This window comes from Podarcis bocagei, assembly GCF_964188305.1.
Source record: "Podarcis bocagei genome assembly, chromosome: 14".
Lineage (NCBI taxonomy): Eukaryota > Metazoa > Chordata > Lepidosauria > Squamata > Lacertidae > Podarcis > Podarcis bocagei.
The window spans coordinates 12,356,816-12,500,994 of record NC_138139.1 but is presented as its reverse complement, the minus strand read 5'-3'; the positions used below and the strand labels follow the sequence as shown (position 1 = coordinate 12,500,994).

The 144,179-nt window shown below is 45.2% G+C and overlaps 2 long non-coding RNA genes across 2 annotated transcripts; one reads left to right on the top strand and one right to left on the bottom strand.

Annotated features, from left to right (window-relative positions):
• Positions 1-56,313: 56,313 nt before the first annotated feature.
• LOC308573313 lies at positions 56,314-116,897 on the bottom strand. The gene is made up of 3 exons (XR_014002025.1): positions 116,762-116,897; positions 70,923-71,039; positions 56,314-56,719 (listed from the first exon to the last, which is right to left on the bottom strand). It is a non-coding gene; the product is annotated as an uncharacterized lncRNA (long non-coding RNA).
• Positions 115,024-118,422, top strand: LOC308573315. The gene is made up of 2 exons (XR_014002027.1): positions 115,024-115,141; positions 118,065-118,422. It is a non-coding gene; the product is annotated as an uncharacterized lncRNA (long non-coding RNA).
• Positions 118,423-144,179: the final 25,757 nt, after the last annotated feature.

Below are 144,179 nucleotides of genomic sequence, written 5' to 3'. Positions count from 1 at the left end.
ACTCGTGTTCACCTGTCCAAATGCGCTCTCTTGTATGTCAACTTACTCAGTCAAGCTCTTCACCCTCACGATGTAACCAGCAGTACAAATGTTAAATAGAGAAAAGGTTTTACAGCTCTGAGATTCTAGTCTATGTGCTCTACTGAATATCACCAGATTCCATACGAAGAGAGAGTCTATCCATGTGGCAGTTATGGGCCAGAAGATTTACTCCACTACTTACTTGTTTGCCTAATTTATGGAGTCTTGTTCTAAGATTCAAATCTATCTTTATTAGGGGACAGTTCCCCTTACATTTCTGAAAAGGTGACCTGTGTCAACTTCAAGACAGCAATTTTAATGAGAACAGTTAGTGGGGGTGATAAGTTAAATTCTTCATTGTAGCAATTTTCTATTTAACAGAATATGTGTTTTTAATCATTATTTTAACCATGCAATGCATTTTGTTTTGTTTTCATGTATCTTGCTTTGTAATGGCACCAACAAATAAACAAACAATACCTGAACTCGGTATTGTCTAGGTAAGGTAAAGTAAAGGACCCCCTGGACGGTGAAGTCCAGTCAAAGATGACTATGGGGTGCAGTGCTCATCTCGCTTCAGGCTGAGGGAGCTGGTGATTGTCCATAGACAGCTTTCCGGGTCATGTGGCCAGTATGACTAAACCACTTCTGGTGCAATGGGACACCATAACAGAAACCAGAGCACATGGAAACACCGTTTACCTTCCCACCGCAGTGGTACCTATTTATCTACTTGCACTGGCATACTTTCGAACTGAGCAATGGGAGCTCAGCCCATCACAGGGATTCAAACAGCCAACCTTCTGAGCAGCAAGTCCAAGAGGGTCAGTGGTTCAGACCACAGCGCCACCTGCGTTCCTATAGTATTGCCTACAGTGACTAACAGTGACTCTCTAAATTTTCAGGAAGAGACCTCTTTCCGTCCTGCCTGGAGACACCAGAGATGGAACATGGCACTTTCTGCACGCACAGCGGTTGCTCTACCAACATCTCTCTCCTTTTCCTCTTCTGTTTTTTCCCTTGTGTTGTTCTTCCTTGCCATTACAGGCAGCTTCACTCTCCCCTCCATCCCTTGCGCTTCAGGCATTTTGAAGCCTTGCTCTGCTAGGGGTAGGTTTTCACATCAGAATGGAAATAGATGTGGATGTGGAAATAGATGTGTTCACCTGGTTTTTGTTGTTTGTTGCAATATTTATGGCAAACAGTTACGAAGAAGTCAGAAATCACACTCAGTTGTTGTTGTTGTTGTTTTTTACAGATATATTTTCTTAGAAACTGATGTAGTGCTGTGCCAAAATCTGTACTCCAAGTTCTCAGACATTTTTCTTGCCCTGCAAAAACTGATTGCATTTTTTAAAAACACCTCAATCTCAGGGCAATTTAGAATTCCTGTGGGTTTGGGAATTTGAGTTTACCTTACCATTGCAATGCAACTACATTTAAGGTTTGCAGCCCTTATCCTTTCTCTGTCCACTAGCACACTAGTCCTTGCAATAGTGGGTAGCAGAGTGCAGTAGCTGCTTTGTGTGCAAAAGCAAATTAGAAAAACTAATTGCAGTAGCAGAATTTCTTGCATGACAGCTGATTATTGTTGGGCAAGCTGTTGCACAACAATCTTTGGCAGCGTGTCTGCGTTTACCCTTGTGCAACGATGTTCTGCCGGCACACCAAGTATATCAACTTTAACTTAGTGCTACATTTGATGCAACCCTACATTTTTCTTTACGTTAAGCATTTTTCCAGTGCTCTGCAGCCTCCCCTGCTGCCCACAAATTGCTGCAAAAATGTGGAGAACTGAAAGAATAAATGAGAAATGGAAAGCACTGAAAATTACAGATCAAGAATGGAGGATGAAGTTAATGGACTATGCAGAACTAGATAAACTAACAGGAAGGATTCGAAACCGGCGGGACCAGAAATTCACAGAAGACTGGAGTAAATTTACGGACTACTTGAAAAGTATTTGTGAAGATCAGACGACGTTTGTAGGTTTGCAAGAAGTTTTGTGAGGAGTATGATTGGAAGTATTGCAAAAATGGAGAAGGGGAAGGATGATTTGTTAAGAGATGTAAAGGCAATATAAAGTTAAGAAGCGCATAAGAAGTGGTTAAAATGGTGGATCATCAGAGGTGCTGATGGAAGTCTAAAAATATTGTATAAGTGATAAGTTTTGCGGTACATTTTATAATTTATATGTTAAAATAATAATAAAAAATTTAAAAAAAATTACAGATCATCCCTAGCGAGAGGAAACAAACACATTAAGTATCTCATTTCATTGTGGTACATTTCCCCTGTTTCTGCCACCTCTCAGTCTAACCATCATTTCCTTCAGGATATATCTTGGGGTATACCTTGAAGAGAGGGAAAATTTTGCATAAGAGACCAGATGTTGGTGAACATCACCATCACAGCCCCAGCACAAAACCTGGCTTTTCCTCCTTATCTTCTGTCTAGCAGTAGCAAACATTATCTAGCTGAGCTTTTATATGTTTTTCTCCCTTGCTGAACACAACTCGGAAAGGCGCATCAAAGGGACGTTGAAAGATCACCAATAATCCAGCCCAACAAACACAGAGAGGTGATGTTCTGAAGCAAAAACAACAACAACAGCAACATGAAATGTGGGTTCACAGGAGAGAACAAAGGCAAACCACTCCTATCAGCAACAGCTTTGATCTTGGAAAGCCATTTCCTCCACAATGCCATCAAACCCATTGTCTACAGGCCACAGGTGCAGATCATTAAAAAAAGAGCCCAGATGAAAAAGACAGCAGGGAGCAATAATGGCAATCTATTTCAGAGCCTGTGTGATCTTCATCTCAACACTCTTCCATGCACCTGTTTAGTTCAGGTGAGCTTTCCTCCGCAACTCCAACCGCAAGCTTATTTATTTTGTGCCTCCTAAAAAACAAATGTATTCATTGATACAGCACCCAGCAAATACATTTCTTATAGACTGGGAATTAAAATGTTGGTTTTTTTTTAAAGGAGGGGGCATAGAATACACTCTGAGAAGCAGACCATCAGGCCTGGTTGCAGCCATTTTGCCTTATTCTCCATGAATTTGTCCCTTTTAAAGCAGTCTTCCTTGGTCGCCATCACTGCATCGTTTGGTAGCAAATGCCATACTTCAGCTCTGGGCCGTGTGAAGCAGTGCTTCCTTCGTCTGCCCTGAACTTCCTATCAGGGTGAGAATGGATTCTTGGATTGTGAGAGAGTGAAACCACTCTATCTCCAATTCATCTATAGGCCTGGGGGTCAAATGCAGCTTTCTGGACCTCACTGTTTGGCTCTGTCTCCAGACCATACCCCCTCACTAGCCGAGTGTTGCCCCTCCAATGTTTTTGCCTGACTGGAATAAGTCTGGATGGAAGAAAGAGGGGAGTATATGACTGCAGGGGTGACAACTTGAATAAAATATGGGGGGGGGGCAAGTAAGCCCTGCTGACAGGCTTCGGTGAATCAGCTTCCCCCATGGCAGTAAATAAGCAGATCAAATGAAAGGAAAGTCTTACCATTTAGTTCCTTTAATAAGAGAGAAAGAACACTTCTCCTTAGAAATGGCAGTGCTCCCAATTAAGGCTCACTCCCCCCACCATCCCTATTACTCTACGTCTCTCCTACTTCTTGTAATCTGAGTTTATACCCTCTGTGCTTTCTGTTCTGACACTTTCTGAGCTCTTCGTGACTTTGGAGAGGGGGGGTGGATGCTATCCATAGACTGTGAATCTGTTAATCCTCTCTCTCCCAGTGTTTCTTCTCCAAGCTGCTCTCCATCCAGTATTTCCCAGCTTCTGCCTTCCGAACTATGCCCCTCTGCAAACCACTGTTCCAAATCTATGCTGTCCTCCTGCTCCTGGGAAGATTCAGGATCCGGATCAGAGGGAGGGGGAGGGGTGGCTCCCACCATTCTTCTGTCGACATGCGGAGGGCTGGGAGGCCAGCTGGCAAGCCCCAGCTAGGCCGTTTCCATCCATCAGCCCATGGCAAAGACCATCAACGCTGCTCCAATGTAAATCAGAGACCCGGGCTTACTCAGCCAGGGCACACTATCAGCAGATTGAACTGTGCACACTAAATAGGCATGAGGCTTGTGGAAGCATACTACAACTACAGATTTATTAATCATAAATCAGGACAAAGAAACATGTCGTATCTCTCATGTCGTCTCAGAGAAAACAGCTAAAAGCAAAAGCAATACACAATGGAAGTTCCCAGCAAGCTGTGCTGGAATGTAAACAGACATGTGACACGTAACAGTTCCACACGTCTGCTCCTTAAGGTGGAATGGAAATGTCAACATCTTCCTCAGTGCAGCCCTCCTCAGCACGGTCCCTGACATCTGCCCTCCATAACCGATCACAAGACACAGAGCACAGACACCATTTGAATGGCAATGCCCACCAACTTTGGGAGAGCAGCCCCCTCAAATATTTTTATTGGGGGGCAAAGACCCCCTCTGTACCAAGGTAGATTTTACATCTGTCACTCTGCTCACTTTTGCCTCTGATCCCACCACTGGCAAGTGGCCCTCAGAAAGGGATCTTGAAGGTAAAGTGGCCCCAGGCTGAAGAGGGTTCTGCATGCCTGCTCTACATCAAGAGTCATTTTATACCAGGGCTGTGCATGGGCCCCCGGTCCGATTTGGGGCCTGACTGAGTGCTTCAGAGTGACTCCAAAGTGATGTAGGATGACTTGAGGCTGACCAGACCGTGATCCAGGCTCTAAACTTATTTGGGGACCTTGCACTGTCTGGCAGTGGGGAGAAGAAGATGTGCCTCTCCTTCTTCTCCTGGCCGTATGCTTAATCAGAGTTTTAAACCCTAATTAAACATGCAGTTATGGGAGAAAACAGGCTGCGGTGCATGCAATCTGCCTGCCTCCATCCTCTGCTTGTTGCCAAACCACCTGCCACCCATTGTGAGAGCCCCATTCAAGGTGGACCCAGTCTGATTCAGGGCAATCTGGGGCTGTATCAACCCAATCCATCTGAGTGGTAGGTGAACCCAACTTTGGTTGGGGGTCTAGGATCTGTTCAGATCCATTGTATGCCCCTATTTTATACACCTCTGCCATGTTATCCAAAAAGGGACGTGGGTGGCACTGTGGGTTAAACCACAGAGCCTAGGACTTACCGATCAGAAGGTCAGTGGTTCGAATCCCCACGACAGAGTGAGCTCTCGTTGCTAGGTCCCTGCTCCTGTCCACCTAGCAGTTCGAAAGCATGTCAAAGTGCAAGTAGATAAATAGGTACCGCTCCAGCAGGAAGGTAAGCGGCATTTCCGTGCACTGCTCTGGTTCACCAGAAGCGGCTTAGTCATGCTGGCCACATGACCCAGAAGCTGAATGCTGGCTCCCTCGGCCAATAAAGCGAGATGAGCGCCACAACCCCAGAGTCGGTCACGACTGGACCTAATGGTCAGGGGTCCCTTTACCTTTACCATGTTATCCACTAGTTGCTCCCCCCCTTAATACTCCTTTCTTCATAAGGGAGTTGCTCCAGCCCCCAGATCGTTTTTCTATAATATACTTATTATTATTATTATTATTATTATTATTATTATTATTATTATTAATTTATTTATTTGTACCCCGCCCATCTGGCTGGGTTTCCCCAGCCACTCTGGGCGGCTTCCAACAAAGACTAAAATACATTAAAATGTCACACATTAAAAACTTCCCTAAACAGGGAAAATCTAGTACTGTATCTTCATTTCTCTTTACATGCAAGCTTGTTTGATGTAAAACAGTCTTGGCTACGAAGTAATAATATAACATCTTGAGATGTGGCCACCAGGACCATGCACAACGTTCAATTAAGACATATTCTCCAACAATGGGTGGGTGGGAGGATAAGCAATGATTATTAGCTTTTACCCAAAGGCAAGCTGAATCATTGTTTGGAAAGGCAAAAAATGACTGATTCCTAGGATGGGTATCCATGCAGATTGCTCCATCAAGGACTCTGGAAGGACTAGCATAGCCTGATCATCCCTGGCAATGACTGTTTATCATCATGCATCAAAGCCTTATGAATTGCACTCGGATGATGGTTATTTGCTCCACGATAGCTTTCTTCCTACCAATGGGGCTGTATTTATAATTAAAAATGGGCTGACCCTCTTCTTGTTTATTTTCATCACTCTCCAATCAGTGGGAGAAAATTAGCCCCCTGGGATGGTTCGCTTCATGGAGGCTCACGGTGTTATTTCAGCTGTGAAGGATGCTAATGAGCTAATATCAACTTTCCTGGTGGAAAATGCACATATGTTGCTTTAAAAATTTTGGCAAGCCCCCAGCGTTTCATCATTCGAGGCAAGGTCTATCACTGCGCTGTGCTGCAGAGAAGGAAATAATAATCCATCGTGGTCAAGCCTCCCTGAGGGATGGAAAAATCACACGGTCTTCCAATATGTCATGCAGAGTTCTACAGACTTGGAGCTCAGACAATGGAAAATTGCTGTTGGGCTGGTGTTCTGTAGGTTCCCAGTTGGCCAACACAGAGCAACTGAAGGAAACCTACTTAGTAATAAGAAGTAGTGCATAATGAAGGGATCAATTACGAAAACATTCAACCAGAGTGGGAAAACTTTTGCAGTTTTGAGGGAAACCTTTCATGGGCTGCAGGCAAGTGGAGCCTGAGGCAAAAATGGCTTGAGCAATTAATGCAGCATTCCACACACCCCTTTGAATATTAGGCTAGTTTCATCACACACCCCTCTCCAGCCTCCATCCAGGCATGAAAATCAATGCAACCAAGATAACCTAAGCATAAGCAGAGTTCAAGGACCCATTCCAGCCAGGCAAAAACACACAAGGAAGGTATGAGGCAGGGTTGGTGAGGGGTTCGGCTGGAGAGGCCGTACGGCCTGATTAGAGTCTTGAGGGCCAAATGGAGAGTTCTGTGAGCAGTGGTGTGTGGGCAGTGGACTAGGGAGACCAGACTAATCTCCTAAATGTTCCTGGTAAATTAGAGTATTAAAGTATTAAACCCAGTGAGCTTCTGCCTGGCTTAGGGAAGGAGGTGCAATGCTCACAAATGTGACCTCATCCCCCATTCCTGTTGGACGCTGGTTCCTCTGGCCATAATTGTTCTCCTATGGATAATTTCACCACACGCCACGGCCTGTGTGGCCGTATTCAGCCCCCAAGGCTGAGGTTCACCACCCCACCATTTAAAGATACAGGAATACTCCAGTAGTGAGCCATCCTGGTATATATAAGAAATGCAATATACTCAGGGTATAGTCAGGGAATCCAGAAGTTGCTAGTCAGGGAAGAGATGCACATGGTGAACTCATCTTGCTAAACCTAAGCAGGTCTTAATCTGGTTAGCGCTATCTGTAATAGGATTGCACTGTTAAGAGGGCCAGTACAAAAGGTAAAGGGGCCAGCCCACCTCTGCCCCCCATGTATGTTGAACACAGGGTATACATGTACTAAGGTAAAGGGAAGGGACTTGGTTGGTGTTGTGGTCTAAACCACTGGGCCTCTTGGGCTTGCCAATCAGAAGGTCGGCGGTTTGAATCCCTGCGATGGAGTGAGCTCCCATTGCTCTGTTCCAGCTCCTGCCAACCTAGCAGTTCAAAAGCACACCAGTGCAAGTAGATAAATAGTACTGCTGGGGCGGGGAGGTAAACGGCATTTCCATGCGCTCTGGCTTCCATCACAGTGTTCCATTGCGCCAGAAGTGGTTTAGTCCTGCTGGCCACATGACCTGGAAAGCTGTCTGTGGACAAACGCCAGCTCCTTCAGCCTGAAAGCGAGATGAGTGCCACAACCCCATAGTCACCTTTGACTGGGCTTAACTGTCCAGGGATCCTTTACCTTTACCTTACCTATACATGTAATACAATAATAAAGTATGGAGCTTAAATATGCACAGCTAGATCAGTCTAAGGCCACATTCACACCATACTTTTGAAGAAATCTGATACCAAAGTGGTTTAACAACCTGTCCTTCTTCATAGGGATTCCCTCAGCTAGTTGTAGCTCTCTAAGGGGAATATGAGTAGCCATTGATAGCCCTCTCCTGCATGAATTTGTATAATCCCCTTTTAAAGACATTAAGGTGAACCACACTACTGTGGTAGCAAGTGCCATAGTTTAGCTAGTTCAACTGGTCTAGTTTAACAAACTAAAAACAAGCAGGCAGACAGACAGACAGACAGACAGACATGAAATTGCAAACACTGAGCACAGGCCATGTTCCCTTATGAATTTCTAACAGTAATGGAAATTTCTGTCTCACTCTTTTCATAGCCATGGGTGACACCAATAAGCTCAGTTTGAAAAATATATTTTTTTTTCATATGTGCAAGTCCTGAGCAGTTTGATACAACACACAGAGACATGGTCTGATCACGTATTGATCTGCCGTGTGTAGTAGTTATGGGTGAGAATAATAATGCTTGACATTTATAGAAGAGCAAGGGAGACCTGCGAAAATATGTTCCCCTCCTAGTAGGAATGCTAGGGTTTTATGCAACTCAGGGTTTTATGCAACTTTCTATCCTACATGAGGAACAGGTGCCTCCATTTGAGGCAAATTTAAAAAGTAATAGCTGGCATATTAGTAGTTTTCTTGATGCATTCATTCAAAGCATTTGTGCTTTGCTTTCCAGTTGGAGAGGCTCCCAGAATGGCTTAAAAAAAAAATAGTCCCTGGTTATAGGCTTACAAATCTAAAAAGTCATGACACAAAAGGAAAGTGCGATGGCGGGGTAGAGGGAGAGGAAAGCAAACAAATTCAAGCACAACATGCTTGATGTTACAAGCTTAGCCTTGCTTGGATGGAAGCAGGTTACTCACAGTTGAAATAAGAATCTATGGCAGCCCCTGTGAAAAACACTGGGAGGGTCTAGAGGCCAGTGTGGTGTAGTGGTTAAGAGCGGTAGACTCGTAATCTGGGGAACCGGGTTCGCGTCTCCGCTCCTCCACATGCAGCTGCTGGGTGACCTTGGGCCAGTCTCACTTCTCTGAAGTCTCTCAGCCCCACTCACCTCACAGAGTGTTTGTTGTGGGGGAGGAAGGGAAAGGAGAATGTTAGCCACTTTGAGACTCCTTGGGATAGTGATAAAGCGGGATATCAAATCCAAACTCTTCTATAATGTGGCCAGAAGCTGTTGACCTTGTAGGATGCTGCATGCAAATGAGACAAGAGGTGGAGACGCTGGGTCTGGAGCCAGGCTACCTGTCCTGATTCTGCCAGTCTCCAGAAACATGTTCCAGAATCTCTTCTAGATTCTCAAATGCTAGACTGCATGGACTCAGGACCAGTGTCTGAACCTTAGTGGATCTTAGAGGAATGGCCATCGCTCCATGGTACAGCATCTGCCTTGCATGCAGAAGATCCCAGCTTCAATTTCTGACATTTCCCAGTACATCTGGGAATGCTCCTTGCGTGAAACCCCACAGAACCTCTGCCAGTCCGTGTAGGTAATACTGAGTTGGAAGCACCAATGGCCTGACTCCATATAAGGCTTCTGCCTATGTTCCTTTGTAAGTAAGGATCTGTTTCAATGCAATTATGTCACAGTCTTAAGCCATAATGCCACCACCTGATTCCTATTCTTTTCAACACTCTCATCATTGCAACATGCTTCAAGCAACACAGGAAATATGCATAGCCTTTGCTAAAAAATACATGTTCAGGAAAAAAATGTACAAGCAAAGATCTGTAAATGCTAAGCACTCTGTTTTGTTTGGGAATGAAATCCACCTAGAATTACACATATATTCTCATCTCATCTTCTCCACTTGTAACCTTTCTCACTCCTGCCACCACACTTACCAATGATTGCCTTAAGCCAGCAAAAAATAATTTCCAACCACTCTGTTATTTTGTGCATTTCTAAAATAAGCAGAGTACGAGTTGCAAGGTTGTTCAGCTGTCATATCAATCACAATCTGCTCACAAAGACCAAGATAATCATGTTATGTTTTTGGCATGGGAACAGGTGCTCCATATATTGGCCAGTGTGTGTGTGTGTGTGTGTGTGTGTGTGTGTGTGTGTGTGTGTGTGTTTGTGTGTTTCTACAGTCACGGTCTCATTTTCACAGAATGCCGTTCCCTCTCCCTCGAAGGTGGGGGTGAATTTACCCCACCCTCCTCCCCTGGAAAGAAGGTGAGAGTTGGTTTGATTTCCATTCTCATCCTGGGGCAAAGTTCTCAACTTGAGGTAACGCTTCCAGGTTAGTGGAGTTTGTATCCTGAGGCGTTTGTAACTCGAGGTACACTGAAATACCACTGTATTTACAATTAGCATTACCAACTTTGTGAATTAATGTTAAACACATTATCACAACATCACTATAATAAATCTTAAATTATGTTCAAGTAGGAAGATCATCAACCCTGTATGTCAATCAGATTTTCTGTGTATTTATAGCCATTCTAATCCCTTAGTCATTAATTTTCCATGCTACAGTTCTGGGTGTAATTAAGAACAAAGTATTGTTGCACATGTGGCTGAGAAAATAACATGCTGATGTGATTGATTACATTTCTTTAAGCTGGGCATGCTTGACACTCACCAATGATAATTCATTCAAATGCTAAGTAATTAAACTTTTATGCAAGTAGATAAACTTCTAATGTGATCCTCATGTAAGCAGCGTGTCACAAACCTTGAAAGTGTTGTGCAGTCAGCCAGAGGAGGAAATCATATTATTCAATCCCCAGTCCACTTTCCCTGGAGAATTTCTAGAATTCAGAAATTGCCGAATACATTTATGGGAAGCGTGCCATAGCTACTCTTCGAGTTCTGAACTGCGTCAAAGAATTTTCCATTGGAAAGTAATGATGAACTCTTTCCAAAATTATGAGGTGAACCATAGGTTGGATTCCATGCTTTCAGGAAATGATCTCTAAGGAGAAGACAAAGTCGGAGAAGCTTTCAGCACATTCCCAGACAACTCCTCAGACACCTCTAGACCATATAGAACCACAAGCAACCATTCTGACTTATCACCTCTGAGGTGGTATTATTACACCAGGCATAGGCATAGGCCCTCCAGATGTTTTGGGACTACAACTCCCACCATCCTTAGCTAACAGGACCAGTGGTCAGGGATGATGGGAATTTTAGTCTCAAAATATCTGGAGGGCTGAGTTTGCCTATGCCTGTATTACACTCATCCTTGGAGCCAAAGGAATGCAGAATGAAAACTGAAATAGAGTCAGTTTCTCTCTCCCCCTTCTCATCACCAGCACCCAGAACCAATACATACTAAATTGATCAAGGCCTCATTCAATCCAGAAGACCTTCATTTGAGAGGCACAGCTAGCCCCCCAGATTTAAAGCATCAGTGGTGAGCTCCAGGGTGCTGTTTGGCAACATTTGAGCCTTTCCTGATTGTCTGCAAGTCGCCAGCCAGATCTCCACTTGGAGCTGTCCAAGGTCCTGCCTGAGCCTCAGTACCTGCTGAAAACCCCTCTTAAGCTCACACCACCTGTGATCACCACCGCAACAGAACGAAACACAGAGTTTGGCAATGCCTTTCTTTTAGAATCAACTAAAATCCCACAAAGCCATAAACACAGCATTTTGCTTTGTGTAGTGGTCAACTAGATGGCGCCAGGAAACTCACAAGCAATGTATGAAAGAAATAGACCTCTTCCTCAGGTGTTCTCCAGAAACTGGAGAATTGCTCCTCAGAATCTGGTGGTTTCATATAGCCACTGGTAACAGGCACTGATAGATTTCCCCCAGTGAATTTATCTAATCCCCTCCTAAAGCCATCTAAGCTACTGCCCATCACCACAGCATCCAGCAGTGAATTCCACAAAACAACTGAAGAAGGGACCATAGTGTAGTGGCAGAGTATGTGCTCTGAATGCAGGTGGTCTGATGTTCAGTCCCCAGTATCTCCAGGTAGGACTGGATGAGACCCTTGTCTGAAACCCTGGAAAACCACTGCCAGTCAATGTAGACAATCCTGAGCAAGATGGCTCAATGGTCTGACTCGGTATAAGGAATTTCCTGTCCCTAAGAAATGCTTCTCCTTCCCTCTCCCCCTCTCTTGAATCTACTTTCTATTGATTTAATTGGGTTCTCTTTAGAACCACATACACACATACACTGAGCTTTTGAAGACAGAGGAACTACCTTCTACTGATCTTAACACCTGAGCGGACCTGTAGGGAAGGAAGGGGTCTGAAAGATACTTAGCGCCACAATCATTTAGGGCCTTAACAACTCCCCCCCCCCAAAAAAAAATATATTTATTTGTTTTTTCAACTTAAAATGTTACATAAATCATAAAAAAAAGATTCTAAGGAATCTCCTGGGCTTCCATCCTCCCCTTTGTGGGTCCTATTATTAATCATTTCCTCCCGCATCTTTTATGATAGTTCATACTCTTTACCTCTTCCATTATGTCCAGAATCAACCTTAAACTACAAGTGATATTCCAATCCTACTAACGATTTTAACTCTTATAAATTTCCCCCATTGCTTATAAAAAATTCGTCTTCCTGATTTTTTACTCTTCCGGTCATTTTTGCCATTTCAGCATAGTCCATTAACTTCATCTGCCATTCTCCTCTGGTAGGAACGTCATCTTCTTTCCATCTCTGGGCCATGCTTCCATCACTGTTATCACCTTGAATTGGGCCCAGAAATGAATCAGCAATCAAAGCAGATATTTCAAAATAGCGGTTGTGTACTAGAAATAGGGGTTCTAAATGGAACCCAAGCCAGTCATCTGGCAGCTGCATTTGGTATGGGTCTTAGCAGGGAGAGGGAGAATAGGGACGCTTGCTCCTCAATGCAGAGTGAACTGGGGACCAAATCCTCCTTTGTAACTCAGAGCTAATTTGCACCAAGCTTAAGAGAGTCCCATGGACTGCAAGAAGATCAAACCTATCCATTCTTAAGGAAATCAGCCCTGAGTGCTCACTGGAAGGACAGATCGTGAAGCTGAGGCTCCAATACTTTGGCCACCTCATGAGAAGAGAAGACTCTCTGGAAAAGACCCTGATGTTGGGAAAGATGGAGGGCACAAGGAGAAGGGGACGACAGAGGATGAGACGGTTGGATAGTGTTCTCGAAGCTACCAGCATAAGTTTGACCAAGCTGTGGAAGACAGGAGGGCCTGGCGTGCTCTGGTCCATGGGGTCACGAAGAGTCGGACACGACTAAACGACTAAACAACAACAACAATAATAGGGGTGATGTCCATATGTATGGAACTGCAGTCTTCACGTGCTGGTATCCTAACCCTTTAGCAGCACATCTACACACTTTCTGTAGCATCTACTGAAATCTACATCAGAGGCAGTATTAGTGATCTGCCGCACGACTGCACCTGTTTCATTCCATAAGCGCACTGACTTCAGGCACCAGATGTTTATACAGCATTCATTTTCTGAACTGACACCTGAATTATTTGATTGATTCAAGTGGTGTCTGAATTTCAGAAAATAATCAGGATTGTGTTGCACGGGGCGATACTGCAAAGGAAAGATTTAAGCAGAAGATACTTAAGCCCTCTCCATGGAGTTTTAGATAGCGCAGATCCATTAAAATTAGATAAAATGAATATAGGAAGCTCACAGTTTGCCAATGACTGCAGTGACTTGGCTGTCCATGTTAATTACTGTCTGTGAAAGTATATATTTTCCAGAAATGTTGTAATATAATTAAGCAATTAGATGTCTCATGGAAACACCACACTCCCCGCAATATCATTTTTATCCCAAAGGCAGCAGTTTGGGGAGTGATTTCTTTCTTCTTTTAAAAGATTGCTCCCACTGAGTTCTGGGGTGTGGGGGTTAAAGTAACCCCAATTGCATTTGGAGTTTGGCCAAGAACCCACCTGTCCAAGATCCATGACCCAATGCTGACCCAGAAAGCTAAGAACTTGTTTGACAAAGACCTACACTGGTTCCCAGTTCCCAGTTTGACAAAGACCTACACTGGAGCATCTCCACCCCCATTATTCAGCCTAGGCACTGAGGTCCAGCTCCAAGGGCCTTCTGGCGGTTCCCTCCCTGCGAAAAGTGAGGTTACAGTAAGGTTACCAGGCGTCCCCATTTCTGGGGGACAGTCCCCGGATTTACAAATCAGTCCCCTGACAAAATCCATCTATTTAGTAGGAAGTTGAAAAATGTCCCCGGATTCATTGAAAAAAAAATCTGGTAACCTTAGGTTACAGGAAAACCAGGCAGAGGGCCTTCTCAATAGTGGCGCCCACCCCGTGGAACGCCCTCCCATCAGATGTCAAGGAAATAAACCACTATCTGACTTTTAGAAGACATCTGAAGGCAGCCCTGTTTAGGGGAGTTTTTAAGGTTTGATCTTTTACCGTGTTTTTAATATTGGGAGCCGCCCAGAGTGGCTGGGTATGGGCGGGGTATGAATAAATTATTATTAATTAATAATAACAAACAATAATTAATTAATTAATTAATTAATTAATTTACCACAAGCAAGCCAGGCCAGAGTTCCAATTCTTACCAAGAATGGCACCAGAAAGTCAATGAAAAACCCAGCTGTGTTTATTCGCTCGTGGTGAGACAGCCTAGGCTCCCTCTAGAGCAGGGCTGGGGAGCCAGTGGCCTTCCTCCTTCCTGGTCATTGGCCATGCTGCGTGGAATGGGTGGAAGTTGTCAATAGGCAGGGAGTTCCAACGACCAAATTGCTTACAAGAGTGGTATGCATATTATGCGGTACCTATAACAGCACCAGTCCCACATATTGAAGTGGATAAAGCCCCTACATTAACCTCTCTGTTTTTTGCCCCCTAAGTGCAACAACACACAGGAATGGGCATCGTGGAAGAATGATTCACAGGGAATGCAAAAAGAGGAGACAAGCTGTCTTGGTGGGTCTCAACATTATGCTTTTAAATGCATCCATTGCCCTTTAGGTGCACCCTATTAAAAGAGAGTGAACAATAAACAAAAGCTTAATGATTCCGTTTTCGCATTTAAACAATGCCAGGGTTATAAATGTTTCTGTTACACGGCCAAAGGGAAACTTTGAAATTGCTACCTTTTACTGTTATGGACTTAACTGTCTTCCCTGCTGTTATCATCTGCTCTTCCGACTTTATCCCAAGGTAAGTCTCCATCAAAGCTAATAAATGAGGGCTGGGTGGGCATCTTTCCCCGACAGTTGTCTTCTACTCCTGGACACAGCAGTCGTTTCTTATGCCAAAACCCCTACAATTCACAGGTGCATCTTTGTTTAAACCTACACATCAAATAAGCACACTAAACACCATTGAGGTTTAGGGGAAATTAAACTGACCAGGTACAGTGGTACCTCGGGTTACAGATGCTTCAGGTTACAGACTCCGCTATCCCAGAAATAGTACCTCAGGTTAAGAACTTTGCTTCAGGATAAGAACAGAAATCGTGCTCCAGCAGCACGGCAGCAGTGGGAGGCCCCATTAGCTAAAGTGGTACCTCAGGTTGAGAACAGTTTCAGGTTAAGAACAGACCTCCAGAATGAATTAAATTCTTAACCTGTGGTACCACTGTAGTAGGAATGCAAACAAGACCAGCCAATAATGTCAAAACCTGTTGTCAAGACTACACCAGTGAATTTTATTTGACTTTCTAACTGACAGGTCCCCAGAAAGGGTCGTTGTCATTACATATAGAAGAGAAATTTGATTCAGTTTGCATTTAAAGGTGAATCTACCTGATTCTCAGTTTCCAAATCAATACGTGAACTCAGGAATCTTGTAGAATTCGCACTTCTCTGAATTTTGCAGTTGCAGCAAAATTCCCAGGGATGTAGAACTTTCTTTATGTATGCAACCACAACAGCAAGACTACTCATCGCGAAGTCTTGGAAGACACAGGAGCTACCCACACTGGAAGAATGGCAGATGAAAGTGATGGACTACATGGAATTGGCAGAAATGACTGGCAGAATTCGTGACCAGGGAGAAGAGTCGGTGGAGGAAGATTGGAAGAAATTAAAAGACTACCTGCAGAAGCACTGTAAAATTAAGGAATGTTAAAATGATGTCTGATGGAAAATAAGTAGTATTGGTAAAAAGATTTTAAAGAAAATGTAAATAGGGATTGACAATTGGAAATTGATATTTATAATAGGTTAATATCTTGAGTAAGGATTAATGTTATAGGGTAAGGATTTGCTGAATTTAATATTTGAACTGGAATACAAAATGGGAGGTGTGAGGAGGTCAAGAAATTAGTGAATGAAATATAAGATTTGAAAATACTAATCTATTTTATGTTTTGTCTTTTGGTTTTTCTCTTTGTTCTTATTCTTTCTTTTTTCTTTTTTTCTTTTGTCAACTGTTTTTTATTGTGTATTTTTTATGTGTTTTGTCTCTGTATTTTTATATTTTAATAGTTTAAATTCTGGATTTCTTTTTTTATTGTTTGTGAAACTTTAATAAACATTATTATAAAAAAAAACAAAATTCCCAGGGACGGGGAGCCTCAGGCCAAGGGACCAAATGTACCCTTCAGGCATCTCTATCAGAACTTGTCTACACACTGCCATGAGACACAACCTTCACCAGCCCTGCTTTGTACCTTTCTTGACTCTTTTTTATACTGGCCGGAATGTGTCCTTAAGCTCTGCTCAAGTTTCTTGCTTGCCTGGGTGGGCAACAGAGAGGGATCCGTGAGTGCAAAAAAACTCGCCTAGTGTACAAAGGTAAGAACTGCAGGACCGCCATGCCTCAAGGACTGCCTCTTTCCATATGAACCTACCCAGACCCTGTGATCATCTTCTGAGGCCCTTCTTCGTGTGCCTCCTCGAGGCTCAAGAGGTCCGGAGGGTGGCAACATGAGAACGGGGCCTTCTCTGCAGTGGCTCCCTGTCTGTGGAATGCTCTCCCCAAGGAGGTCCAGCTGGCGCCTTCATTATACACCTTTAGGTGCCAGGCAGAAATGTCCCTCTTTAACCAGGCCTGTGGCTGATTGACATCCCATGCCCTTTTAAAATGTGTTGGGGAGGGGAGATCACTGGTTGTTTTTTGTTTTTGTATCTATTAATTAATTGTTTGTGATTTTGTGTAACTGTGTTACTTTTATTGTTGTTAGCCGCTCTGAGCCCGGCTTTGGCTGGGGAGGGCAGGATATAAAAATAAATTATTAGTATTGTTGTTGTTGTTAATTTCATGTTTTTTCAGGGATGCCATTTCAGAAAGCGAAAATCTGGACACAAAAGTTGTTCTTGCTGCTGCTGTTGTTGTTTCAAAATCTCATTTGTGCCATTTTCTCTGGAATTCACCAAAGTCGACATGAATTGCCATATGGCTGGATTTTCCCAAACATTTTGGTGATTTCCACCTGGATGCTGTTCCCGATGGCCAAATCCTGGGTTTGTCCAGGAAATTCCAGATGTATGGCAACCCTATGTTTTTATACTGTGATTTTATGTTGTAACTGCCCTGAAGGTATAGGGCAGTATATGAATTTAATAAGGAAACAAACACGTTCTTTTCTCCACCCACTTTTGCCCCTCTGGCCCTGCCAGACATGGGGCCCCTAGATGGGGCCCCCAAATGGGCATGTGGCCCCCAGCACTTGGGCTGGAAATGTTTCTCCACCCTTGCCCTATCCCTAGTCCATCATTTGGACCACTGTACAACACTGGTTCTTACATCTATTCAAAGCATGTCTACCTTCCTAAACAATATTATCAGAAAGGGCTGGCGGAGGCGCTCCCTGGAACCTTAAAGACACACCATCTCCTACCGGTATCTCCATCATCTAAACAGCAGACCGAAGCACTCACGTTCACACCTCATTTGCTAGCTGCATTTAAACAAGTTCCAGTCATCGTTGTGAATGCAACAGGACCCTAGCTGTCATGTCGCCACAATGCTTCCTGTTTCATCGCTCAGTTGACGAGCCCCGGATTCATAAATCTTTTGCCGTGGGTGTGTGACTAGACTCTGATGCCAGTTGCCGTGTTCCTGGCGAGGTCTGCAGCTTCCTTCATTGTGTCATGAATAGTTTTCATCATTTCCTTCACTGAAAAGGAAAGAAAGGAAGGTGCCAATCTGAATAATGTTTTCAAATAACATTTAATATTCAGCTAATAACATACCCTGCACGTGCATGCAAAAATTACAGCCAAGTCCATTTTGCAATATTTATTTTAATTTGTTTTGTGCGTGACTCTCATGCTCTGGTGCCTATAGCCACAAATTTTGGGGAGCCATCAAAATGCGGCTGGCAAGTTTCAAAAGTAAGTAAAATACTTTGACTTTTGATATCTATATTAATTTGTCACCCATCATCCGATTTCAAAGAGCAGTGCACTGCATTTGAATGGTTTTAAAGCTTATGGTGGTGATCTGTGGATAGAATGGAACATACATTATGAATATTAATTAAGTTTATATTCTGGTACACTGTAGCACCATATGGCCGGTTTGCCAGTAGCTCACTGATTTCAGCGAAAACTTCTTTACACATGCCTTCCAGAAATGATTTGCTGATTTTTTTTTCCTGTGGCACGCTAGACATCTAATCTTCCCCATTGCCTGAACGGTAGCTTAAAAACTTACACTGGCTGTCAAGTTCAAAGTATTTGTATTAATTTACAAAGCCCTTAACAACTTGAGTCCAAGATACCTTAAGGCTACTTGAAGTTGCAGATTGGGGTTTACTTATAGGGCAAGGTTGGCAAGTCCAACAACCCATTACTATCCCACACAACCTGACAAGATGGTGCTCTGGGCACCTCATCAATACCTGTGCCAATAGCAGCGTCAAGCCTAGCACAAATACAATTGACCCACAAAGTGCCTAGCAAACTTGTCACAACAGACATTCCATTAAACCCACTCCCAACATCCTATTTTAAAAGCCCATTCACCATCCTGGACAACTACATTAGATGGTGACTCAAGGTTGTCTTGCGTGTGGGAAAGTGAGTCTTCTGTGCCACTATCACTGCTACAAAGCAGATGTAATAATGTGCTGTTCCTTGTGTTTCTCATGAGACTCGTGCCACTCACGCTTTGGCTATCATCCAGTCTATTTCATGGTCTACAGTCCCCTGGAAAGCAGGCCCCACCCTGCCAGAAAGGGCACTTAGAAGCGATTGTCTTATCAGCCATTTTTATCTACCCATTTCAAAGGGAGATCAGGATCTCAACAGGAGCACTAGCCATGTCAGTCAGAAATCCACCCACCCATTCTCAGCTCAGCTGGTTAGGGCATGGTGCTGATCATGCCAAGGTCGCAGGTTCAAGCCCCATATGGGACAGCTCCATATTCCTGCGTGGAAGGGGTTGGACTAGATGATACTCAGGGCCCCTTCCAACTCTCATTCTCTGATTCTGTGATTCTCTTACTTTAAATGACTCAAGCCTCGAGACCACCGCCAGCTAGTCCATTAAGGAGAATAGAGCATTGCTCTCCCAGTCTTACGACCTATCATTCCCTAGGGACAGCAGCCACTACTGCCCAGTACAAATTTGTAATGATCAGGTCAACACCAAAATCAATTGGGAATCAACCCAAGTGACTTCTTTATAACAGAAGCGACTGCTCTTGGCCCAGGGGTCTCATCTGTCCCTCGAGGCAAACTTTTCTTCCCCTCCCCAGACCCCACCAAGAAAAAAAACCAGACACGGTGCCAGACAGGGCAAAGAGCAGGGTCCAATTTCCACCCTTTTCAGTCATCAGATCAACCGCAAGCTACTCAGTGATTTTCCAATGGACTAAGGAAGAAGGCACTAATAAATTCTGGCTGTGAGTTCCTGGGCCTGTCAATGTTCTCCATTTCGACTTTTACAATGCAACGTGTTTATTAGGAAGAAAACATTTTCATTTGCTATGCTGGAGAATTACAAATATTTGCTACTAATGTGCCCAGGCTCCTTGAGTTATTAAGCAGAGGATAATGAACCCCTTGCATAAAATAACCAGAATGTGATCTATGCCTGCAGAGGCAGCAAAGAAAGAAATACATTAGCAAATACAATAAATTAATGTAATGCAAAACAGTCTTAGTTCCAGTAGACAATAACTTATAATTGCATTGGTTTTATTAAGCAATCCTCCCCAAATATCGGGTGTTTCTTTACGGGAGCGGCATGACAATTATTACATTATACAAGACTCTGCCCCCTCAGCATCTTAGAATTCGGCTTGGTGTGTGTGTGTGTTTGTGTTTTTAATGACCCAAATTACATCAGTAGAGAACAGATTGCAAATTGGGTAGTCAACTTGATGCATGTAAATCATCACAGCAACTGTGGGATTATTTCATGTGCAGATGCAGTGTGTGACATCGTAGTCCTACCCCACCCTTCCAGAGATCTGGAAGGTCTTGTCACAAATCAAGGCTAAAGTGCAACAGGAAACCCTCTTTCTGATTGGACACTCTGGTCATGGCAAACCAGATGGGTGTAGCTACCAGAGCTTCCAGACACAGTAGTTGACTTGGGTACTATGGATCCCTGTGCAAGGCCAAAAGATCTCTATGGTCAACTGGGGTGGGCAGGGTCAGTCTCTAGGGCCTGAAGACAAAGGCTGCAATGTGCAGTTCCATGGTTCACCACATGGGGCAGGCATGTCCAAACCTAAAGGCTCCAAGTTTGAGCCACAGTAGTTCCTCACAGCAGCTCAGGTCAGTGGTCACCAGAACAGCTTGCTCACGACACAGACACACACCTGTGTGTACTACAGTTTAAGGGACATGGGTGGCTCTGTGGTCTAAACCAAGGAGTTTCTTGGGCTTGCAGATCAGAAGGTCAGCAGTTCGAATCCCCATGAAGGAGTGAGCTCCCATTGCTCTGTCCCAGTTCCTGCCGACCTAGCAATTCAAAAGCATGCCAGTTCAAGTAGATAAATAGGTACCACTGCGGCGGGAAGATAAACAACGTTTCCATGCACTCTGGTTTCCATCACGGTGTTCTGTTGCGCCAGAAGCGGTTTAGTCATGCTGGCCACATGACCCGGAAAGCTGTCTGTGGACAAACGCCAGTTCGCTCAGACTGAAAGTGAGATGTGTGCCCCAACCCTGTAGTTGCCTTTGACTGGACTTAACCATCTTGGGCTCCATGATCACTGCAGATGGTGACAGCAGCCACGAAATTAAAAGACGCCTACTTCTTGGGAGAAAAGCAATGACAAACCTAGACAGCATCCTAAAAAGCAGAGACATCCCCTTGCCAACAAAGGTCCATATAGTTAAAGCTATGGTTTTCCCAGTAGTGATGTATGGAAGTGAGAGCTGGACCATAAAGAAGGCTGATAGCCGAAGAATTGATGCTTTTGAATTATGGTGCTGGAGGAGACTCTTGAGAGTCCCATGGACTGCAAGAAGATCAAACCTTTCCATTCTGAAGGAAATCAGCCCTGAGTGCTCACTGGAAGGACAGGTCGTGAAGCTGAGGCTCCAATACTTTGGCCACCTCATGAGAAGAGAAGACTCCCTGGAAAAGACCCTGATGTTGGGAAAGATGGAGTGCACAAGGAGAAGCGGACGACAGAGGACGAGATGGTTGGACAGTGTTGTCAAAGCTACCAGCATGAGTTTGACCAAACTGTGGGAGGCAGTGGAAGACAGGAGTGCCTGGCGTTCTCTGGTCCATGGGGTCACGAAGAGTCAGACACGACTAAACGAGTAAACAACAACAACAAAGTATCCAGCATCAGGCAACCCACATGCTGTTTGATAGAAACCCAGTGGGGCTGACCCCTTGCTGCACAGGCTGCCATTGGGAGAAGTGTATTGGCCCATCGGTCTGCATGTAGACAGAGCCACGCCTCCTAGATGCCTCTAATGGGATACCGCTGTGACTCAGGATCCAACCCAATGCCTTATCTGCTGAAGTTGTGACAGTTGCTATGAGGTAGGCAAAAACCTGCAAGCCAGCCAATTTGCTTGCTAGAGAAAATTCATCCCTGGCCCCAATTACGGTGAGTGAGTAAACCATAGCAAGGTCCATACGGAAACTCACCTGCTCCCCCAGTGGATCTTCCCCCAATGGACTGGGTGGGCAAGTGAAAAAAATCCCACGTCGGTCCGGAAAGAGGGCAGCCTACACATAGGCATCCCCATAAATACACCAGTGTGTGTGGGATTCTCTTCATGTTCCTATTTTGAGCCTCCTTGCTGCCTCCTGAGTTAACCTTGGGCAGTAGGAAATATACAAGGCCAGCTGCCCATGTCTTTACCTACTTAACCTTGCATTACCCGCCAGCCTTCCCTTTAAATAAAAATCAATAGTGGGAACTAAGTGGTTACCTTTTGGCTTTAAACTGAGAAGCATCCCCTTGCCCGAGAACTCCTACTTCTTCAAAATCTCCAGGGGGGTGGAGGCTATGCCTAGTGAATTGGCTCACACGCAGCAAAAAGCAAATAAACAAACCACCGAACTGTCAAATCCTTTCTGTAGTGCTTTGCTGTAAACTGTTCTCACTAGTCATCCTAACTATCCCATGAGGTAAGCTAAGGGTGCTTTGTCCCATGATCCTCCATTCTGGAGCAGCAGGTAGTATCGAAAGCATGAAACTTCTGTCAAAGGCAGAAGAGATGTATATTACCCATCTTACCTTTATGGTTTTATGTTGTTTTAAACTGTCTTTAATATTGTGTAATAGTGTGTGTGTGTGTGTGTGTGTGTGTGTGTGTGTGTGTGTTTTAAAATTGTTGTAACCAGCCCAAGACCTTAAAAGAATGGCCCGTCCTCTTGCCCACTCATGATTGGCCAATTGAGTGAGTGGGCAGGATAATAATAATAATAATAATAATAATAATAATAATAATAATATTTATTATTTATACCCCACCCATCTGTATGAGTTTTCCCAGTCACTGTGGGCAGCTCCCAACAGAATATTAAAAACACAATAAAACATCAAACATTAAAAGCTTCCCTAAACAGGGCTGACTTCAAATGTCTTCTAAAAGTCAGATAGTTGTTCATTTCCTTGACATCTGATGGGAGGGCGTTCCACAGGGCGGGCGCCATCACCGAGAAGGCCCTCTGCCTGGTTCCCTGTAACATCACTTCTCGCAGTGAAGGAACCACCAGAAGGCCCTTGGAGCTGGATCTCAGTGTGAATGATGGGGGTGGAGACACTTCTTCAGGTAAACTGGGCTGAGGCCGTTTAGGGCTTTCAAGGTCAGCACCAACACTTTGAACTGTGCTCGGAAATGTACTGAGAGGCAATGTAGGTCTTTCAGGACCGATGTTATATGGTCTCGGCAGCCACGCCCAGTCACCAGTCTAGCTGCCACTTTCTGGATTAGTTGTAGGATGTGCTTTCCAGGCAGCAAGCTTGGCCCAAGGACCTCCTTTGCTGCCCTGGAAGCAGCCAAAGGGTCTTCCCTCAATGTACTGTGGAGGGCAGAGGGAGAGCTCACGACTTCCGGGATGGCACCATCGGTAATGGCGGACTCCCTCTGATCCGGAGGGACCAGCTCCACGGGAAATGGGTCTTCTCCGCTACGGCGAAGCGGGGACCCTGTCAAAAATCACAGGCGGGTGAAGCCTGTGACCATGGGACTCGGCGGGCAGCTTTAGCGCCCCCCAAACCCGCAAAGGAACCCACTAACGGGCTCCGGAGTGAAGAGGGGGAAGTGGCACGGTGCTGAGAGTCAACTGCTTCTTCCGTGGAGCGAAGCCGCACAGCCGTTGCCGGAGAGCGCTGCCTTTTTCCTGGGACGATTTGGCTTTTAAAACAATCACCGTGAGTACTTAAATTTCAGACAATTGGACTCTAAATAAGGACTTGCGAATAGAAAGGAAAATTGGACTTAAAAGTTTATTTCAATTTGGTACTGAAACGGGAAGGTCTAAACAGGAAGTCAGCCTTCTGTTTCTTTGTAGATAGATTAAAGCAAAGACATGGCAAACTAGAGTTCAGAAAATCGCTTGCAAAGGATTACCTTTCACCATTTAAGATTGTTGAACCCCCTTCGGAAGCAGGAGAAGTGGGGGGATTTTTTCTGGACTGTTTAAACCTGCAGAAGTGAGTGTAAAGCAAAGTAATTTTCCACCGTCTTGATCCTGGAGCAGGGTGTCAGGACTGACGTTTTTTGAAGCTCATTGACCAGAGACAAACGTTTTTGACAGATAGCTAAAAGAAGAGAAACATAGTGATTCCATTGTTCCCTTTCGCATTTTAAAGGAACAAATATTGACAAAATAACTGAAAAAGGAAACTTTGTTGTTAGATCTGCTTTTAAAAGAAAAGAACAAATAGAATTTTTTCCCCTAGAGGGAGCCTGTGAAACTGTAACCAATTCTGAATCGGGGAGCTTGCAGCTGTTACAGATTACGATCGTGGGAATAGACTTCTGACCTTGCAGGACAATGTATTCAGAAGCTCTGTTGTGTGCTCTCTGTAAAACAAGTGCCCTATTGGAACAGCTACATGAGAAGACGGACTTGATGACTGATGCGATCAGAAATTTTGAACAGGCAGTGGGAAATTATATGGAGCCCACCCAGGAATCAAATCAGAACAGATGAGGGAAGAGGATGTTGCTGAATCTTGGGCGCCAGAGATGGAGGGAGTTGCGGCCCAGCAGGAACATGAGTTTTCGGATTTGACAAATGAGCTTGGAAAAAGCCAGATTTGGAAAGATAAAGTTTGGTTTGGCTTGGAAATGGGGGGTTGGATAGACCCCCCTATGCAGGGATGTTTGGACTTTTCAAGTCTGGTAATGGGCCGTGAGATGTTTGGGGTTGTGGGGGCTCTTAATTTTGGAGGGACTTTGAAACAGGTTCTTAAATACCACATGGAGTTCAGTGTGGACTATGGAAAAGGGGCTGATTTATCGAGAAGGGTCAAAAACATTGTTAAGCTGGAGTTCCCACGAGTGAAAGGAGCAGGAGACAAAGGAAAATATAGCTATAAATATGAAGAAGAGCCGCGGAAGGGACATGGAAGGGACTTAAGGGCTTCGGATATAAGATTACCAGGTTAATGCGCTAGATTAATGGGATAGAAAGGACTGACAAAACCCGGTACCAGGAGGAAGAGACGCTGGATGAAGATTGGATTGTTTTTTTGTTTTTTCTCTATTAGGATTGTTTTACAAAATTGATGAATGTTAGAAAAATGTTGGAACGAAATTATTTGGCTTTAGTAAAAATATTTAAAGAATTATGTAAGAATATTATGGTTATGAGAAATTGGTAAAAGACTTAAGTTTTAAGCTTTAAGGTTTTTTATAGTAAGATAAGATTAAAATAGATTAAGGTAATGTATGACAGAATATTATGAAATATGGAAAGGATTTGCTGCGACAATTAACAACTAGGATACAAAAAAAGGGAGGAGGAGGAGGTCCAAGAAAGAAGGTAATGACAGTTAAGGATTTGAGAATATTGGATTTGTTTTTAAATGTTTGTGGTATATTTTTGTTTTTTGACCGTGTTGTGTTATTTTTTGATTTTGATTTTTATCAATTTGTATTGTTTGATGTGGTTTGTTTTTTCTTGGTTTTTTCTTTCTCTTTTTCTACCTTGTTTTCTTTTGTAATTCTAAAAAATTTTCAATAAATATCATTTAAAAAAAAAAACACAGAGGGAGAGCTCACCTGCAACAATGCCCACCAAGGAGGGTGAGTGAACTTTTCAGAGAACAGCCCACTCTTTGAAGTTGTGCTCTACCTGAAGGGCTGCCCACCTGAAGGACAGTTGCTAAAGTTCAAAAATCCTAAGTAGGGAGAGTAGGAACCTTGAAGCTGCCTTGGGTCTGAAAAGGATGAAGACACCTAGTGTAGGCAATATTGAAATAGATGGGTGAATGTTTTGATTTTGGCAAAAGGTAACTTTCTACAGCTCCCTTGCTTAAGGAGCCTTCATTTTCTATGTGTACAGTGGTACCTCGGGTTAAGAACTTAATTAGTTCTGGAGATCTATTCTTAACCTGAAGCACCACTTTAGTTATTGGGGCCTCCCGCTGCCGCCGCCCCGCCGCTGCACGATTTCTGTTCTCATCCTGAAGCAAAGTTCTTAACCTGAGATAATATTTCTGGGTTAGCGGAGTCTGTAACCTGAAGCATATGTAACCCGAGGTACCAATGTACTTCTTAGTAATTCTGCTTGGACCACCATAATGCGCTGTACATGGGGCGACCTTTGAAGGTGATTCGAAAACTACACCTAATCCAGAATGCAGCAGTTATACCGGTTACTGGGAACAGCTGCTGGAACCATATACAGTAGCACTGGTTCTAAAGAATCTACACTGACTCCGAGTACATTTCCAAGCACAATTCAAAGTGTTGGTGTTGACCATTAAAGCTGTAAACAACCTCAGCCCTATATACCTGAAGGAGTGCCCCCATTGTTCAGCCCAGATACTGAGGTCCAGCTCCAAGGGCCTTCTGACAGTTCCCTCACTTCAAGAAGCAAAGTTACAGGGACCCAGGCAAAGGGCCTTCTCAGTAGTGGCACCCAGCTTGTGGAATGCCCTCCTATCAGGTGTCATGGAAATGAACAACTATCTGACTTTTTGAAGACAGCCCTGTATTGGAAAGGTTTTAATGTTTGGTGTTTTATTATGTTTTTAATATTCTGTTGGGAGCTGCCCAGAGTGGCTGGGGAAGCCAATCAGATGGGCAGCATATAAATAATAAAATCATCATCATCATCATCATCATCATCATCATCATCATCATCATCATCATCTGTGATTCCTGCATTGCAGGTTGTGGGCTTCCCTTCTAACTCTACAGTTCTCTGATTCTGATAGTTGCTCCCTACTTGCCTACAGACCTTCCCTTCTCTTACGGCACCACTGCCTTGCTCAAACATAAATGGATGTTACATTGCCATTGTCCTCTGGAGATTTCAATCCCCCCCCCCATCTAATTTCATAAAAGGGATGCCTAGTAATACAGCTAGGAATGATCCCATTGACACACACCCCTCTCCTTGTCACTTTTGTTTAGCTGCAGTGGAAGCAATTCATTTGGTCCCCTCGACGGAGCAGGCCAGCCCAAGAAGTGAAAATCAAGTTGTCATTTTCAGTCCTTCCCTTTGAGCATCAAGACAGAAATTTGACGACAAACTTACTATTGAAATTCCGCAGGGATGATCACCACTGAGAGTGCATAAATCAAAGAGTGGTTTAAAATTTCATAAACTAAACTGACACCTTTTCTTTCTTTTTTTTTGCAATAATTGACTAGAGAATTTACATCAAGGACAGAGGCTGCACGCAACGTCTCGTATACGAAGCCTGAAATCGCAAGGCACAGGGAAGCCAAAGGCCCCATCTGTGCTATGTATTTAAAGCACCATGACACCACTTTAACAGACAAAGCTTCCTCTTCCCCCCGCCCAACAAATTCTGGGAACTGTAGTTTGTTAAGGGTGCTGAGAGTTGTTAGGCAAGCCTGATTCTCCTTACAGAGCTACACTTCTTGGAATAGTTAGAGCTCTGGAAATTGTAGCGGGAATAGGGGCCTCCTGACAGTTCTCAACACCCTTAGCTGCAGTTTCCAGGATTCTTAGTGGGAAGTCTGGACTGCTTAAAATGCTATGATACTGCTTTAAATGTATAGTGCAGATGCAGCCTCTGAAATGCTGAGGAATCACTGCCAGTCACAGTAAGCAGCCCTGAGCTAGATGCATACGTAGGGCTGTATTTAATGTACAGTGGTACCTCAGGTTACATACGCTTCAGGTTACATGCACTTCAGGTTACAGACTCCGCTAACCCAGAAATAGTACCTCAGGTTAAGAACTTTGCTTCAGGATGAGAATAGAAATCGTGCTCTGGCGGCGCGGCGGCAGCAGGAGGCCCCATTAGCTAAAGTGGTGCTTCAGGTTAAGAATAGTTTCAGGTTAAGAATGGACCTCCAGGACAAATTAAGTACTTAACCCGAGGTTCCACTGTACTCTGTCTGTTAATGCTAGGGAATGGGTGGGATTTAAGGTTGCACTGCAGAGGAATTTGATACAACAGTTGCTCTAGCAGAAACCCCTTAGCCAACAAACTGTGGGATGTGATACATAAGTAGCAGTCAAGTATAACAATCCTTGTTTTCCTAGAGTAGACATGCAAGGGGATGCTTGGACCAGCTAGTGGAAAACTTCCTGTTTCTTCCTGGGCTGGGACATACTTCCTCTGGCATGTGACTAGAGGTGGGCGTGACCTTACCTGTGCAGGTAACAAAAGCACAAGGCATGCAGCCATCTCTCTCTTTGACTTCCTCTCTTTGTTGGAGCAGCTTTTCAGCTAGAGATGCTCTGCTGGCTTTCAGCTTTCAGCCAACAAAGGACAAAGGGACTATCTCCATATGGGGTAGGCTCACATGTCTCCATATTTGTAACTAAGTCTGCCTTCAGGGATCCAACTGTGAACTGATGATGTGAGTAAACTACTTTTATATATCTTAAATACGATTGTGGCATGTTTATTCTTTTAAGAGGAAAATAAAGGTATCTTACCAGGAATCTGAAAAGCTTAAACAAGCCTGCAACCAGCTATCTGCTGTGCATTTAAAAAGGGGAACGTTAAAACTCTGCTAAGTTATAGAATTTGCTAGTGCAAGTTAGGAAAGATATTAATAAACAATATGTCCTCTCCTGCCTCCCTGAACATTCCCACACAGACTGTGCAATCTACCACACCACAAAGTCACCAGCAACCTCCTCGTGCATTCTCAAGCACAGTGTGTTGTTCCGCTGGTGCAACACACTTCACCAGTAGAACAAATATACTGCTACATAACTTAGCATTGCATTGGATGCAACCCACACTCTGGCCTGGTTTCAGGCAGCTTCCAATGTTCTGCCCCAGTTCCCGTGCCATTAAAGTAGGGCTGTTGGTAGGACCTGTAAAAGGGTAAAAGAGTATTGGGAAATAAACCATAATGAATTGGAAAATAAATGTTTAAAAGTGCTTTTTTAAAAAAACAAAAAACAAAAAACCAGAGTCCTTTTTTGTTGGGGATAATTCAGATTGAAATTCCCCATGGTATCAAAAAGGGTTATTTATGTATGACAACATGGCAGGCCGTGTTTTGTTAGCCCAAAAATGGAAAATGAGCAAGGTCCCAACCAAAGAAGAATGGCAACTTCAACTGATGGAATATGTGCAGCTTGTGGACCTAACATATAGAATAAGAGAACAAGAAGAACATTTGTTTAAAGATGACAGGAAAATGTTTGTTGAATATATTGGGGGGGGGGAATTGTGTGCACTTGAAAATGTTGGAAGCATTAAGATAAATTCAGCAATGTAAATACATACATACATACATACATACATACATACATACATACATCACCAGTAGTGATGTATGGAAATGAGAGCTCGACCATAAAGAAGGCTGATCGCCGAAGAATTGATGCTTTTGAATTATGGTGCTGGAGGAGACTCTTGAGAGTCCCATGGACTGCAAGAAGATCAAACCGATCCATTCTGAAGGAAATCAGCCCTGAGTGCTCACTGGAAGGACAGAGCCTGAAGCTGAGGCTCCAATACTTCAGCCACCTCATGAGAAGAGAAGACTCCCTGGAAAAGACCCTGATGTTGGGAAAGATGGAGGGCACAAGGAGAAGGGGACGACAGAGAACGAGGTGGTTGGACAGTGTTCTCGAAGCTACCAGCATGAGTTTGACTAAACTGTGGGAGGCAGTGGAAGACAGGAGTGCATGGTGTGCTCTGGTCCATGGGGTCACGAAGAGTCGGACATGACTAAACAACAACAAAGAGAAGAAGGGAAGTCATTGATAATTTAAAGATGTTTAAATGAGTATTCAAAATTGCTATATATATATATATATATATATATATATATATATATATATATATGTAGGTTTTGGTGTCTTCGGGTGTCTTCCCGTGTAAGAGTTGGGGTGTCTAGGCGACGTTTCGACGAGGTCTCACTCGTCATCTTCAGGCTGGTGCTTTCGGCTTCTTGTTACTAGAACAGAGCAGGATCTCAGTGTTTGAGTTCCTATAAATACTGTTGAGGGGGTGTGGTGTATAGCCTCCAACGTTCTGGGCAGAGAGGAAGTTCCTAGGTTAATGTGCCTTTTCTTCTTTTGTTCATTAATTACTTGAGGGATATCTTGAGTGATTACTTGAGTGATATTCTGAGTACCACTTAGGAGGGTCATTAGGTGTGGATTAGTTACTAAAGCTTTCGTGTCTTGACCTCTTGACCTTGTAAAGAGTTTTTCTGAGAAGATGGCTGTACTGCACTTAGTTGTGCTCTGGCTTGGCTTCGTGTATAGGGGCGAGCTGTGGTTTTGTGCCCTGTGCCAGCCAGATCTGTGTAGGGATTGCAGGGGGGTGCAGCATCCGGAGGTGCCACTATGGTTTGGCTACTGGATGGTGTCTGTAATTTATCTGTGGAGAGGGTCTGGGTTTGGGTCTGGTGTGGTTGATTGGAGATGGCGTTCTGTGTGCCTCTGGTTCTGGTGTCGGTTTTTGTGGGGAGGGCTAATTTCCAGATGTCTGGCAGGCGGGACGTGTCGTCACGCTTGTTCATGTTGTGAGGGTGTTTCTCTATCTCGATGGCTTCCATGATTATTCTCTTGTGGTGATGTTCCATGTTAAAGAGCAATTTGGAATCTGCAAAATTAATTTCGTGTCCTGTTTCTTTCATGTGTTGGTAAAGAGTGGAAGTTTTTTCTTCTTTTTTGACGGCATTCTTGTGTTCTGCGATACGTGCATTTATTCGTCTGTTTGTTTGTCCAATGTACGTGGCTGGGCAGACTTTGCAGGGTATTTCATAGACCCCTTGGTTTTCTAACTGGATTTTATCTTTGGGGTTTCTGAGGATATTGGCTATTTTTTGGTTGGTGCAAAAGGCTGTTTTGATATTGTGTTTATGGAGGATTTTGCTAATTTTATCTGTAGTGCCCTTGATATAAGGAAGGAGGGCCATGCCATTGTTTTCTTCTGTGTCTTGGTTTTTGGGGGGTGTTTCTTTTTGGATTAGCTTCGTAACCCTGTTTTGCTGGTATCCGTTGGCGATTAACACATTTGAAAGATTCTGTAACTCAGTTGTCAAGTGGTCTTTGTCAGCCAGGCGTTTGGTTCTGGAGATGAGAGTCTTGGCTACGGAGTTTATTTGTGCAGGGTGGTGGTGTGATTGTGCATGTAAGTAGCGGTTGGTGTGTGTTTTTTTCCGGTAGATAGTGTGTCCTAGGGAGCCATCAGGTTTTTTGTAGATTAGGACGTCAAGGAAGGGAAGTTGGTTGTTGGCTTCTATTTCCATAGTGAATTGTATTTTGGGGTGTAGGCTGTTGAGATGTGTGAGGAAGCTATCTAGTTTTTTCTTCCCGTGTGGCCAAATTACAAAGGTGTCATCAACATACCTGAGCCAAAGTTTGGGTTTGTGTTCTGACTTGTCTAAAGCATTGGTTTCAAAGTGTTCCATGTACAGATTTGCGATGACCAGTGAGAGGGGTGATCCCATAGGTGCTCCTTCTATCTGTTTGTATCTTTGTCCATTGTGGATGAAGTACGTGTTGGTTAGGCAGTGGTTGGTCAGGTCCAGGATGTATTCGGGGGGATTGTATTTGTTTTGAATGGCTGTCAAGGCTTCATTAATGGGCACTTGTGTGAAGAGAGATACAACATCGAAGCTCACAAGTAGGTCGTCGGGATGTAGGTTTTGCTTCTTTATTGTTTCTATGAACTGGAAGGAGTTTGTAACGTGTGAAGCGATAGATTCTGCATAGGGCTGAAGTTGCTTAGCGAGAAATTTAGCGAGATTTTGTAGAGGTGAGCCTATGGAGCTGACTATTGGTCTGAGTGGTGTTCCTTCTTTGTGTATCTTGGGGAGACCGTAGAGTTTGGGGCATCTGGATGATTTTTCTCTGGGGATGATTCTTAGCTGGATTTCTTCACTGATAGGAGAGGCTTTTATTTTGGATTTGGTGGTTTTTTCCAGATAGGTGGTGGGATCTGTTTTTATAGGTTGGTAGGTAGGGTCTTGGAGTAGATTTGATAGTTTTGCTTGGTAGTCCGATGTGTTCATCACAACAGTGGCATTACCTTTGTCTGCTGGGAGAATGATTATGTTGTTGTCTTTCCTCAGGTTGGTGAGTGCTTTCTGTTCTTCTTTGTGTAAATTGCTTCTGGGTGGTTTGCTGGAGCAGAGGATGTTGGTGACTTCAAGTCTGATTTTATTGGCTTCATCTGGGTTGATTTTGGTTAGGCTAGCTTCGACTCCGCATATGATGTTTTCCGTGGGGATGCGTCTCGGGGCGACTGCAAAGTTGAAACCTTTGGAGAGTACTTTGGTTTCAGTTGAGGTGAGGATCCTGTCTGATATGTTATGTACTGTTTGTTTCATGGGTTGTTGTGGAGGGTGGCTGGGCTTCTGGCGTTTCTCTAGTTTGTGGAGTTTGTTGGTGTGTGTGTCTGTCTTATGTGCGGACTCCGTTTCAGCTCTCCAAACGGCTAGTTGTTTGCATTTGTCCCAGAGTGCAGGGTGGATTTTGTTACAAAGTTTGAGGTGAAGAGTGAGCAGATCTTTGTTGGTTTGGTTTAGTAGGTATCTTTTCTTATGTAGTTCGTTTCTGATTAGGGATAGTTCAGTTCGTTTCAGGATCCTTTCGGTAGCTGGGGTTTTAGAGTGGAATTTAAGTTGGAAGCATGTGGGAATTAAGTTGTTGTCTCGGCAGTTGCTCTGTTCCAGTAACAAGAAGCCTGCTCTGTTCCAGTAACAAGAAGCCGAAAGCACCAGCCTGAAGATGACGAGTGAGACCTCGTCGAAACGTCGCCTAGACACCCCAACTCTTACACGGGAAGACACCCGAAGACACCAAAACCTGCATTCCTGTACCCGTGAAAATCTACGAAAGCATATATATATATATATATATATATGCTAGGGCTGTTGGACTCCAACTCCCACCATCGCTTGCCTGATTGTCCTGATGGGCATTCGAGTCCCATAACATCTGGAGGGCCACAGGTTTCCCTGCCAAACCAGCTTTGATGCTGTAAAATAGCAGTGAGAGCCATCCCTAACCTACTGTCTGGTCACACAGTTATGCACTATGGGAATAGAGCCGAGTTGCCCAGTAAATCACCATCTTAGGGAACTGCACAAGGGCATGACAGAGCTTATGTTTGGATTTGGTGGCTGGTGGCTTTGCCTGACCTGTTTGTTCCATCCGCATGCTACTGCTTCCGATTTTATCGTTACAAACAGGTGCCCGATATTTCCGCAGATGGCGAGATGGACGGGGAGTTCAGCCGACGAATGCACAGCAGAGTGAAATCTGTGCATTTGCACTACACCCGCTGCCAGTGTGCATTGCATGGATGTCAAAGTCATGCTATTCCCCATTCAGCGATATGGTTTGATTGCTCATTAAGGCAAACAGCTTGCTGTCTACAGTAATGCACAATTACTTTTTGGTGACCAAATGACTGAAAAACCCATTTCAAATAAGCCATTCAAGAGCCAAAAAAACCATCCCATAAATAAGATGCTGGCATTAAGGTCCGGGTAATTTTATTTAGAGATAAATCTTCATGCCCCCTCTGTCAAGTTCCACAGGCCAGAATATTTTCTAATGGCAACCATTTGCCCAGAAGCAGAAAATCAGTGCAGGTAGCTGAAGGGAGAGATAGGCCAGGATTGTATATAGCGGGAAAGAGAGGGGGGAAATGTCCATCCAAGTTTGCCTCCCACTCATTGTACATTTATCCATAAAATTACAGACTATATCACTTGGCTTTGAGAAAAGATTAATGGGTAGACTAGGTTGTCAGCTTTTAAATATCTCCGAGACTGGCATAAACAACCTGACAAAGCAAATGGACTTAAAATGCACACCACAGATTTGGAAAGATACAAATCATTCCAGGAGGACGCCAACATGGTTAATGAGCAGCGCCAAGGAAGTGCTAAAAGGCAAGAAGGCTTTGTTCAAATGAGCGAAATAAAAAGGAGCACAAACACTGGCTAAACACATTTAAAGTTAACAAGAAGACAAGCAAGTAAGCAAAAAATAATAATCTTTCAGAATATTGCTACCAAAAAAAAAAAGCAATATTTTGGCAGAGGGTTTTTTTTTATTAACAATAAAAAATATGTAAATGTGTTGCCAGAGGGAAATCAACCAGGGATGGTCATTGGACCATGAGATGCTGAAGCGTTACTGAAGGAAGATAAGGATAATAAAGAAGCCTGAAGCATGAAATGTTTGCTTGGATTTTTCGCAGTGGAAGATCTGAAGCAGGATTGGGGAACCAGTGTGGTCCAAATATCGCTGGACTCCCAGCTAGCCTGCCCAATGATTTGGGGAGGACAGGAGTTGTAGCCTTACAACCTCTGGAGCACTACAGGTTCCTGTCCCTAATGTGAAGAGGACCCACACCTGATCTTTAAAATCAGATTTTTGCATGCAAACTCTTTGCCCATGCCAGAGGCTCAATCCAGGTGTAGCTGCTGGGAGGAAAATCTGCCTATAGAACCAAAGGCACCAAGGGGCAATATCAGTGGCAAGAGAGCCAGTCTTGGTCAGGACCCAGGTAGGGCTAACAGGTTCAGTCAATTCTCTGCAAAACCTACAGTCCTGATCCAGTTTGTCCCTCTCTGTGTAGCCAGTCAACAAGGACAACAGCTAAACACCCCCTGTTTGAAGAGGGAGCTGGATGGATATGCAATCTCGCCCCAGTGCGGTAGCTCAATCAGAACTCATTCTGGCAACTTGATTCATGCACTAAAGCTGAGAATTAAGATAATGTGCTTTTTTTGAATGCATCACATCGTATATCTTTTTATATATGTCAGGGAGTCTTCTCTATTTTGTTTTCTGGAATGCAAGTTGAAGATGCAATTAAGGCCACTAATGCGAGTTCATGATGAGTCTGTTGATTTAGTATATCCATGGCAGACAGACGCTTCAGCCTTTCCATTTAGTCAGAGTGTGGGTCATTCTCACCACACCCGATTCCATCTCGTAAATCTATCCTAATATACATTTAAAGAGGAATCAGCCCCTGATTCAGAGCACCTTCCATCAGGCTGCCTGGGAATTAATTATCCTTCTGGAGAAGGAGATGCATCCCCTGTGGACAAACATTTTGGAAATGGCATCTGGGTGACATAAGCATCTGCAAACAACCCTTTCACAGACATGATTCATATTTTATGCACACATACACTTAGACTATAGCTGCCAACTCTGGATCCGAGCTTTCATTCATTTGAAAGCTCCGGTAATCAAAAGGCAGGGGGAATTGGAGCTGTGTGCAAAAGGTCCTCTAGAAATTCTCCACCCTAGTTGCAGGCAGAGAAATTGTGGGAACTGTTTCATCAAAATCCTCCAACATTTTCTCAGGGATGTGGTTCAACATTCGCTGTGATAGTAAGCTAGTTTCTGTTGATGGATCATAACCATAACTCTTGCTTAAAGGGAAAGGTAAAGGGACCCCTGACCATTAGGTCCAGTCGTGACCGACTCTGGGGTTGCGGAGCTCATCTTGCTTTATTGGCCGAGGGAGCCGGCATATAGCTTCTGGGTCATGTGGCCAGCATGACAAAGTCGCTTCTGGTGAAACCAGAGCAGTGCACAGAAACACCGTTTACCTTCCCGCCGGAGCGGTACCTCTTTATCTACTTGCACTTTGACGTGCTTTCAAACTGCTAGGTTGGCAAGAGCAGGGACCAAGCAACGGGAGCTCACCTCGTCGCGGGGATTAGAACTGCCGACCTTCTGATCAGCAAGTCCTAGGCTCTGTGGTTTAACCCACAGCGCCACCCGTGTCCCCATAACTCTTGCTACCAGCTGTCAAATCAGTGAATTCCAGGACGACAAACAGGAACAGAATTTCCTGACTAGTAACTTGATTTTTGTTTAGTTTTATTATATACAGCAGAATAAAGTACAGCTTTGTACAAGTTACTATATACACAGACAAGATTCAAACTGGGGGTGGCTGGGGAAGCCCAGCCAGGTGCGTGGGGTATAAATATATTATTATTATTATTATTATTATTATTATTATTATTATTATTATTATTATTACTACTACTGCTGCTGCTATTACTATTATTATTATTTCCTATTCCAAACGCAACACTCCAACAACCAAACTGGCGGGTCATACTGCTTATAAGGGAGAACTTAGCCAATCACCACCTGTTGCTAGACTTTCCTGTCTCCAAGCAGAATTTCTCACGTACTCTGTTTAACTTGGTTTCTAATGAGTAAACAAACAAAAAAAACAACACCCTGTGTTGCAAAATATGAGTCAGCAATATCAAAAGCAACAACTACTGTACAGTTTTATGGGTGAATCAGAAGACAATTGGTATCAGAAAAGATTATGAGTGACAGTTACGTCAGCAAGAAACCCGTTTTATTTTTATGTTTAAAACTAGTCGTCCAGGGGTCCTTAACTCTGAATTAGACCTCAATTGTTTTATTTGATTATCTGTATCTTTTCTGTTACTTTGTATTGTGTCTTTAAACTCGGTCTCCTTGTTATTAGTATCACCTGGGGTTGGCTATATATATTTTTTTCAAAAAATGTTGTTAGTAACAATGACTACATAATCGCGTGAGCACTGTTCCAGAGTATTTTTCATTCTCGTGTATATTATATCTATCCGAAAAAAGATTGGGTATGTAACTTTTTATGTTACAGTTTATAATTTCTACGCTATTTGAAGTTGTTACGCATGTGCAGGTCATCATTTGAATATTTTATTTTCAGTTAATGAAGAAATTACATATCTTTCTACTTACGAGTGTTGAACTTATTGGCTGCTGAAGAATTCAGTGAAACAGTAGTTGTTATCTGGAAACACTGTTCAACAGAGTCCAGAGTTGGACATCAGAATTGGACATTTGCTGATTATACAATGCTTCACAGCTTGTTCTCCACTGGGTAAAGTCTGGCACTGTGATTTATTTAAGGACTTTCAGAGACTTTCAGAGACTTCAGTTTGTTAGTTTTGATGTTTTGAATTATTCCTATAAAGTTTTTTCAAATTGTATTGTTTCTGGCCATCGTGTTGCTTTTGATGTTGTGAACTTGGCTTGTAGCCAGCAAACTAATTCCAAAAGCTGCACATACTCAATGTCTCAACAGTTTCTGTCCCACCCCTTTATTTATTTTTTGGGGGGTGTCTACTGCTGAAAGTGACAGCAGCTGTGTTAGCAGCCTGGCTGCAGTCTTGCATTTCTGCAGTGCACCCCAAACTGAGGAGCAGTGATGCAAGGGAATAGTGGTCCCCACCCAAAAATGATGGAGGATATTCAGAGAAAAAAACTTTCAGAGGGTGTCCCTTCTCTTTCTGTTCAGGGAAACAGCAAAATTTGCATTGCTAAAATTTAGTGGTTTCAATTTTCTGAATGCTTTAATGCTTTTTACTAATGATGCTGTTGCTTTATTCTTTTTGTAAACCACCTTGAGGCTTTTCTTTTTACAATCAAGCAGTATATAAATTTTATGAATCGAATTATATAGATATAAATAGATATGCATTTACTTGCATTTAAATGAAATGTTTGTTTTGTATTTTAATGTTCTTCCTCACTCTGCAATTGTGTGAAGAATTGGTTATATATTGTTATTGATTTATTTTAAATAATTGATTGATTGATTGATTATACCCCGCCCATTTAGCTACAAGATGGCGGCGCGCATAGACGCTGCGGCTTAGTGCTCTCCCTTAGCGTTTTGTTTTGTTTGTTTTGTTTTTATTATTTTTACTTGGTCTGAGTATGTCTGGCCAGGCAAGAAAGATTTACAGCAGGCAGGAACTTCTGAAGGTCAGGTTACAGTGTGAACAAGCTGTAAGAGCTGATTATTTTCGCCCAGATAACGTTCCTGTGGGAGTAGCCAGGTAAAGTCCAACTGGCAGTTCAGCTGCTGTAGGGCGCTGGCTTTGGGATGCCATTTGTCTACACGGGATTTGCACCTTCCTGATTGTGAAGAGGACCGTAAATTAATTCAGCCTTGAACAAGCGAATAAGGAAAGGAGTGGTTTAATGGGAATCTAATAGCCAGTAACCCGATACAAGATATACAAGATGGCAGCGCGCATAGACGCTGTGGCTTAGTGCTCTCCCTCAGCGTTTTGTTTTGTTTTTATTATTTTTACTTGGTCTGAGTATGTCTGGCCGGGCAAGAAAGATTTACAGCAGGCAGGAACTTCTGAAGGTCGGGTTACAGTGTGAACAAGCTGTAAGAGCTGATTATTTTCGCCCAGATAACGTTCCTGTGGGAGTAGCCAGGCCACCGGGCTCTCCATGGATTACTATGCCTCCAGGGAGGAGGCGAAGGCGGCGTAGAGACAGGAGGCAAAAGCGAGGTTGTCGGGCTGGCGTCCTGGTAAGATTGCAGAGGAGTCCATCTAAACCACCGCTCCCTAGCATATTTCTTGCTAATGTGAGATCTCTTACCAACAAGATGGATGAATTGAGGCTGCAGGCAGCAAAGAACAGCCTTGTAAAAGATTGCTGCGTTTTATTTGTCATTGAGACATGGCTTCAACCGTCCATACCAGACACAGCTATTCAGTTGGAAGGCTGTGCGGTACATCGTCATGACCGAGGCATGGACTTCGGAAAAACCAAAGGAGGGGGGCTGTGTGTATATGTGAACAAATGCTGGTCCAATAATTCGAAGACTGTGGGCAGTCACTGTTCACCGGATTTGGAATATGTGGCTGTTAAATGTAGACCAGCCTATCTCCCTAGGGAGTTCACAGCTGTTATGTTAACTGGTGTGTACGTGCCACCAGATGCCAATGCCAACTTGGCTTTGGGATGCCTGCAGGACCTTATCAGCAGCCAGCAAGACAAGTATCCTGAAGCTGTGCACATCATTGCGGGAGACTTCAACCATGTTGAACTTAAAACAGTGCTCCCAACGCTCTATCAGCATGTGAAATGTCCCACAAGAGGGGACAAGACACTGGATAAAGTTTATTCGAATGTAAATCACGGCTATAGGGCTTTACAGCTGCCACACTTGGGCCAGTCCGACCATATGTCTCTGTTCCTGGTACCAGCATATATCCCAGTCAGGAAACGGGCTCCCACAATATTAAAATCTGTTAAAATCTGGCCTGAAGGTGCTATTCACCAGCTGCAGGACTGTTTTGAGAGAACCAATTGGGATATTTTCGATAGTTCAGACCTGGAGGAGCACACGGCGGCAGTTCTGTGCTATATCAATCACTGCACAGACACTGTCACTGTAAATAAATCCATCCGGTTTTACCCCAATCAGAAACCCTGGATGAATAGAGAGGTCCAGTGCCTGTTGCGGGAAAGGAACAGGGCTTTCAGGTCAGGCGAGGTGCAGCTTTATAGTGTAGCAAGAGCAAACTTGAGGAGGGGTATTCGACGGGCAAAATTGGATTATAGGCTGAGGATTGAGGATAATTTAAGGAGCAACAACACAAGACAGATGTGGCAGGGGATTCAGCATATTACCAACTACAAACCTAACCTTGGTGCTGTCGACGGTGACCCCTTGCTGGCGGAGGAGCTTAACCTCTTCTTTGCTCGCTTCGAGAAGGAGCCACCTGAGACGCCGGTATTACAGCCACCAGCCCATAGGGGCCCCTCATTCACGGTAGAGGAACATGAGGTGAGACAGGTTTTGAGGATGGCGAATCCGAGGAAGGCGGCTGGACCTGATGGCATCACTGGAAAGGTGTTGAAGGGCTGTGCGGATCAGCTGGCGAGGGTCTTTACTAAGATCTTCAATAAGTCCTTACACCAGTCTATTGTCCCACCCTGCCTGAAGTCGTCAACTATTGTCCCTCTGCCTAAAAAATCCACAATCAGTAGTTTGAATGACTATAGACCAGTTGCACTGACTCCAATCATCATGAAGTGTTTTGAGAAACTGGTGCGCCGTCACATTATTTCCTGTCTTCCATCAACTTTTGACAACTACCAGTTTGCATACAGAGCAAATAGATCCACAGAAGACGCCATCAATACCACTCTCCATGCTGCTCTGTCCCATCTGGAGCAGCCGGGGAGTTATGTGAGGCTGCTGTTTGTGGATTTTAGCTCTGCTTTTAACACTATCCTCCCCCATAGACTGGTGTCCAAGCTAGAGGCGATTGGACTCTCCAACTCCACCTGTCTCTGGGTTTTGGATTTTTTGTCAGAACGTTCTCAGAGGGTTAGAGTAGGGTCACACATGTCCACAGCCCTTAGCCTTAACACCGGCTCACCACAGGGTTGTGTGTTGAGTCCCCTGCTCTACACTCTCTATACGTATGACTGTACAGCCATCTATTCCAGCAACAAAATCATCAAGTTTGCTGATGACACTACAGTGGTAGGGCTCATTTCAGGAGGGGATGAGTCCGCCTATCGGGACGAGGTGGAGCGGCTCTGTGTTTGGTGTGGAGAGAACAATCTGGCTCTTAATACGGCTAAGACCAAGGAATTGGTGGTGGATTACAGGGGAAAAAAGGCGGACATTCAGCCCTTGTATATCAACGGGGAACGGGTGGAGAGGGTGGCGGAATTCAGGTTTTTGGGAGTAGCTATCGATCAGGGCATGACTTGGAGCGCACATACCACTGCTCTGGTGAAGAAGGCCCAGCAGAGAATTTATTTCCTCAGACTTTTAAAGAAGAACAATCTGAGTGAGAGACTGCTGGTGTGCTTCTACCGAGGCTCCATAGAGAGCATTCTTACATACTGTATTTGTGCTTGGTTCTCCGGTTGTACAGCTAGGGAGAGGAAGGTGCTCCAGAAGGTCATAAGCACAGCCCAAAGGATTATTGGTCATCCTCTCCCATCTTTGGAAGAACTGTACGGTTCCCGTTGTCTTAGGAAAGCAAATAACATCCTGCAGGATTCATCTCACCCGGGACACGGTCTGTTTGCACTACTGCCTTCTGGCAGGAGATATAGAAACATCAAGTCAAAGACAAATAGACTGAAAAACAGTTTCTATCCAAGAGCTGTGGCCTTTTTGAATGCTGTAACTCGATAGTGTGACCTGGGAGTTTGATGGGTGTGGTGTGGGTGTGGCTGGAATGTGGTTTGTTTGGTTGTTGTTGTTGTTTTGCTTTTGATGTTTTAAGGGATGGCATCCAATTTCGTTGCACTTTGTACAATGTTGCACTTGTGTAATGACAATAAAGAATCTATTCTATTCTATTCTATTCTATTCTATTGATTTATTTTAAATAATTGATTGATTGATTATACCCCGCCCATTTAGCTGGGTCTCCCCAGCCACTCTGGGCGGCTCCCAACAGAATATTGAAAACAGAATCAAACATTAAAAACTTCCCTAAACAGGTCTGCCTTCAGATGTCTTCTAAAAGTCAGATAGTTGTTTATTTCTTTGACATCTGATGGCATTCCACAGGGCAGGCGCTGCTACCAAGAAGGCCCTCTGCCTGGTTCCCTGCAACCTCACATCTCACAGTGTGGGATAAAGCGGGCTATCAAATCCAAACTACTACTACTACTACTACTACTACTACTCTTCTTCTTCTTCTTCTTCTTCTTCTTCTTCTTCTTCTTCTTCTTCACCCAAAAAGACACTCAAAGCAGCTTTAAAAATCATGTTCACTTTGGGTATCAACTGTTCTGCTCACACAACAGAATATATATCCACCCCCTCTCCACCCATGGGCCACCTGCAGCCTGCCCCTGCCTCAAATCCACTGTGTGGGTTCCTCTGACCCTTTGCAGCAGATTTGGAGGGGGCAGGGGGGCGGGGTAGAGGAAGAGGAAGTTCTGTTGCATATGTGGAAGTTATTGTGTGACTTTGTTGGGTACAACCCATAGGATATCTATTGTTTCTAGGGTGATTCAGGTGGCATTTTCTATCCTTAGCTTTGCCGAAAAGAAGCTCCATGACTGTGTTGGTCTTCCCTATCCTGATTGTGGCACTGGCTTCCTAAGGAACTGCTTGGAGAGCGATGCAGCCCAAGTTTCCAAGTGAATTTTGCAAATAGCAAAAATATTTCCATCGCCAGAGGTGCAGGAGCTAATGGGAGACAGACCCTGTCAAACATTTCAAGCATTTCCCCAAAGCATCGGCTCAGACTACATGACAGGGCTGTGTGATGGGAGTCACAGAGTTCGCCGTGTGTCAAAGAAACAAGTCAAGGAGAACATCAGAACTTTTCCATAACATTCTGCACCAGAAGCCCTTCATTCTTTCCTTTCAGTTAAACACATTTGAGTTTCTCTGTTGTTTTGAAAAATTGTAACTCACGCTTCAAGAGGCACTGCCCTCAATGGCAGTTTTCAAGAATTCTCCAAAAATAAGAAGGGGCCAGAAGCCCATCTAGTCCAGCAGTCTGTCCTCAAAGTTGCAAGCCAGTTGCCCAAAGGAAGCTGACAAGCAAGACATGTGTCCTTTCCCACCCTGATCCCTGGCAAATGACATTCAGAGGCATAATACTGGATGTTATGGCCATCATGACTGATCCTGAATGGAGTAACTGTGCCCCTGAAGAACCAGGAGTCATTTTGGACTCACAGCTGTCCATGGAGGCGCAGGTCAATTCTGTGTCCAGGGCAGCTGTTTATCAGTTCCATCTGGTACGCAGGCTGAGACCCTACCTGCCTGCAAACTGTCTCACCAGAGTGGTGCATGCTCTGGTTATCTCCCGCTTGGACTACTGCAATGCGCTCTACGTGGGGCTTCCTTTGAATGTGACTCAGAAACTGCAATTAATCCAGAATGCGGCAGCTAGACTGGTGACTGGGAGTGGCCGCCGAGACTATATAACACTGGTCCTGAAAGATCTTCATTGGCTCCCAGTATGTTTCCAAGCACAATTCAAAGTGTTGGTGCTGACCTTTAAAGCCCTAAACACCTCGGTCCTGTATATCTGAAGGAGTGTCTCCACCCCCATCGTTCAGCCCGGAAACTGAGATCCAGCGCCGAGGGCCTTCTGGCAGTTCCATTGCTGCGAGAAGCCAAGTTACAGGGAACCAGACAGAGGGCCTTCTCAGTGGTGGCAATAAACAACTATTTTACTTTTAAAAGACAACTGAAGGCAGCCCTGTTTAGGGAAGTTTTTAATGTCTGATGCTGTAGTATTTTTAATATTCGGTTGGAAGCCGTCCAGAGTGGCTGGGGAAACCCAGCCAGATGGGTGAGGTATAAATAATAAATTATTATCATTATTATTATATAGCCACTGATATCTTCCATGTGTTTGTCTAATCCCCTTTGAGTGGTGCACAATAATATTAAAATGAAATACAATACAAAAGTTTCAGAGTCCTAGCAACCAAATCCTGTCTACTAGGATTGTATAGTTAATATTCCATAAAATGATTGGAGGCAGGTCCACGCCACACATTAAAGGCACATTCAGTGTGCATTTATAGCATGTGACCTCCCCCTAAGACTCTTGGGGGTACTGGGAATTGAAGCTCTGAGGTGGGGTGAGGTGGGGAACCCCAGTTCCCAGGATTCCTTGAGGGAAGTAAATGACCCTTATTGTCTCTTCCTTCTCTACGATTCTACAATTCTATTTGCTTTAAATGTGCATTGAATGTGCTTTTAATGTATGGTGTGGGTGTCTCCAAAGTTACGCTTTAGGGAAAGACCTAAGAACATAAGAAGAGTTCAGCTGGTTCAGGTCAAAGGTGTGACTATCATGAAAGGACCCCATACTTCTGAATTTGCTACTACACTCTTGCACAACACCACAACATGACACAGCACAACATAACATGAAATCAGCAGCTTATAGCCTTATACAGGCTTCTTAAAGTGTTATTAAAATGAAGCAGAGGTATATTTGCGTGACTGAGCACCAGATACATTCCTAAAATAGTGAAGACTCAGATTAATAAAATGAATGAATAATAAAGAACAGGATCTCTCTCTCTCTCTCTCTCTCTCTCTCTCTCTCTCTCTCTCACACACACACACACACACACACGGTGTTTCCACCCCGTGTACATTCTGTACTTAGTCTGTTCTGTAATCTACCGTATTTTTCGCTCTATAACACGCACCTGACCATAACACGCACATCGTTTTTAGAGGAGGAAAACAAGGAAAAAAATTCTGAATGAAACAGTGGATGTATCATTTTTGTGCTTCATGCTGTGGCCACAGACATGTGATCTGATGGTGAATTTGGGGTAGCTCAATGCAAAGATCCTGAGGATCCATGTGGATCCATGCTTTTTAACCACATTTTTGCACCATTGCAGCCCCAGGCAACAGTGGGTGTGTGATTTTTGGGGGGCAGGCTGCTATGTGATCTGATGGTGAATTTGGGGTGGCCCAATGCAAAGATCCTGAGGATCCATGTGGATCCATGCTTTTTAACCACATTTTTGCACCATTGCAGCCCCAGGCAACAGTGGGTGTGTGATTTTTGGGGGGCAGGCTGCTATGTGATCTGATGGTGAATTTGGGGTGGCCCAATGCAAAGATCCTGAGGATCCATGTGGATCCATGCTTTTTAACCACATTTTTGCACCATTGCAGCCCCAGGCAACAGTGGGTGTGTGATTTTTGGGGGGCAGGCTGCTATGTGATCTGATGGTGAATTTGGGGTGGCCCAATGCAAAGATCCTGAGGATCCATGTGGATCCATGCTTTGTAACTACATTTTAAGTGGGGAGTGAAGGAAAAACACAGAAGGGACAAGAGAGCGTTGTGCAGAGAAGCAGCTGGCTAAGAAAGCAGGAGAGGGATTTTACGGGAGGGAGGAAAGAAAGGCAAAAGTTTCCACAAACCGAAGCCAGCTTTCTCTCTCCTCCTGCATGTTTTCTGGCTGCCTGCGAGGAGCACAGAGAGGAATTACTAGAAGGAAAGACCTCTGCTTTCCCCTCTGCTTGCCTGGAGGGGAGGGGATTTGCCTGCTCTTTGTTCCGTTTGAGCAAACACAGCAACGAAACAGAGGAGGGTGGGCAGTAAGACCCTGAGGCAGAATGCAGGAACGCTGCAACTTCCTCTTTTCAGGTTTCCCTCTCGGACACAACGCACGATTGATTTTTGCTGATTTTTGTTCCTGCGCTCCCCTAATCGGCTCCAGGGACCCCCCCCCCCCACATTCGCTCCATAACACGCACAGACATTTCCCCTTCCTTTTTAGAAGAAAAAATCTGCGTGTAATAGAGAGAAAAATACGGTACTTAGCAGATTTAAGTTTCAAGGCTGTTCCTTGACTTATGTAATAGCAAAGGATTAAAATTTAAATCCTTTTTTTCACTAACAGCATGATTAACGTAAGTCTTCTTTCACAGATACTTACAGATCTGAAGGGTGGGGAGAGATCTGTGAAGCTGCATCGACAGCTCTTTTAAAATTAAATAAGCGGATATTATCTGGAGAATTTTAAGTGGGATAAGGAATCAAAACTCTGGATGTTCCTCCTTCATGCTTTGATAGGGATATATATTAATTGGGCATTTTCTCAGGGAAAGGACGGCGGAGCAATTTGAACCGATACTGCAAAGAGTGATTTGCATTTAGATGAATTAGATCTTCATTTTATTTATCTCCCCAGGAAACCAATCCAGCCAGGAGCCAGATGCAAGGATCCATGCCTGGTGCTAGATCACAAGAGACAGAAAAGGGATCTTATTGATGTACCACTCACCCCGCCGCCCAACTCCTCTGCCTCAGCTGGCAAAGGTTGCCTCAGTGGTTGTGTTGGAAAACTCAAGGATGATTGTCCTGGCAGACTAACATTCCTTGTCTGGTCTAAATGAGGATTTCATGGCCACCATGTTAACCCTGGGGCTGTCACAGTACATCATGAGCTTAGCTCATGTTGCAGGTCAGAAATCTCAATCTGATTTTTTTGTTACTGGTAAATGGTATTTGATGCTCTGGGGGATTTTCTTGTTGGCATAGCTGGAGGTCCTGTCAAGGCTTGCTTTGGAACAGCAAGATGCAGAGGTCCATCAAGCAATTTGCTCCCACGCATCTTCTCCAGTACTGTGGAACCTGGAATGTCCATTGTTTTTCAGTGGCACTTGGGATGAGGAGGCATATTGGACAATGACTGGAGTGCTGGTAGTACAAATCTTAGAGGGAGGTGAGGCAGCAAAATGCATCTTACTTTGTTGCTACCATTGTGTCCTCAGTTCTTTATAGGATAGTGCAGGGTCTGGTTAAGGTCCTGCCACAAAAACATCTGTGCAGTCAGAAGCCTTCAGGGAAACAACAACAACAACAGTTTATTATTCATACCCCGCCCATCTGGCTGAGTTACCCCCGTCACTCTGGGCGGCTCCCAACAGAATATTAAAAACATGATAAAACATCAAACATTAAAAAGTTCCCTAAACAGGGCTGCCTTCAGATGTCTTTTAAAAATAGGATAGCTGCTTATTTCCTTGACATCTGATGGGAGGATGTTCCACAGGGCAGGCGCCACTACAGAGACGCCTGGTTCTCTGTAACCTCACTTCTCACAGTGAGGGAACCACCAGAAAGCCCTCAGAGCTGGACTCAGAGCTGGACCTCAGTGTCCAGGCTGGACGATGGGGTTGGAGATGTTCCTTCAGGTATACTGGGCCGAGGCCATTTAGGGCTTTAAAGGTCAGCACCAACACTGACCTGAGAACACTGAGAAGATGATGCTACATTAGATTCCCATCAGGGATCTTCCTATGTCCACCACCCTCCATTCCAGCAAGGAAGAGGTGTTATCCCAGTTCAAGGAGAAGTTCTGCCAGACAAAAGCACTAGAGGAGGGTGCAGAGCAAGGCCACTGAGGTATGTGGCCTGGTTAGGATCCCAAGGGCCAGTCAGAGAGGCCTGGAGGGCCACATTTAGCCCCCGGACCTGAGGCTCCTCACTCTTGCTTTACGTACACTTCGGGAATAAAACTGAGAAGGAACTGTTAGAATTCCTGTTCCATGATTGCAGTCATGGGATTTTGGTCTATCACATGACGGTGTACGTTTTAACTCCACAGAGTGGGAAGTGATGGAGACAGGATGTTCGCGTTACTGTGTTCCATGAAGTGGGACTATTGCCCTTTGTTCTTTCTCTTTGCTGTCTGATGATTGAGAGAGAGGGAGCCATGTTGCAGTGCTCCATGTGCGTTTATATGTAAATAAAGTAGATTAGCCAAAATGCTGAGTTGCTGAGGTCTGTCACACAAGCTGCAAAGACTCTGTGGATCCCTAAGTTTGCCAATGTCTGTTGGCATCGGCCGCTGTGATGTTCAGGCTGAAGAAAGCTTCTGAGGCTCCCGAACAATCAACCAGGAGGGAGGGAACATCCCAGTCGGACATGTGTCTCTGCCAGGGTCCTACTCGAGAGTAGGATGAGCTCCTGACAGGAACTAACAGGTTGAGTCCGCTGGATAGCACAGTCGATTAGAGCATGATGCTGATAACGCCAAAGTTGCAGGTTCAATCCCGGTAAGGGACAGCTGCATAGAATGGACTAGCTCCTCGGGGTCCCTTACAATGCTATGATTCTTTGATTCAAGTCATTTACGAAGGATAGGAGCATATTTTGCAACTGCTGCACATTCATAATGTGGACCATTGCCATAACCCATGCTGAGTTGCTGCTCTCAGTCTCCACATACTGTAAATATTAGTAAGAATTGACTCTGAATGGTTTTCCAACGTGGTCAGTTTAACGCAAAGCTAATAGATTCTTTTTCAAAATAATATAATTGCTTTGTATCCTTTGTGGGGAAGAATAATTTACTGACTGGCATTCCACTAATTAACAACCAACGTGAAAGCCCCTCAGTGCCTTCCTATTTATGAACTTCAATATCTGTGACTATTCAACAGTACATTATAATAGATTCAATATTGAAATACCTTTTTCTATATATAAAAAAAATCAGAATGACTTAATGCTTGACATGACAAGATGTGCTCTTAAACTTAGGCAAGGACGCTCTCACAAAAGAGGCCACTTGATATCAGTATAATTCTTAATTCTTTCCACCAACTTGGAAGTTCTATCGTGGCAATCTACAATTGCTTACAACAAAAGCTTTGCTGCTCATAAGGGGGCCTTTACACACGAATCTTTGTTTTCTCCCTTATCTTCCCTTTTACTCTCCTGTGGATCTTAATTTGGTTGCTATGGAAGCAACTTTCAACATCCAATTAGCGGATATAAATCCCATTGAAGATTTCTTAGCATTAGCTTAAGCTACCTCTGTGTAATTCTACTTCCATAAACCATGGAGGGGGGGGGGGAGTTAACAGGGAGCCAGATAAGCACTGTCATTCATTTTCGATGCTGACAACCAGGAGACAATCGTAGCTCAAGGTAGCCCCCAAATCCCTTTACAGCGCTAGTAATATTCAAATGAACACATCTTGCTGTCCACAACACAAAGAGAATATATCAACATCAGCTCCTCTGGTTTTGAAGTACAGGTTGCCATTTCAGTCCCTTTTGTGACACGGATCCTCTTCAATAACAATTATTTTGAAACGGTGCTTGGAGATTCTGAAAGGGGAGGTGGAAATTCCAAAGACAGCAGCAGGCAGGTCTTGAATGACGTTGATAGCTCAGTCGGTGGAGCATGAGATGCTTAATCTCAGGGTCGTGAGTTTGAGCCCTACATTGGACAAGAGATTGCTGCATTGCAGGGTGTTGAAGACTTTCATAGTCCCTTCCAGCTCTACAGTGCTATGATCCTTTGCCTTCAGCTCGACTGAAGACAGTGTGTGCTTCCATTCAAGATGTGGTGAGGGTCTGGGCAACCTCTTCACACCAAGACAAAAGTGTGGTGGGTTCTTATCCAAGATACGTTGCTTGCAGATGATGCAGCCTTGGCAGTGCACTCTGAGGAAACTCAACAGAGACTCATCAACCATTTTGCCCAAGCCTGTATGGAGCTCAGCCTCACCATCAACACTCCACACATCAGCACTGGTGACCACTCACTTGAGGTGGTCAATGATTTTGGGCTCCACCATAACCATCAATGCTGAGCTGGACAAATGTGTTGGCAAGGCAGCTAAGGCAATGACTTGTCTCTTCAAAAGTGTATGGGAGAATATGATACTCATGACCAATAGCAAGGTGAAGGTCTACCAGGCTTACATGCTGCTTTATGGAAATGAATCATGGGCAACTTACACCCGCCAGGAAAGGGGCCTCGATGCCTTCCATGTGTGCTGCCCAGCATATTTGCACTTCTTTCTCAGCAATGTCTATGCTGACTTGGTCATGAGAGCCAGTGTGGTGTAGTGGTTAAGAGCGGTGGACTCGTAATCTGGTGAACCGGGTTCGCTTCCCCACTCCTCCACATGCAGCTGCTGGGTGACCTTGGGCCAGTCACACTTCTTTGAAGTGTCTCAGCCCCACTCACCTCACAGAGTGTTTGTTGTGGGGGAGGAAGGGAAAATGAGATTGTTAACCGCTTTGAGACTCCTTAGGGTAGTGATAAAGCGGGATATCAAATCCAAACTCCTCTTCTTCTTCTTCATGTAGAGAGAATGGAGGATAGCAGGATCCCCAAGGACGTGCTCTCCGGGGAGCTTACGTCAGGCACTATGCCTGTTGGCAGACCAACTGTGCATTACAAAAATGTCTGCAAACATGACATGAAGTCTGGCAACATTAACCTCGCCATGTGGGAATCCTTGCAGGTGACCACAGTGCATGCAAATAGTCAGATCTGGTATCCACAGCAGTGACCAGAGGAGGAATGCCTGCTGGGAGGAAGAAATGACTGTGCACCTGTAGCAGTAAAACTGGATGCCTTCATGTGTCCCATCTGCAACAAAACATGTCTCTCCTGTATCAATCTCTACAGCCGCAGCAGGCACTGTAACTTTACCCCTGAAGGCACACTCCTCCATTGTCTCCCTAGACAGACAGATGCCAACAATGATTCAAGGAAGTCACTAAACTGCTTAAAAAAACAGAATGGACACAAAAACTTTATCCTAATAGATGCATTTCTCATACACATTACTTGGCTGGGAAACTGCACAGCAAAATTCAGTGAAGTGCTGGTTGTGGAGGCTCGCTGTGTTTCTATTTCCATATTGTTTCAGAAAGTGTGGATTTGGTAGGTTCACTTTTTAAATGTGAACTGAATTTAATTTCTACCCCAACCCTGCTAAAGGCTCAGTCTGGGTTTGTTGGCTGTTGGGCCAAGTGTCAAGCCTGCCTTGTCTTCCAGCTTAGACTCTTCTCAGAATCTAACTCACCTTTGGCCTGTCCCTCTGCTTTGCTTGGCCTTGCTTGTCTAGACTTACCTTCTGCTTCATCTTGCTTTGACTTCCCTACTCCTCTGAATGGGGGGAGCTCAGTGGGAGAGGAGGGGCAAGCTCACCCCGGAAAAGTGAGCTTGTTCACACCAGAACAGCTCGCCACACTGTCACCACTCTCTGTAGAATATATATTTGTAATTACTAAACATACACGTGCTTTGCTTCTTTACCCCCTCCTCTGTCCACAGATGAATAATTTCATCAGTCTTCCTTTCAATCTGCTGGAACCTTTGGACAAAAGAGATGGCACAAACCCTCTGGCTGCTGTCTGAAGTGTTAATATTGTTCCAGAGAGTGGTGCTTGTTTGTACACCATCTAAGCTTTAACCGCTCCGCATCATCTTTGAGCCTCCCTGCATTTAATTGACACATTGCTTCCCCGCTTCAGGAATTAATAACAGGAATGGACTGTGCTCATGTTTCAATCTCCTGACGGTGTTCGCAGGCGCACAGATCGAGCCTGGGCTGATATTCCTGTACTTCCTTGATCGTGAAAGAGACTTCTTCTTTGTGTGTGGAACCAACATTAACATTTCAAAAGTGAAAACAAAACAAAACAGCACGCTTCCATCTCCATAACCCCTGATCAGATTGTGGTCACATCGGTCTGAATTTTGCTACGCGTCTTAGCGACTCCTTATTTTGAGAGGAAGCAAACAAATAAGAGTCATGTCATCTGGGAAAATCTACCAGCCTCTCCTGTTGGCAAACAGCATAATGCTAGTTTATTCTCTTTTCACCATCAAAGAATTCCATCTTTTCTTTTCTTTCATATGCAGCTATTCTTGATGTCTGGGGGGTGGGAAGAGAGAAGGGCAATGATGCCATCTTTTCTCATTAGCTAGAAAGCAACTGGTAGAACTCTGCCGCATTCAATTTCCTCATACATTCATAACAAGGAGTAGAGGCTAATAAGGAGACAGACAATTAAGTCAGTCCACAGACAGGCACACGTGCCATCATCAAACTAATAGCTCGTGTTACAGTCATTTCCCCTCCATCATGACTATTTCATTTCTAATAAAGCAGCCTTAGCACCGTCTGGTCCCCAGATGAAGAATATCTACAGCCGTGGGAAGGAACCTGTAGCCCTCCAGATGTTGCTGGACTTCAATTCCCATCATCGCTGACCCATCTGGCTGAGGCTGATGGAAGCTGGAGTCCAAGAACATCTGAACATGCTCTCCATCCCTCTGTGGTAGACTATATCCATTTTCAAAAGTTCATGGACCCAGGGTAGGCTTCCTGCCTTCCTCCCTTTGAGTTGGTGTGTTGAAAGCATTTGCTATGGGGAGCCTCTGGTTCCCTTGATATTATGGAAGGGTCATAGCTAAGTGGAAGAGTATCTGTTTTGATACAAATGAAGCCAAACTGAGATATCTATTAAATGATGATGACCCCTTAAGATCACTCACGGTTGCCAGATTCTTGATCAGCGTCCTATCCCTAAAGAAGAGAAACGGACTCCTGTGCGGCTCGGAAAATCCCTTTAAACCATGATCTATGTTTTAGGATGTAACTAGGTGAATCACCATTGATGTATTCTATTAATTTATGAGCAGAGGGTGATGTTTATGTTACAAATTTATTGTAATGTATGATGTTGGTCTTTTGTTTTTGTTCTGCTTTGGTTCTTGTCTGTTTTTTGTAAGTTTTGACGGTTTTAAATTTGGAGGTTCAAGTATATTATGTTGGTATGGGAAACTGTCGTGTGACGGGCCAATGGCCATAATAAAGATCAATCCAATCCATGCAGAAGGTCCAAGTTTTAATCCCCAGGTGAGGAATGTACCCTGCCTGAAATACTGGAAAGCCTCTACCAGTCGGTGTAGACAATGCTGAGCTGGATGGTCTGACTCGGTGTAACACAGTTGTTAGGTTTCCAATGTCCTGTGTGTTCCTTTCATCTTATTCTCCCTAAGAATGCTTGTGGCAAACACTTTATTCTTGCATTCCTCATACATCAATCTACAGTCAAACCTCAGTTCCTGAATGCCTTTGTTTTGGAATGTTTTGGCTCCCAAACGCTGGAAACCCAGAAGTAAATGCTCTGGTTTTCGAACAATTTTTCAGAAGCCAGACAGCTTCCGAGCCGTTTTTTTCTGTCATTTTTTTCATTGACTTTGCAGCCAGCCCGTTGATCCTCAGTTTTCAAATTTTTCAGAAGCTGAACGGTCTTCCGGAACAGATTAAGTTCAAAAACTGAGGTTCCACTGTATAGGACAGAGCACAATAGGTAAAAATGGATTCCTACCTTAGTCCAATTAAGAAGAGAAGAAATCAAAAGAAAACGACAGCAACATTGTATCTGTGACCAGCTAGTCCTGTCATATGCCAGGTGGATGGATGGCCTACCCAAACACCCAACTAGGGCCCAGATGAAGGCCTAAACAGCAGGTATATTTTTTAGCAGGAACTTGAGGGAACTTCTAAAAATCAAATAATAATGATTTTTTTTATGTCTAGGGGGGCTGGAGCAGATATGCACACAATGCCTGAGCTAAAAATCCATCTATATCTGTAATCAAAAAGGTTGTGGCCATTTCTAATCCAGATGATTGTCTGCTTGAGTTTATTAATCACATTTATATTTAGCCACTGCCCGGGGTGTGGGGTGGCCCTGTGACTGGGCCCTCAATAAACAAACTTTGTGCTGAGTTCCCCCACCTTCCCCCCCCCCGAAAAAAGCACTGATGCTAAGTATCTCCTGGTAATGGTGATGGGGGATCAGGTCAGAAATTCAGGGTAAGAGGAATGGAATGGAGCGTCATGAAGAAGGGCATGGATGACTGGCTGGCTGGAACACTGGATAGGAGCTCTGCGTGCCTGCGGTTCCCATTTGTCATGCGCCCTACAGTTCCCTCTCAATAAAGTGTTTCCCCACAAAGCACATTATCATGTCGATAGATGGAAACTTGAAATGGGCCTTTATTCTTAACTATGGGCACTATTACGATGTCAATGGAATCCTTTCATATCCTTCCTAGCATTTACAATACCACCAGCAGCATTAGAATATCAATGAGCTTCCATTGCATTTGCTATTTTATTTCATTGCCCTCCCTCTGCAACCTCCTGAGTAAACAGACAATAAATGCAATGCCATTGCAGCGCTTGCTTAATTTAATCCTCACAATGCCAGGGAAAGTTGGGGCGAACACCAGCTCTCCATCTTCAGTGTTTTATACCGGGAATGAAATTTATACTGCAATATAGTGCACAAGGATCCTTGTAAGATGTACAGGATGCATACAAAGGAAGTTAATGTTCAAGTGCTCACATTACCTTGGCTCAGCCTCCTCAAGAAAGACCCTTAATGTATTACCATATCAGAATGTTCTATGTTTAATAATGATGGTCTCACACACACCCAAAAAAAGATGATTGCGGTGCTGATCATTCTCTAATGTGTAGCTCCAGAAGGAGAATGGAAGTCTGAAGTAGTCCCTTTCAATACAATCAGAAAGCTTTAGAATTCAAAATATGAATTAATTCTAAATTTAAAATACTGCAATTAGGCCGCAACCCAATAGCCAGTTTCTTGGGAATAAGCCTCTGTCATGTCCTACCCTCTCTATGAATCCCAAGGATTGTCAGAACCTCAGTGCCCCTTACTTTCAGAGACCATCTGGTGATCCCCTTTGCTCTCACAAGCCTGGGTACTCTGATCAGCATTGACCCCATCTGTCAGTGTGCTTGATTTCCCCAGTTAAGTATTCCCTGCTACACTCTTGAAGCCCTAATTCAGTTTAGGTTCCCTGCATTATGGAATCCATCCCCAACTTCTTTAAGCCAATCACTGGGGGTTTCCTGTACCCCAGACCTTCCTTACCAATTCCTTCTATCTCTTTTCCTCCAGTTCTGGAGTAAAGGCCTGGAAACAATGCCTTATGAGGAACGGCTAAGGGAGCTGGGCATGTTTAGCCTGGAGAAGAGGAGGCTAAGGGGTGATATGATAGCCATGTTCAAATATATAAAAGGATGTCACATAGAGGAGGGAGAAAGGTTGTTTTCTGCTGCTCCAGAGAAGCGGACACGGAGCAATGGATCCAAACTACAAGAAAGAAGATTCCACCTAAACATTAGGAAGAACTTCCTGACAGTAAGAGCTGTTTGACAGTGGAATTTGCTGCCAAGGAGTGTGGTGGAGTCTCCTACTTTGGAGGTCTTTAAGCAGAGGCTTGACAACCATATATCAGGAGTGCTCTGATGGTGTTTCCTGCTTGGCAGGGGGTTGGACTCGATGGCCCTTGTGGTCTCTTCCAACTCTATGATCCTATGATTCTATGATTCTATAAAGCTTCTCCCAAGCTTCCCTGTACCATCATTCTCTGTCTCACACTATGCACTTTTAAAAAATCTCTCTTCCTCCTAGTCTCCCTCTTTGTCTCTGTTTTTGGTCTTCTGCTTCCTTTCCCTCCAGTCTCCATCTCTATATTCCTGTCTCTGTCCCTATCCCCATTCCCATCCCTGCCCCTGCCCCTGTTTTCATTCTTCATTCTTCACTCTCCACCTCTCTGGCTCCTCTCTCCCCAAAGCTACCTGCTCCACCTGCTTTCTTGGGAAGGGATTCTGCTGGACAGTAAGGTAAAAGGTAAAGGATCCCTGGACGGTTAAGTCCAGTCAAAGGTGACTGTGGGGTTGCGGCACTCATCTCGCTTTCAGGCCAAGGGAGCCGGCGTTTGTCCACAGACAGCTTTCCAGGTCATGTGGCCAGCAGGACTAAACAGCTTCTGACACAATGGGACAGTGTGATGGAAACCAGAGTGCATGGAAACGCCGTTTACCTTCCTGCCACAGTGGTACCTATTTATCTACTTGCACTGGCATGCTTTCGAATTGCTAGGTCGGCAGGAGGTGGGACACAGCAATGGGAGCTCACTCTGTTGCGGGGATTCGAACTGCTGACCTTCTGATTGGCAAGCCCAAGAGGCTCGGTGATTTAGACCACAGCGCCACCTAGGTCCCTTGTTGGACAATGAAGCCAGCTGATGCTTTATTCTCCAACTGTGTTCCTTCCTGAGCTCTGACTGCCAGGTGGATATCTTGCTTCTGATCAATTCATCAATCATTCTGGTAGCCTCAGAGCTGGTTCCTGGCAGCCCCATGGAATTTAGTGGGACTTACTTTTGAGTCAACATGCATAGGATTAACAAGTGTATCCCTGTAACGCAATGTTACAGTGTGAAGTGCTTCAGCTAAGGGTCTGCTCTGGGTTTCAAACACTCCGTTCCATTTCCTCTGCTTTTCCTTCCAGCACCAATAATTAGTTGGTGTTCTATGTCTACTAAGCAGTACATATCAGCCTGTTCATAGTTCTCTGTCCATTTGGACCCCCCCCCAAAAAAAAACAACCCCAGAGTTAAGGGCTGGACAACTTGTAGCCAGCCCCAGCTGCAATAAATTAATTAATTTCTCCTTTGTTGCCAATGGGCAGCTTTTCATTCTGTCTCTGGAATCTGTCTAAAAATAGCTTCTCACTATGAATGACATATTCAGACGATGAAGTGGTTCTTTCTACTCAACATTCTATGCTCTATATCCCCGCAGATTTTTTTGTACTTGAGCATACCTCAAGGTCACCTGGAGTCTGCCAGTATATCATTGGTGCTGTTTTGGCTACATAAGCACAGAAAGACTCAAACTGGTGTTATTATATAGTTAGGAAATGAATTCAGTGTTGCCCATTGTTAGTCTGTGAACCTCTGGGTTCTTGAAAAGGGCCCACAAGTAGCTTCAAGGTTTTATGGAGCCAAGGCCCCATAACAACTGTCCAACAAGGACAGTTCCTTGTGAGAAAGTATCCAGAAGAGCTCTGAACACAGCCGGGCCTCCATATGCTGTTGGACTCCAAATCCCATCAGCTCCAGTCAGCTTAGTCAATGGTCAATGGTCAGGGATGATGCAAGCTGTAGTCCAACAACATCTGGGAGGGCATACGGTTGGGGAAGCCTGATTTTAAAGCTTTTGAGTTCTCCAGAACGTTTCTGCAAATTGGAAGCACCTCTAGATTGGGTGTTTGGTTTAGGTTTTTTAATAATAATTTTTATTAATTTTCAATTACCATCCAATAATAGTCTCATTATAACAATACCAAATTATAATACAATTACTAATATCAATCATTCAAATACCGAATTATATAATTTAGCCCCCCCCCCCCCGCGCCGTGCTAGATTTGCTGGTTTGATTATTTTCTTTATTTCTGCACTCCAAAATCCTATTCATTTCAATTACATTCCGATCAAAATAATAATCCCTTATACAACAACTGCAATATTAATAACTTATGTTCGTGTGTTGACACATGAAGTGATTTATAGAACTACAAGTGAGGCACTCAAACTATATCCTTGCGCTTCCTGTGTGTTGCAATTATTCTGCCCGTGGTGTTTCTTCCTGTCGTTGTAAAATGTTATGTCTAGCTTTTCCCGGTTGTTGCTGTTCTCTATCATGCCTTCTTTTTCTCTTTCCTTTTTTTGGCAGATGTATTCGGCAGCACATCATCAGCACAGTTAGTGTGTTACTGGAACATCCACAAATCTTTCCGCTTTCCCCGTGGTAACACACTGTTGCCATATGGAGGGACACTTTTGCACTACAACACAACAGAAAGGGACAAAAATAAATAAATAAATAACCTGGAACATTTGTGGTGGTGCATAATTAAACTATATAATTCAATCCAACAGGAGGCAGTGATGGCCACCACCAAAGATGGCTTTAAAAGTGTATTGGACAAATTCATGGGAGGATAAGGCTCTCAGTAGCTACTAGCTGCTTCTGAATGCCAGTAGCTGGAAACAGGAGAGGAGAATATTATTGTGCTCAGGCCCCTGCTTGGTTTTCCACAGGCAGTTGCATGGCCACTGTGAGAACCTGATGCTGAATTATCTGGGGGAGGGGGTTGGTCTGATCCAGCAGACTCTTCTGATGTTCCTATGCAGTATAAAAAGTTGCAGGATTTCATCAGTGTCATGAATGAGCCTGCCCCCAGAGAAGGTTTGCAGCCAGTTGAAGGAAGCAGCCAGGAACAGAGCGGTTTAACTGCCAGGCAGGATGAGCACCGGCAAGTGCCAACTCCCCGGCCCTTTGGAATGCAGATTGCTAAGGGAGTGACTGAGAGCGAGCCAGAACCCTGCCAATGCTCTTGAAAGTGCAAAATGCCGCAAACAGAGAAGGAAGCAGTTCATCAGGCAGGAAAGCACTAAGAGACAGCCCCTCAGAGAATGGGGAAGAGGTGGGAGCTGACCCTCTCAGTCCAAGGTCTCGACGAATGGGAAGGCTCCAAGACAGGAAGCAAAACAAGAGACGTCAGAAGCGAAAGTTCAGCTGCTTCTGGTCTTGCAGGAAGCAGTCTTCAGAAGGATCATCATGACTGATGAGGCTGGCGGCTTGTTAGAGCCGTCCGGCGAACTCTGTTTGTTTTTTTGCAATAAATCTTCCTTTTCAATTAACTACGCTTGCTGCGTTATCAAGATGGGAACCGGGATGCCTGACAATCAGGAAGCTATGGGAAATGCACTGATCAGAAACAAAGCAGCACGTCCACCCCAAAATATTTTCAGGCACATAGAGTATTGAAAGCAAGATTGCATCTAACCACACTGCTAGCATAAAGAGCACAAATCACCAGGAATACATAACAAGAAGGACATCTGAATGGACTCTGAATGCTAAATGAGGGAGTTGGGAGAGAGAAATATGAGCATTATGTTAGAGCCCCCAAATCCCCAAATCTTTGGGGAAGGCAAGAGGAAGGGGAGGGAGGCACCAACAAGTGCCAGTACTAAAGTATGGAGGCAAAGTGTTATAATACTACTCTGGCAAGCAAGCAAGGAGGGCGAGGAGAGCCCTTGACTCCAAGTGGCTCAGTCAATGGGAGGCATCTCTTCTGAAGTAGCTCAGATGAATAGATGTCTGTGGCAGCTACACTGTTCAAGAATTCATTTACCAACCTTTACTTCTAGGAATATCACTTATGTCAGAATTTCCATGAAGACAGTTGGCAGAAGCATATAACTAAAAGCCCACACAATGAGAGCATGTGATGCCACAAATCTCAAATAATGCAGTATTATAGTTTGCTGGGAAGGTTGAGGAAGCATATGTGTTATCTGATCAGCTGAGGCATCCATATTTGATCCAAAAACAAAGAATGGGCCATGATTTACTTTACAGAACCTAAAAATATGTCTTTGGGAGTATAACCACACCTCCCATTTTAACTCATGGGAGAGAAATTCCACCACTGTGCCCCTGAAGCTGAAAATCTTAATGGTCTGGGGGCAGGTGATCCAATACAAATTTTCCTAGTCCTTGAGATCAGTCCCAGAAGCTATTCTTGTGGGTCCACCATACAAATTTATAAGATTGACAGCACAGGAGACAAGGCCTTTTCAGAGCTGTCCCCCTGTCTGTGGAACTTCCTCACATGTTTGGTCTCTCCAGAGTGGATTTTAAATAGGCTTTGAAAACTCATATATTCCATGTTGCGTTAAATTCGCATGCAGAGCTTTGTACAGTTTTTATATCACTGCTGGTATTAAATGGCTCCTGTTCGCTGTTTAAATAAATAAAAGTGTGGCGCTGCATTTTAAAAGGTTACACCTGCTGTTTTGTCTTTCTTTGTATCTTGTATAGGAATTCTGTTTTATCCCTTTTCCGCAAGCCACCTTGAGAGCCTCCTTAAAATAAATTAAACAAGCAGACAAACAAACAATTGTCAGAAGGATAACAATAGTCACACTGGATGGAAGAAATGAATTATCTGAAGAGACAAGTGCTTTGGGGAAACAATCATTTGTTATCTGAAATAGGTGACTCTCCACCTGCTCCCCAGTCACTGTCTCACTTAAATGGCATTTCTGCTTTTAAGATAAGGGAGACCATTTGGTATAACTTGAGTCTTGTGAAGAAGGACCACAGTTCAGTGGTAAACTGGCAGAGCATCGGCTTTGCACGCAGACAGTTCCTGGCGCAATCCCTGGCATCTCCAGGTAGAACTGGGAATGTCCTCTTGTCTGAATCTCTGGAGAGCAACCACCATTCAATAATGAGCCAGGTGGACCCTTTGGACTAACTCAATATAAGGCAGATTTCTTTGTTCTTATGATTCATAGTTCAGTCTCTTTAGCCACTAAGCTGTGCTAGCTTAATCAAATTTGATTGTACTTTAGCTTGCCTGGTCAACCTGTGCCAACAGTGGCTGGGGAAACCCAGCCAGCTGGGGGCGGTTGTTGTTGTTGTTAAGTGTGCATTAAAGATCCTGTTGCATGCCCAAAATTTCGCACTCCTAGTGGTGCAACATCAAAAAAACTAAGATCATGGCCACTGGTCCCATCACCTCCTGGCAAATAGAAGGGGAAGAAATGGAGGCAGTGAGAGATTTTACTTTCTTGGGCTCCATGATCACTGCAAATGGTGACAGCAGTCATGAAATTAAAAAACGCCTGCTTCTTGGGAGAAAAGTGATGATAAACCTAGACAGCATCTTAAAAAGCAGAGACATCACCTTGCCAACAAAGGTCCGTAGAGTTAAAGCTCTGGTTTTCCCAGTAGTGATGTATGGAAGTGAGAGCTGGACCATAAAGAAGGCTGATCGCCGAAGAATTGATGCTTTTGAATTCTGGTGCTGGAGGAGACTCTTGAGAGTCCCATGGACTGCAAGAAGATCAAACCTCTCCATTCTGAAGGAAATCAGCCCTGAGTGCTCACTGGAAGGAAAGATCCTGAAGCTGAGGCTCCAATACTTTGGCCACCTAATGAGAAGAGAAGACTCCCTGGAAAAGAACCTGATGTTGGGAAAGATTGCGGGCACAAGGAGAAGGGGACGGCAGAGGACGAGATGGTTGGACAGTGTTCTTGAAGCTACCAGCATGAGTTTGACCAAACTGCGGGAGGCAGTGGAAGACAGGAGTGCCTGGCGTGCTCTGGTCCATGGGGTCACGAAGAGTTGGACACGACTAAATGACTAAACAACAACAAGTGGTGCAATACGACTTGTTTTGGAAAGTTCCCATGCCAGAGGAGAGTGGGATTCATTTTCAGGTTTCTAGAAGCTCCTTTCCCATCTCTGCTTCTTGTTTTCTTTACTCTTTTATCCCCCCCTCTCTTTTTTGCACAGATAACCCCATCCCCCTACCCCAAATTGCATCCCTACTGGGACAATGTGGGTTTGCCCTACTTTTTAAGCTCTGGCAAAATGACTGGAATTACATTATGAATTACTGTTGACAATAGCCAGCCTACTTTTTTAAGCAGGATGTCCCTTCCAGGTTCCTTTTGTCCTGGCAGTAAAGTAGGCTGAGAGCAGTCGTTCTTTCAAGCATAGCAGCAGGACGAAAAGTGCTGAAAAACCTCATACTAGCAACAACAACAAAAAAGACGGAATCAAAAGTCCCCTGCGCAGGGGAAAGGAAAGGGGCATACAATGGCCGGTAAAGAAAGGCTCATTTGGAGCTTACGGGGAGCGTGACAACTTGCCAAGATCTGCATTCTGCATCAAGGAATAACTAAATGCAATGCCATCTCTGCTCCTGTTCTGTTTGGAGCAGGGCGACCAAAATGATCAAGGGAATGGAACAGCTTTCCTCCGAGGAAAGATGACCACATTTGGAGCTTTTAAGACAAGTAAAAAGGGGTGCATAAAACTAGGTGTGTATAAAGTGGGGAGAGAGGTGCTATTCTCCTTCTCTGATAATAGGAGAGCTCATGAGCATTCAATGAAGCTGAATGTTGGAAGGTGCAGGACAGACAAAAGGAAATACTCCACAACACAGCACATAGTTAAACTATCAACTAAGGCAAATTCATGGAGGAAAGGGCTATTATCGGCTACTAGCCCTCATGACTATGTTTGATCTCCACTTTCAGAGGTGTTGTGCCTCTGAATATCAGCTGCAGGGAATCACAGACAAGAAGAGGGATGTCGCTTTCAGCTCCTGACTTCAGGCTTGTCATGGGCAACTGGCTGGGCACTGTGAGAATAGGATATTGGACAGGGTGGGCCTTTGGCCTGATCCAGCAGGGCTCTTCCTTTGTTCTCTGGATCCCAGGCCAGATGGCTGAGAGGTCGCCTGCTCTTGATGGGGTTACACTGTTAGAATTCCTGCTCTGTGATTGAAGTAATGGGATTTTGGTCTATCATATGACGGTGTATGTTTTGACTTTACAGAGTGGGACGTGATGGAGAAAGGATGTATGTGTTACTGTGTTCCGTGAAGTGGGACTATTGCCCTTTGTACTTTCTCTTTGCTGTCTGATGCTAGAGAGAGAGGGAGCCATGTTGCTGTGCTCTGTGTGTGTTTATATGTAAATAAAGTAGATTAGCCAAAATGCTGAGTTGCTGAGGTCTGTTACGCAAGCTGCAAAGACTCTACGGATCCCTAAGTGTGCCGATGTTTGTTGGCATTGGTCACTGTGATGTTTGGGCTGAAGAAAGCTTTTGAAGCTCCCGAACGATCAACCAGGAGGGAGAGAACATGCCTGTCAGGCATGTGTCTCTACCACAGTCCTACTCGAGAATAGGACAAGCTCCTGACCTGAAGGAGCAGGTTCGTAGCTTGGGTGTACTCCTGGATCCTTTGCTGTCACTTGAGGCTCAGGTGGCCTCAGTGGCCTAGGGTGCATTGCATCAGCTTCGGCTGGTGGTCCAGGGATAGCATAACTACTGTTGCCTATGCTCTTGTAACTTCAAGGTTAGATTACTGCAATGCATTATATGTAGGGCTGCCTCTGAAGATGGTTCAGAAACTTCAGCTAGTGCAGAATTCACTGGAACAAGACAGTTTGAGCATGTTACACCAATCCTGGTCCAACTGCACTAACTACCAATTAGTTTCTGGGCCCAATTCAGAGTGCTGGTTTTGACTTATAAAGCCTTAAATGGCTCAGTACTGCAATACCTCAAGGACTGCCTCTTTCCATATGAACCTACCCCAGACCCTGAGATCATCTTCTGAGGCCCTCCTTCGTGTGCCTCCTCCTTGAGAGGTCCGGAGGGTGGCAACACGAGAACGGGGCCTTCTTTGCAGTGGCTCCCCATCTGTGGAATGCTCTCCCCAGGGAAGTTCGCCTGGCACCTTCATTACACACCTTTGTTGGGATACTGCCAGGGAGTCCAAAGGCCATCATGCCCCCACGTCGCCTCTGGTGCGATCCAACAACCTCCCGTAGAAACGCAGTGTCAATCAATTAGCAACAAAAGCCTCGGAAATAGCTTTCCGCATTCCAAGGACTGGTGCACGCTCTATCAGCAGAGTTCACACAACGAAAGGTGCACTCAGGAGAGCATTATTTAGAACTTTATTCAGCGTTGGTCAGAACAAAGAGAAAACATGACTGCCTGCTTCGATGTCTCAGGCACAGAGAGAAAACGAAAGCAATGTACAAACATAAACTTCCTGTGAACAGGAAATACGCAGACTCTGTGACTCACAAAGCCTGTTCCCTTTTAAGGTGGAACGGAAATATCCTAACAACCTTTAGGAGCCAGGCAAAAACGTTCCTTTTGAACCAGGCCTTTGGTTGATCTGTTTGACATCCAATACCCTTTTAAAATATGGCTCTTTTCTGGGGGAGTGTTATTGGGTTGTTCTTTTTATTTTGATTATACATGTTGTGTTCTTTTCTGTGACCTGTCCTGAGACCTCCAGGTATAGGGCGGTATATAAACTCATTTAACAACAACAACAACAACTGATGGACCAAGTGGTGCAGTAAAGAAGTGAGAAGTAGCAAGAGCTCTTTAGTTCTGGGATTGGGCGCAGAAGTAGAAGCAAGAAAAGCGAGGAAGCGGTTAGGAAGAGGTGGGAACACACAGAGAGGGCGGTGGCATTTTTAGACCATCTTGTTCAAAGCCCCTGCCCTCCCCAAAAGCCAACATCCCCAGAACTGGTATGGATGGTGTCCAAACCTTTTTCAAAGAGGACCACATTTGATGAAGTGAAGGACCGTGAGGGCTGACCAAAAGCCCAACCAAAATTGTTGAGCTTTTTCTTAGGATTGAAGTTGTTTAGCTTTTTTGAGGGGTTTTTTTAGGATTTTATCCAAGGAAATAAACTGCCACAGGGGCCGGATTAAACCGACCGGCGGGCCGGATTAGGCCCCCAAAACAGACTTTGGACATGCCTGGAAGAAGAATGAATGCCAGTGAGTGGAAGAGGTAGGACTGTCCAGGGGCAACTTTGCTCCAGGTTATCCACCTCAGCAAGACTGCGAGTCTTGAATACCTTAATCTTCTTAAATGACATTTTAAAGCCTCAATCAGAGGAAAAACAAGCCAGTGAATGCTTTATAATTATCTCTTTCCCCAAAGCTGTAATAAACTTTATTTAAGCAAAATGCTTACTATTTTATTTGCCATTCTCAAATCACTTGCTCCTTTTCCAGGTACAAAGTGTCCTCTTGACACCATAATGAAAGTGCATTCATACATGTCAAATGCAGCAATTATGCACTTCAGACAAATGTGCAGCGAAGAATTATTCCGTCTCCCCCCTTCCTCCCCCCCCACCGCTGACATTTTTCAAACATGACATGCATATTAGAAACACCCAAAGGTGTGAGGGCTGTTTGATTTAAGCAGCAGATTTTTCAGCTCACTTTCTCTCTCTGGTATTTGGGGTAAAAGAGAGGGAGGGGAGGAGAAAGCATGGTGAAAGTCACTTTCCCACACACAGTGCGTCTGTTATTTAGATGTATGGGGCAAGCCTATCCCTGAGGCTCAAGGGAAGATTTTGTTATCTCATTAATCTTCACAACAGACCAGTGAGGTAGGTCCGTCTTTCCATTGTTTGATAAATGGGGAATGCAGACTCAGAAATGGTTCCTTGGCAGGGTCATCTGCAAGACGCCAGGACTCAGAGTGAGATTCAGCTGCAAAACTGCAGCTGATAGACTCAAATTCCCAGTACTAGGAGCTGAGCTGAAACCTTCCCTCCCCTAGCCCCTTCACACACATTTCCAACAAACTCTCAAACACCTCTGCATGTATTTAGGCACCATGTGAAGACATTCCTCTTCAGCCAAACCTTTGGTTGATTAAACAATCTGTTACCTTTTCATTGCATCCGTGGTGAGGGGGTGTTGTTCCTCTTGTTGTTGTTGCCGCCATTATGTTATGCATTTTGCATTAGCATGGCTAATGGGATGTGGGTGTGGCTGTGGGTTAAACCACAGAGCCTAGGACTTGCCGATCAGAAGGTCGGCGGTTTGAATCCCCGCGACGGGGTGAGCTCCTGTTGCTCGGTCCCTGCTCCTGCCAACCTAGCAGTTCGAAAGCACACCAGTGCAAGTAGATAAATAGGTATCGCTCCGGCGGGAAGGTAAATGGTGTTTCCATGCGCTGCTCTGGTTCACCAGAAGCGGCTTAGTCATGCTGGCCACATGACCCAGAAGCTGTACCCTCGGCCAATAAAGCGAGATGAGCGCTGCAACCCCAGAGTCGGTCACGACTAGACCTAATGGTCAGGGGCCCCTTTACCTTTTTACTGCATGGCTAGGCAAATTAAGGCCCGGGGGCCAGATCCGGCCCAATCACCTTCTAAAGTAGAATGTGTCCTTTTATTTAAAATGCATTTCTGGATTATTTGTGGGGCATAGGGATTCATTCATTTCCCCCTGCTCAAAATATAGTCCGGCCCCCCACATGGTCTGAGGGACAGTGGACTGGCCCCCAGCTGAACAAGTTTGCTGACCCCTGTCTACTGTAAAACACCCTATGATATTCAGGCAGTATATAAATTTAATTACAATTAATCCAGAATGTGGCAGCTTAGAGTGGCTGCCAAGGCCATATAACACTGGTCCTGGAAGACCTACAGTATGTTTCCAAGCACAATTCAAAGTGTTGAATTGACCCAGTATACCTGAAGGAGCGTCTTCACCCCCATCGTGCAGCCCAGACACTGAGGTCCAGCTCGGAGGGCCTTCTGGCCATTCCTTCACTGTGAGAAGTGAAGTTAAAGGGAACCAGGCATAGGGCCTTCTCAGTGGTGATGCCTGCCCTGTGGAACACCCTCCCATCAGATGTCAAGGAAATGAACAACTCTCTGACTTTTAGAAGGCATCTGAAGGCAGTCTTGTTTAGGCAAGTTTTTAACATTTTATAGTGGTTTTAATATTCTGTGGGAGCTGCCCAGAGTGGCTGGGGAAACCCAGCCAGATGGGCAGGGTATAAATAATAAATTATATTATTATTATCATCAGTGCTTTTTTCTGGGGGGATGCAGGGGTACACATACCTCTAAACATTTTGTGAATCTTTGAACTTTTGTCCATTTACTGTGTCTATTTTTCCTGATTTAAACTATAAAATGCTCTGATTTTCTTGAGTCAAAATGAGAGTGCCCCTAAACATTTTTTTAGAAAAAGCACTGATGATGATGATGCTTAAATAAACCAATAAAGTTGTCTTCCTATCAATATTTTCCTTGTTTCAGCTTCCCTGTTTACTTTTCTGCAATGCGGTTCTATGGATCCAGAAATAACAACAACAACAACAACAACAACAACAACAACAACAACAACAACAATAATAATAAATATTATTTATATCCCACCCTCCCCAGCCGAAGCCGGGCTCTGGGTGGCTAACAACAATAAAATAGTACAAGCTTTGCAAGCTACGCAAGAATTTTGGTCTGACTCGACTCCAATGTATTCTCCTAGAACCGTGTCCTTGAAATAGGGGGTTGAAAAAGGGGGTTGGACTCGATGGCCCTTGTGGTCTCTTCCAACTCTATGATTCTATGAAATACTTTCCATCAACTGGCTACTGCAAATGGCTTCTCCATGCCTCATTGCCTACTGGTCTTGGATTCACAGTCCTGCCTAATGATGAATGAAGAAATGAAGCAGATAGTCCCCTGGTTACTGTCCAATGTCTCTATCTTTTACCAGGGGGAGAAAGGCGCTTACTCAATTTTTCTCTTCATGATTGCGCACAGTCTCCCAAAAGAAAAGAGAGAAAAGGCATGGCCACAGATGGCTTTCCCCCCCTTTCACTTTTGAGTCAATATTTGTACTTTTGTCTGCATGCTATGAAGCAAGCAAAACAAACAGAAATAGCTGTAGTTTCCTGCTTATCAATAGGTCAGTTGTGGCATACCCAGAATCCCAATGCAAGCTCCCTTGAGCTGTCGTTTGATATCCAGCTGATATCAAGACAACCTGTCTGAAGACGAGATCCAATAGTACTCCCTTAGCAGCTCACATCTTAGCCTTTTGTTTTTTACAAACAGAGGATGACAAAGCCAAATTGATATTGCCATCAGCATTGCAGGCAGTTTTTCTGATGGGCAGGATTCCCCACTGGGAAGCGAAACAAACAAAAATACCCCTATGTTCATATGCAGCCCAATCCCATGCATGTTTTATGAGAAAGGTTATCCTGCTTAATTCAATGGAGTTTACTGTGAGGTAAGGATGAATCATAGAAACATAAAATTGTAGGGACGCGGGTGGCACTGTGGTTTAAACCACAGAGCCTAGGACTTGCCGATCAGAAGGTCAGCGGTTCGAATCCCCATGACGGGGTGAGCTCCCGTTGCTCCGTCCCTGCTCCTGCCAACCTAGCAGTTCAAGAGCACGTCCAAGTGCAAGTAAATAAATAGGTACCGCTCCGGTGGGAAGGTAAACGTCGTTTCTGTGCGTTGCTCTGGTTCGCCAGAAGAGGCTTAGTCATGCTGGCCACATGACCCAGAAGCTGTACCCTCGGCCAATAAAGCGAGATGAGCGCCGCAACTCCAGAGTCGGCCACGACTGGACCTAATGGTCAGGGGTCCCTTTACCTTTACCTTTAAGGATGAATCATAGTAACATAAAATTATAGAGTTGGAAGGGACCCAGAATGCCATCTAGTGCAACTCCCTGTGATCTGTCACTTTTTATTTCTTTTGGTTTCCTATTTTTCTCCATCTTAAGTTCAGCTCTCCACATTTCTGCAGCAATTTGCGTTTTTCAAAAAAAAATATGATTTTTTTTTAAATTTGCAAGCAATTTGCCCTAACATAGTGAATGTTTGTATGTTATGTTCACTAAAGAATGCATTTTTTTATACACATGTTTCCCATAATATTCACTTTTCTGTACACATTGTTTGGCCAGAGAACTGCGTCACAAAATTTGGTGAAATACGAGTTTCAAAGGGTGGCTGTGCTTTGGTTCACGCAATGATTCAAAAAGTGCAAATTAAGTAGTTTCTCACTGAAATTCAAACCAAAACCCATTCCGCCCCCCCCCATCCCTACTTCCAGGTAAAGGTAAAGGTACAGTTGCGGACAACTCTGGGGTTGCGGCGCTCATCTCGCTTTACTGGCCGAGGGAGCTGGCATACAGCTTCCAGGTCATGTGGCCAGCAGGACTAAGCCGCTTCTGGCGAACCAGAGCAGTGCACGGAAACGCCGTTTACCTTCCCGCTGGAGCTGTACCTATTTATCTACTTGCACTTTGACATGCTTTTGAACTGCTAGGTTGGCAGGAGCAGGGACCGAGCAACGGGAGCTCACCCCGTCGTGGGGATCGAACCGCCGACCTTCTGATCAGCAAGCCCTAGGCTCTGTGGTTTAACCCACAGCACCACCCTTCCAGGTAAGTTCACACAAACGTAAGCCTGAAAAACATAAAAAGAGCATTCGGGATCAAGCAAGTGGCCCATGTAGTCCAGCAACCTAGAGGCAGAATACAGCTATCATGGCTAGTCGCTTTAGCTATGTTACACCTGCATTCAACATGAGATGAGGATGTGTTGCAATACAAATTGAACTGCTTCAAAAGGGAGAGCTAATAGTGCCCATTCGAACACTGCTAGCCCTGATCAGAGGCAGGATCCACCTCTCTTTAGAGAAGTGTATGGTGAATCGAAGCTCTTCAGGTCAAGATCTCAACCAGAAATTTTCCAGCACAATCGTCTACTCAGAAGTAAGTTCCACTAAGTTGATCAGGGCTTACACCCAGGTAAGTGAGCAGAGGATTGCTGCCTTAAACTGTTAATGCGGGATGTGGGGAGCAGGGACGCCAGTGGGGAGGGAAGGGATGGAGAACTCTTGACTCCTTTGTGATTGCAATCAGGCTGCCAGCTGAAAGAGACGGCTGATTTTAAAACACCCTGCATTAACCAGCCGACATTATGAGAGCAAAACAGTACACATATGGTGTACTGATAGCACAGTAGCGACAAGTGGGAAAGTTAAAGAAAAAAGTCAAACTTCCAACTGATCATTGTAAGGGGGGGTCAGGGGTGAAAGAGGATGTGAAATCATCTTCCTACTTTCACATTTTCAGAGGGGGATGCGGGTGGCGCTGTGGGTTAAACCACAGAGCCTAGGACTTGCCGATCAGAAGGTCGGCGGTTCGAATCCCCGTGATGGGGTGAGCTCCCATTGTTCGGTCCCTGCTCCTGCCAGCCTAGCAGTTTGAAAGCACGTCCAAGCGCAAGTGGATAAATAGGTACCCCTCCGGCGGGAAGGTAAACGGCGTTTCTGTGTGCTGCTCTGGTTCGCCAGAAGCAGCTTAGTCATGCTGGCCACATGACCCAGAAGCTGTATGCCGGCTCCCTCTGCCAATAAAGCGAGATGAGCGCCGCAACCCCAGAGTCACCCACAACTGGACCTAATGGTCAGGGGTCCTTTTTAACCTCAGGCTAAAAGGCTGAATGTGGCCCTTTATGCCACTCTCTCTAGCTTTCTCTGGCCCCTGGTACTCTCTCCACACCATGCCACACCCCGTGCCTAGCCACAACTCTCGCTCCCCCTCCTTTGCACATTCTGTGACAGACACCCTCACTGACAGATCTTCATGCCCTCAACTAAGGGGGAAAAAGTAAGGCAATAATAACTTGCCAAATTTAGCCTTCTGCATCCTTTGTTTCTACAACCTCTAAAATGTCAACTCGGTGTGTTTTCAGCATAAAGAAGGCAAAGCCAATGCTAGGAATTATAAGGAAGGAAAATAATAAAACAGCAAGTAGCATCATGCTATTATATAAACCCACAGTGTCTTGACTTTTCAAATATTGTGTGCTGGTCTTTGTGGCTCCTTCTCAGAATGCACATCATTGAGGAAAAGAAGGATAAGAAAAGGACAACTAAAAAAAATGAACCAAGGTTGAAAAGTTTACCTCTCCTACTGCTGGCCAAAGCACCCCTGAAATGGTGCATTCGGGGGGGGGGGATGATAGAAGAGTTGGGTTTCAAGTGTTGAGCTCAGGCCAATCTTTGCGTATGCAGTGCAGTGGAGAGTTAAAGCTGTTTTTGGAGAGGTTGTTCAGAAGGCCAGGGTAATGTGCAAGCAACTGATGCTAAAACTCGGTCTTAAAAGAGGCTTGTGGGGGATGTGTTTAGATGAGCTGGCATGCTGACCAATGAGAGGAGGTTAAAATGAAGGACTTGGAAAGTGGCTTGGATAAAGTGATTCAGGAGAAAAGACCCAGGCAATACAATACAGAAGGTTCTGGTAAGAGGTAGATGGGGGTATGTAAACAAATGCAGATAAGTCATCTGAAAGGTTTGTCCTCCTGAATGGATTTACCTATCAACTCCTGAAAACAAAATGGAGTCGATCATCTCATCCTTACCTGAGCCTATCAGGTATTCTTTCAGAAAGTAGAGGCAGTTAACTGTCTCCACTGAGTGTAAAGAATCTCCACCCAAATCTACTGAATCACGAGCAGAAATCCTTAGACACAGATGCAACCAGGTCACCACAGCTCATGAGGAAACTCAGGAAATCACTTTTCTTTGTCCTCCCTTGGGATTGGCAATTATTATCACCTCTTTTCTTTATCTGATATTTGCCTCTCTTATCTCCCTAATCTTGCTGTCTCTCAACCCTCATGTAGTCCAAACAGATTTCATTTGCATTTGAGCTTTCCCCCCCTTCCTCCTTGTGTGTTTAGGCTTCCACTGAATCTTCCCTAGTTCCTTTGGGCAATCTTTCTGCCTCCATTTATTTTTATCTCTGTGCTGTTTAAGAATCAGCTTATGGTCCACCTTGTGTGGAGTTGAGCGGCCTGTGCAACATGTAAGAACTAACCATCTTACTATATTTCTGCACTCAAGCTTCAAGCCATTATTTTCCCAACGTCCATCCTTTTGTGTTAACATACATTTAATTATAGAGACATCAGCAAGTGAGCAAGTCACCACTGGTGTTTCTATAATGGCAGTAAAGCAGTGCAATAACCGCAGTGACCTGCAACCATCTCCAGTTTAAGGATTTCCAAATTTGTACTTTTGTGAACACGGGTATAAAAATATGGCTTCATGTGTATGTGTGAATAGATCCATTGATAGAATCCTTCCCAGAATTGTTGTTGTTGTTTAGTTGTTTAGTCGTGCCCGACTCTTCGTGACCCCATGGACCAGAGCATGCCAGGCACTCCTGTCTTCCACTGCCTCCAGCAATTTGGTCAAACTCATGCTGGTAGCTTCAAGAACAGTATCCAACCATCTTATCCTTTGTCGTCCCCTTCTCCTTGTGCCCTCAATCTTTCCCAGCATCAGGGTCTTTTCCAGGGAGTCTTCTCTTCTCATGAGGTGACCAAAGTACTGGAACCTCAGCTTCATGATCTGTCCTTCCAGTGAGCACTCAGGGCTGATTTCCTTCAGAATGGAAGGTTTTCCTTCAGAATGGAATGATTTTCCTTCAGAATGGAATGGTTTGATCTTCTTGCAGTCCATGGGACTCTCAAGAGTCACCTCCAGCACCAGAATTCAAAAGCATCAATTCTTCGGCGATCAGCCTTCTTTATGGTCCAGCTCTCACTTCCATACATCACTACTCCCTCCCAGAATACCAACCTGATAAAAGGTGTTGATTTCTTTAACCAATAAGCCAGTTCCTAGAGGAGTGTATTCTAGACGATGCCTCCTTAGATGAAATCCTTGGTTCTCTCTCTTGTTTTTCTTCTTTGAGCTCTACACAATAAAAAGCAGAAAAAAGGATCACCGATCAGAGCATGCTGCTGCCTTTAGATGGAAACTGCTGATGGCAAAAATATGGTTCACTTGCTAAAGTATATTGAGATGGGACAGGAGGAAATGAGAAACGTGTCACCTGTCTTTCCCTTGAACCACTTGGCGTTTCACAAATCTCTCTCCATGTCTTATTTACTACGTTGCTCTTTCTTGCTTTTGTTTTCCTTGATGGGGAGACATTTCTAGGTTTGCTTTAAGAATGTCAAAATAATTCAGTTGAAACCGAGAACAACAGGGTGGCAAGCAAGAGTGTCTTGATGAATTGATTATTGGGGTAATTGATAAAAGTTCTTAGATTTCCCCAGTGGAGCAGTAAGATTAGAAAATCTATCTGGAGATTGGAAGGGAAAATAATCATTTTCAACTCCCACCTGCCCGCTCCCCCATTTGCTCACCTTTGGCATTAGCTAGCAAATTTACTGAGTGGACAGTCCCAGGGAAGAGAGACAGAGAGAGGTCTGTCATAGTCAGAAAATTTAACAAAAGAAAATAAAAGGTTTTCTTACAGGGTCACCTAGAGTTCCCTATGTCAATCAAGAGTAATTCCACAACAGACACCAGGGGAGCTAGTCTTAAACTTGCAGAAATGAGGCCTTTCTTTTCCAGTCCTATAGAGTTCGTCTCAACTCTACCAAAGTCAATAATAAGCTTCTCATTAATTTTAAACAGATCAAGGTTGTGCTCTGACATTCTTAGAACCTGAAGGCACAAGCGTGTTGATTCCCAATAAGCAAGTGCCCTCAGCCACTATTGTAAAGTCAACAAAATACTCACTTCTCTCTAGTAAGGTAACAGTATCCGTGTAACATTGTTTGAAGGGACTTGCTTGCCCAGGAATATAGGCCTGCACCCTTTGAATTTGCCACTTAGTTTCAGACTGTATATGGATAACCTGTTTCCTATGCAGTGCTTTCGACTCAGGCATTTTGATGAATTGCACCAGGTTTCCCCAACCTGTTGCTCTCAATATATTTTGGGCTACAATTCCCATAATCCCTAACCATTGGGTCATGCTGGCTGAGGCTGATGTTAGTTGATCCAAAATATATGGAGGGCAACAGATTAAGTAAAGCTGAACTACACACAATAGGGTGTATATCTTTGTGGAATCCACATGCTTATAACTCTATGCGCACATGATTCTCTACATAGGTGCATTCCCTGCTGCCATACAACTGAACCACCACAGCCCCAACGTGCATTTACCGTATTTTTTCGCTCTATAAGACTCACTTTTTCCCTCCTAAAAAGTAAAGGGAAATGTGTGTGCGTCTTATGGAGGGAATGCAGGCTGCGCAGCTATCCCAGATGCCAGAACAGCGAGAGGGATCACTGTGCAGCGCTCCCTCTTGCTGTTCTAGCTTCTGGCTTAGCTGGGCGCAACCTCTTCAGGGCAGCGGGGAGCCTTCATCCCGCTGTCCTGAAGAGGCTGTGCAGCTCTTGGGGGCCTTTCCGGGAGGTGGGGGAAGGGACAGAGCACGCAGCTCTGTCCCTTTCCCCACCTCCCGGAAAAGCCCGCAAGAGCCGCGCTGCCTTTAAAGAGCAGCGCAGAGCATGTGTGCGGCTCTTGGGGGCTTTCCCCTGAGGAGGAAGAAGGGCAACCCATCAGTGACGGGCTGCCCTTCTCCCTCCTCAGGGAAAAGCCTGCAAGCGCCGCACGCATGCTCCACATGGCTTGTGAAAGGGAGCGCTGAGCAGAGCCTGGGATGCAGACAGGCTCTGCTTAGCACTCCGTTTGAAAAATACAGTGGTGCCTCGCAAGACGAAAAGAATCCGTTCTGTGATTCTCTTCGTCTAGCGGTTTTTTTCGTCTTGCGAAGCAAGCCCATTGACGGATTAGCGGATTAGCGCTATTAGCGCTATTAGCGGTTTTTAGCGGCTTATCTGCTGATCGGATCAGCTGATAAGCAGCTTAGCGGCTTAGAAAAAGGGGGGGAGGGAAAAAACCAGCAGGAACTCGCAAGACATTGTCGTCTTGCGAAGCAAGCCCATAGGAAATTCGTTTTGCGAAGCACCTCCAAAACGGAAAACTCTTTCGTCTAGCGAGTTTTCCGCCTTGCGAGGCATTCGTCTTGCGGGGCACCACTGTATTTTTTCCTTGCATTCTCCCTCTAAAAACTAGGCGCATCTTATGGTCAGGTGCATCTTATGGGGTGAAAACCACGGTATTTCCTTTAGACATATCATGAGAATGTGCCTTCTGTCAAGGCTCCTGTTGTTATTTTTTTATGTATTTGAAATACTTGTGTCCCACTTTCCCACCACTTCACTCTTCAGGAGATGGGGGAGGAATTTGACTGGGTTCTCATTTGTATTGGCAAATCGTGGAAGATCATGATTTTTGAAGGGGTTTAGGAGGTACACAACCATGCTTCAAGTTCCTGTGGGTCGTGTAGCCTTTAAGTAGTTAATTCTGTTTCTGTTTTTCTAGGCAATATCATTCTCTCACAGTTAATTAAACACTGAGATGTGTGGAATTTTAATCTCCAGATAAGTCTTAACAGAGTCCCACAATGGCACATTGGATAGGACACACCTGCTAGTCTTAATATAAATGTTGTCAAGGCCACTGGTGTGGTACATGTAACCCTATAAATCCCAAGAACACCTCTGTCAGTCAGAACTTTAATGCAGCTGGCATGGAGCTGCACACTCTACAGAGTCATATTGTGATGGCCTGGGATTCCGATTCGGAGGATGAAACAGAGGAATCCCAGCCTGCACAGGAGTCCCCGCCTCCAGGGCCGGCTGAACTGGGGCAAGGCCTAGAGGCTGAAGAGCCTGCACCTGTGGCAGTGCAGCAGGAGCTGGCCCCAGGTGAAGTCCTCCTGGCCCCAGAGGAGCCTGATGACTCAGTGGCCACAGGTGAGCCTCCTCCAGGGCCCAGTAACCCTTCGGCCTCTCCTGATCTGCAGAGGCTTAGGGCAGAGAGGCGAAGGGAACTAGTTGCCCCCAGGAGGAGTGCTCGCCTTAAGGCCAGAGTAGGCAGGGCTCCTGGGGGTCGGGACCGCCCCTGACCTTAGAAGAGGATAAAAGCCCACTCATCCCGGCCCCAGGTTGCGGGAGCAACGTCGTTGTTGGCTACGGACCTTCCTGTGATCCTGATCCCTGCTCGGCTTCCTGTTCCTGACTATCCAGTACTCCTGTTCCCTGCTCGGCCTCCTGTTCCCGACCATCCGGTGTTCCTGTTACCTGCTCAGCCTTCTGTTCCAGCGTTCCTGTTCCCCGCCCGCCTCTCTGCATCGGACCTCGCCCCGCTTCGTGTGGACTCTGCTACACTCACGGTACCTTACCCCCGGGACCAGCACAGTTTGCTCCCGCCACACCCGCACTCCCCCTTCGTAGGGGTGCGTTCGGGAAGAGCCAGAGGCCATGGAGGACCAGGCGGCTGCACTGGTGACTTTGGCCCAGGAGAACCAGGCCTTGACCCACACCGTGCAGCAGCTCAGTGACGCGGTCGTGGCACTTCAGCAACGCTTAGAAGCCCTACCGGCTCCTGGGGCCGACGCCCCGGCTCCTGGCAAGTACCCAGTGGCTTTGCCTGAGAAATTTGATGGAGCCCCGGCCAGCTTTCCTATGTTCCTGGCCCAGGCCAAGTTGTATATCCAGGGGCGAGCCCGGAACTTTCCTGACGACCGCACCAAGGTGCACTTTCTGATTAGTTTGTTAAAGGACCAGGCGGCCAAGTGGGCGTTGCCGCTACTCAGGCAAGACTCCCCCTTGCTAGCAGACTATACGGGATTTTGCAATCGTTTGGAGGCCGCGTTCGGCAACCCCCAGAAAGGGAGTCAAGCCAACCGGGCGATTCGGCGTTTGAAACAGGGCAAGTCCACGGTGGCCGCATATACCACGGAGTTTCGGCTGTTGGCACAGGACTTGACCTGGAATGATTCGGCACTGCGGGACCAGTATCTCGAAGGGCTTTCAGACGAGGTACTGGACCAGTTGGCCACAATGGAACGCCCCACCACGCTAGACACTCTCATTCAACGGAGTCTACAAATAGACGACCGGTTGGAGGATCGTCGTCAGGCCCGGGGTCGCCGACACTTCCAGTTCACGGCACCAGCTTTTCCGGCAGCCCCACGGTCACAACTGATTTAACAGAGGAACCTATGCAGCTCGGGGCAGTGCGGCCACGCCTTTCCCCCGCAGAGAAGGCGCGGCGTCGGGAGGGAAATCTCTGTCTTTACTGTGGCGGAGGTGGACACTTCGCTCGGTCTTGCCCTGAGAAACGCCAGCCGCAGGGAAACCACCAAACCCCAGTAGCTGATGGCCCTGGCTACCGGGGGTCCCAAACAGCACAGAATGGGGCCGCACCAATTGAATTACAACACCTTATGGTTCCGGTACATCTATACCCTCCAGGGGGGCCATGGATTCTTACCCATGCGCTGGTGGATTCGGGCGCAACCCGCTCTTATATGGACGCTGCTTTTGCTGCCCAGCATCGGGTGCCACTGCGGAACAAGCCAGAACCGGTGCAGGTGGAGGCAATCGACGGACGGCCCCTGCGTTCGGGTGCCGTCACTCAGGAGACCCAGCCCCTGGTCCTGTGCCTCCAGCAGCACCGTGAGATGCGAACTCTGGATATTGCCTCCATGCCCCGGTTCCCCCTGGTGCTTGGGATGGACTGGCTGGAGGCTCACAATGTGCGGATTGACTGGGTCAAACGGACTGTACACTTCCCAGACCCCAGTTCTCCGGCTGAGACTGAGATGCTAGCAGCTGCGCCCACTGAGGAGGTTGCTGCAACGCTCCCCGCTGAATACCGGACTATCACGACGTGTTTGAGGAACGGGGGGCAGACCAGCTACCGCCGCATCGGTCCTTTGACTGTGGCATAGACCTCCAGCCCGGAGCGCCTCTACCGGTGAGTCGCTTATACTCGTTAACCGAGCCAGAGCGCGAGGCTTTACAGGACTTCTTGCGCAAGAACCTGGAGCGTGGGTTCATTAGGCCTTCTACCTCGCCCACTGCTGCGCCAGTGCTCTTTGTTAAAAAGAAATGTGGGGAGCTCCGCCTTTGCCATGATTACCGGGCCCTGAACAAAATCACCATCCCGGACCGGTACCCTTTGCCCCTTATTTCGGAGTTACTGGAGCGGGTGCAAGGGGCGCAGGTGTTCACCAAGCTAGACCTCCGGGGTGCCTACAATTTGATTCGGATCCGCGCCGGGGATGAGTGGAAGACCGCATTTGGGACCCGGTACGGACAGTTCGAATACCTGGTTATGCCCTTTGGTTTGTGCAACGCGCCTGCTGTGTTCCAACGGTACATCAACCACGTGTTCCAGGACTTGCTAGACAAGTATGTGGTGGTGTACTTGGATGACATTCTGGTTTACTCCCGTGACCCGGCGTGCCACGAAGGCCATGTCCGGACCGTGCTGCAGCGCTTACGCGAGCATCGTCTGTATGCAAAGCTCAGCAAGTGCGAGTTTCATCAGCGGTCAGTGGACTTCCTGGGTCACCGACTCTCACCAGGTGGGGTGCAGATGGATCCTGGGAAGGTGGCAGCGGTTCGAGAATGGGCGGCACCTCGGAACCGCAAGGACCTACAGCGTTTCCTGGGGTTCGCCAACTATTACCGAACCTTCATTGCGGACTATGCTCACCGCACCACCCCGTTGACCCGACTACTGTGCCCCAAGACGCCGTTTTCCTGGGACAAGGAGGCGGAGGAGGCGTTTCAAGGGTTGAAGGCCTGTTTCCAGAGAGCGCCAATCTTGCAACATCCGGATCCTTCTCGACCCTTTGTGGTAGAGACTGACGCCTCCAGTACGGCTCTCGATGCCGTCTTGTCTCAGCAGCACGGACCGGAAGCGCCACTTTTACCCTGCGCCTTCTATTCCCGCCAGCTCCTCCCAGCGGAGCGTAACTATACTGTGTGGGAGCGGGAACTACTGGCCATCAAGGTAGCCTTCGAGGTCTGGCGCCACCATCTTGAGGGGGCACGACATCCGGTGGAGGTGAGAACCGACCACCGGAACCTGGAGTACCTCCAGACCACCCGCAAGCTGAACCAAAGACAGATCCGGTGGGCGTTGTTCTTTTCCCGGTTCCAGTTTCGGATCCGCTACATCCCTAGCTCTCAGAATCAGAAGGCGGATGCTCTGTCCCGGAAACCTGAAGACAACGCAGACACGGTACAGCAAGCAGAACCCACCACGATTCTACCTCCGGCTGCATTCCTGGCCACCCAGGAGGCGCAGCCACTGCAGGTTCGGGTGCGGGAACAGCAGCGGGTCGACGCTTGGGCCCAGGATCGTCTCCGGGAGCTGGCTGAAGGGTCCAGTCCACAATATCCGGGGCTGGTCCTGCATCAGGGCCTGCTGCTGCACCACGGTCGTCTGTACGTCCCGCCAGGGCCACTACGGCTGGAGGTTCTCCGGATGGCCCATGATGCCCCAGCAGCGGGGCACTTTGGACGGTATCGGACCACCCATTTGGTCAGTCGGGAGTTTTGGTGGCCCCGCCTGAAGGCTGACGTGGCTCGCTACGTTGCTGGTTGTGATGTCTGCCGTCGCGCCAAGGGTCCTACCGGGTGACCCCCCGGCCTACTTCAGCCATTGCCAGTTCCACCGCGCCCTTGGCACACGGTTTCGTTGGACTTTATAGTGGAATTACCCTCGTCTCGTGGCTGTACCTGCCTTCTGGTTTTCTCCGACCATTTCACCAAGATGGTACACTGCGCTCCCTGTCCATCTGTACCCACAGCCAAGGAAACTGCGCAGCTGTACCTTCAGCATGTCTTCCGCCTGCATGGACTACCTGAGCGCGTGGTGTCCGACCGGGGCGTTCAGTTCACATCCCGGTTCTGGCGAGCATTACACCAGACCCTCGGGACAGAGGTCTGCCTCTCGTCAGCCTACCACCCACAGACCGATGGCCAGACGGAACGGGCGAACGCGGTGCTAGAGCAGTACCTCCGGTGTTACTGCAGCTACCAGCAGGATGACTGGGTCGACCACCTGGCATTGGTGGAGTTCGCCTATAACAACGCGGTGAATGCGTCCACCCAGCAGACCCCGTTCCAGGCCAGCTATGGTTATCATCCACGGCTGTTTCCAGAGGTGCTGCCAGCATCCGCGGTCCCGGCAGTGACGGAGTGGCTTCAAGAGCTCCAGTCCCAGCAACAGCTTTTGGTGGAGCAACTGCACCAGGCCAAGGAAGCGTACAAAGCCCAGGCCGACCGCCACCGCCAGGTGGGGCCGGAACTTTGCGTCGGTGACCTGGTTTGGCTCTCCACTCGCCATCTCCACCCCTCTCGACCTTCGCGGAAGTTGGACGCCCGCTTCACCGGCCCGTTCCCTATCGTGGACCAAGTCTCTCCTGTGGCATTCCGTCTCCGGTTACCCGCAACCCTGAAGGTTCACCCGGTCTTCCACAGGTCCCTTTTGAGTCCTGTGGCCCCACCCGACGAGTTCCACCCGAACCGTCCCCAACCGCAGCCAGTGTTGGTTCGGGGAGAGCCTGAGTACGAGGTGGAACGCATCCTGGACTCCCGATACCGCAGGGGAAAGCTACAGTATCTCATTGACTGGAAGGGGTACGGACCGGAGGACCGTTCCTGGGAACCAGCGGCCAACGTCCACGCACCTGTCTGCCTCCGAGAGTTCCATGCGACGTACCCCGGCAAGCCGGGTCCGGACCCTCGGTTGAGGGGGGGGCCTGGGAGGGGGGATGGTGTGATGGCCTGGGATTCCGATTCGGAGGATGAAACAGAGGAATCCCAGCCGGCACAGGAGTCCCCGCCTCCAGGGCTGGCTGAACTGGGGCAAGGCCTAGAGGCTGAGGAAACTCAAGAGCAGGCCCCAGGTGAAGTCCTCCTGGCCCCAGAGGAGCCTGATGACTCAGTGGCCACAGGTGAGCCTCCTCCAGGGCCCAGTAACCCTTCGGCCTCTCCTGATCTGCAGAGGCTTAGGGCAGAGAGGCGAAGGGAACTAGTTGCCCCCAGGAGGAGTGCTCGCCTTAAGGCCAGAGTAGGCGGGGCTCCTGGGGGTCGGGACCACCCCTGACCTTAGAAGAGGATAAAAGCCCACTCATCCCGGCCCCAGGTTGCGGGAGCAACGTCGTTGTTGGCTACGGACCTTCCTGTGATCCTGATCCCTGCTCGGCTTCCTGTTCCTGACTATCCAGTACTCCTGTTCCCTGCTCGGCCTCCTGTTCCCGACCATCCGGTGTTCCTGTTACCTGCTCAGCCTTCTGTTCCAGCGTTCCTGTTCCCCGCCCGTCTCTCTGCATCGGACCTCGCCCCGCTTCGTGTGGACTCTGCTACACTCACGGTACCTTACCCCCGGGACCAGCACACATATCCATGTCCATTCAGAGGAGTTCCCAGCAGCCAAAGGAAGAGATATAAGTCCTCTGCCTTTGCTCTCCTTTGCTTTGACAGTTATTAACACAGCCTATTAATAAAACCTGTTTAGTAAAGAACAGACCCAAATTGTGCTTTGTTGCCTTGTTTGAATGCAAAAAGAACTTCTGTCCCTTTTGGCAGAAGAGCATTGCAATAGGAACCCACCCAATTCACACTTCCTGAAAGAATACACGAACCAAAACTTAGCTAGCCTTCAAAATTGGACTGCAGTTCTCCAGTCTAGTGTGAATAAAGAGGTATATATTTGGGGGGAAATGCATACATTAATGAAAATTGTACACACACAAAAGCATTGCATATGGGGGAATTGCTTGCTATAATGTGCGTATTAGGCAAAATCCCATGCAAAAGTGTGGCCATTAGGAGAAATGTGTGCTTAAAAGCTAACAAATTCTCACAGGGACTTTTTTTAAAAAAAGCAAACTGATGTGAAAACGTATAGAACTAAACTTGGAAAAATAAGAAACTAAGAGAAGGGGAAACTCACAGAATTATCTGTCCCTTGGCTTACAACCTAATTCTAAAACAGAATAGTTACCAGCAACAAAATTAATTTAACCATCAACTTTAAAAAAAAAACCCACCCAAATAAATATGCAGTCGGCAGATATGAGTTCATTCCTTGCCAATCCTTTAAACACCCTTGTCACTGTTTCCTCCTTAGAAGCTGTACAGTAGTGGCTGGTTCCCACTGGGATTGGTAGGGTGGAAAATGGGGAGTCCAACAGTAGGTGGCGCTAGAGCCAATGATAGGCAGAACCAACTAATTCTAGTTTTGTCCCCATCCTCCTCCCTGCTAAGGACTACAAGGGAAACACTGAGACTAAGGAGGAGGAAGTCAACAGTCAGTGCCACATCCTGAAGAAGGCAGGCAGGTAGGGGTTGGTTGAGTGCAGATGGAAGTTGGTGGGGCAGTGTCCCATTTGTCAAAACAGACTAGGAGTAGCACATGTGCATGTGCTTCCATGATTTTTAGAGCTCCTCCAGGCAACCAGTTTATCATTGAGCACACTTCCTGATTTGCTTGCACAAGGCTTAAGGGGAGGTTAGATTACATCCAACCTTTGCTGAGCATTAGTTCTGATCTGTTTACAGAATATGTACACATCTTGCTGTGAAACTTGCATTCACCCCACTCTTTTCAAGGCATTTCCCCGTTATGGACGCATACACTCATTATATACATAAACACCTGCACCCATCTTTTTTTAGCACTTTCCAATTTTTAAAGAATATTATTATTGATGTCATTTCTGTAGTTGTTTAGAATTATTATAGAGTTATATATACAGATGCAAACACCCACCCACCCATAGATATTTAAACCCCAAACAATTTAAATAAAAAATATAATTTATGGCAGCAAACTGTCTATCCTTCTTTCTATGATAATGTGTGGTTGGGGGAGAGAGAGAGAGAGAGAGAGAGAGAGAGAGAGAGAGAGAGAGTTGGGATCCATTTCTTTATTTCATCTCTAGCAATCTTATAAGGAAGCAGCATCTCAGTTAACTTTCTATATTCTAATTGTTTCCCCAATTTCCCCAATTAATTTCAGCTTCTTTTGTCTTCTGTTCTTTCCCCATGTTTTAGCATACAGTATCTTTGCAATTTGTCACTATGTGCTAGATCTGTGTTTGGCATTTCCTTTGTACTCTTGTTCCTTTGTGTATAATTTAAAAAGCACAGAAGTGGTTCTGCATTTATTCCCCATCACTTTCCTAACTGCAAAATGTCATTTAAACAAACAAACAAACAAACAAACAAACCCAACTGGATTTGTTGCCCTAGCGTAACAGAATATTTTAATCTACTTTAATTACACAAAGCTAAACTTCCAGTGTGCACTTGAACTTCTTCTACAAGATAGTGACAGTCTAGAAGCACCTTACATTTCACTCCCTGTATCCATATAGGAAACTGGGGTCTTCTGCCCCATCTTACTCCATTCATCAACACCCCACCCCATACACCAACTGCTTTGCCAAACGCTCCTCCCTTTAGATTTCACCTATGACCTCCCAACTCACCCTAACCTCCTCCCAGCTTGCCACAATCCCCACCCCCTTTTAAATGAGGGGGTGGCACTTAAGAGAGCAGTTTTCTGAAGCACCACATTCCCACAGCTGCAGTTAACTGGGGTGGGGTGCTTCACAGAGGAGACAGGTGCTTCAAAGAGCAGTTTTTCAAACCACTCTGTGAAGCACCTCCCACCTCCATTAAACCTCACTGCAGCTACATTTAACAGAGTGGGAAGATGCAGCCACACAAACTGTGGCGTGACAACAACCTTATATTTTTATGTATACAGGCAGAAAAAGTTCGTGCGTAATCAGTCCAAATTTCGACAGCGATCAAGGATCAATTCCAAGGCTTGTTTCAGGGTTCACTGAACCCATCCATATTCAGCTCACAAAATCAACCTTAGCTGACCTCCTTTGCCTAGGAAAGAGTAATATATCTGCCTTGTTTGCCTTCTAGCTTGCATGACTCAGACATTCAGAGCAGGAAGATTTGTTAACAACTGTCAATCTTCGAGAAAGGCCACTGGCATGCATTGATAGTGGCAAGCCTGATCTTGAGCTGTACTGAGCCTGTTCCTTAAGAGAAGGTTCTTCAAAAGATACCAGGAGATTGAAAGGACAGTCATTCTTCCACAGGAAGAAAGATACCCACCTTTGTGCTTTCTAGCATTGCTAATGTCAAGAAACAGAAAGCATGCAGGTATACTCAGAAGTTTCACAGTACTAGGCAGAACTCTTTTGGCCTCTGATATCATCTGACCATTCATTTTTCTGGTGGCTGCAATACTGACATTTTCAGGGATGATGCCTGAATCCACTGAGATCCAGCTAGCACCTTCTTCCTCTTGTACCAAGGTGATATCAGGCCTCATCAGAAACCCTCCTGCTTTTTGATGCAATGTGCAGTGTTGCTGTTCCAGTTATCTCTGCTGTCTCAACTTCTGTACATTGGGTAGAAAATCTGAAGTTGGACCCTACATGTGCTCATCTGAATATGCATTGGCTTCTTCACATCATCATTAAAAGAGGCTTTAGAAACTGGCTTCGAAAGTGGATTGGACAAATTCATGGAGGATAAGGCTTTCAATGGCTACTAGCCAAATATGACGATGCTCTTGGTGACAGTGATGCTTCTGAACACAAGTTGCTGGAAAGGACGGGAGGGCAGAGCGCTCTCGTGCTGTGGTCCTGCTTGAAGGTTTCTCACAGGGGTCTTGTTGGCCACTGTGGAAACAGGAAGCTGAGTTTGATGAGCTGTTGGCCAGATCCAGCAGGCTCTTTGTATGTTCTTATCATCGGAAGGCCCATATAGTTAAAGCTATGGTTTTCCCAGTAGTGATGTATGGGAGTGAGAGCTGGACCATAAAGAAGGCTGATCACTCAAGAATGGATGCTTTTGAATTCTGGTGCTGGAGGAGACTCTTGAGGGTCCCGTGGACTGCAAGAAGATCAAGCCTATCCATTCTGAAGGAAATCAGCCCTGAGTGCTCACTGGAAGGACAGATCCTGAAGCTGAGGCTCCAGTACTTTGGCCACCTCATGAGAAGAGAAGACTCCCTGGAAAAGACCCTGATGTTGGGAAAGATGGAGGGCACAAGGAGAAGGGGACGACAGAGGATGAGATGGTTGGACAGTGTTCTCGAAGCTACCAGCATGAGTTTGACCAAATACGGGAGGCAGTGGAAGACAGGAGTGCCTGGCGTGCTCTGGTCCATGGGGTCACGAAGAGTCGGACACGACTAAATGACTAAACAACAACAAACAAGAAATCATCAGAAGCCCTGCACTATCAGGGCTCCAGATCACACATGGGAGCTCCAAACTTTCCTTCCTTAAGGGTGGTATTCATCAGGACCACTGCAAAAGACACACACACACACACACACACACACATACACACACCCTACTAGCCCAGAGATGGAAAGAAGAGAAAGAAGAAAGAAGAAGAGAAGAAGCCGAAGAAGAATGGCAAACCAAATTGATGGACTATGCTGAAAATGGCAAAACTAACTGGGAAGCTCAGGAACCAAGAAGACAAGAAATTTTAAAAGAATGGGAAACATTTACAATGTACAGTGGTATCTCAGGTTACAGATGCTTCAGGTTACAGACTCTGCTAACCCAGAAATAGTACATCGGGTTAAGAACTTTGCTTAATAAGAACAGAAATCACGCAGCGGCGACATGGCAGCAGTGGGAGGCCCCATTAGCTAAAGTGGTACCTCAGGTTAAGAACAGTTTCAGGTTAAGAACGGACCTCCGGAATTAATTAAGTTCTTAACCCGAAGTACCACTGTATATACAAAATTATTGTAAGTAGGTTAAAACATTAGCAGGATTTAAACACACTTGTAATGTAACAGAATGTATAGGATACCTAGGAAGATAAAAAAAAATGGAGAAGTATTGATATGCAGTTGAAAATAGGATTAATAGGATCCATGGAAGGGATAGGGGGAAGTCAGGAGATTCAGAGTAATCTTAATAATTAGATTTGGAATTGGTTTTGTTGCATGTTTATGTTTTTTGAAAATCAAATAAAAATTTATTTCAACACACACACCTTCCCATGTGTCGTTTTTGCAGCCCTGATTCCCATCACCACTGGTTGGGGAGGGGACACCTGGAGACGTTAAATGCATGTACACATTTAAAATTGCATCTACTTCAATCCAGAAATGGTCCCTCTTTACTAATTTGCGGCTTTGCTTTTGGGGGAACTTAGAGCTTTGAAAATGTGTGTGGTGCAGATTGCGTATTGCTACCTTACAGGGTAACTACACTTTGTTTTTGATTCATGGCAAATAATGCTTTTTCTCCCCGCCCCTGCCACATAGCCCCAATTTAATTATAATTCAGGATTCAGAACTGCCTTGTGCAAACCACCTCCTTTTTTATGTATGTATGCCTTTTCCATAATTAATAACAAACTTCCTAGCCCATCGGCTGACAGAAAAGCATACCAGGCCTGTCAGGTTTCGAGTGATAATGCCCTACTCCACAATGCCATATGAAAAGCTGTCCTTTGGGGTTCAGAAATATACAATGCACATGGCTTCAATGTGTGAAGATAAGATTAAAGTACAAAGGAGGCAATTAAATTCTTAGATCATATTTATAAAGGCATTTCTGATGTTTACTGCGGCGTTATCACTGGCCGCAATATTGAACAGACTTTTCCTGATTTAAAACAGAAGCAACAAATTAAGGGGGAGGAGGCATTCAAACAGTAATTGTGGGCATTCATTGGGATCAGTAGGGTAGAAGGCAGGGAGGTCAACAGTGGGGGGAGCTATAACCAATGACAGGCAGTACCAGAGCCAATGACAGGCAGAGGCCACTTATTCTGCTCTTGTCCCCATCTCCCTCCCAGCTGAGTTCCGCAATGGCAACACAGAGGCTGAAGAGGAGGAAACTAGCAGCCAGGATAATTGTAAGAAGGCAGGCAAATGGGGGCCGGCTGAGGTTGGTGGGGCAGTGCCCTATTGGCCCCAATGGTACACAGCATAATCCAGATTTGTTTAAGCATCTTGTCCTGGTGTGATAAAAAAGAGCGAAAATCTGCAAAAAGTGTGTTTTGAAAATCAGAGCCAATTAAGAAAACAGATTTGCATATAAACAAATCAAAGTGGACCATTCTCCCTTGAACTTCCTGGTCTCTTAAGAAAACTCTGGCCTTGCTGAGGGATGCACTGTGTACCATTTCTTATTTATTTTCCATGCCGATCACATTAATTTACCCTCCTTGGTCCATTCTTGCTGTAATTAACCAAGAGAGACACCCTTAAATGGGAAACAGAACCTCTCCAAAATTAATCAAGCTAATTAGTGCTAAACAATTGGAAACCATTGCATATTTATGTCAACGCTTGCCCAGAGGACTCCAGAGAATTTAAGTTCCCATTTTGCCCAGGGAACTAGGCAAAGACAACAAGATGAATTCAGATGAAATATACCATAATGCAGCCTACGCCTTCGTGGAGTGGGGCTCACGGATGCAAAGATGCATCAATAATGACCATCACTGTTGTGCATTTCAGAATCTGTATCAATGGGTGGAGAACCTTGTGTGGGCACCAAATGTGGGCCTCTAGACTTCTCTGTCTGACTTTTTCCAGGTCTTCCCAGGCCACACAACCTATCACCAGGCCACAGCCCTCCCCAGCCCTACATCATAATATCCTTCAGTGCTGGAGCACTGAAGTCTAATCATGCCTCTTGCTTGCTTGGGTAGAAATTACCAAACTCTACAAAGGTAACATTTATTGCTTCACCCACTTTTGTCTCTGGCCATTCCCACCACCGGCTTGTGGCCCTCAGAAGGTTGCACAGAAGAGAACGTGAAGAAGGCTCCCAACACCCCTAATGAAACATAATCACTGCCAGTTTTATAGTGGGAGCAGATCTCAGTCTCTTAAAGTATCTGAAGAAGTGTGCATGCGCACAAAAGCTTATACCTAGAACAAACCTAGTTGGTCTCTAAGGTGCTACTGGCCTATTTTTTAATTTTTTTATTTCGACTGCGTCAGACCAACATAGCTACCTACCTGAATCTAGTCTCTTGAAAGTTGGACATGCCTTAAACATGGTCAAAGGCCTGGAAACGATGCCTTATGAGGAACGGCTAAGGGAGCTGGGCATGTTTAGCCTGGAGAAGAGGAGGTTAAGGGGTGATATGATAGCCATGTTCAAATATATAAAAGGATGTCACATAGAGGAGGGAGAAAGGTTTGTTTCTGCTGCTCCACAGAAGCGGACACAGAGCAATGGATCCAAACTACAAGAAAGAAGATTCCACCTAAACATTAGGAAGAACTTCCTGACAGTAAGAGCTGTTCGACAGTGGAATTTGCTGCCAAGGAGTGTGGTGGAGTCTCCTACTTTGGAGGTCTTTAAGCAGAGGCTTGACAACCATATGTCAGGAGTGCTCTGATGGTGTTTCCTGCTTGGCAGGGGGTTGGACTCGATGGCCCTTGTGGTCTCTTCCAACTCGATGATTCTATGATTCTATGATTCTATATAGGGCAGATGGGGCCAGAGAGGAGCAGAAAGTGACAGATTTGTCATCATTAATACAAGTATTTTGCGCATGAAGGATGGGGAGAGCTAGGAATTATATAAGTAAGTTTTGCTTGTCTCTGTACACTTCCTGGGGGAGGAGGCAAGCCAGTTTCTAAAGGCGCAGTGCGGGATTTTGTTCTTGCTTCCCTTCTCTCCTTCCTTGAGAGCCTTAATAAAAATCTTACATTACAATATGGATTTTAAACTGCAAAACACTACGGAGACTTGAAGGTAGGCAGCTGCAGAACAACCCTATATGAAAATGTGACATTTGTTACTATCTGTGTAATGCTTCCTTTCCTTTATGACTCATCTCTTCCGGGTTTGTTGACAAAAGGAGCGTAGAAAATTGTCAGCAGCCGAAAACCATACACTGCAGCTGCAGGAGGAGTCGATGTTGCTAGCCAGCATGAACATTTTTGCCTGTTAAGTTTTTATTCAGAATGCTTGTCAACTTCGGGAGTTGACTGGTGCAATGAGGGTGGGAGAGATTTTAGGTTACAAACCCCAGCTGAGATTTACAACTGTAGACTTTTGCAGAAGTCCGCTTTTTTTCACTCAGTGAGGGAAGAATGTGGGGCAGGGGTTGTTACTGGATTTTCTTCAATTAGCCATAGCACTCGTGATGTTTTAGGCAGCTTGTACTTGGTCACAGCAACAGCAGGCACCGGGGGACCCACAACAATAAGAGTCCACAGGTCTTAGCTTTACACATGCATAGAAATTAAGCCGTGTAACAAGCAGAGGCTACAATTAGGTAACTAGGCAACGACCTTATCAGAAGAGAAAAAGTAACCAGGGCAATGGTGCTGCAGTAAAACTGCTACCACATCTGCCCACACACCTTGAGCATGACTCAGTGTGCCCAAGCAGGACTTCCTGTGAAGTTGAGCCAGTGGCATATCATGGGTTGCCAGTGGCCAGGGCAAGGCAAGAATAGGATTGTGGACTGTGTGCTGTGCTTGGAAGGTGTTAAGAGGAGCGGCCAGAGGGGTGCCTCTCCACCACCCAAGAAGTGGTCTCCAGGGCAGGGCTGCTCTGTCTAACAGGCCTCATGGCTGTTCTCAGGCACAGTAGTGCATGTGTGTGACCCCCATACATTTTTCCTCACTCAGGGCCTCCCTGCATGTTAACCTGCATCTTTCGTCTTTGCTGTGGCTTTGTTTATATGAGGGTCGCACAGAGGGAGGGAAACGGACAGAGTACACATGCACATTCAATTGCCTAACAGTGTCCACACCACTCAGGAGATCACAACCACAGAGATAAGAGAAGAAGAGCTGCTCCATGGTCTGGAGAGGTCACTTTCTGGTTCATATGGAGAAGCCATTTTCAGTGGAGCCCAGCAACAGAAGAGAAGAGGAGGAGGAGGAGGAGGAGTTTGGACTTGATATCCCACCTTTCATTCCCCTTAAGAAGTCTCAAAGCGGCTAACAATCTCCTTTTCCTTCCTCCCCCACAACAAACACTCTGTGAGGTGAGTGGGGCTGAGAGACTTCAGAGAAGTGTGACTAGCCCAAGGTCACCCAGCAGCTGCATGTGGAGGAGCGGGGAAGTGAACCCAGTTCACCAGATTACGAGTCCACCGCTCTTAACCGCTACACCACTCAGCTGTACTGTGGCAGCAACAAGGGTGGGAATTTTGCACCCTTAAGAATTTTGCACGTGGGACAACCACCCCTGTGCCTTCCCCCACGCTATGCCACTTGGTTGAGCTTCTTCTTCAGTCCTGCCTCCCAACTTGTTCAAAAACTTTGTCCTTGCCCTGAACTCTTTGCTGGCTTCTCGATCTTGCCTCCTGATTTTACCTTTGCCTTTTGTCAATTTTTAGCTTATCATTTATTTCAATGAGCATTTTAATATTTTAAATAGCTGTATTTAACTGTTTTCACTGATGATGTTAGAGTTTTATTCCTTTTGTAAACCACTTTGAGTGTGTGTGTGTGTGTGTGTGTGTGTGTGTGTGTATATGATCAAGTGGTATATAAATTTTATGAAATGAAATGAAATAAATAAAATCCAAAATGTGCCCCCAAAGATGGGTGACTCCTGAGCTAAGCCCTGACTTCTGTTCTGGAAATTATGGATGGGTTAGAAAGAGCTTTTTGTTCATTGTCATGTATAGAGCTGAACTGCATGTTCCATGCATTGCCCCAGAAAGATAATCTGAAAGGAATTAATCGTATCATAGAACAATAGAATGAACTTAACCTCCACCTGCTTGCTAGAATTAAAATGATGGCACTGGAGGAAACGGTCGCTGATTATGGCTCCATCTATTCACACAAGCTTGTTACATGGATTATGTAAGTCAAGATGGGGGGTTTCTTGATCGATCCCAGTAAAAGCTCATTTCACAGTGAGAATCCATTCCCTTTGGGCTCATAAAGCTCCACTCATAAAACTCAGAGTGCTTTCTTTGCTTTTCCTGACTCTGTAATATGAATGTTAAAAAGCTATGTTGGCTAGAATGCGCTTCTCATTTCAAAATGGCTCCCCCTTCCCCTTTCCACACTACATTAACAGCATTTATGAAAACAGTGGGAGAGGCACTTCAGGGTGCTTTCAGTGCTATGTGTGAAAATGCACAAAACCTTCGCCATCCATAATCCTTTTCATCTCATTCGCTTTCTTGACAGCTCAATTTGGGCAGCAGGGGTTGAAAGAGTCCACTCGGTGGAGCCAGGGCTCCACTGAGATATGAACTCAAGGCAGTGTTGGCATGACAGTTCAGGGGGAGAGGCTTCCCCTCATTGGTAGACCACCTTTCTCCCTCCGAAGAAGGAGGAGGAGAAGGAGGAGAAGGATCAATACAAGAGCCTACCAGACAGGATGAATCTCCTGCCATAGTCCAGGATATCCAGCAACTTGGGAAGCTTGCACCCTATTGTTCAAGAGAAGAGAGGGCGAAACTGTCAATTTTCTCTCTCTTCCCTCTCATCTCCACATTTCCCCATTGCTTAGCTCCCCACACCACACACACATTAAAGTTCTCCTGCAATTTCATCAGCGGATCCATCCTAATACAGTGGTACCTTGGTTCTCAAAAGGCTTAGCTGTTGAACAAATCAGCTCCCGAACGCCACAAACCCAGAAGTAAGTGTTCCAGTTTGCAAACTTTTTCAGAAGCCAAACGTCTGATGCAGCTCCCGCTTGGGTGCAGGAAGCTCCTGCAGCCAATCAGAAGCCACACCTTGGTTTTTGAACGGTTTCAGGAGCCAAACAGACTCCCAGAATGGATTAAGTTCAAGAACCAAGGTACCACTGTACACAGAAGTTTGTAGGAAATTTTGCATAATATACAGATTTTTGCAGAGTGATTTCCCCCAGCAGAATGCATTTCAATGTTATTTTCACTAATATATAGTTTATCCTATTATATGCATTTTTGTACTTGGCTGGAGAATTGCACTGTGAAATTTGGAGAATTTGCAGGGGTGGCTGTGTCCTAGTTCACGTATTGTTTCAGAAAGCTTAGGGCCCTTGTATTTACAGGACCGCCTCTCCTGGTATGCCCCGCAGAGGACCTTAGGGTCAATGAATAATCACAGTTTAGAGGTCCCAGGCCCTAAGGAAGTCAGATTATCCTCCACCAGGGTCATGGTCTTCTCAGTGATGGCTCTGACTCATGCTCATGCTGTCCCATGAGACTAGGGCCCTTCAGGATTTAACTTCCTTCCACAGGGCCTGTAAGACAGAGCTATTCCACTTGGCTTTCAGTTTGAACTTAGCCTGATCTTTTATTCCCCTTCCTTCCCTCCCCCTCCTCTTTTTATGAAGATTACCCGCTCTGGGATCCCACAGCTAATTCCCCCCTGGTCTCCTCACCGGCCCAAATAGGACTAATTTAGCCAGCTAGCCCTGGTGATCATCTAAAGTTTATTGGATGGATTTTCCCTCTGAATTGATTTTTGAATTCTGAATTTATTGTTATTTACGTTTTATACTGTATTTTATGCTGTTTTTTGTTGCATGAATTAAGTGTTTTAAATTTGTTGTTAGCTGCCCTGAGCCCAGTTTTCTGGACTGGGAAGGGTGGCATATAAATAAAAAATTATTATTATTTATTATAATTTGGTATGTCCACCTTTAAATGCAAATGGAATTGAATTCTCTTTACCCTCTCATGCCTCCCTGGAACCCCATTCTTCGGCCCAACACCAGGAACAGCACTTCATACTACAGGTCCCATATCCCAGCAATTCACCAATAAAAACAGATGAAACTCCTGCAAATCTGTGATGCTTACCCTTCCACCGAGCATCGCCACTGGTGCCTCCCATTCTTTACCTCCAGTTGGACACTATATTCCTGTCCTTTGGAATGACGTGCCTTGCACTGGCTTCTGAAGAAAGTTATGATGGTAAGTGGATCATAGCAGTTACCTTAAGAAGGAAAGAAAAAACTGAAGCATGTTCAATATAATTTGCAATTTTACAATGGATCTGATTGTGCTTCCTGAATAGCTGCAGGTTGGCACATGGCATAAGAAAAGCACTGAATGAAACAGCTGCACCAGCAGCCACTCCCAGAGGCATTACTAGTAAATTAAAATGGCGGTGAATACTCAAGACACATGGCCAAGCGACAGATCTAAATCAAATGGATGCTGGCATCAGTCCCAGTGAGAACTGACGTTTGCTCCACTATTTTGGGTGGCGACAACTGGTTTGATCGAGGAGAAGGAGCAGAAACCTACTGTAATAGGTGTGAGTTACTCGTGCGTAAGCTGGTGCCTTTCTCGGTTAATTTGCCTTGTTAAACCTTTCTGACTGCACAGCCCCTTCTCATCGCGGCTGCCTCAGTCACTGGCAGAATCCGTCAGTGGGCGTTTCTTGAACCTCTTCCAACATAAAAGTTGTTTGACACCCAGTCTCCTCCTCCTCTCACTGCGCGGGAGTCTTCTGCGCAGGGAAGGCATGGGTAGTGGTGGACCTGGGCTCTCCTCACTGATGTCCAGTGAAGAGTCCTTGAGCCCTCTCTCCAATTCCTCCGTCTGCCCCCCTTTATCCCTGGTGTTGCGCTGATTGGCTTCCCCCTCTACTGAGCTGTTTCTCCCCCTGCTGCTGGGTCCTTCGCCAGCATCATCTGGGAGCCTCCCCTTCGCCTCTCGCTCCGATGTCAGTTCCCTGACACCTACAGCCAAGAAGGGGAAGCTATGGCCCTTTAGATGCTTTGGGCTGCATCTCCCATCACATGCCCCACAAGTATTCTGGAAAATATAGGACATCCTGCTTTCCCACATGAGAGCACGGCAGCCATTCTGGGTGCTGTGATCTCACATGATTTCATGCCAAGTTCTCACCCAGATAAAAGCACATTCCCCCCTGCAAAAAAGAGCTTTTTTCAGGGCTGCAATCTCTCATGGTGCCCCAAAGCATGCATTTTTGGGCACCGTGTGAACACAGCTCTGAAAAAACACATCTTTGGGGCTCTGTGATCTTGCACAGGAGCATGGACAGAAAGACGGGCATCCTAGTTTTGGGATGCAAGATGTTGGAGGTTATGCCATCAGCACCAGCCAACATGGACAATGATCAAGGATGAGAAGAGTCACAGAGGCATCTGCAGGGTGACAGGTTCCCCATCCCTGAGCTACAGCATCCCTGATTGCTAGCCATCCATCCTCTGCTTGGATGCCTCTGAGCCAGTGTGGTGTAGTGGTTAAGAGCGGTAGGCTCGTAATCTGGGGAACCGGGTTCGCGTCTCCGCTCCTCCACATGCAGCTGCTGGGTGACCTTGGGCCAGTCACACTTCTTTGAAGTTTCTCAGTCTCACTCACCTCACAGGGTGTTTGTTGTGGGGGAGGAAGAGTGTTAGCTGCTTTGAGACTCCTTCGGGTAGTGATAAAGCGGGATAACAAATCCAAACCGCAGCAGAGCCCGCCATGTCCTACACAGTTGAGCACTCCCACATCCAACCCCAGCAGTCCCCACAAGTCTCTTAGCTCCTGCTATCAAGCAGGCAAGCGCTGCAAGTTCTGTGCATTAACAATCATAAAAACCATTTCAGGATGAGAGAGGAAAAACCCAACATGAAAAAGTGCCCGACGGTCTATTATAGGTACTCAGTTTTAATAAAGATTATTTGTCCCAGCTCTGCATCCAACGTACATCTGACAGGCCATCTGCTCATCCAATGCTCTTGAAAGTTTGATTTGAAAGCATCATTCCAGCACTGATTTAGAAACATGCCCTCCAGAGGAACTGAATGCATATTGTATGATATATGGCAACAATTATGTTCTGTATAATTGTGTGCCGTACTGTACCCAACAGGCTGTTAACCTGTTAATTTCTCCCTCTCACACTTCCATGCACAGCAGGTAAATAAATGCTGTCGACCATTATCTTGGGGAAAGTTGCAAATCAATAGGACCCTTTTACTTTATGCTTATGGGATCTTGGCGTTTTCATATGCTGGATAATTGGATCATTAGCATTTGTGATAAAACTGCACTTGGAACCTGTGATCTTGTACCATATGCACTCTTAGCTGGCAAGTTTTGCTAGATTGTCAATAGTAAAAAAAGTCATAATCTACTGGCCGACCAGACTTTTGGGTGGAGAGGATAGATCAGCTATTAGGTGAAAGTTAATGCAAGTGGAACTTATTTGTTCAATAGACTGATGCACTTGCAGGGGCAATCTGGCATTATTTATAAAGGATTAATTCTGTTTTGTTGGTGCAGAATTTGGTACAAAATATGTATTTTAAAGCTCTTCCCAGGATAGACTCTTTATTGTATTGGTGTCAGGGACCGTGCTGAGGAGGGCTGCACTGAGGAGGAATGGTGGGGGCCACCCCTCCCCCTGCTCCTGAATCTTCCCAGGAGCAGGAGGACAACTATAGATTTGGAACAGTGCTTTGCAGAGGGGCCTAGTTCAGAAGGCAGAAGCTGGGAAATAATGGATGGGGAACAGCTGGGAGAAGAAACACTGAAAGAGAGAGGGTTAACAGATTCGCAGTCATTGGACAGCATTCCTCCAATCTCCCTAAAGTCACGAAGAGCTCAGAAAGTCTCAGAACAGAAAGTGCTGTTGAATATTGCAGAGCATACACAGACTGTCCAGAAGCAGTCGGTTGCAAGCTGGCAGGATGAAGCAGGAACAAGATGCTGCTACAGTGGTACCTTGGGTTAAGTACTTAATTCGTTCCAGAGGTCTGTTCTTAACCTGAAACTGTTCTTAACCTGAAGCACCACTTTAGCTAATGGGGCCTTCTGCTGCTGCCGCAATGCTGCTGCACGATTTCTGTTCTTATCCTGAAGCAAAGTTCTTAACCCGAAGTACTATTTCTGGGTTAGCGGAGTCTGTAACCTGAAGAGTCTGTAACGTGAAGCATATGTAACCCGAGGTACCACTGTACAGGATACAGACTTGGATCGTAACTCTTTGAACAAAATCCAAAGAACTCTCAAACAACCACTGGCCAACCAACCAACACACAAGCAGGAAAGTCATGAGTCATCATGCCTATATGGGTGACCTCATCCAATAGCAGAGTTGTATCCAAGGTCCCATATCTCTAGGCAGAATAACTCCCTCTGCTCAGTCTTCCTGGCCTTCGGCCAACTCCTTAATTGCTTCTGTGGGAAGCTGCATATAGGCAAAGTCCCAATAAGCGCAGAGGGTACAAACTAAGACTTCAAGACATAGGAGTGATGTAGATTAATAGGGATGGAGGGGGTGTAATCCTTAATTGGGAGCATCGCCATTTCTAGGAGAAGTGTTCTTTGTTCTCTCGCTGGGATTTTTAAAGTTTCTAACTGGTAAAATGTTCATTTCTTTGATCTTCTTATCTACTGCCATGGAGGGAGGAAGCCAATTCCCCGAAGCCTGACAATTGGTTGCACAATAATATAATCATTTCAAGGTTACCTACAGCCGCAATCCTAACTCACCTTCCATGCTGAGGGGAAGCAGGAGCAGGACGTCTCAGATGGTGCCCCCTGCTAGCAGTGCACCTCCTATGAGGTCTGCTCCACTGTCGGCTGCTCCTGCCCCCTTTCCTGCCCCTGCCTCTGCCGTGGTTTCTCCTGCCCCTGGGCAGATGGCCATTACTACATGGCTGTGGGCTCCACTGTGGGGCACACTCACGGGCATGCCATGTCTGGTGGGTTTGGAGGTGGAAGCTCTGAAGCCACAAGGTCTGGCATCACTTACCAGTACCCTCAGTCAGCCCAGCCTGCAATGCAGCAGTTCATATCTTTCCAGCACAAGATGAAGAATTTCTGAAGTAAACCCAGAACCAGGCAGCGTAGAAGCTGTGTGAGGGGTTCTGTACTGAAGCAATGCCAGTTTGCAAATGGTTTAACCTAACAAGAGCTCTGCAAGATGAACTCACTTTCCTAGGAATTAGTTAATGAGGCTTACTTCTGTGTATGGGAGTGGGTGGCACTGTGGTCTAAACCACTGAGCCTCTTCGGCTTGCTGATTGGAAGGTCGGCAGTTCAAATCCACGTGGTGGAGTGAGCTCCCATTTCTCTGTCCCAGCTTCTGCCAACCTAGCAATTCGAAAGCACACCAGTGCAAGTAGATAAATAGGTATACCGCTGTGGTGGGAAGGTAAACGGCATTTCTGTGTGCTCTGGCTTCCATCACGGTTAGGGTTTTGAAGCGGTTTAGTCCTGCTGGCCACATGAGCCGGAGAGCTGTCTGTGGACAAACGCCGGCTCCCTTGTCTGAAAGTGAGATGAGCACTGCAACCTCATAGTCGCCTTTGACTGGACTTCACCGTCCAGGGGTCCTTTATCTTTAATACTTCTGAGTAAGTTTTGTTAGGATTGCAAAGGAAGTGAGGAATAGGGATGAGGGAGATCTATCAAATTCTCCATTTCCAAAACGATACAAGAACTGGAACTAGGACTGCCATATGTCTGAATTTTCCTGGAGATTACTGGAATTTAAAAAGCGGAAGTGACGTCCGGGAGGAATTTCTGAAATGTGGCGCTTCGTCCTGATATTTATTCATTTAAAAAACTCAACAACTTTCGGGGTGTCCTGGTTTTTTTAAATATGGCAACCCAAGCTGAAACACAGCCAATCCTTTGAATTTCCCACTTATCTGAATCTTGGGGTGCAGTTCTCCAACCAGACAATGTTCACATACATGTGCATATTAGGTAATAAGTGTGCATAAAAATGAAGGCATTAGTGGAAATAAAAAACAAAAATGCATCACATTAGGACAGTCATTCTCAACCTTGGGTCCCCAGATGGACTACAACTCCCATCATCCCTAGCTAGCAGGACCAGTGGTCAGGGATAATGGGAGTTCTGGTGCAAAAACATCTGGGGACCCAAGTTTCAGAATGGCTGCATTAGGATAAATTGCTTTCAGAAATATGCACATTAGTCAAAACGAAAAGAAATGTGTTTATTGGAAGAAAATCACACTAAAATGCAGGATATTTTTTTCATGATGCGAACTGCTCCGGTAATGTGAAGAACCGGATTTAAGATTGGAATGGGAAGCTTGGGTTGTCAAAATTGGTCTTCCATCCCTAGTGAGGACATGGTAGTTTGTTGAATTGTTAACCTTAGGGTGGGGAGGGACTGCTTGCTGTTGTTGTTTAGTCATTTAGTTGTGTCCAACTCTTCGTGACCCCATGGACCAGAGCACACCAGGCACTCCTGTCTTCCACTGCCTCCCACAGTTTAGTCAAACTCATGCTGGTAGCTTCGAGAACACTGTCCAACCATCTCATCCTCTGCCGTCCCCTTCTCCTTGTGCCCTCCATCTTTCCCAGCATCAGGGTCTTTTCCAGGGAGTCTTCTCTTCTCATGAGGTGGCCAAAGTATTGGAGCCTCGGCTTCAGGATCTGTCCTTCCAATGAGCACTCAGGGCTGATTTCCTTCAGAATGGAGAGGTTTGATCTTCTTGCAGTCCATGGGACTCTCAAGAGTCTCCTCCAGCACCACAATTCAAAAGCATCAACTCTTCGGCGATCAGCCTTCTTTATGGCCCAGCTTTCACTTCCATACATTCCCCTGCTTGGCAGGGGGTTGGACTCGATGGCCCTTGTGGTCTCTTCCAACTCTATGATTCTATGATTCTATGATTCTACATCACTATGCCTTATTTTATCATGCTGCAATTCAGTCACTCAGTTAAATTGACTGGCAGTAGGTTCAGAAGCATGTTCTGATTCTGGTTGAGCAGGACCAAAGCTCAGCGGCAGAGTTCATGCATAGCATGCAGAAGATCCACCTCCCCTGTTCAGTCCCTGTCATCTCTAGTCAAAAGGAAGTCATTCAGAAACACCTCGTGCCACTGAGTAATGATCCTTCCTCAAGAGTCTAATTATAAAGCTAGGAGCTGGGAAGGAAGAAGAAATAGGATGGACAATTATGGCACAAATACTGTAGAGACGGTCCTCCATTGCACCAGAGGCTCCAACGGCATTTCTGTCCTTAGCAACACCGAGTCCTCCTTTTCCTTTCAAGGAACATAGAAAGCTGCCTTATAGAGGTCAGACAATTGAGCCATCTACACTGATTAGCAGCAGATCTCCAGAATTTCAGACAGGATTCTTTTCCCAGGCTTATCTGGAGATGCCGGGGATTGAACTCGCGATCTCCCACATACAGGGCTGATGCTATACAACTGAGCTACAGCCCTTCCCCTGCTGCCACCGACCATAAACATGAACCACAAGCAGCAGCACAGCAAAAAAAAAAAAAAAAAGCGAATTCTTGGCTCTTGATTTACTTAGGGATTTATGCCTCTCCCTTTAACTGGTGCCCAGGGTTGCTTACAGAAAGTTAAAATTGCAATAAAACAAGATAAGGAAAACAGCAAAACACCACAGTATAAAAAAGCATCATGAAAGCAGTCAGCAGAAATAAAATGCACACGTAAAATGCAGAGAGCAGCGCGAGAGCATTTTTTTAAAAATCAAAAAGGGGGGAAATAAATAAGGTATTTTACTGACACCCAAATAGCATCATGCTAGGTGCCAGGCTAGCCTCTCTTGGGAAATCATTCCACAGTCTGGGTGCCACTACCAAGCAGGCCTTTTCTCTCTGTTCTCATCCACTGCATCTCCATCCTGTGATGATGATGATGATGATGATGATGATGATGATAATAATAATAATAATAATAATAATAATAATAATAATAATAATAATAATAATTTATTTATTATTTATACCCCGCCCATCTGGCTGGGTTTCTCCAGCCACTCTGGGCGGCTTCCAACCAAACACTAAAATACAATAACCTATTAAACATTAAAAGCTTCCCTAAGCAGGGCTTCTTTTAGATGTCTTCTAAAAGTTTGGTAGTTATTTTTCTCTTTGACATCTGGTGGGAGGGCGTTCCACAGGGCGGGCACCACTACCGAGAAGGCCCTCTGCCTGGTTCCCTGTAACCTCACTTCTCGCAGCGAAGGCCCTCGGCGCTGGACCTCAGTGCCCGGGCGGAACGATGGAGGTGGAGACGCTCCTTCAGGTATACTGGACCGAGGCCTTCCCAAAGTTACCGTAAATGATAAGCTAGAACACGTGCAAAGGAGGGCAGCTAAGATAATCAATGGTCTAGAAGCCAAGCCTTATGAGGAACGGTTGAAGGAGCTGGGCATGTTGAGCCTGGAAAAGAGACTGAAAGGAGATATGATAGCCATCTTCAAATATCTCAAGGGGTGTCACATGGAGGATAGAACAAGCTTGTTTTCTCCTGCTCTGGAGGGTAGGACTTGAACCAATGGCTTGAAGTTACAAGAAAGGAGATTCCAATCAGGAAGAACCTTCTTCCTCTGTTCATTCGGTAGAATGTGGTCTCTCCTTCCTTGGAGGTTTTCAAGCAGAGGTTGGATGGCCATCTGCCATGGATGCTTTAGCTGAGAATCCTGCATTGCAGGGGGTTGGCCTTTGTGATCCCTTCCAACTTTACAATTATATGATCCCATTCTGAGCCACTGAGCTTTTGTGCTCGCTTGGCCCAGCAAATCAGCCCTGTGCTATCTATCACTTGTGTTATTTCCCTGGATGGTTGTTTCATATTTTATTAGATATGACAGCTCTATTATTAACAAGGTGGGGGCGGGGAACACGCACATACATATATGCAGCACAGTAGGGTTTCCTTTTTTTAAGCAGTGGTCTTAAGAGGCTGGTATTGAAGGATATAGAAGGCTTCATTTACGACATGCAGGAAATGGCTGTATCTGTAAAACATATTTTTTTTTTTCCAGTTGGGCAGTTTATTAAAACTGGCACAGTACTACAATTACCACCAATTATGTTGTCAACTGTGTTGATTCTCTTTAAAGCAAACAAGTTAGTGGAAAGCCCCTCTATCCACTTGGAAAATGAAATGCATTAAGACATGAATCCGTTTTTTTGGAAGGAGGTGTTGCAGTAGATGAACAAGGAAGCTGATGTTTTTAATAGTGACCAAACCCAGCAAGAGGGACGCGGGTGGCACTGTGGGTTAAACCACAGAGCCTAGGACTTGCCGATCAGAAGGTCAGTGGTTCGAATCCCCACAACGGGGTGAGCTCCCGTTGCTTGGTCCCTGCTCCTGCCAACCTAGCAGTTCGAAAGCACCTCAGTGCAAGTAGATAAATAGGTACCGCTCCAGCGGGAAGGTAAACGGCATTTCCGTGCGCTGCTCTGGTTCGCCAGAAGTGGCTTAGTCATGCTAGCCACATGACCTGGAAGCTGTACGCCTGCTCCCTCGGCCAATAAAGCGAGATGAGCGCCGCAACCCCAGAGTCGGTCACGACTGGACCTGATGGTCAGGGGTCCCTTTACCTTTAAACCCAGCAAGGGAGTTGCATTTCAACCAATGAAGGTGAACTTTGAAAGATTCAGGCCAGATAAAAGGAAGTGCTTCACCAAGCAGGGCATAGTTAAACTGCAGAACTCGCTCTCGCAGAAGGTAGTGAGGGCCACCAATCTAGATGGATTTTTTTAAAAATATATATTATTATTTATTAAAGTTTTCTTAGTTTACAAAAATACGTGCATTGTCTCTTTTTTCAAGTTGCATTTTCTACAGATCAGTTTCATTTGTCGTGAGACATTAGCATTACATACAGTATTAGGTTAGGAAGAAAAGAGGGGTAAAGAGGGGGAGGGGGAATGGTGAGTGGGGTGGGGTAGGGTAGGGTGGGATGGCAATACTTCTACTTAGTGTATGTGTGGTTGTTTTGTGTCAGTGTCACTTGTGTGGGTTCTCTTACTATTTGCTTGTTGTATTTCCTTGGTAGTGAAAGAGGGGTAGCCTAGTGTGTGGTTGGTTGTATTTGGTTGGCCGTAGTGAGGTTTGTTTTGTGTGAGAGTGGGGGGGGGGTGTGTTTGGATCAAGTTAGCCATATTGATTCATATGCTGTCGGCGGATTCTTGTTATCTTGTTGGGCTGTGTATGTGATGAAGGGGAACTATACTGGGGTGAAGACGTCTTCTTCTCTTTGTCCCCATGTCAGTTTCACTTTATTGGTTAGTTTTCCTAATAAGGCTGTTTCTCATACTCTTTGATACCATTGGTCCATGCTTACTCCTGACAGGTCTCTCCAGTGTCTGGCTATGATGCTTCTGGCTGCTGAGAGCAGGTGGGTTGTGAACTCTTTATGATGCGAGTGGGCATTATTATCTTGGAAGATGTTTAGTAGGGCCAGTTCTGGGGTGACTTCTAATACTTGCTTAGTTATTTTGCATATTTCTTGTATGATTGCTGTCCAGAATTGTTGGATTTTGGGACATTCCCACCACATGTGGAGGTATGTGCCTGTGGAGGTGCATCCTCTCCAGTATTTGGGTGAGGTTCCTGGATGTATTAGCGTCAGTTTCCATGGTGTTAGGTACCATCTGTAAGTGAGTTTCAGAGTGAGTTCTTTTCTTTTCACTGATATGGATTTAAAGGGAGGTTTAGACCACATTCTGGTCCATTGGGTGGGTTTAATCTCAAAAGACAACTAGACAAATTCATGGAGGAAAGCGCTAGTAGTGCCTATTAGCCATGATCAAAACAAAATAAAAAAAATCCTTCCAGTAGCACCTTAGAGACCAACTAAGTTTGTCTCTAAGTTTGTCTCTAAGGTGACAAACTAAGTTTGTCTCTAAGGTGCTACTGGAAAGAAATTTTTTATTTTGTTTCAACTATGGCAGACCAACACAGCTACCTACCTGTAACTATTAGCCATGATGTCTGTTCTGCCTCCACAGTCGGAAGCACTAATGCTTCTGAATACCAGTCGCTGGAAACAGCAGTGGACTTTGGGCTTTCAAATAGTGGTGCCCTGTGTGAGGCTAAAATTCACCTCTCACACTTCATTCTACAGCAGTGTTTTGGGGGGCCCCACAGTGTGGCACCCAGTGCGACCTTATTGGCCGCGCCACCTTAAAACTGCCTCTACTAGAAACCAGAGTGCTTTTGTGCTCGAATCCTGGAAGAACAGAATACTGGACTAGATGGGCCACTAGCCTGATCCAACAGGCTCTTACGCTTTTAGATTCCAATATCTGAAGATGGCTGCCTCCTCAAATATTTGAAGGACTATCACATGGGAGATGGAGCAAGCTTGTTTTCTGCTGCTCCAGAGAGTATAACCCAAACCAATGGAAAGAAGAAGTGTGTGTTGGGCCCAGGGGTTAACCAAAGCAATGCGGTCCAAATCCGGCCCCAAATCCAAGGATTCCACAAGGAGTCAGTCCGACAGGGCCAAGGCAGGACACGAGGCAGGAAACCAGGCTAGGTCAGGCACAGGGTCTCAGGCAGGTTCTAGCAAAAAGCAATGTTGCTCCCGCAACCTGGGGCGGGGTCCGACAGCCTTTTATCTTTGTTGGGGTAACGGCCGGTCCTGATCCCCCGGTGACTCACCTCCCTGTCTCGCCCAAAGGTGAGCACTCCTCCTATGAGTACTCACGTCTCTCCTTCTCTCAGACCTTAGACTGCAGCTCGGGAGATGGTGGTGGGATACTAGACCCAGGGGCCGCTTCAGCCTTTCCTGACCTAACTGACCCAAGTGGTAGTGGAGCAGCTGGAATTGATTGCCCAGCTGAAGGCAACGAGGTAATCCCCACATCTGGAGCCAGGGCAGGCTCAGGCCCCTGACTCGGCCCAGCTGGTGCTTGTTGAAGGGGAACCTGTGCAGACTTGGGCTCTTCAGAATCAGGCCCCAGACTTGGTTCAGATGCCGCCTGAGGCAAAGGATCCGGTGCGGACTGAGACTCCTCTGGTCCCGAGCCCGAGTCCCAGGCCATCACAAAGTGGAAGAAAATGACCTGTGCCAGGCCAAGTAAAGTCAGGGGACAATATTACACTGCCTAATTTGTTCCATTCCTTCTACATCTCCCTGAGATCCCAAAATACTGATCCCCTTAAAAGATCCTGCCATTCTGAGAGTCGGCGTGTTGTAATGGATATACTATTACTCTGGAGACCAAGGTTCACATTTCTATTCTACCTCACACAGTTGCTGCGAGAATAAGATGAGGGAGGGGACCACACATTGTGCTCTCAACCTCTTGGAGGAAAGGCAGGATAAAAATAAAACAAATCAGCCCTTTCCCCCACCCCCCTCAACACTGTCAAACCAGAAGCCTGAAGAACAGCGCACATTTTAATTTTGACTCAACACAAATAGTTTTTGGGTAAAGTGGGTGATGCTATTTACAGGAAATGATTAGTTTTTCCACAGTACATTAAAATTGAAACTTTAATAAAGAAAACAGTAATTGTGTGCCTATAATTTTGCTGATTGCAGGACACAGCTTGCAACTATCTAAATTACAGTTTACAGAGACATTATTCTGAAACTCTCCCTCCTTTTTTATATATATTAAAAAATCTAGTTATGTAGCAGTAGCCTTAGCAGAAGAAAAGTAATCTATCCCATATCTGAGTTTCTCTTCACAATCATCTTCGGCTCCCTTCCCAAGTCATCATGCATTTGAAATCAGATTGGAATCCGGGAGGTATTGAGAACCTGCAGGCCTCCAAAAGTTGTTAGAATACAACTCCCACCATTCCTGAGCATTTGCTCTGCTGGTTGCGGCTGATGGGAGTTGCAGTCATAGCTGTCAAGTGTCCCTTATTTGAAGGGACAGTCCCTTATTCCTGCGCCATGTCCCGCTGCTGTCCCTTATTGATGGATGTCCCTTAAATGATGTCCCTTAAATTTCATATTTTTTTTTATAAAATTTTTATTGGTTTTACAAAATTTTAAAAAACAGACAAACACTTAAAAAGACAAACATACATGTATAATTTCATAGCGTATTTTCATCAACCTCTTTTCTGGGACTTCCCCATACCCCCCCTTTCTGCATCCCAATGTCCATAATTTTATAGCAACTCCCAATTGTTACTTTCCAACCTCTGTCATCTTAGTCCTCTCTATACTCTGACCTTATATCACTGTATCCCTTTGTTCCTGAAAACCACAACACTCTAACATTCATTAAGTTTATAGTAGTCCTTAAGATAACTTTTGAATTTTCTCCATTCTTCTTCCGCCGTCTCTTTTCCTTGGTCACGGATTCTGCCTGTCATCTCGGCCAATGTCATATAGTCCATCACTTTCATCTGCCATTCTTCCAGAGTGGGTAGATCTTGTGTCTTCCAATACTTTGCGATGAGTATTCTTGCTGCTGTTGTAGCGTACATAAAAAAAGTTCTATCCCTCTTTGACACCAATTGGCCGACAATGCCCAGGAGAAAGGCCTCTGGTTTTTTGGAAAAAGTACATTTAAGTACCTTTTTCATTTCATTATAGATCATTTCCCAGAAAGCCTTAATCTTCGGGCATGTCCACCAAAGGTGGTAGAAGGTACCTTCAGTCTCTTTACATTTCCAACATTTGTTATCGGGCAGATGATAAATTTTTGCCAGCTTGACTGGGGTCATGTACCACCTGTATACCATTTTCATAATATTTTCCTTTAAGGCATTACACGCCGTAAATTTGGTACCGGTGTTCCATAACCATTCCCAGTCATCTGACATGATGTTGTGACCCACATCCTGTGCCCACTTAATCATAGCTGATTTGACTGTTTCATCCTGTGTATTCCATTTCAGCAACAAATTATACATTCTAGATAAGTTCTTAGTACTGGGTTCTAACAGTTCAGTTTCTAATTTTGATTTTTCCATCTGAAAGCCAATTTTCCTATCCTGTTTGAAAAATTCCATTATTTGATGGTATTGAAACCAATTTTGTATCTTGTGCTTCAGTTTCTCGTAACTTTGCAATTTGAGCTTATCTCCATCTTGTTCCAAGATTTCCCAATACTTCGGCCATCCGACCTCCATATTGAGTTTCTTCACTGCCTTGGCCTCCACTGGTGAGACCCATCTAGGGGTTTTGTTTTCCAAGAGATTTTTATATCTTGTCCAAACATTAAACAATGCTTTTCTAACAATGTGATTCTTAAAGGCACTATTGACTTTATCATACCATAAATATGCATGCCAACCAAAAGCATTATTGAAACCTTCCAGATCTAAGATGTCTGTATTTTCGAGGAGCATCCATTCTTTCAGCCAGCAAAATGCTGCTGCCTCATAGTACAATTTCAAGTCCGGCAGGGCAAAACCCCCTCTTTCTTTAGCATCTGTCAATATTTTAAATTTAATTCTGGGCTTTTTGCCCTGCCAGACAAATTTCGAGATATCTTTCTGCCACCTCTTAAAACATTCCATCTTATCCAGAATCTGCAAGGTCTGGAACAAAAATAACATTCTAGGCAATACATTCATTTTAATCACAGCAATTCGGCCTAACATTGACAATTTCAAATTTGACCATATTTCTAGATCTTTTTTGATTTCTGACCAACATTTTTCATAATTGTCTTTATACAAATTCACATTTTTAGATGTCAAATAGACCCCTAGGTATTTGACCTTCTTAACCAGTGTCAACCCTGTCTCCTCTTGAAACTTCTCCTTTTCTGTATCTGTTAAATTTTTTCCTAAGACTTTGGTTTTTTGTTTATTCAACTTAAATCCGGCCACCTGGCCGAACAGTTGGATTATTTCTAAAACCCTTTTCGTACTAGTGTTTGGCTCTTGCAAAGTCAATACTAGGTCATCTGCAAACGCTCTTAACTTGTAATGTTTAGCTCCGACCTGCACACCTTTGACCTGCTGGTCTTCCCTTATCATATTCAGCAACACCTCCAGGACTGAAATAAAAAGTAATGGGGAAATTGGGCACCCCTGTCGTGTTCCTTTTTCTGATGTCCCTTAAATTTCAAAGGAAGCAGCTCCTCTCCCTCCTTCCCTGCCGGCCAGGGAGGAGGGAGGCTCCAACTGTGTTGCTTGCTCACCCAATAAAAAGTCTAAGAATGACTGGGGGGTGGAGCTTGCATGCCTTGTGTGTGGCTAGTTAATGCAAGCTGAGGGGGTTTTTGAATGTTGGACGCCATTTTGTTGCACGTGCTGCTGCAAACTTTGCAGTGCAAAGTCAGGCCGGGGGGGCATCTTAAGTTGAGGCTACATAGGCCTTGTGGTGCATGTGATTCAGATTCTATTCAGTTGAACCTCTGGTTACAAAGTTGGTTGGACAGTGTTCTCAAAGCTACCAGCATGAGTTTGACCAGACTGCAGGAGGACAGGAAGACTGGAGTGCCTGGAACAGGTGAGGCTGCAGGTCCCTTATTTTGGCTTCTGGTCCCTTATTTTCAAGGCTGCTGGTCCCTTATTTTCAAATCTGTAAGTTGACAGCTATAGTTGTAGTGCACCAACATCTTGGAGGGCCTCAGGCTTCCCATCTTTGGAATCCAGTGGTACCTCGGGATGCGAACGGGATCCATTCTGGAGCCCCGATCCCATCCTGAACAGAACATAAGATGTGACTGCGTGTCTGCGCGTGCACGGGTCATGTTTCACCGCTTCCACGCATACGTGTGACATCATTTTGACCGTCTGCGCATGCGCAAGCGGCAAACCCAGAAGTCACTTGCTCCGTCGCTTCCGGGTCGCTGCGGAGCGCAACCCGTAAATACTTATCCTGAAGCGTATTTATCCTGAGGTATGGCTGTACGACCTGAGTCACAGGGACTCAGAGCAAGGATCTACTCCCATTAGGGCAGTGCTAGAAACTGAGATATGAAAGCTAGGAGCTAAATAGCACCTTAAACCTAGGTTATGGGCACAACAACAGAATGTCTAGGTGCGCTTCTTTATAACAAGAATACAAAGCTGAAAATGAATGAACTGCAGCAAAATTTGTATTCATTTTTTATGTGGTCTAGTTCTTCCCCTGCCCACCCCTCTAATATTCTTAAGAGGGTCTCTTCTCCAGTCTTCAGAGAGTAGCTGGAAGTGGGGAGGCAAAAAAAGGCCCTGCTTTCCTTCCACTCTGCAGTTTTAATCTGACGTCTTAGGCGCAGTTCTGCCCAGAGCTCAGAAATGGCTCACACTAATTATTATTATTATTATTATTAATTATTATTATTATTATTATTATTATTATTATTATTATTTAATTAATTAATGCCCTGTCCATCTGGCTGGGTTTCCCCAGCCACTCTGGGCGGCTTCCAACAAAACACTAAAATACAATAACCTATTAAACATTAAAAGCTTCCCTAAACAGGGTTGCCTTCAGATGTCTTCTAAAAGTTTGGTAGTTACTTTTCTCTTTGACATCTGGTGGGAGGGCGTTCCACAGGGTGGGCGCCACTACCAAGAAGGCCCTCTGCCTGGTTCCCTGTAACTTGGCTTCTCGCAGCGAGGGAACCTCCAGAAGGCCCTCGGCGCTGGATCTCAGTGTCTGGGCAGAACGATGGAGGTGGAGACACTCCTTCAGGTATGCTGGACTGGTATAATGAAATTCCCTGTCGCGAAATGCGCCTAAAACAATGGGAGTTTCATACACTGTGTTAGGGACGTTTCAAAATTTCAGGTTTTCTTGAAACAATTCTCTCACTCTTCACTTTCAAAGACGCGTAGGAGACCTACAGGTGATGTTCTCAATCCATAAGCAACAAGCCAGCCCACATCTCCCCTTGTTTTAGTCAGTAATGGCAAAGGGACTGGGAGAAGGGACACAAAATAGTCACTCATTTTCAAATTGTATAATAAAATTATATTGCATTTTATGCATTTGTCTGAGCTGCTCTTAAATGTGAATTTTAAATTGTTGCAACCCATCCTGGGACTTGCTGATGAAGGGCAGGTAATAAATCTAATAAAATAATAACAGCAACAAAAAACTTTCTCCTTTCTTTTATCTATAAAAGCTCACTGTGGCAGCATTGGGGTGCTACCCCCCACTACTCCCAATTGTTAGTTATAACCCCCAGTTAAAGCAGGGGGAAGCTTTTCCATAACCTCCAACATTTCTCTGATGCCCGATTCAATAATAATAATGGTATTTATACCCTGCTCATTTCAGTGGGTTGCCCCAGCCACTCTGGGCAGCTTCCAACATACCGTATTTTTCGCTCTACAAGGCACACGAGACCACAAGACGCACCTAGTTTTTGGAGGAGGAAAACAAGAAAAAATATTCTGAATCTCAGAAGCCAGAACAGCAAGAGGGATCGCTGCACAGTGAAAGCAGCTGTTCCGGCTTCTGGGATAGCTGCGCAGCCTGCATTCGCTCCATAAGACGCACACACATTTCCCCTTACTTTTTAGGAGGGGAAAAGTGAGTCTTATAGAGCAAAAAATACGGTATATAAAAACATAATGAAACATTAAACATTAAAAAACTTCCCTATACAGGGCTGAGCTGCCTTCAGAATCTTTTATTTTTATTTATTTTATTTTTTATTTATGATTTTCAATTTTATACATTTCAATAATTTTACAATAGCATTTCAAAACTTGACTTCCTTCCCCCTCTTTCTATGGTTCCTTAAATTTATTGTAATATTTTCTGCATATCCAAATTAACTTAATTTGCTCATTTATTCATCTACTTTAAATATATACTCTTATAAAACTGCAGGTCATTACAATAATCCTGCCAATTTTCTTATCTGTTTACAGCTTATTTGCAAATATTCAATGAACCATTTCCATTCTTTTATCAGAAGTTTGTTATGTTGGTTTCTTATTTTTCGGGTAAGCCATTTCTGCATATTCCGCAAGTTTTTGCATCCATTCATCTTTTGCTGGGACTTCGTCTTCTTTCCATTTTGGGGCAAGTAACATTCCTGCTGCTGTAGTGGCATATATGAATAAATGTCTGTACAGTTTGGGTAGTTCTGTCCCTATAATTACCAAAAGAAAATCTTTTAAAAGCTGTATAGTTACTTATCTCCTTGGTTCGGGGGTCACATAACTCCATGCTGTCCAACATTTATCTGATGGAAAGAGGCAAATAGAGATCTTCCACTACATGTGAGGGCAGCACATGGGGTATGGGGGGGGCACTCTGTCCATATTTCAGCAGCTGCCGGCTGAGGCAGCTGCCTCACTCTGTGTTGTTGTAAAGGTAAAAGGTCACCTGACCAATAGGTCCAGTCGTGGCCGACTCTGGGGTTGCGGCACTCATCTCGCTTTATTGGCCGAGGGAGCCAGCGTACAGCTTCCAGGTCATGTGGCCAGCATGACTAAGCCGCTTCTGGCGAACCAGAGCAGTGCATGAAAACGCCGTTTACCTTCCCGCAGGAGCGGTACCTATTTATCTACTTGCACTTGGACGTGTTTTCAAACTGCTAGGTTGGCAGGAGCAGGGACCGAGCAACGGGAGCTCACCCCGTCGCAGGGATTCGAACCGCCGACCTTCTGATCGGCAAGTCCCAGGCTCTGTGGTTTGGAAAAACAAGTAACTGAAACTGACAGATTTCCCTCACTCTTAACTTCAACCTAAGTACGCAGAACCTAAGCTTTTCATAAGTATCCATTTCTTTCACACAAGAACTCCTGGTACACAACCTCGAATTATATCCATTTCAATTAAAAGCACTCACCAAAAACAAGCAAACGAAGCAAGTTGTTTTCCACCAAACTGAACATTTCTTAAATTAGCTTTCATGCTGATAAGGTGGTCTTTCCTATGCATTATACTCTGTCAAGCTCCATGGCGTTGTTGTTTTTTACCTTCCCCCTCCCCATTTCCTTTCTCTGTCGACAGAGAGCCCCTCCTACATCAATCTGGTTATTTAAACACACTCATTACCTTGGCAGCTGTTGCTTGTTAGCAGAACTCCTGCTAAAATGGTTTATGCACTTCCTTAGTCTGTGAACAACAAGGAAAAATTTAAATTGTTCAGATCCTGCCTCAACAGCTGGTTGTAGCACAAGAGAAGTATATTGGCAGACTCTGAAAACCTCATAGTTGTACGCTGTTAATATTACTCAATGGAGTGTCAAGCAGTATTAAAGAACTGCACCTGACATTGAACAGAATAGCTAATAGCGGCCTATATCCAGTGTTTCAATGGAAGTGCATTGCAGAGAGCATTCATTAGGGCAGACTGATCATAAGAAGAGCTTGCTTGGGCAAAACAATGGCCCACGCAGTCTAACATCCTCTTCTCACAGCGGTGAGACCTATGAGAAGCCCCAAAGCAGGTCCTTAATGCAACAGAACTCTACCCAAGTGGTATCCAGAGTCATATTGCCTCAGACAGTGGAGGTAGAAGATAGCCAGCATAGCTAGTAGCCATCAACAGCATTCTTCAAGGCCGGATATAACTGTTACAATATTATGCTTATTTGCTCAGCAGCCCCACTATATCCAATAGGGCTTACACTCCACTGTGTTTAGCATTCCAGCCTTTCAGTGCAATCCTATTCATGTCTACTCAAAAATAAGTCCCAGTTTGTTCAATGGGGCTTACTGTTTTAGGGGTGCTAGAGAAGAAGAAGAAGAAGAGTTTGGATTTGATATCCCGCTTTATCCCTACCCGAAGGAGTCTCAAAGCGGCTAACATTCTCCTTTCCCTTCCTCCCCCACAACAAACACTCTGCGAGGTGAGTGGGGCTGAGAGACTTCAGAGAAGTATGACTAGCCCAAGGTCACCCAGCAGCTGCATGTGGAGGAGCGGAGACGCGAACCCGGTTCCCCAGATTACAAGACTAACGCTCTTAACCACTACACCACACTGGCTCTCTAGAGGACTAAGGCCTCATCTATACCACAAAAGGTAAAAAGGTAAAGGACCCCTGGATGGTTAAGTCCAGTCAAAGGTGATTGCGTGGCAAGTTCCCGTCCCCCGTCTCCCCCCCCCCGTGGAAATAAAGACACATGACACAATTATTTAAGGTTAATCTGCTAAATATGGCCACAACTTTATTGGTTACAGGTGATGAGCGGTATTGGCTTAGGCACTGGTTCTAACCGACTATCCGGCTTCAGCCTGTTCACTGGTTAACCACCAGTAGGGGGAGTCCTGCTGATGCACATCAACTAGGAACTCCCCCAGGGTCACCGCTTGGGGGCGTGCCTTAGGCCCTCACCTCCCCAGGCTTTGGACAGGGCCACGCCCCCCGGAATCCTTTATCAAACTACCCTTCAATATGCGGGGCAGGTGATGGCGCTTCCTCCCCTCTTCCATCTACAAAACAATACCAATGCCTAACCGCCAATACTAAGAAAGTTGTGACAATTTGCTACGAGGTAGGCGAAAAACCCCCTTCATGGATCACTGCCTTGCAGTGGTGAAGGGACTTGAATAACTCAGAGAAGCTATGAACTATGCCGAGCAGGGCACCCAAGATGAACAGGTCATAGTGGAGACTTTTGACCAAACGTGATCCACCTGGAGGAGGAACCAGCAAGCCACTTCAGTATCCCTGCTAAGAAAACTCCATGGACAAAGACAACAGGCATATAAAAGTTATGACACTGGAAGATGAGCCCCTCAGGTCGGAAGGCGTCCAACATGCTACTGGGGAAGAGCGGAGGACAAGTACAAGTAGATCCAGAGCTGATGAAGCGGCTGGGCCAAAGCCGAAAGGACGCTCAGTTGCGGATATGCCTGGAAGCGAAAGGAAAGTCCAATGCTGTGTTCTCAGCTGGGGGCAGTGGCGTAGCGTGGGTTATCAGCACCCGGGGCAAGGCAAGTAATTTGCGCCCCCTAACCCGTGGATTTGCGCCCCCTAACCCATGGATTTGCGCCCCTAACCCCCAGATGTTGCGCCCGGTGCGGCCGGCCCCCCCTGCACCCCCCACGCTACGCCACTGGCTGGGGGAAAAAACCCGACCCAAAAGCACTTTAAAGTGAGAATGGGATAGAACTGATTTATGTATAAATAAATAAATAAATGTGAATTTTACCAGGCCCAGAAAGTGCCTGATCCACTCATCCCTATTTTCAGGTGGTGTCTGGAAGCCATCAAAAAGTGAGCTAGTCAAACAACCAGAGGGACATTAGAAGTATCACAAACAATGAACCACAACTGAGAAGACGCTTGTCTCTCATTGCCACCCACCTTAGTTCATAAGGTGGTGATGTGAGCTCTGAGCAGATCTTCTTAATGAAGATTTCAATAGCAGGTCTGGTTAATATGAGAATAAGCAACCTTAGATAAGCAATGCATTGCAGTGTGCAATGTTGTAACATACAGTATCTATAATCCTGCATAAGGGTAGCAAAGAGCAATAGTGAAGGAACCTCAAAGCATATCAACTTACAACATAAATAACTAAATTATGCCTCAGAGAATTACAGCTAATATACTGCAAGACTACCCTTGACCTTTGCAACGAATAGCTCTTGTTCATAATAGAAGCTATGAGACCAGCCATAACCAATTAAATTAATTGCCTGTAAAACTTCAAGGAGAGGGAGGTAGATGTTTACATTGTCTCAACAGTTTGCATGGAGAGATTTGTAAAGCACTTAAACAATTAATTTGCTTGCTTGCTTGCTTGCTTCAGTTGTCCTGGGAGAACCATGTTCGTGTTCTTCGGGTTTCTAACACCAATTCAGTCATCGCACCATTTAGAGGCAGGTTTTGCATTTAAAAAATATCACCTGGAGGAATTTCCTGGCAAAGCAGGTTCCCGCTTTCAGATTTTCAACAAATAAATTAGGTCTGTCAAAGCAAAGCACTCTTTCCGGCAGCTGCTTCCGGATTCTCACTAATCTGCCTCACAGGCTCGGGGCTAAGATTGCAGTTGCTGGCAGATGAGGAAAAGGAGGAGGATGCAGAGAATGCAGTTGGTGGGGTGACCTGAGAGGCAGGATAAGGACCTTGCCCCATAGTGCAAAGAGGCCAGGAAGTGCGAGGTGGTCCTCCCAGGTCTTTGGCATTCCCCATCCACACAGAGGACAGATTCCTTAACAACAGGGGTCAACACCACACCAGGAGGGGAGGCTGGAATGCAGGAGGAGGGGTCCTCTGTCTTATCCCTGAAAACTAGGTGTTGTCTAGAGGAGGAAAAAACTTAAATATGTTGCAGAGTTCCCAAAAATAGACCAGAGGCAAATGTTCTTCATCCAGCAGAGCTTTACTGCTACTGAAGGCGAATGAGCATAATGGCCACAAATCCAATACATTCAGGATTGGCACAGTCCATAAAAGATCCAGTTGCAGCAGACTTAGCTTAATTTACAATATTTATAATAGGACTAAACCTTAACCTTAAGCATACAGAACAGACCACACCAGAAGAAAGAGATAAAAAGAGAAAGTCAGTGAAACTCAGACTCCTCCTGGCCTGACTATTACAGTCAGCATGACCTTGACAGAAAGATAACAGAACCAGTTTAAACCAGCTTCCCAGAAGGAATAACCCAAGCATCAGAAACCTTCTGCCTGTTTCTTTCACATACAGTGGTGCCCCGCAAGACGAAATTAATTCGTTCCGCAGGTTTTGTCGTCTAGCGAATTTTTCGTCTTGCGAATCACGAAATCCCATAGGAATGCATTGAAAATCAATTAATGCGTTCCTATGGTCAAAAAAAGTCCAAACAAAGCCAAATTTGGTACAACAACAGTTTATTAACTGCTCTTTAAAGTCACACATACTGTAAAGAGCAGTTCAAAAATTGAAGGGAAAATAAATTAACTTTATAAACAAAACATGTCTTTGTTTTTAGACAAAGGAAACAAAGTCGCGATATGTTTTCGTCTTGCGTAGCAAGCCCATAGGGAAATTCGTCTTGCGAGGCAAATCGAAAACGGAAAAACCTTTCGTCTAGTGAGTTTTTTGTCTTGCGAGGTACCACTGTAGAAAGAAACCTTCCAGAACCCTCTTGAACTAAGCAGAACAGGAAAGATCTCTACACATCAGATCAAAATTTTCTGTACTAAGAAATGTAAACTGACACTGGGTGCCACCTCCATCAATGGGAGAAGTCCTACACCCCAATTTGGAGAAGAATACACCTCCAAGAACACCAGTCTCACAGGAAGACAGAGAGCCTTGCAAGTGATGATGCCATGGGTAGCTGATGATGTTCACGGTATTCCCATCTGGCAGCAAGTGCCTCCCAAGCCAGTTGGGCCTGTGAGGCTGATGGCAAGTTGTAATTATCTATTGGAATTAGCACCTTTGATGCAGCTGAAGTCAATTTGCATTGAGGCATAAATGAGCATATTCAAATTTTGTGCTTTACAGGTGCTACCGCACAACCCAGGTAAGGGTGTAGTGGCAGCATTGGACAGCATCTCAGTGTTAGGATTCCTGCTCCATGTCTGCAGTCATGGGATTGTTGTCTATCCCATGACGGTGTGTGTTTTCATTCCACAGTGTGGAAAGTGACAGAGACACTTTTGTCCTTTGTTTCTTTCTCTTTGCTGTCTGATGAGAAAGAGGAAGGAGCTAAGTCAGAATGCTCCGATTGTATTATATGTAAATAAAGTAGATTAGCCAAAATGCTGTGCTACTGAGTTCTGTTACGCAAACTGCTAATACTCTGCAGGATCCTAAGCGTGCTAATGCTTCTTGGTATCAGTCGCTGAGATGTTTGGGCTGAAGAAAGCTTTTGAAGCTCCCGGACGATCGACCAGGAGGGAGAGAACATGCCAACCGGGCATGTGTCTCTGCCAGGGTCCTACACGTGAGCAGGACGATTCTAACACTCAGGCCTCAAACCAGAATGCACTACCCCTAGTACCAAGAGTTCTTAGGAGACCCCTGTTCCCCTCACAGAGCTACATTTTCCAGAGTGCTTCAACAACAAATCCCTCTTCTCAGGGAACTCTGGGAATTGTAACTCTGTGAAAGGAACACAGCCAGCTCCTCAGGGAGATGGGCATACTGCAGAAGGGAATTGTCTGCCTACATGAGGCCTCAGACATGCCTAGCCCCTGACTGAGACTGCATTTTCCAAGCCCTAGCCTGCAGGGCCCATACCTGATCTGCCTGGATTATCGATGGGAAATCTCAGGCCCAGCACCTAAATGTGGCCCTCCAGGCTTCCTTATCCTCCCCTCACCAGCCTTGCTTCATAATCCAAGTGCTTTTGTCTGGATGGAATAATAATAATAATAATAATAATAATAATAATAATAATAATAATAATAATATATACCCCGCCCATCTGGCTGGGCCTCCACAGCCACTCTGGGCGGCTTCCATAAAAAGCAAAAATACAGTAAAATATCACATGTTAAAAACTTCCCTGAACAGGGCTGCCTTAAGATGTCTTCTGAATGTCAGGTAGTTGTTTATCGCTTTGACATCTGATGGGAGGGTGTTCCACAGGGCGGGCGCCACTACCGAGAAGGCCCTCTGCCTGGTTCCCTGTAGCCTCACTTATCGCAATGAGGGAACCGCCAGAAGGCCCTCGGCGCTGGACCTCAGTGTCCGGGCAGAATGATGGGGGTGGAGACGCTCCTTCAGGTATACTGGACCGAGGCCGTTTAGGGCTTTAAAGGTCAGCACCAACACTTTGAATCATGCTCGGAAACGTACTGGGAGCACTGGGAATGTGTCCTTGAACTCTCGGTTGTCTGGGTGAGGGTTATATGTAGAGACAAAGATAAGATTTGCTTTCATTGCTCTGTCTACTTTCCCCTCTGCCCCCCTCCCTCCTCACCACTGGCATGTGGTCCCTGGAAGATTGCTTAAAAATGAATGAATGCAGCCGTTGGGGTGGAAAAGATTCCACCCTCCTCGGCTTAATCGGCCTGCGTTGACTTCGCCTGGACTTCACCTGCTTGCCTCACCCGGTGTGGCCTATTTGCTTTCTCCACTTCCCTTGCAGCCCTTAGCAGAGCACCTCAAAATGCTTGAGGTGGAGAGGGCAGGTTAGACCTAGCCATCTGTTCACAACTCCTGATGGAAGGCATATTCTTGTTCTTCCTCCTGTTCTTTGTGGTCTGATGTTCCACACCCCTTATCTTCCACAGCTTCCATAGTTTTCATCCTGCGCACCTTTTCCTGTGCCATGTCCCTCTGCCACTGCTTATCATTCTCCTCGAGCCTCCTTCCTTCTGTGCACTAAGCACGCCTATCAATAACTGAATGTGAATAATCACATCATTAGTCAGTCGCCGCTGATTGATGCTCTGCTGTCACAATGTGGTAACTTTTACTGCCAAGTAGAAATTGCCAGATGTCCCTTATTTTTTTAAGGGAATGTTCTTTGTTTCAGAAGAGACACATGGCTCATTGGCTGGGGTTCCTTGGTGTGTGAAATGCTTACAAGGCGGCGCGTCTTCCTCTCGGGATCATCTTCAAGAGTCTTGCTTCTTACTGTTTCAGTGAAGGTAGTGAAGTCACAGGCAGAGCTGCTTTTTTTATATAGTTGCCCTGTGTCTCTGGAATGACCTCCTGTAAGAGGTGCAGCTGTTTGAGCAACTGTGCATCGCATCTACAACTATGCAAGGTGCATTGTTTTCAGACACGCATCCATACCGCAAGTGTGCAGAAGGTCCCAGTTCCAACCCCTAGTATCTCCAGGTTGGACAGAGATGCTGTGTAATAATGGAGTAGTTATTGTGGGATAACCAGCCACATACAAGGAACATACTTAAGTCTAAAGGGGTTAACACCATAGAGTAAGCTGTCCTGCCAGGCTTAGCTCACTTTGGGAAGGACCACATGACTCTTACAAGCCCTCTAGGGCTCCTATACCAATAATTCAGTAACTTTCACCACTGTAAAGTTTTACTGCCTGTGCACTTCTTCTGAATGCTGTATGGAAAAGCACATAAATCTGACCTTTGGGGAGTTTGTGAGTGAACCCATTTTAAACTTCCCAAACCTGTCGGTTACCCTCACCTGGTTTAGCCAATTCTTGCAGGGGGTGGTGGTCATTGTTACACGCTGACAGCTTCTAGGAGCCACAGGTAAGAGCTGAGGGCAGGGTGGACAAACAATCCCAGAAAGAGAATGACATGTACCTCACCAGAGGTACTACCCCTCCCCTAACATCCCACACACACCCTATAAGGTTGCAGCCTTAATTAACTGAAGCATCCCTCTAGGTGTAAGTCCAATGGTATATCAGATTTGGTAGGAATGGAGGTGGATGCCGAAGGTCTCAGGTTCAATCTCTAGGTAGGGCTGGGAGAGACTTCGGTCTTAAACCCTGGAAAGCCACTGCCAGTCTTGTGTAGACAGTACTGAGTTAGATGGGTCAGTGGTTTGACTCTCAGTATAAGGCAGCTTCCTATTCTTCTTCTTTGGCAATCACTACTAGCGAAGTAAGATTGTCTTCCACAAACACGGTTTTTACAGTGAGTCTGTAAGTGACTCTGGAGGCCAGTTCTGGATCCACACGTCCTTCCACAGTGGGAACATGGGTTTCCAGACGGGAGTTGATCATGGTGAGGGTTTGCCAAGAATGCCTTCCTCTTAGCTCATTTCTCCCTTTCGTCCTGAGTTTGAGCGTCTTCAAAGCCAATGGCACCTTCAACTTAGTTGGACTGGTCATGTTGTGTGGATACCTGATTATCATCTTCCAAAGCAACTACTCTAATCCGAACTTAAAAATGGAAAGCATATAAAGACTCTCTCAAGGCAAATCTAAAAATATGTGGTATAAACACCGACAACTGGGAAACACTGGCCTGAGAGCGCTCCAGTTGGAGCTTCCTATATTCCTAAATAGAACCTCTCAAACTTCAGGGGAAATATATATATATATAGCCTCCATGAAAGCCTGCGCCACCAGCCAATGAACAAACCAAGAACAATATCCTGGAAAAGAATTATTGCTGACTATTGTATTTAACTGGATTAAGATGCTAAAGGAAGCTATGCATCTTTAATCCTTGGAAAGGACATTCAAATGCAAAATGTAGAGGGGAGGGAGGCAGGTGGCCCTATGAATAATTAACTGAGCATTTGCTTCTGTAATGAGAAATTAAATTCTAAATACATACAAGCCCACAGTGACGGGAGCCCAAGAAGTCAAGTTCATCTTCTTTGTGTCCTCTTCTGGATGGGAAAACCGCACGCCAATGTTTGACGCCTGCCTTGCTGGTGTCTCGTTCGTTCTTTCATCGTTTTCTTTGGAGCTGAAGGGGCGAAGGCCTAGAGGAAGGGAACAGGAACAGTGATAAAGGAAGCGAGGAATTGGGAAGAGGGAGAAAGAGAATTAAATAAAGCTACAGGAGACAAAGGAGAGCTGAGTATTAGAGGGAAGGTTAAACCAAAGAGACTGAAGAACACTTGAGTCCTCTACAAAGATTTCCTCTCTCTGTATTCAGATACTGAGAAGAGCTGTGATCTCCTTCTGCACTATACTTTTGAAGCAGAATCCTGTCACTATAATCAGCAGTGGCTTCCCCCCAAAATACTGGGGATTTTAGTTCATTAAGGGTGCTGACAGTTAGGAGACACCCTATTCCCCTGATAGGACTACAATTCCCAGAGTTCCCTGGGAAAGAGGGATTGAATGTTAAACCCTGGAGATTATAGCTCTGGCCCCAGGGATTGCATAGTGGAGGATTCTCTTGGGGGAGGGCTGTGTTAGCAGAATGCAACAGTTTGAAATCCTCTGGAGGATGAATAATTTTTTTTTATTGCTTACCCAATGGCCCTTGCCAGCCAAAGAGTTGTATAATTAAAAAAAGTGGGACCCTACACAAACTAATTGCATAAGGTAAAGGTAAATGGACCCCTGACCATTAGGTCCAGGCGTGGCTGACTCTGGGGTTGCGGTGCTCATCTCGCTTTATTGGCCGAGGGAGCCGGCGTACAGCTTCTGGGTCATGTGGCCAGCATGACTAAGCGGCTTCTGGCGAACCAGAGCAGCGCACAGAAACGCTGTTTACCTTCCCGCCGGAGCAGTACCTATTTATCTACTTGCACTTTGACGTGCTTTTGAACTGCTAGGTTAGCAGGAGCAGGGACCAAGCAATGGGAGCTCACCTCCGTCAAGGGGATTCAAACCGCCAACCTTCTGATTGGCAAATCCTAGGCTCTGTGGTTTAACCCACAGCGCCACCCACCTTCCTACATTGCAAAATTCAATATATATGTGCAGCTCACCAGCTGCCCCCGGCACAACAGGTTCCCATTCCTACCATGCACCGATACAACAGCACCAATGGGACATCTGCCCCTAGGGTGCTTTTGTCTGGGATACCAAGGGGCAGGGGGGCAGCTGCAGTGGTGTTGAGCACTTTCCTTGCCAGCTGGCCTCCTCTGCAAATTTAATGCTATTTATTTTCTTTATTTCAGGCATTTATATGCTGCTTAATCGTTAGCATGAATGATGAACGGCCAACGCATGATGATACACAAGGAGGAAACGGCAGTGCCGGGTTGCCAATTCGTGTCTTTCACTGAAATTGCGCACATGCCCACAGCTCGCTGGTTTCATGTGATGTGGGGCCCCAGACCATGCAGCTGAACCTCTCACGCTCTCTGGCTCTCACAGTGAGCGCTGCCTGGGATGGGTGTAGGCTGGTGCCATTTCACTCTGTGCTTGCGGGAAAAGAGAACAACAGCAAACCAACCTATGGTCACATAAAGCATCATCAATAAACACACGAGACGTAACCGGCTGTGTTCTTAAATAAATAAGGTATACTATTCATTGATTGTAAATTTCAACAGAAGTACAGTGGTGCCCCGCAAGACGAATGCCTCGCAAGACGGAAAACTCGCTAGACGAAAGAGTTTTCCGTTTTGGAGGTGCTTCGCAAAACGAATTTCCTATGGGCTTCCTTCGCAAGACGACAATGTCTTGCGAGTTCCTGCTGGTTTTTTCCCCTCCCCCCCTTTTTCTAAGCCGCTAAGCCGCTTATCAGCTGATCCGATCAGCAGATAAGCCGCTAATAGCGGTAATAGCGCTAATCCGCTAATCCGTCAATGGGCTTGCTTCGCAAGATGAAAAAACCGCTAGACGAAGAGAATCACAGAATGGATTCTTTTCGTCTTGCGAGGCACCACTGTAACTCATAAAGTTCAACAAATGAACAAAGCAGAAGACCCAGTGGATCAGATCATTCTCTAGTCAGTTCATGCATAAGGTCCATCCATGTAATGGTGTCTATTCCACCTGTCTGTTTATAAAGTCCAAACAATCCACATGAAAGGTTGTTACAGTTCCACAAAATCCTTTCACAGAGTCTAGACAAGGATTTCCGGAATATTGGCCTTGTTTCTCCGTCCTGGGCTTCATTGGTAGTTAAAGCACTAAGTAATGCAAATAAATACAATATCATGATCTCACACATTTTACAGCAAAAATAATATCAAACAATAAAGAACTGTACATACCATATGTGATATTACAAGACAATGGACCTTATGGCATAGTAGTGCCTGTTGTAAGCAGCAACTGTTACAAAATAGGATTATATGGACAAGCACAATATATCTGTTTGTCTGCATTGCCTTGAGTCAGGGCAATGGCTTGTCTCTTCCAGCCAGAGACCTCCTGGGCTCTGATGCGGCTGCTGTGCTCTCTCAATAAATTGAGGTGATCGCTCAGGCAACAGTTTTGTTGTCCCTTACTACTTAGGTCTATTGATCTCAGCAGAGGCGAAGCAACCTGCTCTGGTACCCGGAGCGGCGTTCGTCCCAGGGGGCATGGCATGCATCCCGGGGGGGGTGGCACGGTGTACATTACGGGGCATGGCGCATGTCCCAGGGGGTGCAGCTGATTGGGGGTTGGCATTTTGTAACACACACCCCTTTGGAAGGGTACCTGGGGCGGACCTCCTCCCCCTCCTCAGAACTCCCCCCTCGGAGTGCCTGTCATCTGTAAAATGGGAGCCTTGATGGGTTGCCTTTTCGTACAGCAGTGTGGCGCAGTTTTACAAGAGTGCTTGGGAATCTGATATGGGACTCCAGATTATTTAGTCTGGATTGATTTTGTGAACTGCCCTGAGATCTCTTGATGAAGGGCGGTATATAAATCTAATAAATCTAATCAATAACAATGATTTCTAAGCGGTGTGCAGAAAAATATACCATACAGAGAATGAAAACAATAAAAAGCCATCATAAAAGCATTAAAATTCCTGCTAAAAGGTAAAGGTACCCCTGACCATTAGGTCCAGTCGCGGACGACTCTGGGGTTGCGTGCTCATCTCGCTCTATAGGCCAAGGGAGACGGCGTTTGTCCACAGACAGCTTCCAGGTCATGTGGCCAGCATGACTAAGCCGCTTCTGGCAAACCAGAGCAGCACACAGAAACACTGTTTACCTTCCCGCCAGAGCGGTACCTATTTATCTACTTGCACTTTGATGTGCTTTCGAACTGCTAGGCTGGCAGGAGCAGGGACCGAGCAACGGGCGCTCACCCCATTGTGGGGATTCGAACCGCTGACCTTCCAATTGGCAAACCCTAGGCTCTGTGGCTTAGACCACAGCACCACCTGTGTCCCCCTCTGCTAGGCAGAAATATAAGAGACCAGAAGGTCCTTAACCTGAGTGACAGCTAAGTGACACCCTGCTTCCCTCGACTCTTCAACCAGCCTTCCACCAGCTTTAGGAATTGAACACTTTGTGGCTTCAGAACAGCAGAGTCACTCAATGGACCCAGCTAGTCCAGGAGGGGGAAAGGTCCTTTGCATTTGCACCGAGGCATGAGGATTTTTGAGAATAAATAAGAACCTCTGTGCTTCTTTCCTCCTCGCAGCCTTTTCTTTTCCCAGCGGCATTAGAAAGGCTGCTAAACCGGACTCTCCAAGCTCAGTTTTGCAGAGCTGCAGTAAAAGATCACCTTTGGCAAGTCTATAATTAACAATTAGTCACTTATTGTAAGATCCAGTGGACATCTCATTAAATATCAGTCAAATAGGCTTGGGCCATTGAACCTCGTCTTTTAAAGAGCATTTTTCATCCTTCTGCCAATTATAATCAGGGGAGCTAAAATTACTCTCGCCACCAGGATGCCCACTTAAATCTTTCCGGCTGCTGAGAAGTTTCAAAAGCTTTTCCCCGCCTGCTCCCCATGCCAGACAAAAAGGGAAATACCAAGTGCCTTCTCGGGATGGTGGTGGGCTTTTAAAAGCCTCTCAGCAGTCTGAATGGAGGAAAGAGCTCAGGAGGTGGCTGCTGGAATACTCCACAGTCATTTCTTCTTATTTACAGCCCAGCGGATAGAATTTCCTCAGCTATTCACTCCCTGCCCGCATCTAATCCCCCATTTGGCGTCCAGCAGCAAAGCATATACGGCTGACCAGTTTCCAGAATTTCCATGGCAGTTTGGTGTTCTGAATGCCTCTGAGCTAGTATCATCCAGCCTTCTGATAGCTGGTGTACCCTTTGGTCATGGCAAATCCAGGGTGACCATGCAAGAAGTTTCCACTGGTGTGATGCATTTTCGTATTTCATTTTCACTAATCTCTTCATTTTTATGCACACTTTCCCATAATATATCTCAGCAGGGTTGGAAGACTGCGTTGCAACATTTGGAGTAGTGTGAATTTTGAGGTGTAACTGAGCCTTGTGGTGTAGTGGTTAAGAGCGGTGGACTCGTAATCTGGTGAACCGGGTTTGCTTCCCCGCTCCTCCACATGCAGCTGCTGGGTGACCTTGGGCCAGTCACACTTCTTTGAAGTCTCTCAGCCTCACTCACCTCACAGAGTGTTTGTTGTGGGGGAGGAAGGGAAAGGAGAATGTTAGCCACTTCGAGACTCCTTAGGGTAGTGATAAAGCGGGATACCAAATCCAAACTACTACTACTACTACTACTACTACTACTCTTCTTCTTCTTCTTCTTCTTCTTCTTCTTCTTCTTCTTCTTCTTCTTCGTGTATTGTTTCAGGGAGTGCAAACTAAGCAGGTTTGAGACTCTGTCTTTATACACTCATGACTTTGCCCACTGCTGGCCTGGGTATAGACATGATGGGTGCCTGTAGATATTGTGCATTATCCTGCCTCCTTCTAAAGTGAGGTCAGCTACAACCCCACCCCTGTGCTGTCACAGGAGAAAAGGGAGTCTGCAAGGGCAGTGCTTAAATTGGATCTCACTAACCCATTGGTAATATGGGGAAGTGAACTTGCTCATTTTATCATTTTGTGAAAAGCTTCTTATGTCTTTAAGTGCTACATTAAAAAGTTATAAAAATTATGGTTTTAATGATGCACTTTGGACGTTCCAATTACAATATACATGGCAAATCACATTAACAGCCGCCATATTTAAATGAAGAAGGAGCAGATGGAATTTAAAGAAGAAGTATAATAATACTGTCAAGCTTTCTCATGTGCTTTAAGTGTAAGGTCTTTGGAAAGAAGCTGCATGCATTTGACAAATAACTCTTCTTACGAGAGGTAGAATCAACCAATGAAATAAAAGGCCACTGGGTTGTGTCTCAAAAACTCTCTGTGTGTGTGTGTGTGTGTGTGACAGAGAGAGAGAGAGAGAGAGAGAGAGAGAGAGAGAGAGAGAGAGAGAGAGATCTAATCAACAAACGCAGGATCTATACCATTGCTCCTTCAGCAAGAATATGGGCCATTTGCAACATTTCATTTTTTGTGGTTTTATCCTTGGGGAAGATGCTGGCATGAGCAGAATACTAACATGTATTTGGATATGCAGCTCCCGGTTGTGCAAGTCTCTAAAGGCCCCGAGACGGAGAGATGAAATGAATATCTGTGGTTTCCTGTTTCTGAAGTTTAAAAAATCACATATTTGGAGCTACAGATAAGTGTCCCACATAAAGGAACAAGGGTTGTTTTGAACAGCGATCGCAGATCTGAGTGGGGAAGGGAATGAAAGAAAAGGAGGGGCAACTTGTTGTGTGCAGGATGTCTTCAGAATTATATGAACTGCACTGACTGGAGAGAGAAAAAGAAATGCCATTATTATATGAGCAACAGTCCAGCATCATCACTCAGCCAACAGCTGGTTGGGCAAGAGGTTGGGCAAAGCAGATGTCCAGGCATGGAGCATCTCCTTTGCATGTAGAAGGTCCCAGGTTCTCCAGATCTCCAGGTAGGGCTGTGATAGTCTCCTCTCTTAAATCCTGGGAAGCCACTGCCAATCAGTGTAGATGAGGGTTTCCCAAAGTTGGGTTTCTAGCTGTTGTTGGACTGCAACTCCCATCATCCCTCGCTAGCAGGACAAGTGGTCAGAGATTATGGGAATTGTCGTCCAAAAACAGCTGGCGACCGGACTTCCGGGTTAGCGCAAAAGGCTAATGGCGGATTCCCTCCGAGCTCCAGAGGGAATCGGCTCTGTAGAGGACGGGTCTTGCCACGGCGGCGACGCGGGGACCCTCAGAAACCACAGGCGCTGAAGCCTGTGGACTTGGTGACTCGGCGGGCACCATTTGCGCCCTCCCTGATCCGCGAAGAAGCTTTTTTTTTTAAGGGCTTCGGAACAGGGGGCGGAGAGTGGCGTGGTGTTGTGAGTAGACCGCTTCTTCTACGGAGTGAAGCCGCATGCCATGGCCGGAGAGCGCTGACTTCTTTCTTTGAACATTTGGACTCTAAAAGTAACAACCCGTGAGTAGTACGGAAATTGGAACTAAAAATCCTTTTTTTTTCTGAATTTGGCACGATCAGGGGAGGTGCTAAAAGGAAGTCCGTCTCCCCTTTCTGTAGATAAAATAAAGCAAGAATTGATAACTAAGGTTGAGAGAATATCCTTCTCTTTTTGGGATAAAAGATATTAATTCCACGACTTGGCAGTATAAGTAACTTTGCTGGAGGATAAGAACTGATTTTAAGAGCTGAAGTGCAACCCCCCGGGACCCAGGAGTGATCCGCGAGAGAGCCTGCTGAGGAGACATAAAGAGTTTGACAGCTGTCAAATTAGCTGTCAAAGCTGGAAAAGGGGGAAAAAATTGGTTTCTGCTACCTTTGCTGGTTATTTTTGTTACAATCTGACTTTAAACTGTTGAAAATAAAGAAGAATTGAAACAAATTAACTTGAATGTTGGATTGGAGTTGGAAGGAATATTAAGTAACTAGAATCCCTCTAGAGGGGGTTCTGAGACATTACAATGGCTGCAAGTGGAAGAATACAGGCTGAGCTGGATAGAATGTTTTTTCTCATGGGAAAATTACAAGGTCAGAGTGAAGCTTTGGCTTCAAATGCTACAACTTTGAATTTAAAAGTAAACAAACTTGCTGAATGTGTCAAGGACTTGACTCAAGAAACCTTTGCAGCTGAACAAGAAGAGATATGTGCTGTTTCAGAGGAGTGGGAAGGAGGAGCTGTAATGCCGCAGACGACAAAGGAGAGCCAGAGGCCTGCTAAGATAGATGCGAAAAACAAGACCTGGATGATGAGAGTTTGGTTTGAGTTGGAGAATGAAGAATGGAGGGATCTCCCTGTGGGGAGAGTTGAAGACCTATGGATTACAAATTTGATCAAGGTGAAAGTTGGAGCCTTTGGGACATTTGGGACATTTGGACTTAAAAGCAATAAGAAACAAGATTTGGGCTCCACTTTGGAACATGGAGGTCTGGTTGGAAGAAACATAGACCCTTTTGGGACAGAGCTTCTCCGAGACTTGAGGTTTAATATAAAGGACTACCCAAAAAACCGGCAGAGAGGGACTGAGAGAGATTTGAGGGCCTCGGACGTGAGATCTCCAAGCTGATAGTTGATGGACTGATGGGCATTTTTGGGGGATCGAAACCGGGAAAGGGGGGGTGAGAGTTTTGGAATCCAAAGGGTGCATAGTTATATGTTGTCCTTCTGTTATTGTGTTTTGTAATTAATATAAAATTGGGAAATTCGTGGAAGGGAATTTGGGTCGACCTTAGTAAAGAATGAGTATTGTTGTTTAAATTGAGGTCTATAAGTTAAAATTGGTTAATTAAGATGAATTAAGTATAATAATAATAAGGTTAAAGCTGGAGATAAGAACTTGCTGAGCTAACTATTGGAATTGGAATACAAGAAGGGGAGGTGTGGGGAAGTCAGGGAAAGATGTTAAGAAAATAAGGATTTGAAGCTATACTTGTTATTTGTGTTGTGTTGGTTTGTGTGTTTGTGTTTGTTTAAAATTTGTGAAACCTTAATAAAAATGTATTAAAAAAAAAACACAGCTGGCGACCCAACATTGGGAAACCCTGGTGTAGATGATACCAAGCTAGATAACCAATGGTCTGATTCAGTTTAAGGCAGCTTCTGGAGTTTTGCTGAGGAGCATCTTTCAATTCTCTTATCTTTTATCTCAAGCCAAGGGTCACCTATCTTCCTAGGGCTGAAGGTTGCCCACCTCTGTGCTGGTCTGCAAGCTGACCATTTGGAAAATCCCACAGTTTCAAAAATCACAAAGGCCATTGTGGACCCATGTCCTGAAAATGCAGTGTCACTTTTGGGGAATGCCAACACATTTGGATTGATTGATTGATTGATTGATTGATTGACTGATTGACTGATTACATTTGTAGGCCATCTTTCCTCCAAGAAGCTCAAGGTGGGGTACAGAATTTTCCACACATAGCCTCCACCTTTTGTCCACACAACTACCTTATGAGGTAGGTAGGCTAGGCTGAAATAACAATGATGCTCCAAAGTCACCTAGTGAGTTCCATTATGGATTTGAAGAAGGTTCTTCCCAGTCCTGGTCTAATACCCTATTCATGGCACCACACTGCTTCTCAATTTCTTTTTCTTTTTTTTTATAGGGATGAAAATTTGAAGCCGTTCTGGAACAGCCTGTACAGGTCACAGAAAGGCAGGGGAGTGTGTGTGTGCAGTGAAATTGACATGTATAAAACAGGACCTCCAAAACTAGGGCCCTTTCTTCTATTGATCTGAAATTTCTCAAGATCTGATGCCCTCAAGGAGTAGGGCAGGTAGCAGAGCGCCTGAAAATGTCATGACATTTGGATGGAAAACACAGACAGCGCCGAGAACAGACGGCCGCCTGGATCTACGTTTGAAATCAATTGTGAGGAAGAAAACAAGTTGGAAAATAATAGGAGTGCAATTCAAAGGAAGAGAAAGCGAAATATTTGAAACAAAAAATGTGTTGAGAAATTAAACCACCTCAAAATACTCCTGTTTTAGGGATACACAGAGCAGTTTGTTTCCAGCTTATGTTTGTTTTACACTTTTTCATTCCTGCGATGGTTCTATATTATTCTGCATTTTTTTTTTGTTAAAAAAAATCAGCAGTAGAATTTATTTTTAAATCTATATTTCATCACAATTGTGTGTTTAAATAATCCTTAATCTCAATGCATTTCTAAACAGATTTTATCATTTTAGACAGTGCTTTTTTAAGCTAATAACTGTATCGTAATATTTGGAGACATGTAAAAACCAAAGGAAAATTGCATTCCAATCTGCAATTTGGTCCAGCAGGTGTAGCTCAGGTAAGTTCCCATTGGAATTCTCAGAAATCAAATTTTGCAGGTGTCCTTACCAACCATTAGTTAAATACTATGGCATGTTAACAAGAATCTAGACCTCCTTCCCCTTATGTGAAGAAGCAAAACATCTGAAGGATAATGACTCAAAATCTGCAGGCTTCTTCATATTGTGCCCCAACGAATAAGTTATACAGGAGAGCATGCTGGCAAAACAACTATGACTATGGCATCAATGCGATTGACAGATCAAGTTCTCTACTCTTGTTTTGATGGGATTGTTCTACTGTGTATTTTAATTATGGGTATTTTAATGTTTATACAATGGGCTTTTATGCTTCTAAACTTCTTAGAAGCCTGCTTTGGCAGCATGTTGAACTAGGATGTGGGAGATAAGGAGTTTGAATCCCCATTCAGCCATGAAGCTCACAGGTTGATCTTGGAAAAGGTGAAGTCTTTTTGCCTAACGTACCCTACAAGTTTTTTGTAAGGATAAAATGAGGAGGGGAAAGTGTACACCCCCTTGAAAGTGTTAAAGATAAAAATTTAATATACAAAATATGTAATGTTTGTACACATTGTGTTTGAAAAAGTTTGCATTAGGCACAGGAGGTATCATTCTGGCAAATGTGGCAGAAAAGGTTGGATGTTTCTCTTTCAATCTTTAGCCTAAATGATGACTCATTGCCCATAACCTGAGCTACAGATCTCTCACAGCAAGAAGATGAAACCTGAGACCTAAGTCTTTGTCAGCAATGAAGCCAGAAGCAGAAGCTAAAGTCTGAGATGATAAAGAAGCAAGTTGCTTAAAATCTCTCTCTGGGACCAGAGAGAGGAAATTTATTCAACTGTTTTATGGACTTAAATATGACAAGAACACATTGCTTGTTTGTTTAAGAGCAATGTGTCACTTCTTATTTTTGCCAACATTTATTTTGTTACTATTTAAAGACTGTTTCCAGCAAAGCTTTGAAACTCATTATTGTGGTGAAGAGCAAATTCATTTCTACTCTGCACAATGTTCACATCAGGGATTCCATTGCAGCAACTCTAAAAGTGAAGTGGGATATAAATGTGATAAATATTAGGGGGCATATAAATGTAATAATAATAACAGTAATACATAGGATAATATCTCAGATTATTCTTTCTTCATGTTGCAAAGTGGTGTCATCCAGTAAGAGCCACACCCATGATTTGACTACTGCTTAGCTACCGACATGCCCATTGTGTGCAGTGAGCCTATCAGGGTGGAGGATTTCGGACTCAGACCTTCCTGAATTACAGCATCCCCTTTCTTGTGAATTGTAGGTACTGGGTCTCCATAGGAAACTTTTTCTTCTTCTTTTTCAGGCCACTTCTCTGGGTGGCCTTGCACAAGAGCGTGGTGGGTGGGGCTAGAGACAATAGTGGGTGGAGCAATTAATGCAAATGTTACATTGATACTATAGGCTGGTTTCTACACACACACACACTCTCTCTCTCTCTCTCTCTAAATGGCCTCGGCCCAGTATACTTGAAGGAGTGTCTTCACCTCCATCATTCTACCCAGACACTGAGGTCCAATGCCGAGGGCCTTCTGCCGGTTCCCTCATTGCGAGAAGTGAGGTTACAGGGAACCAGGCAGAGGGCCTTCTCAGTAGTGGCACCCACCCTGTGGAACACCCTTCCATCAGATGTCAAAGAGATAAACCACTACCTGACATTTAGAAGACATCTGAAGGCAGCCCTGTTCAGGGAAGTTTGTAATCTGTGACATTTTAATGTATTTTTAATCTTTGTTGGAAGCCGCCCAGAGTGGCTGGAGAAACCCAGCCAGATGGGCAGGGTACAAATAAATTATTGTTATTATTATTATTGTTATTATTATTATTGTTATTATTACACACACACCCTTCTCTATCCTCCATCCCAGGAAGCAAGAGGCATGATCAGAATTCAAGGCTGCATTCCAGCCAGGCAAAAGAATTCAAGTAGGACATGATGCAGAGCCAGGAGTATGTGTAGCTTATTTGTTTGCTCATTCACTATTATCTAAATCCCAGCTTTCCTCCTAGGAGCTCAAGGTAGCATGCATAGTTCTCCTGCCCATTTTATCCTCACAAGGCTGAGAGTAAGTGACTGGCCAATGGTTACCCAGTGAGCTTCATTGCTGAGTGGGGACTTGAACCCTCTACCAGCACTAACTGCTACACCGTCCTGGCTTTATCACTGGGTGTCAGGGACAGGACTGAAGGCGATGAGATTGAGGAGGAATGAGGGAGATCGGCCACCCTTCTCCTGTTGCTTCCAGAGAAGAGGAAGGCAGTATTGAATTACAGCAGTGGTCTGAAGAAGGTCACAGCTCAGAGAGAGGTGAACAGAAGAAGAAGAGGAGGAGTTTGGATTTGATATCCCGCTTTATCACTACCCTAAGGAGTCTCAAAGCGGCTAACATTCTCCTTTCCCTTCCTCCCCCACAACAAACACTCTGTGAGGTGAGTGGGGCTGAGAGACTTCAGAGAAGTGTGACTGGCCCAAGGTCACCCAGCAGCTGCATGTGGAGGAACAGGGAAGCGAACCCGGTTCACCAGATTACGAGTCTACCGCTCTTAACCACTACACCACACTGGCTCTTGAAGAAGAGTTGGGAGGTGTTGGGAGGGGGGAGACAGAGACAGAGCAGCCAGCTAACACATTATCACTGGAGAGTATTTCTGACCCCCCTTCTCCCAGAACTCAATGTCTATTGAGAGAGGAAGAGCAAAGGACTCAGAGACAATTAACCCCTGGCGGCTACCGTGAGGGAAAGTGCTGTTGCTAGGAAGGGAGGGGCAAGGAGCTCAGCTGGAACAACACCATTAACAGAAGGCAGACTGCATCCCTTGTCTCTCGCTGTGATGATTGAATAAACTCATTAGTAAGAACTCTTCTTCATTTTTGTTTTTTGCTTCTTGCTGCCACCGGAGGGAGGGATAGAATTCCCCGAAGCCTAACACTGGCTGAGGAGGGGCTATGCACTGGGGTGAGTCCTGGAGGGCAGGAAGAGAGGCTTGGTTGGGGGGCTGTATTCAACCCCAAGGACTTTGCTGCAAAAGAGGAGCATGTCCCCCAACAGTTGTGAAATTCAGCAAGCACAGAAGAGGGAAAAAAGTCACATTTTTACAGTCAGGAGAGTCCCAGATGCTACACTGCTCATCATATATATATATATATGACATTAAATAACATCATGATGATGCAGCTGCTTGTTGAAAAATAGGGTATCATCAGGACCATTATCTTCTGCATGGAGCATTCTTCCCATCTTGACTATGCCTCTCCCCACCCGCCCCAAAAAAGCAAAGTGCCATTCAATTCAAGGCTCTGTGCGCCTGGCATTATTGCCACAGAATTATGCGCCGCAAATATGATACATAATGCAAGATGTAAAGCAATACCATTCTCGAAAGTGGCTCAAAACGCCATTCTTTTGCATACGAGCTATCACCAGCTGCAGCCAGTGTCTGTGGAGCATTTCAGCGAAGTATCACTTAATTGCTCCTGCCTATTGTGCACATCACCAGAGAGATGGAGGTGACTGCCTAGTAAATAGCAGTTGAAGTGGCATTTCACCACGGGGCGGTTGCTTTTTTGCTGGTCAGGCTGAAGACAGCTTCATGATTTTAGCTCATAGGTAGGGAACCTTTTTCAGCCTCCCTCGTCCCCAAAGTCTGGTAAGCACTTGGCCAGCTTTGGGGAGGAGGCAGGAGGACTTAGGACCCTGTCAGAGCCCTCATGACTCCTTCCGGAAGCTAGGCAAGCACTCAGCCTCAGACTCAGAGAAGTGTGACTAGCTCAAGGTCACCCAGCAGCTGCATGTGGAGGAGTGGAGATGCGAACCCAGTTCCCCAGATTACGAGTCTACCGCTCTTAACCACTACACCACACTGGCTCTCCCGGTGCCACCGCACCACTCGCACTCTGTGCCTCTGCCACAGGTATTTTGCTATAATGTATTGTGAAGAAATGAGCTGGAAATGTGAAGCCAGAAATGATTTCCTAAATGAACTAAGTGACAGATCACGTGAATAATCCTCAATTCAGATCAATACACTCCGGAAAAAATTACACATCACTTGGAAAGACAGGCGAACTAATATCAGTGTACTGGAAGAAGCAAAGATCACCAGTGTTGAAGCAATGATTCTTCAACATCAACTTCGTTGGACTGGTCATGTTGTGCAGATGCCTGATGATCGTCTTCCAAAGCAACTACTCTGTTCTGAACTAAAAAATGGAAAGCATAATGCTGGTGGTCAACAGAAGAGGTTTAAAGACTCTCTCAAGGCAAATCTAAAAAAATGTAGTAGAAACACTGACAACTGGGAAACACTGGCCTGCGAGCACTCCAGTTGGAGAACAGCCTTTACCAAAGGTGTCGTGGGCTTTGAAGACACTCAAACTCAGGATACAAGGAAGAAACATACTAGGAGGAAGGCACGCTTGGCAAATCCAGACCATGATCAACTCCCACCTGGAAGCCAATGTCTCCACTCTGGAAGGATGTGTGGATCCAGAATTGGCCTCCACAGTCACTTACGGACTCATAGTTAAAACTGTGTTTATGGAAGACAATCTTACTCGGTTACGAGTGATCGCCAAAGAAATCAGAAGAAGAAGAAGAAGAAGAAGAAGAAGAAGAAGAAGAAGAAGAAGAAGAAGAAGAAGAAGATCCTCAATTCAGCTCAATACACTCCTAAGCCAGAAACAAAAATTGCCACACCAGTAATTAAAAATTAAATACATCTGTGGCTGCCGGAAACCACTGCGTAGGGGTCAGAATGATTCCAAAGCAGCGACTGCTAATATCTCGGAGATGTCTGCTAGGACTACAGACATGGGGAGCATTGAAAAGGTAAATCATCGCTTTCCCATGCCCATAAGGAAGTTAACTAAACTTCATCTCTTATTTAAGGCAGCTTTTAAAAAGTCAATCAAGTTCTCATTTATGCCTGCGCCTATAGGGTTTTTTGCGGGCGTGAGTGACAGACAAAAAACTAGTTCAAAGCCAGCCTGCACGTCACAGCTATCATTCAAAATGGAGAACACGCAACATGTGCCAGGAGTTTAACCTGGGATGGCCTCATTATATCTCCCTTAATTGAGCCTTAACAAAAAGGGCTGTTTTGAGTGCGATATGTATTAATTGGTTTTCAACTGAGGATGCTCGAAGCGATTTAGACATCTCAATTAGAAGACGCCACGCTCGCCACGGCTACAAAATGTAATTCTCTCGCAACAGTCGGCAGAATTCAGCCGAGTGAACTGATACAGGGAGGCTGGATTGTTTTTGCTTTTAATTTGTATCTGGCTAAGTAAGAGGAGAAACATTTCTACAGCAGGTGGAGATGAATACAGAAGAGGGTCCTGCGTGTTACTAGTTAGCTTGATTTATTCCTTTGCTAGCTGTCATTTTAAAAACTTGGAGGGGGGACAGGACCCCTTTTTCCTGGCAAGTTGAATATCAGATCTGTCAGCTGCACATAAAGATCATATAAGGCAATGGAGAAAAAACAGAGAACGGCCAAGGCTAAGCCCTCAGCAGCTGTCAGAGGTGAGCCGGGGCAAGGACTCTGGGAGTCCACACCGAGGAGCAAACAGAAACACATAAGAGCCAAGGAAGCTTTGTTGTTCAGGCCAAGCCCCAGCCTCAACAGGAAGCCTTTATGCAGCACTACCTGTCCAGGAGGGACGTGGGTGGTGCTGTGGGTTAAACCACAGAGCCCAGGACTTGCCGATCAGAAGGTCGCGGTTTGAATTCCCGCAACAGGGTGAGCTCCCGTTGCTCGGTCCCAGCTCCTGCCAACTTAGCAGTCTGAAAGCACATCAAAGTGCAAGTAGATAAATAGGTACCACTCCAGCGGGAAGGTAAAGGGTGTTTCCATGTGCTGCTCTGGTTCACCAGAAGCAGCTTAGTCATGCTGGTCACATGACCTGGAAGCTGTATGCCGGCTCTGTCGGCCAGTAAAGCAAAATGAGCGCTGCAACCCCAGAGTCATCCACGACTGGACCTAATGATCAGGGGTTCCTTTACCTTTACCTGTCCAGGAAGGCCCCCAATGGCTAGCCTGGATAGGCAAGCCCAGCCCAGAGCCAGAGAACACTAAGATGCTCCAAGCTGCAATCCCCAATAGGCAGCATCTAGGGCAGCCCCACACAAACCCCCAAGTTCCTTGTGTTGGCCCCAACAAGCAAATTCCAACTGGTGGAGCACAGTGCTTTTTTTATGGGTACACAGTACCGGCAGCCCCCCAAAAAAAGTTAAAAGTGTGACACTTAACTATAACAACTTCATGGTGAGTACCTGCACTTTTTTTTTCGTCAAAAAGAAAAAGAAAAAGCACTAGAGGCACGAGCCTGTGTCACAGCAGATTGCTGCATGGTGTGACCCGGTGGTGAAAATAAGCATGCACAGTCAGGTGCTGAGAGTACAGAAAAAGGTCAGCTGTTGCAGCAAGTAATTTAATTACCATACATCATGTAATTGTTAGAATTCCTACTCCGTGATTGCAGTCATGGGATTGTTGTCTTTCACATGATGGTATATGTTTTGACTCCACAGAGTAGGAAGTGACGGAGACAGGATGTTTGTGTTATTGTGTTCTGTGAAGTGGGACTATCGTCCTTTGTTCTTTCTCTTTACTGTCTGATGCTAGAGAGAGAGAGGGAGCCATGTTGCAGTGCTCCATGTGCGTTTATATGTAAATAAAGTAGATTAGCCAAAATGCTGAGTTGCTGAGGTCTGTCACGCAAACTGTGCAGACTCTGCGGATCCCTAAGTGTGCTGATGTCTGTTGACATCGGTCACTGTGATGTTCTGGCAGAAGAAAGCTTTTGAAGCTCCCGAACGATCAACCAGGAGGGAGGGAACATGCCAGTCGGGCATGTGTCTCTGCCAGGATCCTACTCGAGAGTAGGACGAGCTCCTGACAGTAATAATTATATACCAAGATCTTAATGAAGTTCCAGTAAAACATGTAATTGTTTTACATATAATTCTTTTCTTGGCCCCAAGGAAATTTTGGGCCCAGGGCAACCACCCACAGTACCAGCACCATTTTTTCTAGAGACAAAGCACTGGTGTAGCATCTCGTTTCTTTCTCAAAGACACTTCTAAACAGCCCCATAGCAGGGGACATGAAGCAGCCCATCCACAGTTAACACCTGGGCACAAAGGTCATCCAGACAAAGTCTCCCACCCCCCATATTTCAACTTCAAAGATCATTGTTCTTTCTAAATCTCCATATATCCACTATAGATCAGCATATGTGCATTATATACAAACAGGCCTCTTTTGGGGGATGTTGCATAAGTAGCTCTTACTGCCAGAAAGTTCTTCCTGGTGTTTAATCAGAATCTCCTTTCTTGCAACTCGAATCCATTGGTTCGGATCCTGCCCTCCGGAGCAGAAGAAAACAAGCTTGCTCCATCTTCCATGGGACAGCCCTTCAGACATTTGAAGATGGCTATCATATCTCCTCTCAGTCTCCTCTTTTCTAGGCTCAACATACCCAGCTCCCCCAACCGTTCCTCACAAGACTTGGTTTCCAAACCCTTGATCATCTTGGTCACCCTCCTCTGCACATGTTCTAGCTTGTCAATATCTTTCTTGTCAAGATCTTAGAAGGACACAGTACTCCAGGTGTGGTCTAACCAAGGCAGAACAGAGCATTGCTATTCCTTCCCTTGATCGGGACACTAAACTTCTGTTGATTCAGCCCAGAATAGCATTAGCAGTTTTTGCTGCTGCATCACACTGTTGACTCGTGTTAAGCTTGTGGTCCATCAAGACCCGTAGATCCTTTTCCCATGTACTACTGGCAAGACATCTTATATCTGTGCAGCCGTTTATTATTGCCCAAGTGTAGAAGCTTGCATTTGCCTCTACTGAATTTCATTTTCTTAGTTTGGACCCGATTCTTCAATCTGTTAAATTCATCTAGAATCCTGATTCTGTCTTCTGTGGCATTAGTTACACTTTGGTGTCATCTGCAAATGTGATAGGCATCCCCTCAATTCCTTCATTATCATTTATAAACAATCATAAGCCCAGGGTTATACTCTTTCTGGCTTTTTATGCTGCCCACTGCACTTAATCTGTATTAATGTTAATAGCACACATTAATTAGTTCAGGAACAATACTCTAGTTTGGGCCTTAAAACCCAATTTTTTTTTTCTATACTTATTATTATTATTATTATTATTATTACACTGAGGTCTTGCACCGAGGGCCTTCTGGCAGTTCCCTCACTGCGAGAAGTGAAGTTACAGGGAACCAGGCAGAGGGCCTTCTTGGTAGTGGCACCCGCCCTGTGGAACACCCTCCCATCAGATGTCAAAGGAAAAAAACTACTACTAGACTTTTAGGAGACATATGCAGACAGCCCTGTTTAGGGAAGCTTTTAATATCTGAAGGACTATTGTATTTTAATATTTTGTTGGAAGCTGCCCAGAGTGGCTGGGGAAACCACCCAGAGTGGCTGGGGTGGGGTATAACTAATTTATTTTTATTATTATTATTATTATTATTATTATTATTATTATTATTATTATTATTATTACTATTACTATTATTATTATTGAACTTCAGCCTCCCACATCTTTCAGATCATACCTTTCACACAGCAAATTCTCAGAACTGATGTAGATGGTCACTAAAGTCCTGGAAATGGCTTTTCCATTGCGTGGTGACCCCAAAGATAATGTGAGAATTAACATTGTGAAAATGGAATATATTGTTTATTATTTCTATTCATTCGTTCATTACATCTCTATCCCACCTTTACTCCAAGGAGCTCGAGATGGCATACAGAATTCTCTGCATTCCCATTTTATCCTCAAAACAACCCTCAGTGTTAGACAGAAAGTGAGTGACGGGTCATACGTCACCCAGTAAGCTTCATGGCTGAGTGGGGGATTCGAACCCTGGTCTGCCACATCTTGCCTAACACTCTCATCCTGATGCCACACTGACTCTGTCATGGGAATGCAGCCCATGTTCCAATGACCATTGTAAGCTGTTACTAGAGTGGTACCTCGGGTTAAGTACTTAATTCGTTCCGGAGGTCCGTTCTTAACCTGAAATTGTTCTTAACCTGAAGCACCACTTTAGCTAATGGGGCCTTCCGCTGCTGCCATGCTGCCGGAGCATGATTTCTGTTCTCATCCTGAAGCAAAGTTCTTAACTTGAAGTACTATTTCTGGGTTGGTGGAGTCTGTAACCTGAAGCGTATGTAACCTGAAGCGTATGTAACCCGAGGTACCACTGTACCAGAATTTCACATGTTCTTTCTGAAGCTCTGGAAATCCTTACCTTTTCCCATGCACACCCTAGAAAAGTTTCCACACACACACACACACACACACACACACACACACACACATCCTTGCCAGCAATCGCTTGCCCAGAACTGTTTGTTACTGGGTCTCCATCTGCACCATGCCTCTCTGCATGCCATTTGCTTTCATTAGGGTGCGATCCAAGGCTCTGCAGATAAAAGTTCAGAGTGTAATTAAGCAATCACGTCTCCCCCCATTGCTCCTCTTTCCTTGCCTGTTTTGCTCATTTTCTCCCTTTCTCCTCCCTCCACCGCCATTTCCATTCCGAGTCTTTATTCATCTTGGAGACGAGCGTGCCTGTTCCCTCACCTTCACACAGGCATGAAAGCCAAAAACCTGGTGGCTGTTAAATCTTCTGAGATGAGGTACAAAGCATAAAAGGGGGAGAAACGAAGACGAGAACAGAAGGATTTGTCCTGCTTTTGGAGCTCAGCGTGGCAGAACTGTTTGAAGTCGATCCGATTGCCAGTGGGAACGCAGCCTGGAGACGTGCAATTCTTGGGTTCAAAGGGGCCTGATAATCCCACCAAAGCTAATTCTTTAGGGAGGAGCCTTAGATTCTCAAAGGCAGAGCCCTGGAGCCATCAGGAAAGGACCTTAGGACTGGTGTCCAATGCCCCATTCAGCAGAATAAGCAACTCTCAAAGGACTAAGTCTGGTGTGCCATATTTTGAAGGAAGTGGGTCTCCAGGCATTATAAGAGGGGCATTCGTATCAGAAATTTGGTTTGCACACCTAAAGTGGGTTAAAGCACTCTGTCACCCTACCCTCAACAAATCAACTTCTTTGATTTTTTTAAAGTATGTTTTTGTGGTTAGGAAAGTAACTGGGAAATGCACTGAAAAGTGTGAGATGAAATAGGAAGATGTCTATTCACCCTGCAAGCAAATTACGATGAAGGTTCTGTTATGTACTGAAGTTCTCACCCTGGGCCAGCAGGGGGATACTGTAGATAGTTATGCAAATAAGGGATCGAAAGTGACGTTCAGTGATTGGATAGTTTTAGAAAATTGTTACAGTTACGTTGTACTGGAGCTCTATATAAGCAGGCTGACTGAACCCTTCAGTTCAGTTCTGTTCTGGCCTGTGAATAAACAAGAGCTGTTTGAAGAATCGCTGTGTCGTCTGATATGTTCACCCACAACTTAACAGGTTCATTGTCATATGACTACCCCATAAACCAATCGTGATGAGTGCTTAGTTAAACCAGAATATAGTCTCACCTCTGCACAAGCTTTCTGCACACAAGTCAGCACAAATACACTTTTTCTAAACACTGAGAAATATAGTTTGTTCAAGGCTCAGACATGTGAAGCTGCAAATAAACCTTAAGAATCAGAATAGGAATGCAAAGATATGAATTTATTTCATCTCCCACGGTTCCTCCAAGCAGCTAAGCATTAAGTGATGGTTCTCCCCCATTTTTGCCTTCAAATAAAACTGTGAGGTAAATTAAACTGAGGCATAGCACTCATCCACACTTCTGTTTGCCCCATTATTTCTTTGCTTGTCCCATGATTTATTGTTTGCCCATGATGTCTAGTCATGGGGCCAAGAGGTTTTCATTTTGTCCTGTCCTTTTCCCCAGGAAAACCCACTGTTTACTGCTGAATCAAAACAAACATCCATCTGCAATAAGCCTGATGGACATTTGTTCCAATTCAGGTGGAAACAGTAGGTTTTCCCAGGGGAAGCAGCAAGACAAAAGAGCCACGACTAGAAAAGGTAAAAGGTAAAGGACACCAAAAGCAACTATGGGGTTGTAACGATCATCTTGCTTTCAGGCTGAGGGAGCTGGCGTTTGTCCACAGACAGCTTTCCAGGTCATGTGGCCAGCATGACTAAACTGTGCTTCTGGCGCAATGGAACACCGTGACGGAAACCAGAGGGCACAGAAATGCCGTTTACCTTCCCACCGCAGTGGTACCTATTTATCTACGTGCACTGGTGTGCTTTCGAACTGAAAGGTTGGCAGGAGCTGGGACAGAGAAACGAGAGCTCACCCCATCACGGGATTCGAACCACCAACCTTCCGATCAGCAAGCCCAAGAGGCTCAGTGGTTTAGATCACAGCACTGCCCGCTCCCCACCCATGACTAGAAATCATAGGGAAAAGAGAAGTGTGGATGAGCTCGTAGTGATGGGTCCAAGCTTCATGGATGGATAGGGATCTGAACTTGGGTTTCTCCAGTGCTGGTCCACCACTCTAATCACTACAACAGACTGGAGAGAGAGAGAGAGAGAGAGAGAGAGAGAGAGAGATGATAGATAGATAGATAGATGATAGATAGATAGATAGATAGATGATAGATAGATAGATAGATAGATAGATGATAGATAGATAGATAGATAGATAGATAGATAGATAGATAGATAGATATAGATAGATGATAGATGATAGATGATAGATAGATAGATAGATAGATAGATAGATAGATAGACAGACAGACAGACAGAAATAGATAGACAGATAGATAGATAGATAGATAGATAGATAGATAGATAGATAGATGATAGATAGACAGACAGACAGACATAGATCAGGGGTCAGCAAACTTTTTCAGCAGAGGGCCGGTCCACTGTCCCTCAGACCTTGTGGGGGGCTAGACTATATTGGGGGGGGAATGAATGAATTCCTATGCCCCACAAATAACCCAGAGATACATTTTAAATAAAAGCACACATTCTACTCATGTAAAATCACGCTGATTCCTGGATCATCCACGGGCTGGATTTAGAAGGTGATTGGGCCGGATCCAGCCCCCAGGCCTTAGTTTGCCTACCCATGATATAGATAGACCTGCCAACCTAGCTTTTGCCTACCTGCTTCCACCTATTACACCTCCAGCTCCAGATAGATAGATAGATAGGTATATGATATAGATAGATGATAGATATGAGGATAGATAGATAGATAGATAGATAGATAATAGATAGATAGATAGATAGATAGATAGATAGATAGATAGATAGATGATAGATAGATAGATAGATAGATAGATAGATAGATAGATGATAGATAGATAGATAGATAGATGGTAGATAGATAGATATAGATAGACCTGCCAACCTAGCTTTTGCCTACCTGCTTCCACCTATTACACCTCCAGCTCCAGATAGATAGATAGATAGATAGATAGATAGATAGATAGATAGATATATGATAGATATAGATAGATGATAGATATGATGATAGATAGATAGATGATAGATAGATAGATAGATGATAGATAGATAGATAGATGATAGATAGATAGATGATAGATAGATAGATAGATAGATAGATAGATAGACAGATAGAAAGATAGACAGATAGATAGAGATAGAGAGATGATAGATAGATAGATGATAGATAGATAGATGATAGATAGATAGATAGATAGATAGATAGATAGATAGATAGATAGATGATAGATAGATATAGATAGACCTGCCAACCTAGCTTTTGCCTACCTGCTTCTACATATTACACCTCCCTGATATTTGCCTCAGCATTGCTTGTTTTCTTTTTTAAATAGCATTCTGTAGTGACCTTTCCACGTCTGACACTTGCTAATGGAGAAAAGCTTGGCAAGGTACCTAAATGATACATATCAGGTTAATTGCATCTGGCATTGCTGGCATGAGAATATTAAACAAGACAGCAGCAAAAGCTCAGAGATAGCCACCAGGCCACACTTATGAGAGCCAAAATGCTGGCTGAGCTTTTGAGCCTGTCTATTTGTGGCTCTGTAATCAAGCCCTTTTTTTCCTTCTGTCTCTCTTTTTTTTTCTTTTGAGAGCATCTCTTGTCTGTGTTTGCATTGTAGTTCAGGAAGAATTAATCCCAACTCACAACTCGGAGCAACGCGTTGGCCATATGGTAGCTGATGTGTTCATTTCTCTGCCCCCCCCCATACACATCCAACCATTACTCTTTGTTGGTGTTGACATTTCCAACCAGAACATCCAACTAAGCCTGAACAAATTCCTGTGTTAGCTGCACACAGACCACATTCTGGAAAACTTCTCAGTACTGCCAGTACAGATCTATCATCGCCACCACCTTGCATGAGAAATGTAGCTTTGCTTCCTTAAAACATCCACACAATCACTGTGTTTATCGCATAAATTACAAAGCATTTACACAATAATTGCTCTAATCAATGGTTTGGATTTTCTTACAGAGGGCCATTCATACAAAATATATTTATCTAACCAGAGCTACAGCAAGTGCAGTGTCAAGATCACTTAGAAATTGAGTGAATTTATCCTCAAAGTGTTGAATTATGGTGCTGGAGGAGACTCTTGAGAGTCCCATGGACTGCAAGAAGATCAAACCTATCCATTCTTAAGGAAATCAGCCCTTAGTGCTCACTCGAAGGACAGATCATGAAGCTGAGGCTCCAGTACTTTGGCCACCTCATGAGAAGAGAAGACTCCCTGGAAAAGACCCCGATGTTGGGGAAAATGGAGGGCACAAGGAGAAGGGGACGACAGAGGACGAGATGGTTGGACAGTGTTCTTGAAGCTACCAGCATGAGTCTGACCAAACTGCGGGAGGCAGTGGAAGACAGAGGTGCCTGGCGTGCTCTGGTCCATGGGGTCATGAAGAGTCGGACACGACTAAACGACTAAACAACAACAACAATCCTCAAAGTGTGTAGCCAGTTGATTATACTGGGTCTTCAGATGCTCCAGAGTCCATCTGTCCCCCGTCCCCCCCCCATGGAAGCCAGTAAGCACCAGAATCTCTTAAATAACTCTGCCGGGTGAATACTAGAGGATTCAATCCAAGCTGCAAAATAAGCCTCCTTTTCAGCATACACTTCCACATGATGAGCATGACTGGGAGCGGCCACCAAGACCACATAACACTGGTCTTGAAAGACCTGCATTGGCTCCCAGTAAGTTTCCGAGCACAACTTAAAGTGTTGGTGCTGACCTTTAAAGCCCTAAATGGCCTTGGTCCAGTATACCTGAAGGAGCTTCTCCACCCCCATTGTTCTGCCCGGACACTGACGTCCAGCGCTGAGGGCCTTCTGGCAGTTTCCTCACTGCGAGAAGCCAAGTTACAGGGAACCAGACAGAGGGCCTTCTCGGTAATGGCGCCCACCCTGTAGAATGCCCTCCACCAGATGCCAAAGAGAACAGCTACCAAACTTTTAGAAGACATCTGAAGGCAGCCCTGTTTAGGAAAGCTTTTAATGTTTGATGCATTACTGTATTTTAATATTTGGTTGAAAGCTGCCTAGAGTGGCTGGGGAAGCCCAGCCAGATGGGCGGGGTATAAATAATAAACTATTATTATTATTATTTGTTTTAACCAACTTTTGGTTGGCTTCAGAGAGAGGCTTTTACCACTTGCGCTCTAGTTTCCATCCAGCATAATGATCTCAGGCAGGCAAGCAAAGTCCAATAAGAATTAATGAGTCTCTGGCACTTTTATGGTATGTTTATTTACCATTAACATCCAGAGAACGGCTCTGAGCCTGCCGTTCTTAGCTACAAGTTGATCACTCTGAGTCTCCGCCCCTTTCGCAGCACGAAGGGTGCCAAAGTCCAGTCCTTCCTCTCTTGTACTTCTGTTGCATTTTAACCCTTTCAGCTCTTCTGGTTTGGGGAGAAGGTGGGTGGACTCCCCCCCCCGCTCTCTCAAAAGAAGAGCCCTCTAAATGCTGCTTCCCTCCTGGTTGCATAGCAACTCCCTCAATGCCATCTATCTCTTCCTCTCCCTCTGCCTGCGGGCTTTCCAAGTCTGCTGCTCTGAATCTGGGAACTCTTGATGAAGGGTGGCCGAACTGACCCACTCCTCCTCTGTCTGTGATTGCATTCCCTTGTCTCCAGAGTCAGACTCTGGCTCCCTTTGTACTGGCATTCCTTCATCTCCAGAGTCAGACTCTTCCCAGGCATTTGATTCAGCCACGTCCCTGACATCCAGCTTGCTTCACAGCCCAGAGGTGCCCAGAATATCAAGGTGCTGCTTGGGCCCCACAACATCAGAGAGGATGCTCAGAAGTGATTGTGTCAACTGACTATTGCTTGCTGTTCCACAGATTGCCAGCTTTCTCCATCAGTTTCCATTAGTCTCCATGGGAAGGCCATCCAAACAGGCCCACTACCCTTACAGTGGGGAATTGTCACCATCAGTCCAAACCTAGCCTGATAATGGTCCAACCATGACAAAAGATTGCATTGTATTCCCCTCGCCATCCTTGGTCCATCCCTCACATCACTTGGGACAAAGACTACATCAAGGGTCTGCCCTGCATGATGTGTCAGATCAATGGCCATTTGAGAGAGACCCTTAGTTGTCATAAAGTCTCAATCTGGCCTGACGGCAGTCTCTGTATGGATATCGAAGTCCCCCAGAGACTATCTTGGGCAGCCCAAGGATGCTGCCAGGCAGCAGGGTGGTGAGTAGACCAGCAGAATCCCCAATCTGTCTCTCTGGGCCAACAAAAGATCAAGAGGTTTTCTGGTCAAGGAGATGGTGCTTTTATGGACAAGAACAATACCCACTTGACCCCACCCCCAGTCTAGCCTGGTGGTGTGCCCAGGTGGGCACAGCTGAGTATGGTCAGGCTCACTCACTCTTCCAAGTCTCAGTAATGCAAGCCAGATCACCCTGTTCATCCACAATCAAGTCATGAATGGGCATGGTCTTATTATGGACTGATCTGCTGTTATAGCAAGGCAGACCTTGGACTTCACCATACCCCAGCTGAATTCACTCAGCCTGAAGAAATGAACCAATTCTGGTAGTAGACCAGTATAAAGTGAGCAGCACAGAAGCGGCACACAACACACTAAAAAACCATTCTACGTTCTAAATCTTATATTAATAATCCAAACTGTGAGGGGGAATTTACTGAAGAAGCCCGAGACTCTTCATGGGCGAAACAGGTGACAAACGCTGGCACCCTGTCTAACTCTTGTGCGTAACATCACCGACAAACTTATCCTCGTTGATATTTAACCCTTGAGCGTAACATCACTGACACTGTTTGATCCAACTTACCTTTGCTGATATCTACAGGAGCCTGACTAAAAGAACATTTAAAGACTGTATCACTGAGTTTTTTGTTTGTGTCTTCTGTAGTAGATCTTGTACATAGCTCTCTCAATTTTTGGATTATTAATACAGTGGTACCTCTGTACCCACGGGTACAGTGGGACGCGGGTGGCGCTGTGGGTAAAACCTCAGTGCCTAGGGCTTGCCGATCGCATGGTTGACGGTTCGAATCCCCGCGGCGGGGTGAGCTCCTGTCTTTCGGTCCCAGCTCCTGCCCACCTAGCAGTTAGAAAGCACCCATAAAGTGCAAATAGATAAATAGGGACCGCTTTCTAGCAGGAAGGTAAACGGCGTTTCCGTGTGCTTCGTCACGCTGGCCACGTGACCCAGAAGTGTCTCCGGACAGCACTGGCCCCCAGCCTATAGAGTGAGATGGGCGCACAACCCTAGAGTCGGACACGACTGGCCTTCGGGCAGGGGTACCTTTTCCTTTACCTTTTACCTCGGGTTAAGTACTTAATTCGTTCCAGAGGTCTGTACTTAACCTGAAACTGTTCTTAACCTGAAGCACTATTTCTGGGTTAGCGGAGTGTGTAACCTGAAGCGTATGTAACCCGAGGTACCACTGTATAAGATTTAGAACGTAGAATGAATTCACTCAGCCAGCAGTCAAGCAGTACCCCACACACTGCTATCAGCACAGACTCTTTTAACTGCAGGCAGATATCATAAAGGTCAAACAAAATGATGCAGCAAAAAGACAGACACACTCTTGCTAACCAGAAGAACAGACCAAGCAACACAAGGAGGGAGCAAACCTCCCCCTACCTACTTAGTCCTCTGTAGATCTTCTCTCCTGTTCTTATGTCCTTAGTCATGAAAATTAGAGTTCAAGTAAAGGTGCTGGGAATGGCCAGGGAACAGAATTCATTATGTTTGCCCTTTTATGGGAACCTACCTAATTTCCAGTGACTAAACCAATACACAAACTGAAAAACAGCTACCTTTCAAGATTTGCACCTTTCTGAATTTTGTGATATGGCTCTTCAACCTCAAAATGTGTGCAAAAATGCACATATTACAGGAAATGGTCCATAAAAATGCATACATTGGTGAGAGTAACATACAAAAAATGCATTCTATTAGGGAAAAGTGCTTCCAAAAAAGTATATTTTGCAAAATTGTGTACAAAAACATTAGGAGCAACACACATGGAAATTAGTAAAGAAAAATTCATGTGCACTTGATTTTTTTATCTTCACAAACTGGTGTGGAAATGGGGTAAATTGAACAAGACTGGAAAAAAATGAAAGCTGAGAGAAACTGGAACTGACAGATTCCTCCATCCCCCGAAGGGTGCTGAATATTCGCAATGTTTGAAGATTCACCTGTTTACACAGGCATTCCCTTGCTCTCTCAACCTGACTCCCCTGCTGTGTTGTTTTAATGAGGTTGCTTTATTTGCATATTTAAATTATGGGTGTTTATATTTCAACAGTATTGTTTTATCTTGTATTTAAATTATGGATGTTTGAAATTTAATTCTGTGTAATGGTAGAACTGCCAAGCCTGGTTCCTGTCCTTGCTCTGTGATGGGGGACCTGCCTGCTTCCTATCCCTCAAGCTCCCAGCCCCCAGTACTTCCCAGTTCTTCCCCTCCTCTGGGGAGTGGCCAATTTCCCACCACCAGGGAACAGGATCCAAATC